Source organism: Crotalus tigris, unplaced genomic scaffold (assembly GCF_016545835.1).
Source record: "Crotalus tigris isolate CLP2741 ecotype Arizona unplaced genomic scaffold, ASM1654583v1 scf7180000021368.232200, whole genome shotgun sequence".
Lineage (NCBI taxonomy): Eukaryota > Metazoa > Chordata > Lepidosauria > Squamata > Viperidae > Crotalus > Crotalus tigris.
The window spans coordinates 1-108,702 of record NW_024098476.1 but is presented as its reverse complement, the minus strand read 5'-3'; the positions used below and the strand labels follow the sequence as shown (position 1 = coordinate 108,702).

The window sequence follows — 108,702 nt, the reverse complement described above, 5'->3', positions numbered from 1 at the left end:
AGACTGAGTTTGTTTTTCCAAATCTCTTGCATGTATTACCGTACTGTATTTTAACAATGTAAAATCAAGATAAACCTTGATCTACCTCTTTTCCTTTCCTTTATTTTTCTATTTATATTTCTTTTCATTTTTATCTTGTCCAAAGCAGTAAGAAAAACTATTTTTTAATTCTATTTGTAGCTTCAGCAAGACACTGAAAGATCAGGGATCACAGTTGGTCTAAGTCGGGGGTAGGCAACCTTGGCTCTTTTATGACTCGTGGACTTCAACTCCCAGAAATTCCTGAGCCAGCCATGCTGGGAGTTGAAGTCCACGAGTCATAAAAGAGCCAAGATTGCCTACCCCTGGAGTAGTATGACTCCATATGCACACAGGGAGATCAGGGTGTTTGCCCTGGAAGTGGAGATCCTCCACGCTAAGTGATAAGCTTTTTCAGAAGGTCTCCCGATCTTCATAAATAGCTGATCATAGAATATGCAATTAGGGGAGCTCTGCAAAATCCAAGGGTTATATACATCGCTAGATAAAATACTTCATTGTGACTTTTCTGTCCACCTTGAAAAAAAGAATATCCCCAGTATAGACAGTCAGTTCGTGGGACTTCAAACTTACGCTAACTTGTACCTCTAGCTTCTTTCTCCTAAGGGAAAATTCTAATTTCTTTCTCCCCAGCAAATGTTGAGAAACTCCCCCAAACATGCCAGCCCTACTCTGGCAGTGAAATCTAACAGTTTATAGGCCCAAGCATCCAACCGTCTCCTATGAAATATACCCTAGAACAGGGCTTCTCAACCTTGGCAACTTTAAGACTTGTGGACTTCAACTTCCAGAATTCCTGGCTGAGGAATTCTGGGAGTTGAAGTCCACAAGTCTTAAAGTTGCCACGGTTGAGAACCCCTGCCCTAGAAAATATGTAAGAATTCCTTCAGATGTAGCTGTTTGAAAACAGCAGGGCTCATCAGAAGACATCTTAGCACCAATCAAAGATAGAGGTGAATAGGAAAGACAAAGAATAGTTTATTTAATTTCCCACACTCTTTAACATTCATGAAACTGTCTGCCATCGCCTTAAAGAGAACAACATAAATCTGTACTTCACCTTTTTTCAAATTACAGATTTGTTTTCTGAACTCTTTACCGACGAGTACATTTTCATGCTTTAAATAATGTAATACAATAAAATGGGGATGCCAGTGGTTCAATTAATAACAAAGTAAGCAAGAGGCCCACATATTTTAGGTTCACCAACAATGCTCTTATTTTTAGTCAAACCAAGCATTGTCTTGGTTTGTCCCTGTAACTTGAATCAGTGTGTTTCGAAAGGCATGTTCTTAGTTCGTTTAAGCTGCAAATATGCACGTTCACATAACCACATGAACATATAGCTGGATGTTTTATAGAGATAACCATTACTCCTCATATTCATGAAAAAACATAATTATATATAAAAAACAGTAAACAAGTATTCCATAACAAGGTGATATGTACTTAAAAGGACAAACGCGTTTCTCACTTTAATAACAGAATTAAGAACGTGGCCTTTTCTTGTGAATTGCATTATTTCCTTGACAAGAGTCCTCTTTCACCAGGTTAGTTAGTAGTCACAGCAGGAACTTGTTAGCTGAATAATAATTTCATAGACTAGATGCACAAAAAATGTTAGTTTTGTTTTTCAAGTAACGTGATGTGCATGTTACTGAGTTTTGGTTGGATGGTGGCAAAAAACGAAACGTCTTGATCCCTGTCTGCTTGGAGAACCAAAACAGCCTCTTCGACCGCATCCAGATGAGGATTCCCGACACTTCTAAAGTATGCTAAAAAATTAGTACGAGAATATTATTCAGTATCAAAGCATTTATCTATCTACTTTTAAACATTCAGTGGGGGTTTCAAAGTGTTAGGACCATGTAAAAACCAACAATAAAATGCAAAGTGACCAACAATAAAACCAAAAACCAACAATAAAATGCAAAGGAATGGGAAATGAAAATACCACTCAAAGTCTTTACAGCGCAAGGAAAAGCACAGAAGAGTTCAGAGCCTAACAAATAAGTTTGTTATTGTACTATGTTGTAAAAAGGAGTCCCTGAGGATTTTATTCCACTAGTTCAGGGGTAGGCTCAGGAATTCTGGGAGTTGAAGTCCACGAGTCATCAAAGAGCCAAGGTTGCCTACCCCTGCACTAGTTTTGCTAATTATAGGGGCTGATGCTCATCCGACATTTCCATGGTCACAGAGCACTGTTACCTTCCCACCAAAGTGATACCATTTTATCTACTTGCCTTTTCATGCTATGGAACTGCTAGGTTGGCAGGAGCTATGCTGCAAGAAAGGGCCAAACTGAGTCATTTAGGGATACAATTCCATAACAATTTTATTCTGCCACATTTTAGGCATTCAGCTTTAAATATACCAGAGGAGTCAGGATAGCAATAAACACATCTGCACTTACACAGATGCAACAAATCAATGACAGAATACACACTTGCAATCAGAAGATCCCAGAATCAGTGATGACTTCTGATGATAACTTCTTGTCTTTTTGTTTTTCAAATTTGACTGTTTGCTGAGATTGTGGGAGGCAGCGTTATTATAGTGGAAATTATCTTTGTATGGGATGTTTTGCTTATTGTAAAGAGCTTCAGAGTCTTTAAAAATTTTATTTTATTTATTTAATTTCTACACTGCCTGTGTCATCCTATGCATAATGCATGAACAAAAAATAAAAACTTGAGGCAAAGCTGGAAAAATTCTTCTCTGAAATTCCAAAAAGTCATTGTTAATCAGGATTAACAATACTGGGTAGATGAACCAAATTCAGATTAAGGGAGCTCAGCTTGGCAAGTAAGTCTAACCAGCTCATGTAACCATCAATTTCTGGTAGGAGAGCACAAGGCAGCAATGTTATGCCATCTGCAACTCATATAATCCTTTTGTTCTTAAGTTTTGCATTATCTCTATAATTTTAAAGATAATCTCCTGGTGCATATTAGCACATAACATAATGATAAAAGTCAACTACATTTGAAATCTGTTTGCCTATGAAAGGACTAAACATACCTTTCTCCAATAATGTCTGCCTCAATGCTTTGGCAAGCAAAACCCGCACATTTGGCACAGGATCAGAAGCCAAGCTTAGAAGGCTGGGCAACAGGTGTTCAACAAACTGGTCCACAGGCAGGCATTCTTCTTCAACTACTGCCTTTAATCAGAAAATAGGGGAAAGCACTATTTAGAGGGGATTAAGATATGGATTATTGCAATTTTATATGAATTTTGCTAAAGTCTATAGTTGCAAATAAATGCATTTCTACAATTAACTAAAAGATAATCATTCTTAAGAGATAGTGCCTTTAATGAGAATAAAATATATTGTATTTTAATCTCTGACCAATCTAATGTTCATAGATACAACAATTGTGATATGATATATACTTACATGTATGCATCTGTGTCTATTCAGATTTAGCATGTCGGACAGATTATAGAATGGGTAAATACATGGATTTTACATGGGATTTGAACAATGGCTATTTGTTAAGACATGTTAACAGGTCTTTTTTAGATGTGCTCAAGATTAGTAATAGTAGTAAAGTTGGAAGGGACCTTGGAGGTCATCTAGTCCAACCCCCTGCTCGGGCAGGAAACCCTACACCATTTCGGACAAATGGCTGTCCAGTCTCTTCTTAAAAACTTCCAGTGTTGGAGCATTTACTGCTTCTGGAGGCAAGCTGTTCCACTGATTAATTGTTCTCACTGTCAGGAAGTTTCTCCTTAGTTCTAGGTTGCTTCTCTCCTTGATTAGTTTCCACCCGTTGCTTCTTGTCCTGCCTTCAGGTGCTTTGGAAAATAGCTTAATTCCCTCTTCTTTATGGCAGCCCCTGAGATATTGGAATACTGCTATCATGTCCCCCCTTGTCCTTCTCTTCGTTAAACTAGACATACCCAATTCTAGCAACCGTTCCTTATATGTTTTAGCCTCCAGTCCCCTAATCATCTTTGTTGCTCTTCTCTGTACTCTTTCTAGAGTCTCAACATCTTTTTTACATCGTGGTGACCAAAACTGGATGCAGTATTCCAAGTGTGGCCTTACCAAGGCATTGAAGAGTGGTATTAATACTTCACGTGATCTTGATTCTATCCCTCTGTTAATGCAGCCTAGCACTGTGTTGGCCTTTTTGGCAGCTGCAGCACACTGCTGGCTCATATTTAAGTGATTGTCTACTAGGACTCCGAGGTCCCTCTCACAGTTACTACTATTGAGCATGGTGCCACCTATGCTGTACTTGTGCATTTGGTTTTTCTTGCCTAAATGTAGAACCTTGCTTTTTTCACCATTGAATTTCATTTTGTTAGTTAGTGCCCAGTGTTCAAGTCTGTCCAGATCCTTCTGTATCTGAAGCCTGTCTTCTGGAGTGTTGGCTATTCCTGCCAGCTTGGTGTCGTCTGCAAATTTGATGAGTTCCCCATCTATCCCTTCATCCAAATCGTTGATGAAGATGTTGAAGAGTACTGGGCCCAGAACAGAGCCCTGGGGCACCCCACTACACACTTCCCTCCATATAGATGCAGTTCCATTGAGGACCACTCGCTGAGTACGGCCGGTCAGCCAGCTACGGATCCATCTGGTGGTGGTTCTGTCTACCCCACATTTTTCTATCTTGTCAAGTAGTAGGTTGTGATCTACTTTATCAAATGCCTTACTGAAGTCCAAGTAAATTATGTCCACAGCATTCCTCTGATCCACTAATTTTGTCACTTGGTCAAAGAATGCAATAAGATTTGTCTGGCATGATCTATTTTTGACAAACCCATGTTGGCTTTTAGTAATGACTTTGTTTGCCTCTAGGTGTTCGTTGATTCGTTGTTTGATTATCTTTTCCAGGATCTTCCCAGGTATTGAGGTCAGGCTGATAGGTCTGTAATTTCCTGGATCCATTTTTTTTCCTTTTTTGAGGATGGGAACTACATCAGCTCTTTTCCAGTCCTCTGGTAGTTCCCCTGTGTTCCAGGATCTTTGAAAAATATAGTTCAGTGGCTCCGATATCACATCTGCCAGTTCCTTGAGAACTCTGGGGTGTAATCCGTCTGGTCCTGGCGATTTGAACTCATCTAGGCTGGACAGGTGCTCACTAACGATTTTCTTGCCTATCTTAACTTGTGTTTCTGTTTTGTTTTTTGTGGCACTATTTTTGATAGGTTGGTCTGTTTTTTCCCTTTGTGTAAAGACAGATGCAAAAAATGAGTTAAATAGTTCTGCTTTCTCCCTGTTGCTTGTCACCTTCTTGCCACTTCCACCCACTAATGGACCAATCATTTCCTTCACTTTTTTCTTGTTTTTTACATGTTGAAAGAAGCTTTTTTTGTTATTTTTGACTTTGGTCGCAAGCCTCAGTTCATTTTGAGCCTTGGCTTTCTTCACTTCATCTTTGCAGGCTCGGGCTATTTGCTGATATTCTGACTTAGTTATGTTCCCCTCTTTCCACTTTCTATACTTGTCCTTTTTATCTTTCAATTTGTCAGAGAGTTCTTTATGCAGCCATGCTGGTTTCTTTTGAGAGCTGTTATTTTTCCTCTTTGTTGGTATTGTGCTAGACTGTGCTTTTATTATCTCATTTTTCAAAATTTCCCAAGCTTCTTGAGTTGTTTTCCCCTTGAGGATTCTCATCCATGGAATCCTTCCCAAGCCCTCTCTAAGTTTATTGAAATTAGCTCTCTTGAAGTCCAAGACTCTAGTTTGACTGTGTTCTATTGGTTGTGCTTCTATAATGTTGAATTCTAATATTGCATGATCACTTCCTCCCAGGGTTCCTATGGCTCCAACACCGTCTATCATTTCATCTCTGTTAGTGAGAATTAGATCCAAAATGGCTAATCCCCTAGTTCCATTCTCTACTTTTTGGGAGACAAAGTTGTCTGCTAGGTTTGCCAGGAACCTGTTTGATCTTCCACTTGGTGCGGAGTTTGTCTCCCAGTTGATGTCAGGGTAGTTAAAGTCCCCCATTACTATTGTGATGTGCTTCCTACATACCTTAGTTAGCTGACTAGCAAAAAGTTCATCTATTTCCTCTGTTTGGTTGGGTGGTCTGTAGTATACACCTATGGCAATGTCATTCCCCCCCCCTTTTATATTGACCCAAATGCATTCAAGACAGTTTTTATCATTGTTGTACTCTATTTCTGTGAAGATGTAGTTATTTCTTATATAGAGAGCAACTCCACCTCCTCTTTTATTTGGTCTGTTTCTTTTAAATAATTTAAATCCCTCTAGCTGTGTGTTCCATGTGTGAGTTTCATCCCACCATGTTTCCGTAATGGCAACAATATCGTATCTGCCCTCATTAACCTGAATTTCTAGTTCACCCTGTTTGCTGTTCATACTTTGTGCATTGGTGTATAAACATTTGAGTCCTTTGTGGGTGGCCCTGTGTTTCCTTTCTACATAACCTGTGTGGTGCCTGAGTTCCCCTATTGTCTTACCACCTATTTGGTTAGTGCACTTTATATGGCACTCGCTATTAGAGGCTTCATTTTGATTGGTAGCAAGGTTGGTATTCTTGTCCACACACACATCTGTGCTACATGCACTGATAGCCCTATAGTTTTTAAATTGCCGGGGACAGGGTTGTTCCGTATCAATTAACTCCCTGTCCCCGCTGTTTAGTTTAAATTTCCCTCCAGAAAATCTGTGAATTTATAGCCGAGTAACTCAGTCCCTTTTTTTGATGGATGCAAACCATCTCTTTTGTACATCTTTTGATTGGACCAGCTACTGACATCGTGACTAATATATCCAAAGCCTTCCCCTTTACACCATTCCTTTAGCCACATATTGAATTGTGCTATGCGCTGGCCTTTTCCGTTTTGCTCCTTATACACTGGTAAAACCTCTGAGAAAGTAAGCCTACAGCCTATTCTGCTAAGTTCCTTCCCCAAGCTCTGGAAATCATTCTGCACAGAGAGTACATCTTTTTGGGACAGATCATTAGTGCCAAGGTGTACAATAGCCTCCACATCACAGTCCTTGCTGCCATTCTTGATTATTTTAGAAATACGCTTCTTGTCCCTACTGGCAGTAGCACCTGGAAGACACCTGACCTCTTTCAAAGCCTCTGTGTCCTTTCCTAAATTTACATCCCTTATAATTGAATCACCTACCAGAAGGTAGCTTCTCTTTTTGGGAGCCTTTCTATTCTTGCATGACTGATGTGCAATACCTGATTCACACTTCTCCCTATCAAAATCTAGTTCTTCATCTCGGACCACAATCCCCTGCTTATTTGAGTTATCTTCACAAATACCTTTACCAGTCTCCTTAATGTCCCTATTAAGGTCAGCAAGAGCACTATAGCTGTTGTGCAGGGACACAGCGAAAGCTTTGTGTTTATGCAAACCAGCAAGATACTCTACTCAGCAGTTACATCCAAAATAGCTAATTTCTTGCTGATCTTTGCAGAGAACCTTTGTTGATCTATGCACTCTAATATGTGCATGTTGCAAGTCAAATTGTCTTGCATCCTCAAACTTCTAAAAATAGCCTAAAAAGCAGAACACAGTCCATTCCATGGACAGATGGTACAACAGTGGTTGTACTGAATGTTCAATAACAATATTGCACAGGCAAAATGGAAGAAATTGATTATAAGTATAATGCTTAATAGTACAATTACGTAAAAAAATAATTAGATATATAAAAATGAACCAAAGACTTCCTTAACTTTGTTCAGCATTATTCAAGGTATAAAAAGATAGCATACATCACACGAGAGACCGTTAGCTTTTATCCGCTTGATACTCAGAAGGAATTTTTATCTTTTCTGCAAACAGTTTTGATATTCACACAACCTTATATCAAATCCAGTTCACATGATATTAATGCAAAAGAGCTTAGGTTGAGAAATTGTAAGCATAGGCTCTTTGGTTTTATTTAAATAGTTATGTGGCATTTTGTTTAACGAAATAAAGACCTAACTCCAGTGCATCATAATTTATACAACAGCAGCTGTGGGAAGCTGTTCTGATTCCTGCAGCATCCACAAAGCCCACAGAAGCTATGAAATGAAGAATTAATTAGGCTACTAGCTGACAATTACCCTTATAAAGCCAGAAAATAAATTACTTGGTACCACATGAATTTCCTTCAATCCTTAGCAAAATTTCATCTAGAACAGTGGTTCTCAACCTGTGGGTCGGGACCCCATTTGGGTTTGAACGGCCATTTCACGGGGGTCGCCAAACAACGCAGTCCGCCATTTTTTCCCCCTTTTCCTTAGCTGTGCTACTCCCTTTTATTCTATTGGCTTTTGAAAGCCAATAGAATTAGACTCTCTTGAATAGAGTCTAATTCTATTGGCTTTCAAAAGCCAATAGGAATTGTCCAGACTGTCTCTGCCCTGCTGAGCCCGCCAAAAGTCCCAGTCTGCAAACGGTGCTGCACTAGTTGAGTAGTCCTCGACTTACGACCGGTTGAGTAGTCCTCAACTTACGACCGGTTGGGGGTCACAGCATTAAAAAGGTTGAGAACCACTGATCTAGAAATTAAAAAAAATATTTTTAAAAAAAATAAACAGCAAAAAAGTGGTTGCCATTGGTAAGCAATGCAGACGTGTCATCATGTTTTAGAATCACATTGTTTGGCGACATAAATTCCCATCTAAGTGGAGGATTACCTATAGGTAAAAATAATCTTCCTCAAATACGCTACTGAGAAGAACATTATAGAAGAAAAATCACTTGCTTTATTATGTGTGTCCCTGTTTATATTCATATGCTGAAAATAATCTCAGAAGTATCTGAAAGTGATTTTTTTTTCTTCCTTTCAATGGTGTCCAGTTCTTAGAAACTGCTTGGACAACTCCCTGAATTTTTCTTGGCAAGTCTTTTCAGAAGTAATTTGCTACTGTTTCCTTCAAGGCTCTCTCATCTTGGTTATATATCTGAGCCTAGATAACCAGAAAAAGTTTTCTAGAGATACCTTTCATATTTTAAAGTTATAAGTCCTCAAATTTCAAGTCAATTTTCTCATGCAGGGGACTTAGGGTACAATTAGCTTTAATATCAAAATTGCATCAGACAGCTCTGTTCTTTGCTCACATCGCAGATGCCAAAAGAAACAGACTCACCTGGCAGATGAAAGCAAATGCTTGTCGACCAACCCACTTGGAACAATGGCGGAATCTCATAATCAACTCATTAATGAAATTTAATCCCAGAGAGGTTGCATTGTATGCATAGAACTTCTGCAGTATTGCTACAATCTGCAAAAATATCAAACAATCAAACAGAAGCAGTGACAGCAATGCTATAAAATACCATTCCCACGGCAAATATCGCTTCTTACACATTTGTTTCCTGTGAATCTCTATTAAATAAATATGATTATTATGAAATTTGAGAAAAAAATGCTGAAATAGATTTCTAGCATTTAAAAGTAGACTTGCTAAACCAAATAACTATATCATGTAGAACAAAAGGAGATAAAGGCTGGTGCTTTACCAATTTGAAGGAGATCCACCTGACTTCAGAAACTTTATCTGAACAAAGTGTTAGTGCAATATGTCTTAAGTGGTCGTACACATCATTGGGATTATAAAGTTCAAGTATCAAAATGAGCTGCCTAAAAAAAGAAAAAAGAAAAAATTAATTATGTATGTTCTAGTTTTTAGCTGAAAATACAGATAAGTCTGGAAAACAACACTTTTAAGGAATATCATTAGGAACTCAGCACTTTGCAGTGGCTTCTTCCAAACTTTCTGCTTAAATAATCATTTACAGATCTGTAAACTGCCCAGATTGCCTTATCAGCGAGATGGGCAGCATACATATATATTGAATGAATGAACAAACGAAGGAACAATTTTAAGATCCTTTAGGTTTTTTAATTATATTCTCCTTACTGCTGGTTATATATTTTTAATTTTGTATTTTTCACTGGTGAAATATCTGTAACTCAAAAACTAAGCTTGAACAACTCTTAATAATCGAAGATGTCAACACTGAGCTACATATATTCATCGCTATTACAAGAAATATAAGGCCATATGGGCACCTACTAATAAATACACTTGCCAAGTAATTTGACTACAGTAATTTGAGAAACTAATGTGACAGGGCAATGCTGACATACAAGAAAATGGTTACAAAGTTCTGCCACTAGATGTCAGCGATGTTACACTATGTTACACCATCAGAATATTAATATTCATTTTCAGTCAACACAAAATTAACCAAATTATGCAACAGTAGCACCAAATGTACTGGAACATAAGGAAGATAATGGATTTTTTATTGTTTCTTTGAATTTTGCTTACATTACAACAAATAAGAGTTTGCAAAAAAAAATTGAGGAAATAAAATTTGCTGCTGTTGTTGTATTACTCTGCCACATCTTGTGACTTTTGGCAGTTAACAATAATTTAGTGTTGACTTATCAGTGGAGGCTTTTCCAGGAGCCTTGGGCCATCATGAGAATAGAGCACATCCAAGCACCCCACATCGGACAGGAAATGTGACATTACCAGCAATGTCTTCTGAAAAATGCACTTTGAGGGGGTTAAATCACGTTGATGGGATGGTCCTGTAGGTTAAACCAGCATTCTTAATTGCCTCTGGAGCAAGTGAGCCAAAGCTGGGCAAACAGCCTCCTGGGCATAGCCTGTACCTACCTCCAGCAATAGCTAATGAGTCCAAGAAGACCCCCAGTCACACATTTATCCCACAGAGGCAGCGCTACTTCCTTGAGACCCCACTGGAGCTAACTGAGGGCCACAATAAACAAATACCGTATATGCTGGCGTATTAGGCGACCCGGCGTATAAGACGACCCCCGTCTTTATCGCCGAGCCGCATTCCTAGAATGTCGTCTTATACGCCGGAAACTACCAGTATTTCCGGCATATAAGACGACTCGGCGTATAAGACAACCCCCGTCTTTGGCGCCGAGTTTAGCGCTTCCGGAAGTCGTCTTATACGCCGGCATATACGGTAGCAACTTCATCTTGCTTGAGTTCAGCTGAAGCCTGTTTCCTCCCATCCAGACCCTAAGAATCTCTAGGCACTGGAACAAGATCTCCACACCATCTTCAGCTGAGCCTGGGGTAGTGATATATAATTGAGTATCATAGCATATTGATGATTCTATTCCCCAAACTGTTGGATGACCTCACCCAGCAGCTTCACATAGACATTAAATATTTTGGGGGGAGAAAAATTAAACCTTGCAGCAGCAGCAAGGCCAGTTTTTCTTCTCTTTTCTCCCCCACCCACCATGCCAACTGATTGGAATAATCCACTCAGGAAGGAGCAAAACTGCTGAAATTAATACCTCCAATCCCCATTCATCATGGGTTGTCCAAGATTCCTTGGCTGATGATTAGAAAGTATTATTTAGCTTTTGAATAACTTATTGTATAAAGTTGTTATGGTTAGATTTGTTGATTTTATTGTAATGGAGTTAAAGGGGTTTTAAAATTTTTAGGATTTATGTATAATTGATTGATCTTTATTTAATTTTTTATGTTCTTTTTTTGTTGTTTTTAGCTCTGTACTCAGCTCTGGGAAGGGGGGAGGGCTAATGGGAGGGGGGAGGGAGAGAGGTGGGGAGGGATTTTATTGTAAAATGTTTATAAAAAAATTTTAATTAAAAAAAAAAAGATTCCTTGGCCGATGATATCAAAGGCTGATGAGAGATTTAGTAGGAGCAGGAGAGATGTTCTATCTCCATCCAGGCCCTGACAAAGCGTGACCAATGTCATTTCAGTCCCAAGCTCGGGCCTGAGCACTAAAAAAGAACCAAGTGATTTGCTTTCCCCCAGGACACTGTTTTAATTATGCCTTCTATGTTTCAAAGTAATGACCACCTATGAAACAATAAATTTATAGATCAAATGAATCTTAACTTACTCTGCAAGTTCATAACGGAATCTCCAATTTCTGCTGTTATCAGTTACCACAAATTCTTGAAGCTGATAAAGGTATTCACGTCTTTTTTCAGCGTGAAGCAACTAAAAACAATAAAAAAACCCAATTATGTCGGACAATTGATTTTTCTTTTGTCTGAAGACACACACGATGTTTGATGCTAATCTAACATTTGTGAAACATCCAAGGCTTATGTAGGCTTCAATAGGATGGCTACTGAAAAACCTGTCTGTATGGGACAGGGCTCATTAAACACACATAAAATCCAGCTATATAAATATGGGAGAAAGTGCTCCTTCAAGTAATCTGGTCTTAACTATTTAGAGCAGTGGTTCTCAACCTGTGGGTCGGGACCCCATTTGGGGTTGAACGACCATTTCACGGGGGTCGCCAAACAATGCAGTCCGTCATTTTTTTCCCCTTTTCCTTAGCTGTGCTACTCCCTTTTATTCTATTGGCTTTTGAAAGACAATAGAATAGACTCTCTTGAATAGAGTCTAATTCTATTGGCTTTCAAAAGCCAATAGGAATTGTCCAGGCTGTCTCTGCCCTGCTGAGCCCGCCAAAAGTCCCATTCTGCAAACGGTGCTGCACCAGTTGAGTAGTCCTCGACTTACGACCGGTTGAGTAGTCCTCGACTTACGACCGGTTGGGGGTCGTGGCATTAAAAAGGTTGAGAACCACTGATTTAGAGCTTTAAAAATCAAAACCAACTTTTTAAAATGGGTCTGGAAATGAATCAGCAAACTGATACTATAGGTAGCCTTCGGGTTACAACCATTCATTCAGCAACCAAAGTTATGACAAGTCCCTGCGGTCACATAATCATGATACTTGCACACCCTGTTGGCTTTGCACAAGCAATCAATAGGAAAGCCAACGGGAATTTGGAAGTTCAAGGATCCTTGTTTAAGGATCCACTCTATTCTTATTTAACAACCTTCAAGGTCCCTTCCAACTCTGTTATTCTGTTAAAGTAGGGCTGTAGGGCTACTGGAATTGCCACCACTAAGTAATGCAGTCACATCACATCATAATTTATGACTGTGTTACTTAGCAATGGCTTTTCTGATCCCAACTGCTGTTGTAAGCCAAAGACCACCAGTGAACATCCCTATTGTGAACTGAGGTTTCCAGACCATTTTCAAAGCAGACCCAGGCTCAGCAACTGCAATAATCCAAATGCGGTTCTAATCGTTCAGGAAATTGCCAGAGCATGAATGATTACTATGTGGCTGTCTCTAAATCTGGGTCCTTTCACATGAGAGAGGTAGGTAAAACAGAACAAATGTGAATAAGCCTACTTAGAATTATCCCTACCTTTAAAAAATCATAAAGATGTTTGAGGATTCCAATGCGTACTTCATCCAGATCTTTTAAGAAACCATTGAAAATAGGCACTAAATCGGCTGCTGTTAGCTGATCTCCCAGAATCACAGCCAACTCGTGAATGGAAAAGGCAAGTGTGCGACGGACTTTCCACTGAAAATAGTTCACAGAACAGTACAAAACAGCTGAGTAAGTACAATAAGATTAAAAGAATATTTAAACAAGGAAAACCTAATGTATGCAAATTTACAATGCAACCACATCTATCTTCTATATCAGTGGTTCTCAACCTGTGGGTCGGGACCCCATTTGGGGTTGAATGATCATTTCACGGGGGGTCACCAAACCATGCTGTCCACCATTATTTTCCCTTTTCCCTAGCTGTCCTACTCCCTCTTATTGGTGGCCACACCCACTTGGGGGTCACCACAACATGGGGAATTGTATTATGGGGTCACGGCATTAGAAAGGTTGAGAATCACTGTTCTATATAAATAAAAATGTAAATGTTCGTTTGTTCAAAATCTTAAATCTCCGAAAGTTCTTCATCGATTGCTTTGAAATTTTGACACAACGTTGCATTCGAATACGCGCGTGTTTTTATATTCCTATATCAGGGGTTCTCAACCTTGGCAACTTTAAGACTTGTAGTTGCCAAGGTTGAGAACCCCTGACCTATATTATATAGATGTCACACCTGTGACAGGTAAAAACATGTTTTTTTCTGAAAAACAGTGCCATCTGTTGGACATAAAAACAACACACGCTACGATTTCAGACAATCTCTATATCTGCACAGACAATGGAACAACCAAAAATATTGTATACCCACAAGCATTGTGAAATTAAACATATTACAAACGTGCGCTTTCTCTTTTCTTTCTTTTCCATTTAACCAGCCTGAGCCACAGCAACGCGTGGCCGGGAACAGCTAGTTATCAATAAATCTTTTCACTCAGTACTAGAACCAAAGATAATTCAATGACACTGAATAGTGGGCAATTTCAGACTAGCAAAAGGATAAACCTTTCCACATAAAAGTATCAAAATCCAGCATTACTTTGCCTGCCTGATGAGGAAGCAGACATCTTTGTTAGGTGTAACAGTTCAATATTAGTATTTCTGATGGGATAGATGCACCCAACATTTTTTTTCTTCGGGGGGGGGGGGAGGCGGCTCATGTAGACTTTCAAAAACGTAGCGTTAGTATGGACACTTTCATACAGTGGCTATTCATGATGGCATGATGAATCAGAAAACACTCATTTACTGGAAAGCAAATAGTTAAGACTACTTCTGCCATAATATGTATCCTACACCCCACCCCTGAATGTTATGCTATTTGGTTTTTTTTTTCTGGGCAGATGTGACTTTTTCTTATGATATTCTCTTCATAGAGGTTTTTGTCCAAAAATTAACTATTTAAAAGAGTATGTGTAGCTCAAGGTCGAACTTTGGAGTCCTTGGTGTTCATTTAGCTTGGTTGTTTTCTTGCAGACATTTCATTACCCGTCGGGATAATGTCATCAATGCCAGGTACTGATGAGGTTATCTAATTGGCCAATGAAACATCTACAAGGAAACTACCAAATTCAGAGAGCACCAAGGGCTCCACAATTAACTATTTCCATGAAAACTGGAAAAATATGGACTTGATTAATTTTTTACCATTATAAACTATCATTCCAAGCAGGCTAGGCAATATCTTATTTATCCCTCATTAGCCTGATTTAATGTAGCTCTAGCAGAGACCACTGATAAAAGTAAGCCATTTATGCACAATATAAATGTATATGATTCAGTGGCATTTAGAACATGCGCCCTACAGGATTCATCTACTCCAGCAGTCTATTCTCACAGAGCCAACCCAGTACAGATGGCATTCAGAAGCAGCCATACTGCCATCAGCACTAATCTAAACCCAACAAAAAACATAACAGACAAACAAGGTATCAATTTTCTGAAGTATCTACTTCCTTAAGACTTACTTAGGGAACTTACTTAGAAAGGAACTATCTTAAACAAACCAACACAGATTAATAATACTGCATGCTTCTCACACATTTCTATCCGTAGCTTAAACAATGCAAAGCAATACTGATTGCTTTGTATTTTACCTGTACATCTGATGCTAAAGTTTCATAGGTGTCCTTCAAACAATGCCAATTTTGCCTGCCAAGTGTCAAGGCCACACCAGGTAGACTGTATGCACAATGTTTTGCGATTTCAGTATCAACTGTCTGTGCTCGAGCAGGGTCTGTCATAGATAAATACTGCTCCAATAAAGGCTGAGGTATAATGTCCTGAAGATAAAAAAAAGAATACTAAATTATTGATAACAATAAATTAAACAAGAGTAAAGATATACCACTACTAAAAGACATCTGTTCTTTTAGTATAGCGTTCTATCTCTTCCTCCAGATGGCAACCACATAATGCCAGTGCAAAAATATACAATGGGCCAAACACAATCAATCCTGTAATAGGGAATAGTCAGTTTCTTCTACAGTAAGTCACATATGCTAAATCTCACACCAGTCTGCCAATAAACTAGATAAAAGGAACTGCAAATAAATTACAAACCAAAATAGACACATTTTGTGGTTATAGTATTATAAAATTATACCTGTTTGCAACACTGATGGCAGTGGATCAACCTTTGATATCTCAATGTTTGGTTTCTATTTTAACATTAGTTACACAATATAGTTATTACATTCTGAAATTGGTTACAAGAAATCTATGTAGTTCACAAATAATAAATAACTGTTCAAGCCAAACTATGTTTATTTTTTTATGATAAAATCCCAAGCTGAAGAAAATTCCAAATAGGATAAGTGAAATATTCAATCTGGCTAAATCTACATTAAGTGTAGTATTTTTTATAATAAAAGGAGACAAGATGCAGATTCAAAATAATGCATAGGGCCAAATTTGAAAATAAATGTTTTATCAAGCTTAAATTTCTATACATAGTAATCAAAACATGCATCAATCAGCACTGAATTACAAGAGTTGGTTTAAGAACAGTTTTTTTTAAAGTCTCAATTTTAACCAGGAATATCAGAAAAATTGGAAACCTGCAATTTTGATTTATCTTCTTCAAGACGTGGATCATTCTCTTGTGCCTCTAAAGCTTTGTTGACATCATTGTGTTGTTCTTCTGACCTCTGTAAAAGTGCATAATAATAAAATATACAACAGTGTTAAAGTGCAATACAACTGAAATGCAACAAAAAGCCTATTCCTAAGAACTGAATTATTGTGGTAAAAAAAAAAAAGTATCACTGTATTATATTGCTTCTACATTCCAGCTTATATTGAACATTGGGCCAAGTATTAAGAAAACCAATAATCAACATTTGCTTCATTTGGCTTGGCACGAAAAGCAGAACATTTCAAGCTTAATATTTATTCTTCTTCCCATGTCAGCATTAGGATACCATTTTTTAACATTTTTCTAATAATTCACTGAAGGTCTGAGTGGCCTATCTGCAAGTCCTCAAGCTTTATGTAGGACTTTGCCAATCTAAGTATTTATTGGGAGAACTTCCAAGGTTCAGTAATTAAAGGTAGGCTTCAACTTGCAATCGCAACTGGAAATGGAATCTCGGTCATAGAGTGAAACAGTAGCTAAGCAAGAAGGTGACAAGACTGCATCACTTAACGACCGCAACTCTTGAGTTGTGCTCGTTAAGCTATGTCTTGGGTTGTTAAGCAAAGTAAAATAGATGCCTACTGATTTCAGCTTCCCTCCATGCACCAAAGGGAGCTCCTTTGCAGGGCTGCAGGAACTGAGCTCAGATCTTAGGGATCTGATCGCTGTTTCGCAGGCCATCAGAGGCATTTCCCCTCCTCTCAGCAGGCAGCCCTTTTACTCTCAAAGAGCTACCTGTCAAGAGGGAATTTCAGCTACCCAGCAGGCAGCAACAGCTTACAACTTTTCCTACCGGCTTCCCCACTGACTTTCTAGGGAAGCCAGTACAGGAGATTGCAAATGACTATCACACGTTCACAGATGATTGCCAAGCACCTAGATCATAATCATGTGACCATGGGGATAGCGATGCAATGTCTGGTAATGTTTTACCAGTTGTAAATTGAGGACTACCTGTAGATAGCTTTTAGGTTATCTTATGTCTAACTGAGTGAAACTTTCAAGTTGCATTTGCTTTCTAATGTAATTTTCAATCCCCTAAGGCAGGGGTAGGCAACCTTGGTTCTTTTATGACTCGTGGACTTCAACTCCCAGAATTCCTGAGTCAGCCATGATGGCTCAGGAATTCTGGGAGTTGAAGTCCATCCACGAGTCATAAAAGAGCCAAGGTTGCCTACCTCTGCCCTAAGGGGTACCTGGCTAAAATTCAAAGAAACCAAAATTACTGAAAATGATTGATTGACCACCACCTGTCCTTTCCCACAACACATATTTACCGCATTTTGTATTATAGTTGGATCAGGTAGCTCAATCACATCAGCCAGACTTGGCAATGAAGATAAGATATTCTCATCTGTTCTGGAAGTACAGACCAAATTTGGGATGTCTTCTTGGTAGGTATCATTCATTTCCACATTCTGCTTGCTGTCACAGCCACCGACAGAATCAAGATGAGCAGCTCTGAGTGCAGCAGACAGTACTTGAACCTGAGCTGATTGAATGAAATAAATCCCATTAAGTTTTCAAATACTGTACCACATTTTCCAAAATATTAAAAACATAAAGACTCTCACTAAAGCAGCTGTGACTAATGAATGAAAATATTTTATACACTGGTTCTTAAACCAGCGAAGGTAGGTTTATTTATGGCTATAGGGAATGTTCAAATCCAGAAATATTTATAAAGACAGGATGATCTTGGAAGTCACATATAAACATTTCATGCAGGTTCTACACACACTGAAACTATCTTGAACTCTACCGAGTGAGTCACAGACTAAGAATGACATTCTGAGCACTCTTAGTAGACATAAAAAATATTAAATACAGTGAGACTGCTGCTGAATAAAAATAGTTAGGGTTGGCGCTTAAAAATAGTTTTTATTTGGAAATTGATCATTTGAACTTGTTTTGCTTAATGAAATGAATTATACTAAATGATTGAAGTCTGGAGCTATTATAGGTAACTGACTGAGGGAAAAATAAATGGCACTGATGCTCACTTCATGAAAACAATCCCCTATATGAGTCATAATAGGAGTCCTAATAAGATCAGGTAGAATGGCTATGGGATATGCTTATTAAGCTTGTATTGATTTTTTTTCAGGGCCTTAACCAGTTTTTTTCTTTGGTGGACTATGGATTTCTTTTTGCTTTTATCTTTGTTTATCTTTGTTTGAATGCATTTGACAGATGGACAACCATATAAATGTCTTAAATAGTTAAATAGTGTTTGAAGACTGGGAAATTGGTAAGAAATTGGTAAGACAGAGTGGCTGATTATGTCTGGGAAGAATGGGACTATCCGTAGATCTTGGCTTATGACTAGTCATTTAACAACACTTCCAAATTATAACACATTTGCAAATTGGTACTTATGACCAGATTTTGAAGTTACAACTGCCCCCATGTCAGTCACGACTGTATTTAAGCATTTGACAACTGGCTCACATTTATGATCTGATGCAACATCCCATAGTCTTGTGACCATTATTTGTGACACTTTTTGCCAGTTTTCAGCCAAAATACCCATTCATGTGATTGGATTGTTTAATAGTCATGGATTTAACAACTGCAGTGATTTGCTTTACAGCCACTGCAAAAATGGTTGTAAAATCTAGTTTGGTCAAGTGCTGCCTCAATTTGCACAGCTATTATATGATGCAAAGAATCAACTCCACTATTTAGCAAATTTAGCCAAATTATCCTTTAGCTGCCTAATATCTGAGCATAGTCACAAGTCTACTTTATAAGGGCTATAGAGACAATCAGGACTCTTTTCACCCAACAATTAGGACTGTTTTCAACTAATCTCTGCCCTCTGCCAGATTCTCACTATCTCTTTCTGGACCACTGTCTTAACTATGAGAGCATCTGCTAGTTCATCAATAGTTGAATCCATACAGTAGTTGGAATACAAGCCCAATTCTCCTGTAGAAGTGAATACAGTTTGGAGACTCATGCTAAATTGATGTTGCTTATTCTTTTTTTGATGTCCCCTGGGAAAATAAAATATTGGGAGAAACACATGCATAGAATTATAAACCCAAGAAAAAAAAATGTGGGCATTCAGAAGATGGTAAAAAGCAAGGAACCCACCACACCATATCTGGACAGCAAATACTAGGAATAAGAAGTCACAAGGAAATAATTTACCAAGCTCAGACAAGAACCACAGAACAGCAATTGGAGGTATCAAAATTAATAGTTCACTGCCGTGTAGCAAGCCATATTTGACTCAGCAAACTAAAATGCCAATGAAAGGCTGAGGTGACATAGAAAAGAATATGTGATGGACGCTAAAAAAGGATAAAAGGACATACACATCATTGTTAGAACATCCCCAGTTTGTGCATGCAAGTATCACCTATGAAATGCTCCTGTCCTTCCCAATCTCTGCATATCTCCCAATTAGAGTGTACCAGGGCATGAAAATATAAGAAATGTACATACAAGTATACAGGTGAAACTCGAAAAATTAGAATATCGTGCAAAAGTTCATTTATTTCAGTAATGCAACTTAAAAGGTGAAACTAATATATGAGATAGACTCATTACATGCAAAGCAAGATAGTTCGAGCAGTGATGTGTCATAATTGAGATGATTATGGCTTACAGCTCATGAAAACCCAAATCCACAATCTCAGAAAATTAGAATATTGTGAAAAGGTTCAATATTCTAGGCTCAAAGTGTCCCAATCTAATCAGCTAACCCTGCAAAGGGTTCCTGAGCCTTTAAATGGTCTCTCAGTCAGGTTCAGTAGGAATCACAATCATGGGAAAGACTGCTGACCTGACAGTTGTGCAGAAAACCATAATTGATACCCTCCATAAGGAGGCAAAGCCTCAAAAGGTAATTGCAAACGAAGTTGGATGTTCCCGAAGTGCTGTATCAAAGCACATTAATAGAAAGTTATGTGGAAGAGAAAAGTGTGGAAGAAAAAGATGCGCAAGCAGCAGGGATGACCGCAGCCTGGAGAGGATTGTCAGGAAAAGGCCATTCAAAAGAGTTGGGGACTTTCACAAAGAATGAACTGAGGCTGGAGTCAGTGCATCAAGAGCCACCACACACAGACGGATCCTGGACATGGGCTTCAAATGTCGTATTCCTCTTGTCAAGCTGCTCCTGAACAACAAACGTCAGAAGCGTCTTACCTGGGCTAAAGAAAAACAGAACTGGTCTGTTGCTCAGTGGTCCAAAGTCCTCTTTTCTGATGAGAGCAACTTTTGCATCTCATTTGGAAACCAAGGACCCAGAGTCTGGAGGAAGGAATGGAGAGGCACACACTGCCAAAAGCATCAAAACCTGGTTCAGTGACCTTGGGATTACTGTGCTTGATTGGCCAGCAAACTAGCCTGACCTGAACCCCATAGAGAATCTATGGGGCATTGCCAAGAGAAAGATGAGAGACATAAGACCGAACAATGCAGAACAGCTGAAGGCCGCTATTGAAGCATCCTGGTCTTCCGTAACACCTCAGCAGTGCCACAGGCTGATAGCTTCCATGTCACGCCACATTGAGGCAGTAACTGCTGCAAAAGGGGCCCAAACCAAGTACTGAGTACATATGCATGCTTCTATGTACAATCCTTGTTTTATTGATTGCATGTAATATTCTAATTTTCTGAGATTGTGGATTTGGGTTTTTCATGAGCTGTAAGCCATAATTATCACAATTATGACAAATCACGGCTTGAACTATCTTGCTTTGCATGTAATGAGTCTATCTCATATATTAGTTTCACCTTTTAAGTTGAATTACTGAAATAAATGAACTTTTGCATGATATTCTAATTTTTCGAGTTTCGCCTGTAAGTCCACTGGAGGGATCTGAGTTTCATGACACTATAACAAGCATAAAAAGAATTTGTGATGCTCGTTCTATATTTTAAATTACTTTAATTTATGGTTTCTCTCATGGTCAAAATTCCCTGAGAGTCTGCAAACAAGTCCTTTGGAGAACAAGCTATCTGCCTAAGTGAATAATGGCAGGAAGAAGTGCAAGCCAAGCAGAAAAAGTGTTACGGAGAAATATTAGTCTTGATGAGTTTAAATTGTGATTCACAAATGGGTTCGCCTTACTGTGCTCCATCCCGTTTCTTACACTTTTACTGTCTTCTCTGGGGAAAAAAGAACAAGATGCAGAATTTTCTCTCTCAGACCAGCTGAAGAAAAAAAAAAAGCTATTCTCAACTAGAAGACAGAGCAAAGTCTGAATAGGGAAAGACGTTCTCCACCAGATGCCAAAAATTTAGCCCTGCCTTCTGACACTTTCCTGACAGTTCCATCTTTGATGACTCAGAATGGAAATTTTCATGAGTGTCAGGGAAACTATACAGAGCTCTGAAAATACTTTTTCTTTATAAAGTGGCACTGGGGAAGACCATGGCAACCAGACCAGAAATTTCAAGAAGATAACAACACCAGGATGGCTGCTAATAAAACATACCTTGAACATCTGGGTCATCCATGTGCTCCTGCAAACTTTGCAGAACTTTTTTAATTTCACTGCTGGCAACACAGTTATTATAAAGTACCTCTGATATCGAGGTGCTCTCATGTATCTCTGTCTTTCCCTGAAGAAGCTCGATGTCCTGGCTTATATCAGGAAGAGGCGGTCGCCAGTATAAGAAAGTATTAAACACATCCTGTCCAGACTGGATTCTTGAGCTAATTTCCTGATATTCGTTGGTTTGACAGTTTTTAATATCATTAGTTAAAAAAGTCTCATCTCCCTGAGGTAATATAGTCTGATCTATTCCAAAATTGATGTGTATGGCTGAACGTTGATTCTGTGCATCCAAGTGTGAAATTTCAGAACAAACGATAGGGGTAAAAGAAGATTCCACTGCCAAAGATTCCAATTTATTTTCCATTGAGTCCTCTGATCTGAGAAGAGAAATACTGTTAAAAAACAGTGAAAGCATAAAGCCAACATAAACTGAGCTCATCTGAAAAGTAGTGTTTTAAATACAGTTTCAACTATGAAAGTCTTGGCTTTTCTCTCAAAATTAATCCTGCTTCTGAAAATTTACTCCAGGTCATATTTGCTGTGAGGTCAATAAACTGACACTGAATTCTAAATTGTCTGATCAAGGAGACCCCAAGATCAAATAAAAGCTTTATCGCACCACTGGGGCTCCTTCTCACATTCAGAAGAGAAGGAAAGCGATAAAACAAAAGTCCAATGACTTCTGAAATTCTGGATTAAACTTTGAAGTATTTCTTTTCAAATTTTGCATCAATGAGGTAATTTGTTTGAAACTGTCTTACTGTAAAAACTGTCTCTTAGAAAGACTTATGATCACTACTTTATCCCTAATCTGATATATGCAGTTTATTTCCACCATGTTTTCAACCCTGCTAGTCTATGTAAGTCATAAAGAGATGAAACAACTGGAGAAATAAAAAAACAATATTTTTTGTATCCAAACAAATATGAGACAGAATAAAGTAAATTTCCCATTTCTTTATGGGGCATTCAGACATTTACCTTTCTAATATTACACTTACTGTGTGCCGTTGTGCCCACAGTAAAAAGATGACAATAAAGGTTATCTATCTATCTATCCATCCATCCATCCATCCATCTATTCATCCTTCTGTTGTCTCATATTTTAAAATCTGGTTTTCAAAGTTATGATTAAATACCCCTTTCAATTCAATGGTAAACAACTTTTGAAAAACCGGCACATACTTGTTCATATTTAATACACTCGTTAAGACACGGTAACAGCCTATCCCCCATTACAAGCTCACTTCATTTTATAATGTTAAATATGGATTTTGAAATATATAGTTGCATTACTAGTTATATTAAATCACTGCACACTTTAAAGACTGTTATAATTATAAAGCTGGTGGAAATAATATTTTATTACATAAAATACTTTTTGAAATGAATATTGCATTTTGAGCTATCAAAATTAGAATCCTTCATCCTGAGAAATACAATAACCCCATTAATGATTTCTCAATTGGATCAAAAACAGAGTTTTAGTTTCAAGCTACCCAGTTACGATTAATGCCAAATCACTATACCTAGATGGCTTTAAATTTGCACTGTGATCTGGGCATGGAGTACAAGGCCGGATGCTGAGCGTCCCATCCTCTCGAATATAAAGACCAGCACTGGAAGGGTTTGCAAAAGTAGAAATAAAAGGACCAAGTGATTGGAAAGCAGCTTGACGAACCTAGAATATTGGAAATATAAAAGAATACAATGGCTTTGATAGTCTTTCCTATTAAAGTTAAATGTTCATGAATTACATGTTTACTATAATTCAAAAGTGAAACCATCAATTCAGATTGGCACCTTTAATGCCACTTATTTGGTCTTGTTACAAAATCCATAAACTCTAGGGAACAGATACTCAGTTTCTACGAAAGAAGAAATATTATAATTTCACTGTATTAGTGTGATAGAAGAAAAGAGAAGAACCAGACAACCAGCAGCAACATGGACTCAACTATGGCCGTGAAAGCATCAATGGAAAACTTGAAGGACCAGTTTTGGGGACAGACCCTCCGGGAGAAAATCCATTTTATGGTTGCTAAGAGCTGACATCAACTTGATGGTACATAATCCATCAATATTAGTGAGAACAGTGTAATTGCTTCAAACGTATATATTTTATTTTTAAGGCTACAGGCCATGACCAAAAATAACAGTTGCAAAAAATCTAGCTTTTATTAATAGGCAGCTTTGATTGGAATTAATTTTGTCTAACATCAATGGAAACATCAGTACTATCTGTAACTGCATGATACTTGAGCAGCACTGAGTTCTACTGTATTTTTGCAAATTTATTAATGACCAGGAGGAAAAATTAGTGATAATATAATCAAAAAGATCAGAATATGTCCCCAAATCTGCGATATTGCTTACAATGAATAATTGATTCAAGTTCAACTGTTTAAACTGCATACAAAACCGAACACAAAATATCTATTTGCACAAACAGTATTCCCTTCAAGTTTTAATATGTGGAAACTACTTTTGAATTTAATTTATTTTAGAGATATAGGAGATGCTGAGAGAAGCTAACAATGTTGCTATTAAATCAAACCATGATCATGCATGGCATTTTTCAAAATATTCATTTGCTTTTAACAAATCCAGACTCTATTTACCCATCTACAAGGATCACTGATGAGACCGATGAAGAGGGGAGACAGTTTGGTCCTCCGAACCTCAGGAGAAACAGTACAGGAGACAGCCATAAAACATTCAGCACAAGCTTTCCGCATACCCCAAATGTTATCAGAGCAGAGCTCAAAAAACTTTGGAATCTGCCAAAATAAAGACATAGAAGAACAATTGATTTGCTTGTATGCATTATCTAGTCTGCTTGGAAAATGTTTACTTACAAATTACTTATCAGATTAGTAGGCAAAACAAACATTCATCTAGTACAGTGATGGTGAACCTATGGCCCACGTGCCAGAGGCGGCACTCAAGAGCCCTCTCTGTGGGCACATCTGCCTCCAGCTCACGCAGGTCCATTAGGCCACTGCTGGCGCCTGGAGCGGCAGTCCCACCCAGCACAAAGGAGGCGAAGCAACTGGCTAGCAAGCTGGAATAGAGGTGGTAGAGGCAGCAGTCGCCCCTCCCTCGCCTTGCCCCACAACAATGGCACCCGCGCTCTACCCCCCGCCTCACCCCACAGGGCAAGCCTCCTGCCCATCGCCCCACCCACTAGAGACCCCCTGGATCTCCCCCAATCCTGCCCAGCTCCCACAGGCCTCTCCCCCATAAGCAACATCAAGGTGGCTGCACCCACCCTGGCCACGCCCCCCACACTCTCCCTGAGGGCACCACAATGCTGATGTGGCCCTGGCACTTTGCGATAAATAAGTGGGTTTTGGGTTGCGGTTTGGGTACTCGGACTCCAAAAGGTTTGCTATCACTGATCTATAGTTTGTAGCAAAGAGTAAATGCTTTATCGAATGATTTAATCACAAATGAATGAAAACATGCAAGATCAACTCAATCTTACTTAGCTAATGACACTACATTAATGCAATTCATACTTCTAAGTATATAATGGAAAGCTCAGTTTCTTGAGAATGTCATTCTAATTTGAGTCTCTGATGAGAAACTGACAGCAAAACTTTAAAAATATTCATGTTCTTTTAGCAAAGCTTAGGAGACGAATATGAACATTGAAGACCAACATTGTAAAATTAAGTTATTAATAGTAGCCCATCATCACACCCAACTAAAGATCAAACATACTGCAGTTTTAGCCTGAAAAAAAAATCTGACATTTGATGAATTTCTGAGAGGTAAGAGACAGAAAAAAAGTATATGGAGCAAAACCATAAATTTAATATTATCTTCCTACAGACATCACAAAATCTTTAAAATCATAATTTTTTCCTCATCTCCAGTTATCCATGTGCAGTTTTGGTCTTATAATCTGATTATGGCCTGTAATGTGATATGAGAACCCAAAATAAGGACGTGAGAGAGATGAAAAGTACACCTAATATTCTATCAAAAGAAAACATTATTGAATTTGTTTCTCCTTTCTACAAGCATGTTGTTCTTCCAACAAAATATTGTCACAGACATGTTCAAATTTCCAATACAATATACTATTCCAGGATGAAAGTCACTTAAATGGTTTCCTTTAACCCAGCTCTGCTTAATCTTATGCAGAGGATATTCCAAGTGTCAGAGAGATGGATTCATTCCTTTGTCAATAGTCAAGGATTAGTCAGGCAATGACTAATTTGTTTTAGAGTTTTTTAAACCACATTTACCTTTTAAAATAATAATAATCATGGACACAAAGGAACTGCAAGAATGTGAAGAGGAAGAGGGGTGTGTGTGGAATTTATAAGCACCATGATGGAATGGAAAAAATAAGTTTTCTTAGAGAAACAAAGTGGCCAACATACAATCTATTAATGTTTTGCAAGCTGCAGCAATTTAAGAAAAGCCGAATTAAAGGAGTCACGCTTTTCTTTTCTGAATTTAGGAATGAGAGTTGGGGTCAACAAAACTAAACTTCTTTTTTCTGGCAATAATTTTGTTTGCCAACCCAAAAAGATTCATCCATGGCTGAAACTCAAGAACAACATTTTAAAATGAAGACATTTTTGAAAGCAATGAATATGACTTAATAGTGGAGAAAATAAATATTTGTTCAGCCAGATCAAACAAGTTCTAGTATCTTTGAATTGTACAGTACTGTCATATAAGGTCCAGCAATTATTGGAAGGAGGAGTCTCCAATAAAGTTTTTCCATTAATCCAAGCATTTCAGAGGAAGAATCTGCTTTGTATGCACACAAGAACACATTAATTTGGTATTCTTATATGACATGGGCTGCAAACAGCATGAAATTCCAAGATGTCTAACTTGACTCTCAGATTTTAACATACCAAATTCTTTTCTGTGGCTTCCTGCCCAACTGCGCTGCATATATCACCAAAACTGGCTGCACAGACCTAAAGCAAAAGAAACAAATATAATGCTTGTTTGTTGATAACATAATGTTACTCTAATGTTGTGTTTCTTTATACATACATACTAACTTAATTATAGACCTTCATAAACAAAAGCTGAATGCTACACCACAAACATGCACAGGGGTGGGTCGTGGATGGGAAACTGTGTCATGATGGAAATGCTATGTTTTATGTTACTTGCTTCACAGGTCAAAATGGGATCACAGATTGATGGGATTTGTATCATAAAGTCAACACCTGCATGACACTTATTTGGATATAATCACCTTCTGTGCTTTTATCAGACAGTTCTTGTATGCATGTCTGTATGCATGTAATCTCAGTTAGCCCCATTAGAATATTTAGAGCAATAAGAGCTTAAATGGCCTTCAAGTGTGCATCAATTGATTTGTATTGGCTATGGTTGATTTTAGATGGGTGTCAGTTGTCAATTATACTTCATAACAGCCACTTTAATGAGAGTGGCAGTTCAAAATATAAAACAAGATATACTTGTTTTGTCATTTATATAAAAAGTTTAAAATATGGGGGGGGGGGTTCAATAGTACTTACAGGTTAAGTTAATTTAATTCCAAAATTTTATTAGGTATGTTCCAATGCAGATGACTAAATTAGTATAAAATCAACAAATGTTAACCTTCCGGACTTGAAAGAGTTTTCCATCACTGCAAAGCTCACAGAATCGAGGAAGCAGCAAGCGTTCAAGAGTAGATTTGTTCACCATAGATGCCATTTTGCAGATTATCTATTGAGAGAAAAAATCCTTTTTTTCTTCATTTTATCATTTTCTTTAGATTTTTAGCAATTCCATTTAAAAAATATATTAAAAGATGTAACTCGCTTGGGAACAATATTACAGTTCAAGAATAAAATTTATCAGGTACACAGATATTAAGGCATACCATCATGGAATCAGTTAGTTTTGAAATTGAACAATATATAAATACAATTTCTTTAAACAAATAGTGACTATATCTAGTTGATCTCATACCAGCTTTTCATCTCAAGCTTTAAGAACAGATACCATTCTAAAATCCAATTTTTAAAGATGTATGAAATTCGTTGAATGAAATTTTGAATGAGATCACTGCTGAGAGGGTAAGACACTAAAATAAATTGAACACATTCCTGTTCAAATGAAATAAAGAGAGATCAATATTTGGAAAACTGCTGAATAATATGCCAATAACAAAGGTGAAATTTAACTAATAACATTGTTTTACATAATTATATAAATATTAAAATTGATATCAATTCAGAAAAAACAATCACAATAAATATGCTACATACATTGACTGCCTCCACTTTGTATTCATCATCACTTTCTGGAGCAGAAAGTTCCAATAGAATTGGACACACCTTATTTTCAATATCATGTTGAGCAATAAGTTGTTGATCCAGTAATATTAGCAGTGAATCCTGGCTTGCTTTTCTCACCTAATAACGTGCAAAGGAGAAATAATAATATATTAGGGAATAATATTTTGTGACCAACATACGTGAATTTTCTTACAGAACACTTAAGTTCTATTGTTTTATCACAATAGAACTTAAGTGTTGCATTGCACAGTGGTTTTATGGGCACATATGTTTTATACATATGTTTTATCCTGGATTTTTGAGAGAAGGGCAGACAGCACATACTAATTTGGTTATATTAAGCTGAAAATTCTCAGAACACAATTTAAGTGTTTGTTTTAACCATAAAGACATATATGGTTTGACAGTTTGGTACTTATAGCTTTACTTCCTCTAGACCAGATATGTCAAACTCACAACGTCACGTGAATCGCGCCACATATCGGAACTTTTCCCCCATTGCCGGCAACGGGGTGGGCACGGTTTCCTTGTAACGCGCCCGGCCCAAGTTTGACACCTCTGCTCTAGACCTTGTCCATCCAATTCTTTAAGTGTAGACCTTCTTGCCAACAGAGGAGAGGTAAAAGAGTACGGAGATCGCAAGCAATGATTCTCTATTGCAATCATCATTTCATAAAACGAGGGGGGATGGGTCCCAAAATTAGACTGGCCTTCCATCAACTGTTTAAAAATGCAACTGTTCTGGATGGCCTTTTGGAAATAAATTACTAATGTCACACTTATGGTTTCATATTGTTTGAGTATGAACCGGCTTTATGTTTTTAATCTTATCTTGGAAGCTGTTGGTTCCTTCCAATAAAACATAATTAGGATTAAACACAGTTCATACAGATTTAGATATTATAAGGAATGGTTAATCAAGAATAGAAAGAAAAGTCTCTAAATGTCTCTTGATAGTTATGTCATAGGAGGATATGTAAATCACACTGCATATCAAGCTAAATCAGATATCTAACTGAATATTACAAGAAAAAATTACCACAACTGAGTGAACAACACATCCCATTCAGAAAACGATACCTGATTATTTGGATCTGTGAGGTATCTCACCACTATAGGCATAAGGTATTCGGAAAATGCTGCAGGGAAGTTAGGCCTACTCTCCTGTAGAAAAATGGCAATGGGTGGTATCTGTTCCATTAATTCTGTCCGTACAGTAGGTTCTAGAAATTAAAATTTTAAAAAATTTAAAAGATACTTTAAAAGATACTCCCATTAGCAGCTGAGAAGATGGATTTAGAAAGCCCACAAATAGTAACTTTCATTCACTGTTTCTCCCTGGCACTGACATTAAGTATGATGCCTCCAATAAGAAAGGCAGCATACAACCATCAAACTATTAAAAATAGTGTTCCATGCATTTTTCTAGTCATCTTTTAATACTATTTAATAAATTGATGGACATTATAATATCTGCTAGCTGCAATTTCTATAGTTTAACTAGTAATATAATGTAAAAAGTAAAGAAAGTGTAAAAAGTCTTCTATTGTTCAGAATTTTCATTCATTTCAATGGCTGATCCAATGCTAATTCTTTGAAGAAAAAAAAGAATTGTCTCTATCAATATTTTTTATATCGTGCATGATTATATCTCTAAACTATTCCCTCCTTTACAAAACTTCTTTTAAAGCTAAACAGCTCAAAATACCATAATCTTTCTTCACAAAGGAGTTATTCCTGTCCAATACTCTATGTGGTTGATTTTCCTTATGCTTTCTCCAGAAATATATCCTATCTGAACAGCAGTAAAACTGAAAATACTTTAAATGCAATTTATACTGCATTATAAACTGATAAAAAGTAGAAAAATAAAATAATGTAGTAAAGAAATATATGAAGAAATCACTTCTTCCTTTACCATAAGTATAAACAATTTTAGTAATTTATCACTTTCTCATAGTCTCTATTTCCCATGTCCAATCTCTTATCTATAAACAAATCCTTAAAACCTCATCAATTCAGTCCTAATGTCAACAAAGGTCCATTAAAAGTTACTGGAAATAACAACACCTCTATTTTAACTTTGATTAAACAAATCAACTTTATATTCTCTCCTTTTACTTTTAACAATCTTGATTTTTATACCCTACAAATAATGATTTTTTTTTTCATTTTCTTTTTGTCCCATGTCACAAAATTCTTCAAAGCTTTAACAAGACTCTCCTGTAAATCCTATAAAATTATCCAGGTCTTGGTTTGCTATTTGTATATCCCTTTTAATTATTAAGACATCAGCCAATTTGTTCTGAATGTCCAGTGTAACACCTTCCCCATGTTAATCTTATAACTTGTCATTTTCAAATCCACTTTCAGATCAGTCTCAATTTGTCAGGTAAAATTTATTCCTTTTCTATAACAACTTTTAACACAGAGACAGACACTCTTAAAATTATCTTTTACGTCCTTTGTTCCAAAACATCCTTCAGTATGTCCAGTGTTAAAATATTTTGCTTCATTCTATATTTGTAAGTTGAATATGAGTGTCTCTTTCAATTGTAATTTGTAGTTCCTTCTAGTTCAGTGTGGAAAAGTATTTTCCACAGGAAGGATTCCTTATAATTAATCCCAAAATCTTATTTCAAATTCATCTGGACTCTCGATCCATTTTTAAGGATCCCTTTGCTGTTTATTTTTTAAAAAGTCCATTTCCCAGTCCCTCAGAGATAAGAACCAATTTTAGAGATAATGTACATATTTTTCAAAAGACCACCATTTCATAATTCAGTTCCTTAAGAAGCTATAAGCAGAAACCCTATGGACCTAACATTGTGTTATTTATTTTAATGCCACCCAATTTTGACAGCTAAATGTTTTCAACACATTAGACACTGATACCCCGGTATGAGAGCATATAGAACAAAAACCAAGGGATACCCTTCGTAGTTCCAAATGTGTTTGTTTTTAGTGTGTCAAGAAAGCCCTTTTTTCTTGTCTAAAATCTTTGGAGATAAAAACCAAAAGAACAACAAAATCTCTTGAGATTTCAAGCAAAAATGAAAAAACTTACATTTGAAAATCTCAGGAGTTTAAAATTTTATTTTGGCATAATACCATTGCAGCCTACAAAACGGAAATGAATTATACAAATTATCATTGGGAATTTACCTTTTAGAGATGCTAATTGTTGTCATCGCAAATCAGGTAAAATACTTAATTCATAAATTTCTGCATTTGATGCCAATTGTCATAATGGCAAGACTGAGAAAGATTGCTTCTCAAAATCTGTAAAATCTGCCAGTGATTAGTCATAAACTAGATTTAATATATACAATTTACACTCAAATAGAGTAATACTGAGAATACATTTTTAATTAATGAGAGTATAAAGACCAGAAGAATTACCTGTATCTTCAGATAGCCGGACCATTATTGACATAACTGTCAAGAAATCTTCCTCATTATGATTGAAATCTCGAAAGACATCAAGTAGACCTCTGGTAATTATTTGTCTGCACGAGCAACAAATATACACATGTAGTTATTGTTTTGAAACATTAATTCATAATTATAGCTTTGTGAACAAACTAAGAACAGTATAGTATAATTCAACTACAGGTATATTTTACTTATGTTCAACACAGGGGGACTCTCCTGTAGGACTCATCCTCTTTTCCAAATTATTCAGAGAATAGATGGCAGAGGATAACATACAAAACAATACTGATTGAGAATATTTTTAAAGGCATTCTAAACTGAGAGATGGGAAGATAGCATCTAAAGTAATTGATGAATTCCAGCTTTTAGAGTATTTTTCTGCTTTCAGCATACAAAGGAAGGTAAAATTCGTTCATTTCAGCACACACTGATATGTACATATAAGTCACTGAACATGCGCATATAAGATCTAAACAAAAGAGATAAATAATTAAAGCAATTAAATGGCTATGTTACAAACAGAATTTTGTAATGATATTATTACTTTTCATAGCAATACTACCATAAAGTCAAAGCAATTTTTCCCATTTTGTTCTAATACTGCTATTTATTACCAAGAAAAGATGTACCATGGATATTCATCCATTATACAGGTAGTCCTTATTTACCAACTTTCTTATTCAGCAAGCATTTGAAGTTATAATGTTGAAAAAAACCTGTGACCAATCTCGCATTTGTGACTATTACAGTGTCCCACAATGACACAAGTGCCATTTGTGCACTTTGAAACTGGCTTGCGAGAAGCAGAGTTAATAGAGATAGGTCTCTATCATGATATTTTGCTTAACAATTGCAGTTTCAGTCCTTTTTTTAACTGAAGAGAAAGTGAGAACGTAAACCTGTTGTGGTCATGTACTTTTCACTTAGCAACAGGGCTGCAAATGCCAATTTTGATAATTAAACAAGGAATAACTGTATACAATTCCCTTCTTTAGATTCCTTACCTCGCCACATAGAAAAAAATCTCTAAATCCATGAATTTTGCAATATCAAAACTTTCTTTAATACTTTATTCAAAACAATGCATACATAATATGATCCTGCTCGAGCAGGGGGCTGGACTAGAAGACTTCCAAGGTCCCTTCCAGCCCTATCCTATCCTATCCTATCCTATCCTATCCTATCCTATCCTATCCTATCCTATCCTATCCTATCCTACCCTTTAAATACTTGGGCCAATTTTCATCAGCTCTAGAAAGCATAGCCAAAAGGATCTAAACAAAAAGTTATTCAAAATATCCAAACAGCATTACAGTAACTGACTATCTTAGTTTCATGAACATTTAAAGAAAGGCAACAAAACAGTAATAATTTCTATATTACCTGTTAAATATATTATCACTAAAAGCATATTTTTCTAAACGTCCAAGTGGAGTTAAGTTATCCTGCCCTGGAATGTCCAGGAAAGCAGTTATCCTCATGCTCTCACAATCTGGTCCATAGTCTTCAAACCCAACTTAAAAAAAAGAAAGAAAAATGGCATATCAGTATGAGAGGAAAGGGAAGGAAACCCAACACAATTTAATATATACATGCGCTCGTGACTGCATTTCCTTTATTTTGCTTCTATAAGTGTATGCTCACTTCCATAGCACAAAGCCATGCCTCAATAGAAAGAATTAAAAAGAAGTTAAATTTGTCAGGTGACATGCAAGAGCAGCAGTTAGTTGCAAAAGAGTGGCTTTAAGTAACTTATTTAAATATACTTCGTTTCAAAAACATAGGTTTTGGAAAATGCAGTTCACAATGGCTGTCGCAAGATTAATTGGCTACACAACTGCTACTGTAAAGCTGAACTAAAACAATCATTGAGACCAAAACACATATTTTGTCAAAAGTGATCATAAAAAGATAAATCAGGTGATTCAGGGACTGAAATCCAAAAGCAACTATATGGAAGGAAACTCAATATAATACTGAAAGTGGCACAATACAAGATTCAAAATCTTAAGACTCCCAGACAAAGTTTTGGATAAGTACAGTAACATTTTTTTAAAAAAAACTGACAAATTAAACTGTGAATAATTTATGTACGACATTACATAAATATTACATTACAGGAACATTCATAACACAAGATTTACATCTATCAAAAAAGCTCTGGAAATTTATCTGAACAAAACAGCTCCAAATTTGAGTAGATCACTTGAAAGTCTACTTCCTTCTCCTTAATTGGGGAAAAAAGAAACCAATTCAGATATTGACCATCCACATTATAATCAATAATCCACTACTACAGGCAGTTATAGATTTATCATTCCAGTGTTCCTAATATATAACGGAGGCTGGAGAGGATGCAGGAGGGTGTGTGAGAGACACCCATCTAGGTCGAGAACAATGGGCAAGAGGCATGGTACAGGTTGGGATGGTGCATGATAGATGCCACTATGACATGTCTAGCCAGATCTGCTTCTCTATCTGAGCAGTGGCGGTAACCAGGGAATACCTGCCTTCAATATTTTGAACATTGTAGGTGACAGGGCCGCATGCAACAGGAATAGGTTAGCGCAGGGGTAGGCAACCTTGGCTCTTTTATGACTCGTGGACTTCAACTCCCAGAATTCTGGGATTTGAAGTCCACAAGTCATAAAAGAGCCAAGGTTGCCTACCCCTGGGTTAGTGCATCAGCAGGAGGCCTGGTTTGTGTTCTGTGATTGTCACAAAACCTGCCATGTTTAGAGTGGCCATTTGTTTCTTGCAAGATGCAGTGAGAGTCAAAGAAACTGGAGTATGTGCTGTGTGTGTCACCTTTCAGCAGCTCCAGAGTTTTGTTCTGACAAAAATGTCTGACAAAAAAAAAAAAAAAAAGCAGAAGTTGTGAACTCTAAAGAGAGAGTTGCTCAGTTGTTGGTATTAAGAAACTGGTGGTGGCTGGAATGCAGATATCTTCCTTTCTCCCCTCCCCCCCCCCATTTGGAGACCAGGGAGATCATGATCTTCCTTGGGATTGTGGGTATAATTCAGAGCTCCAGCTATCAAAGTGGGAGCATGTTGGGTGGGGAAGGAAAATCTGCAATTTGAGACTGAGTACTGAGCATAAACATCTTCAAGATCTGATCTGATAGTCCACTTTGTTGGTTGTATTACCAGGTAATCAAATGAAATGTTTGACCTGAGGATGGAATGAGAGAGATCAGGAGAGGGCTGATAAGTGTGTGAAAGGAGCAAGTTTGATATTGTGACGGATAATGGACACAGAGAGATATGGTGGGACACAGGGAATGGACCAATCTTGGGGAAAATGGACTCAGCATGCTGTACTAATTTCACATTCCAGCCTCCTATACTAGTTCTCAAGGTCTGATCATTTGATCTTCAGTGGTCAGAATCCTTGGCAGCTGCTACTGAATTCCAGGTCATGATTTAATAGTGGGGGAGAGAGAGCCAAGTTGGTATATATTACAAAAACTTGGTTAGGTGCAAATGGCGTAATCCCTTCTTAGAAACCAATTGATTACAAGTATGGCATCAACTGGGACCCTAGGCAGGGGACAGGAGATGGAGTGGCCATTGTCATTCAAGAGACCTTAGTGATGTTTACAGGCACTGCCATACAGATAAACTGGGTATGAGATCCTGCTTGTATAGTTAGGCTCATGGGAACAGATGCTATCGCATAAACTTTCCTGCTATATAGTGGCTTGCCTACTGGAGCTCCTCCGTGCTGTGTGAAGTTGGGGGGGGGGGGAGAGTTGCCCAGGACTATGGCCCTGGGCTTGAAGTGAAAGGCATTTCAGGAGCTCATGACTACCATGGCAACTATGGACTTAACCCAGATTATTGACAACCATCCAACTTCAAAAAATGTAAGTGCAGAGAAACAATTAAAGGAGAGTTAATTGGACTCCAGTAGCATATAAATCTAACAATTACCATCAGCAGCCAGGCCCTCCAATAGCTGTGATAATATCACATTTCCATAACAACAATCTTATCAGTTAATAAGAGATTGGAACCATACGATTTGGTACCGAATTTAAAAACCTTTGTTGACTGATTAATTTAGAATCTGTATGTTTTCTCCCATACATACTGCAAATAGGAAACAGCATTGATTGTTTAATTTTTTAAAAGCCAGTAACTTTGCATTAGGTACAAAAAATTATAACTCAGTGGTATACAACTTCTAAAATTCAAACAAACAGAAACTAAATACAAGTAGTCCTCAACTTACAACAGTTCGTTTTGTAACTGAAGATACAACAGCACTTGAAAAAAGTGACCTATGACTGTTTTTCACACTTATGACCATTACAGCATCCCCATAGTTATGTGACCAAATTCAAATGCTTGGCAGGTGATTCATATTTATAACAGTTGCAATGTCCTTGGGCCATGTAGTCACTTTTTGCGACCTTCTGACAAGCAAAGTCAATGGGTAAGCTAGATTTACTTAACAACTGGGTTACTAATTTAACAACTGTGGCAAGAAAGGTCTTAAAATGGGGCAAATTCACTTAATAAGTCTCACTTAGCAAAAGAAATTTTGGGCTCAATTGTGGTTATAAAAAGTCAGGGGCTACCTGTATCCAGAATTATGGATCTCATCAACCTCTGCCTTATCACCTACTTTCAGTTCTATGGACAGATATGCCAACAAATCAGAGAAACTCCCATGGGATCATCACTCTCAATACTTACAGCAGAGACTATAATGCACTGTCTAGAACAGTGATTCTCAACCTTTCTAATGCTGTGACCCCATAATACAGTTCCCCATGTTGTGGTGACCCCCAAGTGGGTGTGGCCACCAATAAGAGGGAGTAGGAGAGCTAGGGAAAAGGGAAAAAAATGGCGGACAGCATGGTTTGGTGACCCCCGTGAAATGGTCATTCGACCCCAAATGGGGTCCCGACCCACAGGTTGAGAACCACTGGTCTAGAAACTACACCACTTCCACACATACAACCAGAAGTATGGATTTGGTATGCAAATGATGTCTTTGTCATAATAATAAAAAAAGGAACTAGGAAAGACTCATGAAGCAATCAACATCTTTAAAGGAATAAAATTCATACCCATTACCCTTTCTGGATGTCCTCATCACTAGAGGAAACAACAGCAAATTAGAAACACAATTCAGAAGTCTAGCACAGCACATAAATGAACACCAGAAGACATCATGAAAACTCCTTAATTTCACAATACATGGGCACACTTTCAGCTTGGAAACTGTGAACCTTCTAAACCATGTCAAATCCAAAAATGCCAGAAATTTGGCATTCAGACAAATCAGCCATCAATAGACATATAGAAATAAACCATATTACACACCATTCAAGAGACAACAAAAAGGGCGGGGGACACCAGAACACATCCTCTCCAATAGTCAACACCCAAATAAGCAGAGAGTGACACCAAAGAATTAAATAGAAAACAATAAACTAAACAAGGTAATACCAAGGAGAAAACCACACTCCCAGTAACACCAGGAGAAGCTACTATACAGGTAGTCCTTGACTTACAACCATTCACTTAATGATGCTTCAAATTATTGACAGACTCAAAAAGAGTGTTTTACTTCTGACCATCACAAAGACTGCACACATGGTCATAGTCAGATGATCACAATCTGGGTGCTTAGCAACCTATTTGCATTTATGATCTGTTTGCCAAGCACACCGTGATGATGCAATCACCATTCTGATATTCTCTGCCAGCTTCCCCAGAAAGTCAGTGGGGAAGCCAGCAGGAAGACTGCAAATGCTGATATTTGTGAAGAGAATTCCCTCAGTCTGGGGCTTGGGTGAAAGAGCTGCTTTCCAGAGAATTTCAGTTCTGTATCTCCTTGGATTTAAGGGGAGCTGAAATCCAAGCAGGATTTTCAGCCTGAGTGGAGAGGTTGTAAGTAGCATAATGTGCCTCAGGGAGGTGGCACTTCCAGCAAAACTCACACATAAGTGTCTCTCCACTGACAAGTGAAGTCAATGGGGAAACCAACAGGAGGTTGCAAATGGTAATACGTGACCATAAAACACTGCAACCACTCTGAGATTCACCTAATAGTATCAACTGGTTCTGTTATCTTAAGTTCATGCAGTCATGTGACATCACACCTTAAGATTGTGTCACCTAGTGATAGAGTTCCCAGTCCCAATTATCACTGATGAGCAAGGACTACCAGTATAGTCTGCTACACTAATATCTATCTAAACTGGAAATTTAAATGTATATTCCTATCTACAGACTTTTTTTATGAAACAATGAATACATCTTTCTTAAAATCTAAAGAGAAAGATGAGTCTGCAAGTTGAACAGTTCAATTCCAACTGGCAATTATGATCTGTGATAGCCTTGGGGTCTCAACTAAATACAGCTATTTAGTCATGTGGCAGAGTATGATTATAAATAGAGAACAAAACCATGGATTTTGAGGTTAGGTTAGCTAAATCCTATAATTACAGCCTATTTGTTACTATCAAAATGAACAGGATCCAAGAATCTTCAATTCACAAGATTCTCATTAAATCAGCAAAAATGAACAGGTTTTTTGTTGCAAACATGCTGTTACAAATGGAACAGGAAGAATCATGGAAAAATTCTATCCAGCTCTTCATATTTCAAGACAAGAAGTTCTAACTCCTTAAACTAAATGCAACTTTTTCTAAGAGCACACAGATGCTTTAAGGAGTTGTGAACAAATATTGTTTGTATTATGTGTTTTAAAGCAGGGGTCCCAACCCCCAGTCCGTGGACTGGCACTGGTCCACAGCATGCCAACAAGCGGGCCACACAAACAAACAAACCTCCATCCTTGGGATGCAGGCAGTATTCAAAACCATACCCTCTGGTCCATGGAAAAACCTTTCTCCATGGCACCGGTCCCTGGTGCCCAAAAGGTTGGGGACCTCTGTTTTAAAGCACCTTTTTGCCTTCAGATCTAAAGTACTGCATAGCATTGCCACAGAATTGTTTTAAAATAAAGTCCTTTCAAGTGAAAGAAAATTGATAATTTTTTGATAGAAGATACAGAGAGGGTAAGAGAACATAACTTAAAGCACAAACCAATAACTTATGTTAATATATGCAGAATTGAAATATGGAGCAAGTAATACAAAGCAGCTGAATTTTTGATAACTTACTACTGCAGCTAACATTAGAAACATTAATAGAAGGTTGAGAGAACAATTATGAGATCAAACTATAAAATAATAATTATTTCAAAGTAAACCCAATTAATTAATGGTATTTAAGTTAACATACACATAACTGAACTATGGAGCAAGTAATATAAAGCAGCTAAATTTTTGATAACTTATTACTGCAGCTAACACTGGAAACATTAGAAGGTTGAGAAAGTAATTATGAGATCAAATTATAAAAGAGTAAAATTAAATACTTGGTGATACCCTTCTCACTCTGTTTACATATAAATTTACATGTACATATGCATGCAATTGTGTGTGTTGCATATGTGCATAGTGTTCTAATTGCTTTAAATTAGGTTCTCTTAAAATGCTTCAGTTTGCAAAATATTGGGAGGCTAGGGTTTGCTTTGGGTGCCTTGTCTTCAAGCATACCCACAATGAGATAATTGAACCTTGTTTGTTTCCCTTCCCTATGCCATCTTCAAAATGAGAATCAGATCTGATGGCCAGAGCTCTGCATAGAAATCTCACACCTCTAGGTATGACTCTGCCTTGGAAGGCGAACACACTACAGAACCTGGAACTGTCCCATTCCTTTGCATTAAGCTAATACAGTAAGTTTGCTCTGAAAGGAGCACAAAGACAGCACTCACTAGTGACCCCCCCCATTTCCTGTCTCATGACCTAGAGATGAAACACATCCTTTGAGAACTTTGTCTTAAAGGATGTCTAATGTACACATTTTCTCATATAGAAAGAAATATTGTTAAGATGAAGTGTATTAGACAAATATGATCTGAACATAAAGTCTTAGTCATGCTTACAATATAAAATTTGACAGATTTTGATTTAGAATGTAAAATGTAACTCAAGACTTTTTCCACTATGTATTCTAAAATGATCTGTGATTAATATGTGTGTGTGTGTGTGCATGTGTGTGTATTCATTCATTCTTTTGAGAGCGGGCATGATTTTAATGTGTGCCAGTGTGTTTATAGAAAAAAATGACAATAAAGGTTATTTTAAAATTTCCTTAATTTACATTACAATGCTATATATTCACAAAAATCAAGTGTTAGTATTATAAAAATCAACAAAAGTTTCAAAAGCAAACTCAGTACTGATCTAACAAGGCTGCATTTTAATGACAGCACCTTCAATGTACAATTACTTCCTGCAAGTTTTTCTTTAAACTTAATTGATGCTGCAACCACTGTTTTTGCCAGTCACAGAAAGCAAAACAGAACCCAGTATGTAAAAATAGAGGTAGATTCTGTTTTGCAGCATGTGAGTATCCCAAATAAATGGATATTTTTTCCTTTTAAGTATTTATAGGATGACCCAAACCCTCTTTCACCTCTCGGCTTTAAAGCTAATACTATAGGATGTACACAAATTTTTGTTGTTTATTTAAAGGAAACTGGAAACTATACCAGTATTATAAATTAAAACATATCAGAATCTTTATTCAGATCTCTCAACCCTGCAAAAGATTAAGATGGTCTTTCAGATATGTGATTACTATCCCCAACATTTTCAGCAGACTAAGATTCATAGGAACTATAACTCCATGTATCTGCTCACTTAAGGCCCACCTTCAAAAAGCTAGGTTGCTCAATTAAGCCAATGACATTGACAGTTATGGATTTCAAACTGGAGTAGTCAACCTACACAAATCAAAAAGCCTCCAGTATAATTCAAAGCTACACTTTTAACATATAGCTTTTTCTACAAATAGCAAGTCTCCTAAGCTGAAGAGAGGAAGGAGCGACTTCCTAATCTTTATACTGTAATCCTCTTCGACCTCTCTGAGAGGGATTTTAACAAGAAAAGTCAGAGCTCCTTTGGGAAAGCCACCACCACGATTTCACTGCCATTTTCCTTTGTGTCCATGTGTTTGTGTGTTTTTTAAGAAAAATTTAAAACAAATTACTCACAATCATCTAAGTCATCCTGCAAATCCACAAAATACAAAGGGATCCCTACAAATGATGAAAACAAGAGTAAGAAAGAGAGAAGACACGCGGGGGGGGGGGTTGTGTTGCTGTTGTTGCTCCACAAGACCGGGGGAGGGAACGGGGGAAGGGCAGGCATAAAACAAACAAATGAAAGCCTGAAGAGCAGCGCATGAAACAGCCCCCAGACGCCACGGCACCGCCATCTTCAAACAGCCTCCGACCCCAAGCAGCAGAAGACCACATTTAAAGCTGGCGGAGGACAGCAGGGGACAGAGAGGGGTAAGCCGGTCGCCAGAAGCAGCCCGCGAAGAACCCCAGCCCCACCGCTTACCAGCCATTTTGAAAGGCGCATGGGTGGGGAGGAGACTGGGGCCCGGAGAGGACGGCCGAAAGGAGGAGCTGCCGGCTATCCCGGTCGCCTGGGGCAGCGCCCTGCCTCCGCCACTCGCCCGAAATCAAACGTCAAGGGCGGTTTCCATGGACCGAACCTCTTCCCCGCCGCTCCTCCTGGCCCGGGGTGCCGCCCTGAGGCAGAGCAATCGAATGGCGTTGCGGTGAGGACTGCGCGCAGCCGAGGCGCCTCGACAACTAGAGAGGCTACCCGCGCGCCAAGATGGGCGTTCCTTCCTTCCTCGCCCTCCCGGATTAGGTCACTGGGAAAGGAGGCGGAGCGCCGTCACGTGACGCTCGTCGCGGGGCTGTCCAAGATGGCGTACGGCCTGTGGGTTCTGAGGAGAAGGAAGAGGCGCGTTCACCTGTAGCCCGGAGCCGAGGCAGGGCGCAGTCTGGTTCTTTGGGCCCGCCCTGCGAGGCCTCTCCTTTTCGGCCGCCTTCTCCGGGGACTCCGCTGGGCAGCTGCGGGGCGGCTTTTCCATGTGAGTCCCGCGAAGGGTGATGGTGTGGCCGGACGGCGCCCGCAGTTCCTAAAAGCGGCGGCGACCCCTCGTTCTCGAGCGATGGCTTTGCGGGAGCTGAAAGTTTGCCTCCTTGGGGTGAGTGGAAAGGGCGGGAGAAAACAAGCGAGGCTTCTCTTTTCTCCTTTGTTAAAGCTGCTTTAAAAGTTCGTTTTGGATTTTCGGCGGCGCCTTCCTCGGAAGAAGAAAGGGTGTTTGCTCTCCATGGAGCTCGGCTGTGGTTTTCTGCGGTAATCGTTTCGTTAGTGGTGGGGCTGGGGGAATCATAGCTTAGAACTGAAGGTGGTCTGTTTCTCCCCCCCCCTTCCCCAGAGAAGTGCCTGAACAGCTTCACCCCAATTCTCGGCAGGTTTCAAAAAGGCGTATCCCAGGTCAGTCTTTTTAGGATTATCGTCTGACAGGCATTTGACTTCTGAAATTCACAATATGGATTTGGGTGGTGACGCTCCTTTTATTTTTATTTTTTTTCATCTTTTCTTTTTTAACTTCAAGCAGCTCCTCATAATGCATTTATTGAGAGTCCAGCCTGAGCTCCCTCTTGTAGGAGTTCTTTTCAAATATGTACTCAAGGCTGCAACTTTTAGAGGTTTTGTTCTTTCTTGGAGAGGAAAGGTATTTTCTAATTTGTTCTCCAACACTATTCCACTATAATTATTTGCAATATTTCTGTAAAAAACTGCTTAAAACATATGTGCAAATTCCCAGTTGTCAGATTTTGAGAGAAGTTTTTAAAATTCATTTAAAGAGTATGCAACAAAATCCTTTATCTTAAAAAAAAACAGGGTGATGGTTAAGACTACAGGAACATTTAATTGAGATAATCACAAGATTTCATTGTAAAAAGTTAATACTTAAAGAATGTAATTTGAATTAAAGCCAAATTCTGAGAGAGGTTTATAGGAGAAAAATATACAGTTTTCCAGAAAAGCAATATTCTCTGTTTACCAGAATTGTTCTGCATATAAAGGAGTTAATCAACATTGACTGTGCCCTATGGTTGGTACAAGTAGTCCTTGATTTACAACAGTTCATTTAGTGACTGTTCAAAGTTGCAACGGTGCTGAAAAAAGGGACTTATGACCATTTTTCACGCTTACAACATTGCAGTATCCCTGTAGTCACGTGATCAAAATTCAGATGCTTGGCAACAGGTTCATATTTATGACCAATGCTGTGTCCCAGGGTCATGTGATCCTGAAAAGCAAAGTCAATGAGAAAAACAGATTCACTTAACAACCCTGTTACTAAATTAATAGCTGCAGTGACTCACTTGTGGCAAGAAAGGTCATAAAATGGGACAAAACTCAAATGTTTCACTTAGCAACATAAATTGGGCTCAGTTGTGATCGATCATAAGTCGAGGACTACCTATATAGAATAAGGCAGAATATTTCATATATTATACATTAAATGGAGAAGAATGTGCATATTTTTAAGAACTTTGAAACAAACATACCTTTCCTTTTTCTTTAGAAATCCAGGTAGTCCTAAACAACCATTTGTTTAATGACAACAGCACCGAAAAAATGATTTATGACTAGTTTTCACCCAACCATTGTAGCATCCCCATGGTCATTATTCAGGCGCTTGGTATTTATGACAGTTGCACTGTCCTGGGGTCATGTGATCACCATTTGTAACCTTCCTAACTGGCTTCTGGCAAGAAAAGCCAATGGGGGAAGCCATATTCACTTAATGGCAGTATGAGTCACTTAACAGATGCAGTGATTTGCTTAACAACTGTGCAAAAAGTTGTAAAATGAGGTGCAACTCACTTAGCTGCCTCCTTTAGCAACATAAATTTTGAACTGAATTATGGTTGTGAGTTGAAGACTAGCGGTACCAGCCTTGCTGAATCCCAGGATCTTCAGCTAAAACTGTTATAATCTCTTTATAAAAATGTGAAGTCACAGCTGCCAGTTCTTTCCAAGAACCTAGGATGTTGTAATGTATCCATGTATTGTTCTTATTATTTTGTCCTGCCTTTTATATAAATCAAGGCTCCTCCTATTTACCCTTAACAACAATCACTTGATATGGATTGGATTGAAAGAGTCACCCAGCCGGTTTTTGTGTCTAAGGGAAGACTGCAACTCACAGTCTCCTGATTTCTAGCCTATCACCTTAACTACTACATCTTAAACTTTTTTAAAAAAAATATTTACCTTTGGCATAAATTTTGACCAAATGCTCAAGCCATTTCCTCCAAAGTCATGACATTACTGTTAATGATGGAGGTGTGGGGTTATTGTTTTTACTCTTTGTATATTGAGGTTTTATTTTTTGTATAATATAAATTCTCTAAATAAATAAAGTCATAGATGCAACATTAGCATTTGTGAAAAAATCATTGGCTTTTTGTCCATATTTGTACACAAAACAATTACAGAAACATCACTATACTTTCTCAAATACTTAACCCATACCTGCTTAATGTTTTTCCTCCTCAGGTTTATGAATTCATACGTAGCCTTTCATTAAATAGGGAGAGGTTGAATGAGTAACAACACCGTTTACTAACACCCTTGAAATACCTAAAACACCTTCTTTCCTATCCCAGTTGTTTAGTTAGTATACATATTTTTAGGGTGGATCATTTATTTGTATAGTTGTTGAAATTAGTCTCTGGTAAAGTATATTATGTTACTATGTTTACATGGCAAATGTTTATTTGGGAAAACATAGAAGTACTGTGTTATCTAAAATAACACTCTAGCAATAGACAGTATGAAGGCCATTTAACTACTTGCTGCTATTGAAGTTGCAGTGTCAGTTCAATAGCCCTTGTGTTTATGTGGTCCAGAAAGTTGGGTTCACTGAGTAAAGTTACTTATGAGTGCATATATAGCCCATATTTTGTTCATATTGGACAGAACAAAATAATATGACAATTTAATGCATATTTACTCAGAAAGTTCAAAATGTTTGTATAGTATAGTAGCTTTGCTCTATCATTTATTATTATAAATTTTATAATCATTATCTTATGTTACCTTAGACTGTTGATTATAGTAGATTCAAATAAAGTGCAGGTAGTCCTCAACTTACGCCCACAATTGAACTCAAAATTTCTGCTGCTAAGTGAGACATTTCTTAAATGAAGTTTGCCCCATTTTACGACCTTTCTTGCCACCATTGTTGTTAAAAGAATCACGGCAGTTAATAGCATGGTTGTTAAATGAATCTGGCTCCCCCATTGACTTTGCTTGTCAGAAGATCACAAAAGCTAATTTCTTTTTCCAAAAAATATTTTGATCCTGGAGCACTACAACCATCATAAATATGAATCATTTGCCAAACATCTGAATTCTGATCATGTGACCATGGGGATGCTGCAACAGTTGTAAGTGTGAAAAATGGTCATCAATCACTTTTTTCAGTGCTGTTGTAACTTTGAACGGTCACTAAACAAACTGTTGTAAGTTGAGGACCACCTGTAATGTTTCTGGTTCAGATATTAAGTTGCTAGTTGACATTTTAAGAATCCTTCTTTATCTATTTAATTGTTTCAAATGATATTCACTGGATAATGTTTAGATTAAGTTATTTTTTGTAAAAAGAAATTGATTTATTCATAGAAGTTGGATGGAAAATGCTGAGACTAGAGCTCCTAGAAATGCAGATAGGAAGCTTAAAATTACTTGTTTCATTTCTCTTTAAGGACACAGGTGTGGGCAAATCAAGCATTGTATGGCGCTTTGTAGAAGACAGCTTCGATCCAAACATCAATCCAACAATTGGGTAAGTATCTAAAATCAGCCTCTGCCTACTGGGCTGGGGGCCCAAAGAGGAGTGGCATCTTGGAGGTGATTAATGGATTAGATACTTGTTCCCTTCTTCCCAGCTTGATTAATTGAATTTTATCTGAATTTTAAATGTTTGGTTTTTATTTATTGTTTTAAGGTTTTCTATCCTATTTTAATTTTATGAGTGTAAGCTGCCTAGAATCACCTCGACAAAGTGGGCAGCATAGAAGTTTAATAATAATAAAAAACAGAAGTTCATATAAAACAATGAGCTAGAAAGCTAACAGTTATATAAAGTTTGTTTTTTTCATAATTTTATTAAAGATTTTGGTTACAGTAATAAGAGCAAATATAAACTAAACTTGCTGACCCCAACATATGGCCAGACACTTGCAGACAGATGGTCCCCCAAGTAGCCAGGCCCTGTGGCATGAAGGGCTTTATAGGTGATAACCAAAATCTTGAGTGAAATCTAGAAGCCAACTAGCAGTCAGTGCAGTTCTCAAAGCAGCAGAAACATCATTGCACATGCCACTGTATTCAGGACCAGCTGTATCTTCCAAGTAGTCTTCAAGGGCAGCCACATATAGGGTCCAATCAAAAAGTAACCAAGACTTCAGTGACTATCTGAAAGACTTCTCATTCTAGGAACAGATGCAACTGGCACACTAAATAAATCTGTCTGAAGGCTCTCTCAGCCACAGCTGCCATCTGCTCTTGTACAGGAGCTGTGAGTCCAAGAGGACCCTCAGATTTCACAATAGTCTCTCATGGAGAACTTCAATATAATTAATGACTAGATAGAATGTCCTCAGAACAAGGGAGGGGAGGGGATGTCAAAGAAACAATGTCACTTGACTTGTAGGATTGAACTGTTCTATCCAGGCCTATACAAGCAGGCACTGAATCAGGACAGCATAATCTGATTAAATCAAGACTGAGATGTGAAATTGGATATCATCAGCACATTGACCTTGCCCAGTGGTTCATGTAGACGTTAACAAAAGGGTAGAATGTCGAGCCCTATTGCACCCGACATGTCAGAGGCTGATAATGTGACCTCTTACCCCATCAGCACTGAATGAAACTGGCAAGGTTTTATATTGGAGTCAGCTATCCTGCACAACTAGTCAATTATCTATCTTTAAATAATAACGATAAAAGGGTTGAATAGTGGCAGAGCAACTTCAGTAGAGATGACTTTTAGTACTGATTATTGTTGGATAATCCATATAGAGTTCTTTAGGATTTATGATAAATCATTCATTGATAAGGATCAAATTCTAACTGAAGAATGAGAACTCGAAGAATTTCCTTGAAAATAAAAATGGGTACTTGTTAATTTTACCTTTTGTAGGAATAATGTAAATAATATTTACAAATATTTCTAGAAAGAATAACCATTACTGATATTCTATTGTTTTTGAGAAATGATTATGCCATAACACATTTTAGATTACTATAAACTAGTACAGCGGTTCTCAACCTATGGGTCGCGACCCCATTTGGGGTCGATCGACCATTTTTCGGAGGTCGCCAAAGGCGGTGATCCGCCATTTTCTCCCCTCAGGGGCGGCGCCACGCATGCGCGCCGCGCATGTGCATAACGTTTGTGTGACGGGGGTCGCCGTCACACAAACGTTGAGAACCACTGAACTAGTATATTTGGTATATTTGGTCATGGATCTTGCCACCTCCCATTTTGTAGATAATTAGTGTAGAAGTTATACTGTCAGACTGCTGCTGCAGATTCAACACAAGCTGAAGTATCTTTACATTATCAGGCTATTATACAAATGTTTTCTTTGTTACAGACCAGTAAAGTCTCGTTGTGTTTGCACATTTTGCTTTTAACTGACTTGTATCATAGACACGTCATTCTGTTTCAATAAATGTTCCAAACATGTTACCTTCAGAGGAATTCAAGAGCCAATTAATTCACTGGGGAAAAAAGAAATAAAATTTACAAATATTTCTCTAATTGCTTATGATTGATCATTTGGTCTTCAATTATCCTAAATTTATTTATAATTTTTAAAATACAAGGTTCAAATAGCAAATTAGGGGTTGCCTAATTTACATAGGTTACTAGCAAATACACTAAATAAGGCAAGATTTGCAAGAACACCTATCTCCTGCTATTTCTACCTGTCCCATGAAGCCTAATAGAGTGGACGTGAGGTCCCTTCTATGAAACAGCGTCATTTAGAAAAACCTAGAATGCAGGACTTCTGTCATTATGTCTGCCCTTTGGAACAAAATAATACCCCATCCCCAAGTAGGATGGCTCCAACTCTGTTGGGTTTCCATAAGACCCTGAAAAATCTGGGTTATCCCCAAAGCATTGAGATTGTTAATAGCACGGTACAACCTTGGTTGTGTTACAATATGTTGTGCTTCTTGTGATTTTTATGTTTATTAGTTACTTTGTATTTTTAATTCTATGTACATCCTTGTTATGAAATCTGCTAGTTGAGCAGCCATATAAATCATTTCAATAAACTGAAATGAATACTTGTTAAGCCATTTTTGAGAGCAGTACAGAAAATTATTTTGGAAAATGAATTGGGAATGCAAATAAAAAAAATTAGTGGCTGTTCCCATTACTTTACAAACAGTGCCGTAAGGATTTCAGAAAAATTTAAATCTTATTTGCATTCTACATAATGCCAGTTTTACTGTTTCATTTCATTTGTTTAAACTGCTAATTTTAACAATGTAATAGTTGGAATACTTCTGTTTTTCTGGGTAACATCCTGTACGCTAATACCATTGATGTAAGATGGGTTTCCACTTCTTAGCTTATATGAACACTCAAAGGCTTCCTGTATGGTCAACCACAAGTGCCTATGTCTCCAGTATCCATCCCCCATCCCATTTTATTTCCACATTCAGTCATAGTACGCATAGATATTTCGAGAATCTGAATTTATTTTATTTTTAATTACACCTTTATTTTTTTAAATAACCCAAGATAGCAAATATCCTTAATACTCCATCCTCCTCCTGTTTTCCCCAGAACTACCCAGTGAGGTGAGTTGGGCTAAAAGAGAGACAGACTAGCCCAGGGGTAGGCAACCTTGGCTCTTTTATGACTTGTGGACTTCAACTCCCAGAATTCCTGAGTCCAAATTCCTGAGCCCAAAGTCACCCAGCCAACTTTCATGCCTAAGGTGGGACTAGAACTTACAGTCTTCTGGTTTTTAGCCTGGGACCTTAACCGCTGAACCAAACAGGGCTCTCATCCTATATAGTATGTCCTGTATCCTGTATATGCTGTATCCTGAATTCTGTAAAATTGTTTGACCTTTCAAAAATCAATATAAATAGTTCGGTATCATTTTTTTCCAAACGCCTTCTAAACAATAGGCAATCCTGCACATTTGTTTTCCTTCAGTTGAAGACATCAGAGACTTTAAAAACTGTGATATTTTTTTTCCTTCCAATTTTGTTCAACATTTGAAGTATGGTTTAGTGATTCTACAATTAAAACCATTTAACAAAGTTTGAAGCTATTAACAGAATAACAGAGTTGGTAGAGACCTTGGAGGTCTTCTACTCTAACCCTGCATCCTTATTCTGCATCCTTAGGATGATTGTTCATATTTTAACAATGGCAAGAAACAAACTTTCATTTCAGAAACAATGCCAAAAATAACCATATTGTTCTGCTTAGTGATACACAAAACTATTTCCATGTTTAGGGTTTTTAATGTTGCTATTTGCTAAAGAAAATAAAAAGATAGAAACGAAGAATTTGTGTGAATATTTATTGCTCATTGCCTTTTTAAATAGTCTTAATCTTGTATTTATATCATGCTATGAATTGTTTAGTTAAATTAATTTGTCTAAAAGAAAAAAGAGGACCTTTTGACCTACACAGTAGTATACTCAGACAAAATTATTCAACAATCCTCCTCCATTCTAGACTCTGAGTAATTGAATGCTCAAGTATGCAATGAGAAGCAATTCAGACCATTATATAATTGGTAGAGAAATGGCAGTCCTTCCATTCTTGTAGTATAAATTGCAGCATTAAAAGCGTGCTATATCAAATTATTTTGCCCTCTAGTTCCAGTTTTTATTTTGTGTTGGTTGCACGAGGATAGGTTTGTTAAAGTTTTCATTGGGCAATATTTGTCCTAGATAATAAATTGAGGTCTTTCTGTTTTACTAAATAAAGCATGTGGATATATTGTGTCTTTTGCTTAATAAGTCCAGTAGGAATTGAAATGGAGTAAATAGAGGCTTTTAAGAAAACAAATAAGCCTCAGTGCCTTGTGCCCAACTTTAGCAAAATTCTGCCCCATGTAGCTTTTCCTAGTAATTAAATAAAGCAGCCAGTCCAGCAACCTATGTTGTAATATAAACACCAACAAAGCAACTTGAACTTTGTGCACTTTCCTCCCATTTTAAGATCTGTTATGAAAAGAAAAAGGAATGGATACTTCAGTCCACTCTAGTTGTCTAAAGCAGGGCTTTCCAACTCCTGGTTCGCAGCCTGGTGCCGGACCACAGCCTGTTCGGAATCAGGCCGTGGAAGTGGTGGGTGAGCGCACATGTGTACATGCACATGAAGCTGCATTTGTGAAAGCATGTGTGTGAAACCATTGTGGCTGCCACCGGTTCACTGACGAACGCTGGTCTAAAACATTTATCTTGTCTCATATGTTTTCTTTATTTCTTAGATAAAAGAAAACATGAAATATACAAATTTTTCCTTCCCTTGCATCTTTAAATTTATAAAATTAATCCAAACCTTAATATGTTTTATGAGAAATATGTTGATTTGCAGTTCATGGCTTTCTTTGTTTTACGGTATATTCATGTATTACATCCTTTTCAGAGCATCTTTTATGACCAAGACGGTGCAGTATCAGAATGAATTACATAAATTCCTAATATGGGATACAGCAGGACAAGAACGAGTAAGTAGATAAAGCATTTTTAAATAGGGGTTAATGAAATCTTTCTCTGTGACCTACTATTATTATTATAAGGGATTTTTATAGTGCTTTTCTTAATTAGCAGGAGTCACTTAGATATAGTATAAATGTAGATTTCGTACTAGGGAATTTCAGAATCATTCTCATTGTTTTGTGAAATGACACACTGAGATAAAGGATAGATAAATGCTTTTGTAGATATATTATGTCCAATCTTCATTGACCTCAGTACTTTTTTTTTAATTCTAGAAATAGTCTTATTCTAATATGTCCGTGGATTAAGAGAAAATGAGAAAATGAATTGGAAAACAATTTGATGCATAGTAAAAAAAATGCATAGGAAAAAGATAATATCCTTATTTAAATGTATACTAATAATTACTCTATGGTGCCTGGATCCATGCTAGGCTCTATGTATTCTGGGCCAGTTTATCTTTTGTACTTCAGGAAGTTTAATGACGCTTTGATGATAAGATAACCTAGGAATGGTATAGCATGTGAAGTTAGACTCATAGCAGAAGGATGATTACTTTTCCTCTTAAGACTGCTATTTTAAAATCATTATAATTTTCACTTCCCCATTCTTGGAAATGTTGTTTCAAGTAAGTTGAATTAACATTTTGCCAGTAAAAAATAGGCTCAAAATTTTAGCTTCCCCTCTTTGGTGATGTAATTATATCTGCTAGAAAAAATATATATTAAAAATGAAGCTTCCATTGCTCACTTCTTCCTTAAATGATGTCCTGCTTGAGGAAGCCTTTTTCTGTGCTTCATTAATATTTATCCACTTAAGGCTCCCCCACCACACATATGGATCTAAACAAGTGACATTCTTGAAAACTGCATGCAAAGCATTTGAAGAGGCATTTCACAAAACATGTTGGCTCCTCTTGAATATAGAGCTGCTTCGGGGCCTTTTCCATGAATATCTTTTGGGGCATGTATAGCCAGTAGTTCACTGAAGCTGCTAGCAAAGCAACTCTGTATTATGGGCAACCCCTCACTACAGGAACTCCCAACCTTCTGGAGGACAGTGTCATGTCAGCATTTTGAGGAGAGACACTTCAAAATACACACTTGCTATTTGCATCAACACACTTTAAAAAGTGCTCCTTTAAGTGTTTTGCATAGCTGTAATATATAATTGTTATTGCTTGGTATGTCCTCCATTTTATTTTTGTGTTTTCTTTTGAATCTTTAATAAACAAGTAAATCAACAGTCCCTAAAATTTAGGAGTGTCTACGCTTACTAGGTATTTTGTAATTTTGAAGTATGAAACACAGGGTAAAAGTATGGCTTTTTACATAAGACTAGTAGTTAATTGTCTCAGAATTCTTACCAATCTTCAGGTTTGAATAACAGAATAAACTTTAGCATCTATTTTTTTAAAAATATGTCTATATGTGGTTGAATCTGCCATGCTCGAAAAAATAGAGGATCTTTTTTTTTTGAGTAAAACTTGCAGCTCTTAAATAACATGATGTATTGTTAGCTTTGTGACTCAGAATTGTGGTCTTGTCCCCTTTTGTAACAACTATAGAAAAGGTCAGTATGACTAAGAATTTGGCTTCAATTTCCCACTCAGCCTTAAACCTAGTTGCTTTGAGATATTATTTGCGTTGATTCTCTTGCATAGCATGGCGCATGTGTAATAAAACTATATCCTTACAAGCAGCTAATATACCACTCGGGCTGCTTTAAGTGCTCAGTAAACAGAATTAAAATTTACCTTTATCTTTTATATCTTTTTTCTCTCCTTTCACTATGTCTAAATAATGCATTCTAGATCTTCTGGCTGAAGTTTTAAATTGCTTAAATTGCATATACAAATGAGAAAAAGTTTTTTTTCCCCATGTCATATTGCACTTAGCACTTATATGCCGCTTCATAGTGCTTTATAGCCCTCTCTAAGCGGTTTACAGAATCAGCATATGGCCCCAACAATCTGGGTCCTCATTTTACCAACCTCGGAAGGACAGAAGGCTGAGTCAACCTTGAGCCTGTCAGAATCGAACTGCTGGAGTAAGCAGTGAGTTAACCTGCAGTACTGCATTCTGACCACTGCACCCTCATATGTAGAATGATATGCCATTTTTTAAATTTCTAGTTGCTTTATTATAAATCTTTCTAGCAACTGTATGGATACATCATAAATGGATTCATTATATATCCTCATATTCTACAAAAATGCCCATTAGTGTGCTCTATACTATAGTAATATGTAATATTGCGTTAGAGATGGAAAATAAATTATGCCAGCATCTTTATTGCTTTACTTAAAAACAAACAATTGAAATAAAGGTATCGTCTGTACTGTCCCCTTACCGTTCCTCAATTTATGAATCCTGTCTAAAACGCCACAGAGTATCAAAATGTTTTATATTGGTTAAAGACATAAGAGTTTAGAATGCTCTAGGTACATATAATCCACTGAATTGTGAAACTTGCTAAGCAATCAGAGCCAATCGCTTTCTCTTTGTTTAAATTGCATTTCCAAGTTCTTATGCTTAGGTCTCATTTAGCTGTATTACTTGTTTGTTAGGAGGAAATGTGAGAAAAAAAACTGATAGAGGATCAGGGTGTCTTATAATGAATTTTATTTTATTTCTCTTACTCGTATTTCAATTCTCTTTTCATTTAATATTTAATGTGATTACTGTGGCACAAAAGCCATTTTTATGTGCTCTTTCTCTTTACAGTTTCGTGCTCTGGCACCAATGTATTATCGAGGGTCTGCAGCAGCTATTATAGTCTATGATATTACAAAAGAGGTAAATTAAATGCCTTTGCAAAATCTACAAATTTGCTGTTTTATTAAATTTACTGATCTTGTTGCTTCCATTTTAGGAAACATTTTCAACATTAAAAAACTGGGTAAAAGAACTCCGCCAGCATGGACCGCCCAATATTGTTGTAGCAATTGCTGGAAATAAGTGTGATCTTAATGATGTAAGGTAAATTAAACAGGATCTTATCCAGCTGTTGGTAATATTTTACTACAAATCTACCAGTAAAATCTACCAGTACAAACTATACTAAGTTCCAAAAATATGTTGATACTTTAATCCTTAATTAATTTTAATACATTGAAGAAGAGGCATGAAACACTTAGGCTGTCTCAAAACAAATGTTATTAATTTTTTAATATTCACAACTAATTTACTTTCATTTTAATTACTGGTCACTATGTTAATCAAACCACTGAAAGAAAATCGGGCTATGTTTTAAATAACAAAGGATGGAAGGGATGCAGCATGAACTGTATATAACTATGTAAGTGTCTTGCATTGGATTAAATCCTGTTTGGACAGAGAGAGAACAGAGCATAGTTCCAAAATAATTGGTTGAGTGGAAGGCAGAATGCTGGGAAATAGATGTAGGAATACTGAAATTAAGCTTCATTTAAACATCTAATTGCCACCTATCTTTTCCTGGGCATACATTACAAAAAATACTGCCTTTTAATTATCAGTAAATCATTATGGAACCAAATGTTTATGTTTTATGAAGTGCAGAATTATCCACACCCCTTTTGTTGCTGTATTTTATTCAATCAATCAGTCAATTTCTATAGCTGCCTATTATATTGAACCACTAATGTTTTGGCAGCCTAAAGAGATGTACTACCACCACAAATTGTGTTAAACAAAAACTGATTATATTTCCACATCTCTCAGATAAAGTGTTTTACAGAGTTTGGATTAATTATAGAAATAACTGATAATGCTACATTGATTTGCAATTAATTTTCTTTGCTAAAATGAAGGTAAATCATACTGCTTATTTATAGTATGTATTATTTTCCCACCCTGCAGAGAAGTTATCGAAAAAGATGCTAAAGACTATGCAGATTCCATCCATGCAATATTTGTAGAGACTAGTGCAAAAAATGCAATAAACATAAATGAACTGTTTATAGAAATAAGTAAGTATTCAATGTCAGTAAATCACTAATATTTTTTTTCTTGGGTTCCTGGTTACTAACAAAAAGGAATCTTATATTAACTTCATGCTCTGCTTCTACCAGTTTTACACTCTCTTCATAATTGGTATCACTTTCATTTCATCATTAGGATGTAGAAGTTAATTTGAACTTCCAGATCATATTTTGGCAGAAGAATAAGAAAAGTACCAGCATTAACATTTTTCATTCTGTTAAATGTCTTAACTTTGCTAATATGTAGTGGATTTATTTCATATCACTAGAAAGAGAAGATATGGAATATACAGTAAACATTAGAGCTGTGCAAAATTTTTGAAATCAGTATTTTGATGTGAGAGAAGCACCTCTCCTCAAAGTATTAACTATCCACATTATAAACACATGTTCTTGTTCCCAGTTTTCTGTGGTGGTATAAGAAAAATAATACCATTTCTCTCCTGGGAACTGAATTTATAAACATGGAGATGTTTTATATGCAGCTGTTCCTATGAACATGTTTAAGCTTCATTTAAGCTACCCAGGATCATGTGTTAATAGTGTATTTTATGATAGTTTGGTACTGTCCAAAATATTTATTTTTGCCTCAGCAAATTGCCAGTTTATTGTGTAAGAACCTTTGGTTCCATGGAGAGAGAGAAAGAGAAAATTATCAATATTTCCTATCACTACCATTTATAATATCTAATTAACCTGATAAGACTTTGGCAATTTTGTGTGGTACTTTTATTTAATTAAATGAACTTTAAATGCTAACTTTATAGGTGAGCTTTTTTCCAGGTTAAATGTAGAGTTAATCATTAATCATTCAACTTGTAAGATGAATTCCAAGCAGTTTGAATAATTTATTAGGTAGTTTACCAGTACTTTTGTTTAATTCAATAAACACATAATCTTAGTATTTGGAGGGTTAATATTTTTATTATAATTTATAATATAATGACAGTGCTAAAATGAAAAGAAAAATAAGAAAAAAAATAAAATTAGAACAAAGAGAAGAAGTAAAAAAATAAATTTTGAGTTTTGCATTTTTTATTGAGTTGTTGCCTTTTTATTTTTTTCCCTTCCTCTTTAACTCTTCCCCCATATCCATAAATCATCAGTATTTCCTTCATTGATCAAAAAATATCCATAAAAGGTTTCAAGTCTTTTTTAAAAAGTCTTTTATTGTTTTTTTCCCTGACATGTAATTGTTTGAATGGATGTCTTGAGAAAAATAATTCTCTATGTTTTTATGTATTATCAAATTTATGAATGTCTTGCAACGGAGCTAAACTTTAGGAAGGAGTCTCTATTTATTTATCATATTAGTATAGTCACCCATTTTACTTACAGTCTTCCTAAATTGTTCTTTTAATATTGTTTAATGCTGTTTTTTCCCTACCTCTGCAGGTCGTAGAATTCCATCAACAGATACCAACCCTCCATCTATTGGTAAGGGCTTCAAACTTAGGAGACAGCCTTCTGTGACAAAACGCAGCTGTTGTTGATGCTGAGACCCACCAAGCTAGCTTTTATAAAGTATTTGGCCTTAAACATTAAGGGTTTATTTTGAGTATCTATTACTGATACTGGATCCTGATCTCCCTGATATTCAAAGACCCCCAACATGGACCATTTCTGGTATTCTTACATACGTTCCGTGGGGATCATGCTGTCAGACTGTTTCCATGTGTGCAGTGTACAGACTACTCTCTTACAGTCAAAGGAAAATCACCTTTCATTCTGCTTTAACCTTTGAAGAGGAGGGTCCAATGTACAGATTATAAGCCTTGATATTTCATAGTTTTGTAGAAAAACATTGCCATGCTTTTGTAATTGGGGAAATGAAACTAGCACTTTTTGTGGATTTTGGAGGGAGTGGGCTAGAAAGTAGGGAAAGAAAAGTTTGGCTTGGTTTTAGTGCCATTCTGCACTCCTCCTTGCTGTTACTATAAGCCTTAACATTTTCATTGTTGCTTCTTCGAAGACTAGAAAGAACAGATGATTGATGTGGCTACCAGAATAATGATACTGATAAGAGTGACCAAATCAGCCCATTCAGTACCCAATCTTAAATTGCACTTTTTATTTTCTGATATTATTATAGAAATATAAATAAGAACTTTGCTTTTAAGCAAAAAAAAAAAATAGGGAAAGTGTAGCCTTAGACAATCTTAGCTCATTATATTTAATTATTTTATAGTTAAATAGACATAGATTCTTCTTAATAGACTTCCAGTTAAGATCCTAGTAAGAAGCTTAGATGAAATAAGTGAAAATTTGACCACAACTGACAGGTATCAGTTGCTGTCAGTAGCCTTAGAGCAAGCATGTTAGGTGGGATATATTTCTAATTGCTTAGCATAAACCATTTTATACTTATTTATGAAACCTGTGTCTGAAGTAATATAAATTATGAAAGTGCCATTGCTAAAGTTAGGATTCTTGTTTATTTCTCTCTCTCATTCATGAGATGGATTATGAGAGAAAGTCCTACAAACAATTGCCGGGAATTCCAGCCTGAGCATGGGGCCTTAAATCAGTTGGCATCCTCTAGAATATTACTGGGAAAGATTTCCCTCACTATCCAGTAGAGGTTGCTGCTAGTGTACTTTGAGGCTTTCTTTGGGAACAAATAATCCAGAAATGGCATTCAGAACTAACTGTCTGGGACAGTGTAGATGTTGCTTCCATGTAGTTGAACTCATCTCGTTATACCCTCTTTTAAACAGATTATTTCTTAGCTTTGGTTGTGCTTTCCATTTATTTTAAACTATACATTAATCTTGCCCCATCACATTATTTCTCATCATTTATTTTTGTTGTAAATAGAGAGCAAGCATACCTCATGTTTTTTCTCTTTAAAATATAGGCAGGTAAACTCATTGTGTGTAAAATAATTTATAAGGCTTTGATATTTCCTATTCACTGGAACATATCTGGTGGCTTGCTCTTAATTTGCCACTTAAAAGGGATTTGCAAAGGTTACGTTGGAAATAGAGTTTATACTTTTATATTCTATACCATATAATTCAGCATTCTTGGGAAATATTATTGTTAACCAATGCAATTGGAAGCATTGAGTCAAGATAAATTTCAGCCCATATGAATTTGTCTAAGAGTTCAAAATTCTAATTTTGCAGTATGTTGTATGTTTTATTAGAAGTTTCTCTGAAAAGAAAAAGACAATTATGGAGTATTTGGCATTCCCGCTAATCAAATCTGTACATTAATAATGAAATGTATTGTGCATTCCATATCTTTCCATGTTTATGTCATTGGTTTGCTCTGAGGTTTACTTTCAAGAATCAGCTGAGGACATTATGCCATCTAGTCCAAAGAGCCATATACTGGCAATAATTATTTAGAATTTATTGTAGCTTGGAGAGATTGGCATTATAAGTCCAATAGCTTTGACTGTTCACTGTTTTATCAAGGATACAATGTTTGTCCAGCAGCATATGTGGAACTGAATGTGTGAAAGAAAGATGTCAGGGACGTATTTACTGGGATGTTTTCAAGGCAGTTTGCTCAGTACATTAAACTGAAGTCTGAATAAGGATCTTTTCCAAGACTTTAATTAGGCTTCAGCAAGAACCTAGCTGTCAGTTCCTTCTATGCTAGCATTGGACCATGCCTGAGAAATTCCCTCAAAACTCTTGTGCTGTTTCAGAGACCTAACATGGGGTGAGGAAAGCAAAAATTCCTGGTAAACACATTTAGGACCTTGAGTGCTTAAAAGGACTTTTAAGATTCAACCTCATGTTAGTTAAAAACCCTTCTAATGAATTGGAGATAATTAGGCTGCTTCTGTACCAACATATAAATAGAAACATAGACTGCACTGTTGATGTTACCTAGTTTGGGTAAACAGTGTCTGCAAGAAAACAACCAAGTTCAGAGAGCACCAAGGACCCCTCATTTCAAGCCTGAGCTACAAATATTCTCCTCTATTAGATAAATCATTGTCCTCCAGTGCAGCCTTGTTTAGATATAATATTGGAATGCCAGTGCTTATATGCTTGTCCAAACTGTTATTAAAACTTCTTCACATGGCCGTTTTATAATCATTCTGTTTCTTGGTGGTACTTTACTGGTTAGTCTAAACAAGTCTTAAAAATAGTTAATGCCACACATAAAGAGAGGTCAAGCAAAAAGCTTATTTTGGAGAATATTACTCATGTCTGCGGCAGCCAACTTCATCTCTGCATGATAGAAGCACCTTGCCATTATTTAAGGCTTTCATCGTTCAATTACGCTATTGTGATATTAATTAACTACTTTCTTACAATTGCCTATAATTACAGGATTTCTTTTTATTTCACCTTCTCTGTAAACAGAATATTTTCACATAACACCAGTTGCATCTTTTGAAGCTGCTGCTATAGGTAGTCCTCGATTTACGACCACAGTTGGGACCAGAATTTCTGTTGCTAAGCAAGGTGGTTGACATGGTTGTTAAGTGAATCAGATGGTCATTATCGAATCCAATTCTCCCCTCCCCCCCGCATTAACTTTGCTTGTTGGAAACTGGCTGGGAAGGTGGCAGATAGCGATCAAGTGACCCCAGGACACCGTAAGTGTCCTAAATACATGCCATTTGCCAAGTGCCTGCATTGGGGATGCTGCAATGGGGATCCTGTGACCATGGGGATGCTACAATGGCCATAAATGTGAAGACTAGTCATAAATCACTTCAGTGCCATTTTAACTTTGAACAGTTGCTAAACAAATAGCTGTAGGTCGAGGGCTACCTCTAGTGTTACCTTGTATTACCGTGTGGCTCTGCAGAGTGACATTTCAAGCCTAAGCTGTGGCCTTGGCTGTATTTCAAAAACTTCTCTTCCTCTCCCAAGTCCATCAACATCAATTTCACTGCTAATGGGTTAGCCTGCCTTAAAGTTCACTGAATGTACTCAATCAAATATTTGTCTTGAGATAATGTAAATCTAAATCCCAACTGATTACTGGAAAATGGGGGTTATTTGCAGTAACTCAGTGCTATCTGCTTATGGCTATGCAAATTAATATGAATTTTGGGCTTTAGATCTCCCCCTGTAAATATTTGGGAATTTTTAGTTTTCCACTTACTGAAGTTAAATTGTACCACGTGAGTTACTTGTAAAGGGGAAAAAAATTACCCACCAATCCTGCATTGATGCTAGATCTCATTCATAGGGCTTTTCTGGAGAGGGAGGAAGGTCTGATGTATATAATTGTTATGTAGAGTTATAGCACCCACAAAGAAGTCGAGAGTATGTCCTCTTGTTTTTTTGTCCGTTGCAATATATTAGTTTCATGCAACAGCACAAATCTTGTAAGAATTAATAGAAAGGCATCTGGTAAGAAGATGCTGCTCATTCAGCATCATGCTTATTCCAGTATAAATTAAGACAAAGCTGAAGATAAGATTTCAATTACTTTGGAGATAGTGAGCATATAAATCCATGTGAAACCTCATAAAATACAAGCGAATAACTTGCAATAAACAGCCTGCTTGACATATTCTCATGGTGTAAGTGTAAGTGCACATGGATTATGGCTTTGATATGCATATATTTTAAATAGCAAACCTAAAGATCTCTCCCAATATCAGGTATCATTCTACCTTTCGTTAAATTGTGGTTTGCACACTGCAGTAAAATAGTTGGACGTTTATGTAGGGAACTCACTAGTTGGTGGCCTATCTAAAATAGTCACTGCACAAATTTTAAAAACATGACTTAGCATGTAAAAAGCAGTGGATGAAGAGAAAATGTATTTTGTCTTGATTTAAATAATGATTCAAAAGGTAATGCAGATATCTTTACTGAAAATAACCTTTTGGTGGCGTCAGATCTCTCTTACTACAGTCAGGACTAAAAGAAGTAAACAAGTATCTCCTGACTGGAGACATTTATTAGAGAAAATGATAAAGGTGGCAGCCTAAGAATTCTGACCCTGCACCCTTAGGGAAGGGGAAGAAGGCCCACTGCTTTGGGGAATGCAGGACATCCTGCACCTGTGTATTGTTTGCACAACAGCTGCTAGGCCTCCCGATCATTATGAAGATCTACTCTTACAGGTAGTTGGGTTCAAAAGAGCAAAGGCTCAAAGGAATCTCTTTCAGCATTCTAGTTAAATTTAGTGTTATCTAGTTATTTAAATATATATATGGCAGAGTTATTTTTGAAAGCATATCCAAAATAATCTGAAAACACACCCATCAGAGTTCCAGTGGGAGCCTGAGAGATATTCCAGCGTCCATTTGTCAAGATTTAGCATTCAGATTAATAAACACACACATACCTTTCGGGCTGCCCACTGGAATTTAATTGAACTTACATGGTTGTTACTCTATATTCAGAAGCATCAGTTCAAAGAGTTCTTTCAAGTCAAGTAGCACTGCAGTGTAGAGGATTAGATGGTTTAAGCCCTGCAAATAATACTAGTCACCCAGAAAGAAACATAACATTTCTGGCAAATTATTTTTGGCTTCTTAAATATGTAGGACCTGCTGACAGTCTTTAGGTATCAGCTGACATTGCTGTATTAATTCCCTTTACTGTTCCAACCTGAAAACAACAGGAAATATACAAACAGGAAATGGTAGAACTTAAATTAAGGGAAATAGCTGTTTGGTCAGTCACTGTAAGAACGAAGTTAGGTGAGCCAAATGTTGAAAAGTACTCTTAAATTGTTTCATCTTCCATTGTGATCAAGATCTATTGTAGCTCTTGCTTAGGCCTTTAAAGCAAAGAAGGTGAAATGTGTCTTAGCATTTTCTCATATCTTTACTTTGTTGGTCTTTATTGTTACACTAATTTTTGCTTCTTAAAGGAATTACAAAGTTGGCCTACTATGTCTTTGCTACTGTAAGAGTATTTCCTGCAGTGATTGGAGGAAAGAGAACTCTTGCTATGAATAGCAGAACTATTTCGTTTAGATCACAATGGGGTGTGCCTTGCCTCAACTGGACTCTAGTGTATCATATTGATTGCACTGCATTTCAGTGGATGTTTTTGGAATGTCCTTTTTCTGTACTGTGTCTGCTGAACAGGAGAGCTTTTATTTTTAGTAGCTTGGATCAGCGAATCTTCCTCTGGATGATCTTGGGGGAATTCTAATTTACAGCAGGCATGCAGCCATTTGAACTGCCTAACTCACCACTCCTCATCTATAGTTTCACTTTATAAATAGCTGCAAGCAGGACTACACACATTTAGGACATTTCCCAATGAAATTATATTTCAAAAAGTACCCAGCTTTCAGTAGTCAATTTTCCTTGAGCAGATATTTTTTGAGGAATGTCAACTTCTTATGATGAAGGTTAGGGATTTTCTAATAACTCATTCTTTCATGAGAGACATACAGGCAAGCATTAAATAATTGCCTTCAATTGATTTTTCTCCCCCTTTGAAGTTACCAATAGGATATTTTCATTCTGTATCTTACATGAGACATATATAATTGCATTCAATTTCTTGCTCCCTGAGAAGCTTGCATCCAGAATTAAATCACTTCAGCATATTAAAAAAAAAATCAGAACAAAACATAATGATATTCTCATCTCTTCCTTCCTCTGTAGCAAGAATGCTATTATAGACTTGTCAGAAGAAACAAACCTTTCATTTTAAAAACTTTTCTTTAGTATACTAAGAAGCCTACGTAAAAATTGACATTGCTTATTACCTAATTTTTATTAGGGTCTCGAATATTAAACCTGATACAGTTTGCATACAAAATATATAACTGAGCCCTTTCCTGTATGCAATTCATGCAAAATAACTGTAATGCTTGGCAGACAAAATTGCATGACATTCTGGAGAGCCACACTAATCAGATAAAATATATTTATATCAGTATATAAATTGTGTTAATACTGAAGGTGGGTGATTTTTGTTACTTTTTGTTTTTCTGTCACTAAACTATTGTGCTGATATCTCTAGCTAGGGCAGAAGGTGGAATAAAGGGCCTGGCTAGCTTAAAGTTTCTCTGTTGGAGGAAACAACAGAGGTCAGACTCCTGAAGCCTTTATCTGCCTATTCCCCTAGAAAATGCAATTAGTCTGGTACGATTTTTGTAAATAGCAGAACTACTTTTCATCTGCTCATGGAATTGTTCTGGTTCTATTTCCAGATATTTCTTCTAGTTTCAGCTTAGCCTTTGCTTGCCTTGACAACTCTATGGGGAGCCATAGGTGTCCCTAACAGAACATGATGACATCAAAATAACAATTATTTAATTGTGTCATGCCTTCTGACACTATACAAGTTGCATCATTTGCGTGTTATATTTTCTTATATCCCCATTGTCCCAAATCCACTCTATCCCCTGCAGATAGCTATGTGGCAAGTTGTTACCTTGGTGTAGCATTAAATATATTATCTTACATTCAGTGGAACTAGTAAAAAGGCTAGCCTTCAGAAGCTTTTTATCTTGCTGAAATGTTTTATAAATAAAGTATTTAGAAGAAATGATTTAATTATAGTAGCAGTAGCTGAACTCAAAATGTTACTTTTCTACAGTCTGGTTGCAACTCAGAAAAATGTTCTTAATCCAAAGCTGGACTTCTTTTGCAAGATTACAATAAGCAGTACTGTAGAGTAAGGACTCCATCCTTTCTTTTCCAAGAGGTACTGTTTGCATTGAAAATAAGCTTACTCACTAAGCCAGGCATGGTTGCAACTATTTACAGTAGAAAACGGGCCATATATAAATTCATAAACATATTAATAACACATCTGTTTGGCCTTTAGACCATTATACAGATCTGATTTAATCAAGATTCACAACTGCATCTTGCCAAGCCTGAGAATTTCTTTGTCTTGGTTCTAGAAGTAATCTATATGGAAGAAAAAAGTAGTCAGTGAATCTTTTTGCCACACCAATTCTATCCAGACCACATGTACCTTTAGCTTTCTAAATTATTACATACATGGAATGGTAATTACAAACGATTATGGTTGCAAGTGTACACTCCTTTTATTTAGTTTATACAGAATTCATTTTAGACTTCCAGAAATCGAGCAGCACTATAATTCAGAAACACCTATGTCGTTAGCATTTGTGCTTATTGTGAAGGAAGAAATATTAAATAACACCATAAAGAACACTGCTCTTTTCAATTTATTTATAAACAGGTCTCTAAGTCCTATACTTAGAATCATCACCATTCTTCATGAGGACTACATTGTGCAGTTTGTGGGGAAAACAGAGGGATCAAGGATGGGAAAAATATAACTATGGGGATATGTCTGTGGAGATTTTCAATCATCAGGTCATGGTTGTCCCAAAGATCCTGTTCAAAAGACAACTAGACTTTGTTTTTTTCCCTTGAAAACATTTCGCTTCTCATCCAGAACTGAAGAAGCTTCTTGGATAAGAAGCAAAATGTTTTCAAGGGGAAAAAAAGTTCAATTGCCTTTTGAACAACATTTCCTAATATAACAGAATAGGGGTAGAGGTGGTACATATCCACTTACTAGAAAGAGATCAATCTTCAAAATGATATCCCAATGGAGACATGGGTAAACAAAATGAAAATGAAATTCTGCAAAGAAAGATGTGTCAAGTACAAGATGGTGGATAGGAATATACAGAAGCCTGTTTTACAGTGAGAGTTTGGAAAACATCAGTTATGGATGAAATGGGGTAAAAATGAAGAATTTTGCCTTATAAAAGTACACTGGTGAATACAGGCACCACTACTTGAGAAGGATTTGATTTTTCGTTAGATTTTATTTAAATTGCATTCTCAGATTTGAGTAGTGCGGTTAAAGAAGCAGATTGACAAACTGGAAAGGTTGGCTCAAAAGATAAAATCTTATAAAGGGAAACTGGTAATGTCTGTTTAGGTAATAAATGACTAAGGGGAAAGGTATGTTGACAATTGTTAAACTAAAAAAAGAGGGAGGTTTTGCTAAAACCCTGGAAGTGCAAAGAGAGAGAGAATGTCCTTTGAAATTGTTACTATTTGACCATCCCTATTTTCTGCTACAAAATGGCTTGTGAAATATAATTTATAGGAAAGGATTATACTTAGAAATTGTTTAGATCAAGTTAGAACAGATTGTGCCCCTTCAGATATTGCGGTGATTGCAGTGATTCCAAACCATAAGCTAATACAGCGAATCTCGAGCGCACCATTTATCTTATAAAATAAATAATAAATTATCCTAATTTATTTAGGATTTTATAAACTGCTTCAATAACAGCAATTAAGTACAATAAAAGAAATACAATATATAATTATGGTTCAAAAGGTTCAATAAATCCTTAACATTCCTGGAGTTGACAGTTCTGCACCCTTTAAAATCCCAAAGGTCTTCCAGAACAACCATATTTTTTATCTAAGAGTACCAAGGGCATGAAGCAACCATCTTTAGTGCCCCATATTTTTTTTTTACTGAAAAGTTTTATACAAATTTTTAATACAATACAATATAATATCCTCCCTTACCCTCCCCCCCTTACTTCCCAGAGCTGATTACAGGGTTAAAAAAGAGATAAACAAACAAATTCTAACGAAACTTATCCAACTATACAAAAATAAAACCTAAAATACTTTAACTCAGATACAAAAGAAAAATTTCAAACAAAAGCATAATTAACAATATAAATAATTCCCATTTTAATGTTGAATCTTATTACGGCAGCAAGGTTATTGGTTGGACAATATTGGAAGAAAGATTTTTTGCCTACTGTAGAAGAATGGTTGCTTAAAGTTTCTAATTTAGCAGTGCTCCATATTTTAAGGAGGACCCCCATTAGCACACCAGCCTAAGTTAGGCAGAGCTTTCCTGGCTGCTGTGTGAACCAGGAGTACTAGAGGATCCCCAGATTGTAGGTCCTTCTTCTCAGGAGAAGAGTAAAAGATATAGTAATCACAGAATCAATGGCCTTCTGAATGAATAGGCCCTCTGTTTTGCTCCAGTTGAGCCTGAACTTGCTTCTCCCTATTCAACCAGTATAATAATTTCCAGAAATTAGGCGAGAGCTTCCACTGCTTCTTCTATTTGGCCTGGGGTGGCAATGAATAACCTGGTATCATCTGCCCTAATAATGCTGCCTTATTGCAAACCAGAGGGTGACCTCTTCTAGTTATTATAGAGAGGGTTGCGCTCCGAAGCACTCCCTTAAGGCTACCAAGGGCCTTCCCACGTGACCCGGGTCTGTTTTAGAAACTTTCTTGCACCACAGATTTGAGTATAATTACTCCAATTCCTGGCTTAATCTTTTGCTGTGCAGAAATTAAGTGAATGGGGTTTTTTTCTGTATCATTAAAAGAAAAGAAAAAAGCATTGCTAGAGAAGTCTTTTTTCTTCACCCTAATTCTGAAAGGTCACAAATTGCTGATTGACTTCTTGAAATTAACACGTTGTTAGTCCAAGGGTACAAACTTTCCTCTAAATGTAAACATCAGAAAAAGGGCTGTGAGAAACTGAATCCTGGCCTGCTTAACTCCAGATTAATTTCAGTGAGCTTTGCAGAGGTAACGTTGCAGTGGGTGGCACTGGGTGGAGGGTGTCAGGGAGCTGCTTGCTTTTGCATGAAAAGAAACTTGATATTGAACTGGTAAAACATTGACCATGATTTGCCAAGCATATGGAAGTCTGAAGAGTTCATTTGTGTGTGTGTGTGTGTGTGTGTGTGTGTGTGTGTGTGTGTGTGTGTGTACACGCGTGCATGTGTTCTTGGGCTGGTCCTAAGACTATGTGAAAAGGGTGATGAAGTAGGGTAGACAATTCCTAATTTCTAATATCTTGGCATTGGAAGGGTGGGATTTTTGTTTTGGTCATTCCTTCTCATAGTTATAGTTTTGTGAAGGAACATTGATTTTAACATATTAAAAAGCCTTGTGTCAGCTTAAAAAATGTACTCTTATAGTATAATAGTACCCTAACTCACAAGCTGGATGTATTGTGCAAAATAAAGTTGTAAATTATTTAATAAAAATGTTTGTAACACATGCTATTTCGATATGTTTTGTAGTTTTTCAGGAATTCCAAAATTATTCACATCCTCATTCTTGATGCTTGCATGTATGTATGCCCGTTTGTTTAGTGCCTTCAGATCAGAACTCCTGGTGACTGCCTGGATAAGTCCCTACTATTTTCTCGGTAAGGTTTTCTGACAGTGGTTTGCCATTGCCTCCTTCTTATGGCTGAGAGAAAGTGATTGGCCCAAGGTCACTTAGCTGGCTTCCTGCCAAAGGCAGGACTAGAACTCATGGTATCTGGTTTCTTGCTTGATGCTTTAATCGCTAAACCAAGCTGAATGTATATGAATCTAGACATCCCCAAGTAAACTGGATGAAATAGTTACATGTGTTATTATTTTACACTTAACAATGACAGTCCTTTATTTTCATATGTGATAGAAATACTATGTTATCACGAGTCCTGACAATGTACTCCTTGATGTTTTTTTTTTTACTAACTCAACAAATTTAGGCAATTAGTTACATATTGTACAATTTATGGGACTACACATCATGTTCAGGTAAGAATGGACAATTTATTGACTATCAAATTTTGTACCTCCTGCCTCCTTCTAGCTCTTTATGCTATACTAAGTGGCTAGCCATGATAAAAACTCTGCAAGTCTTCAGAGTTCGTTATATTTCCTCCTTTTTTTTAAACAGGAAACTTATACATTCTAATACAGACATACTCAGGTCCAACTACTGTTATTCCTAATGGACACACAAGTTGTGAATAATGGATACTATAGTCCTGTATGCCTCCCACCCCCATCAGATTGAGGAAAGATATGGTAAACAAGCATGTATTTAATCAGCAGACAACTATCCTAATTTTGATGCTGCAGCTTACTGCCATGTATAAGGTTATGAATTAAGCCGCATGTTCCTAGCCTTTTCTAATCTTGACTGCCAAATTCTGTTTATCTATAATTCATAGCATCCCTGGATAGATTCCTATCTCCTCCAAGACTGGTTGGAAATGAAATGAATTATAGCTCAAATAAGGAAGACTTTTAGACGCTCCTCCCTTGCAATCTGCTGCCTTCTATAACTGCAGCCAAGGAGAGGGAGTATCTCTTTTCACTTCCAAACTAATGGATACATAAATCAGCTATTACTGTAGAGCAGTATTGCTCAACCTCAACATCCTAAAGATGTGTTGAACTTCAGCTCCCAGAATTCCCACAGCCAGCACATTTCCGTTCTGGTACTTGAAGTCCATACATCTTCAAGTTGTTGAGGTTGAGAAACACTGTTGTAGAGGGAATGAAGTCACTAACCATAATAGGAACTGTTTATCCAAAAGACAAATCCGAGAATCTAGTTTTGCAACTACTACTCAGTAAAGGTAGGAAAATAAATGGGTGCAATAAAATTGCTGTAAGCTGAAAGGCAGAAATTATTTTTTTCTGAATAAAATACAAGCATACTGCTTGGCTTTAAACTGAATTTCATTGATTATAGTATGCTTTAAAACCTCAGTTTCAAAGATCGTATCAGGCAATGCCTGTTATTATGGGGTTCTTTGGAGGAAATAGCTGAACAATCATTTTCTGATACATTGCACTGTATTGTAAATATGCTTTCACAACCCTATCCATTGGATTTGCAAAACCCACTTGTAAAGGTGTTATAAAACCAATCCACATTTTCTCCACCCTCTCAGGAAAGGAATGGCAACTGTCGACATGTTTTAATCATTAATTGTGGTGACAGATAATTCTTTAAGCCGAAGTCATCTAATCTGCAGGGAAAGAGTCACCCACGCTGCAAATCTGGGACTAATTTTGTTCTGTCTGCAATTAAATATGACCTGGTCATTTCATTTTACCTTCTGGTGCAACCTCCAGCAGAAGGACAGGGAATCATATATTTCCTCTACAGTAAAACCTCTTTCTAAAAGGATGTTTTAAGAAGCAGAATTTTAAAAGCTTTGCAGCCTACACTATGCAATGGCCGGGGCATTTCCAGCTGCATTTTTTTTTTTTTTTTTTTTTTTTTTTTTTTGCGATCCTCACAGAGTTATAGAATTGGAAGAGGCCATTTAGAACGGGTCCCCAACCCCCCAGGTCGCGGACTGATACCAGTCCACAGCCTTTTGGAAACCGGGCCACGCAAAAGTTCCATTTGGGCATACATGGGATTAAGTTGCATATGTGAAACCATCCCGCCAGTCTACGAGGCCAGAAAGGTTGGGAACTGCTGATTTAGACCATCAAATCCAATCCTCATACTCAATGCAAGAATCCAAAATTAAAAAGTCAAGTCTCCACTTCAGTCACTAATCAGCAAACAAAGCAAACAAATACATATGGCTGTCCAACTGAGACCCAGTTTGATTTAGTGGCTAAGATGCTAATCTAGAAACCAGGAGACTATGAGTTCTAGTTCCACTTTAGGCATGAAAGCCGGCTGGATGACTTTGGGCCGGTCACTTACTCCCACTTCACAGGATTGTTGTTATGGGGAAAATAGACAACATTATGCATGTTCACTTCCCAGAGTTATTTATCAAAATAATAACAAGTGAGATTTAAAAAAATCTAATAAAATAAACTGATGCTTGAACATATGCAATACAGCCCGCCATCTCCAAGATAATTTGTAGAGCTTTCGAATTTCTTTTAGATTAGAAAACAGAATCTGCCCTTCTGCAGGTGCCAATCCTGACTGGAACCATGAGATGATCGTGAATAGGACTTGATTTTCCTATGTGTAGCCCTTCTTTGCCTAGCTAAAAATTTGCAACCTATAGTTCCCGTGTCATTTTTTTTCAAGGTTAAACACCCCCCAGTCTCTCAAGGCAGCACCTGACCAATGCCATGTATGAGTGAAAGTAGTATTGCCCTTGATTTGGAAGCAACTTTGCCTTCTCTTTTGCAGCCATTGTAACACTGCTTACTCATTTATTGTACATCCTATCATAAAATACAATTTCAAAATCATTTTCAAACACATTGACAAGCTAAACTGAAGAATGCTGAGTTGCATTTTATTATTTTCCTTCTAGCTGATCGAGATCATATTGCATTGTGTCATCTAGAGTATCTACCCCATCCAATTTTATGTCATCCGCACATTCAATAATGTGTCAAGCTCAATATTATTTCTGTGTATCAAAAGGCGTCCACGTTTTGCCCCAGGCAACTAGGCTAAAAATAAAGGATGATGGGAACAACATATGTAGAACTACATATCTCCCCACTACCACCTTGTTTATAACATTTTCACTTCATTGCAAGACAAAAGCCAAGTATGAATTTTGACTGCAATACTGAAAATCAGGTTTTTATAAAAACAAAAATCATATTGTAGTATTGCATTTTTGTGTTTTAATGTTGTAAAACACCTTGAAGGGGGCCTTGTATCCAAAATAAAACTGAAACAAACTATTTGGGCAGATGCAGTGATACAGCTGAGAAATAAAAACCACAAGCCACTAAATTTGTGTATTTATGCAATTTATACGACAGCCCATCTCAATTAAGTGACTGGGTGGCTGACAACAATTTAAAAAATAATAAAAACTCAGAAGTATATTTATTTTTTAAATTATTTGCCACCCATCTCACCACAACCAATGCAGCTTGTATGCATAGACTGAGAAATGCCCATGTACCAACTGCAGATTCCACATGTTCTTCAAGAGCAGCCTTGTATAGAAAACACTGCAATAACCCGACTGAAAGGATGCTAAGGCATGACTAACTGAAAACAATCCAACGAAGGGCACAAGTGATATACAACACAAAGCTGTGCAAGGATTCTTTCCTTCTCGCAATCCACAATCCATTTCTCTAACAGAGTTCCCCAACATTTTCAGCTTTGTGGGTGGGGGGAAAGGATGTTTCTGCAAGCAAATTAGAGTGATTTTATCCAATAGGTTCCATGCATATTCTTCACAGTGGCCCTGCAAGTAAACTTCTGAGTCAATCCTTCCCTAGAGAGCCTGCATTACCCTGAGCAGTGCTTCTGAGTGATTGTGGATGCAATACAGATGCTGGCACTTTGCCTCCCTATCCATCACAACTTAAGCCCCAATAGCATCTCTAGCTGATGCTCGGTCCTGCTTATTCCTCATAGTCTTCCTGTGGCACTCTTAGCTTCTTTTCAACATTTCCTTCTCTCCCTCTTTCTCCTCAGCAAGCTAAGGGGAATTTAGGATCCACAGGAAAAGAGAGACCACATGTAAACAATCTAGTCCAAAGTCCCTCCCTTACATTCCAGGCAGCAACTAAGTCTTCAGTTGGACCATTCACCAGAAGTAGAAGTAGTGTATACCTTTTTTTAATGAAAATTATCAGCACTTTTGATCAGTGACGTCATCAAAGTAAACAAACCCACATGCTGATTACGTCAACAGGGCACAGCCCTAAAAGGAAGTGACGTGCTCAGCCCCCACCCTCCGGATGTGACGTTTTGGCCTAATCCCATCAAGATTGGCAGTCAATCCTCTGGGTACATGATTAGGTTAACCCTAGACTAATTCTATGGACATTCAAAACCAAAAAGAGCTAAGTAAAGTGAATAATTAGCAGAGGCCTGTGTTTTTGGGGAACAAGCCCTACTTTGGGGAGCTGTTAACCCTAGACTATTTCTATGGACATTCAAAACCCAAAAGAGCTAAGTGAATAATTAGCAGAGGCCTGTGTTTTTGGGAAACAAGCCCTACTTTGGGGAGCTGTGAAATAAAAAATAAAAAAGGCTTTTTATTTCTAATCATTCTAGCCTAACGATGCTTTTCATTTTTGTGGAGTTTTAAAAATCAGTGCCTCAAAAGCTGGGGAAAAAGAAGCCCCTGAAAGGCAGCCAGAGCCTGCATTTAACCCCTTTTTTCTAAAAGATATTTTTTTCTAAAAGGTATTTATGTCTAGGTGGTTTTAAAAGCATTTCCTCGAATGCAGGGGGAAAAACAAACAAACACAGCCCCTTTTAAAACCCACAGCTGGTTTTTACCTTTGTAAAAAATCTAAACACACATATTTTGCCATTTGTACCCCGAATAAAATTTATTCTGCCCGCCTTCCCACTATAGCAAAAGACAAGGAATATTAACAGGAATTAAAATGCTCACAAGAGGCAAGCAGCCAACCAGGCTCACAAGAGGCAAGCAGCAAGCAGCCATGCCTGTCTGTCTGCTAGTAAAAAAAAAGAAGGGGTAGGCCTTGTTTGGGATGGGCCCGGGCATGTCATGCTCCCCGTGATCTGGGCATGCGCAATGCTCAAGGGCGTGTCATTGCAAGGGGGCAGGGGAGTTTGTGTGGGCAGGGACATGCCTGGGCATGTCATGCTCCCCATGATCTGGGCATGCGCAATGCTCAAGGGCGTGTCATAGCAAGGGGCAGGGGAGTTTGTGTGAGCAGGGACATGCCCGGGCATGTCATTCTCCCCGTGATCCGGGCATGCGCAATGCTCAAGGGCGTGTCATTGCAAGGGGCAGGTGGTTTGTGTGGGCAGGCCTGAACAGCTAGCGATTTAGTCCCAGCAGTCTTTTGAAGATGGCAGCCTCTGATTCCAAAGGTGTTTTTACACCAACAGCAAAAGACAGCTTCGGACACTCTGATACAAGGCCCCAGCCAACAGAATGCAACAAAATCTGTTGCAGGGGTTATGATAAAGAAAATTTTTTATTCAGACCTGTGTTACATGGCTGTAGCATGGTGTGTTGTAACTTTAACGATGAGATGCAGAGTACTTACCGGACAGCCTGTGAAATGGTGAATGATACTACATTATCTCCCAGCAATGGTAAGTAAATATGTTTTTATTTATGATAATGTAAATGATGCTGGAGCGGATACACTGCTAACAGAATGTGCTTTATATTTTGCAGACTCTGAATTAGTAATACCTAGACAGCAAACACTTCAAGACACCCCGCTTTTAGATTCCTGTGGTAATCGCCGTGGTCAGAAAGCTTCTGCAGATTTTTCTGATCTAGACTATAACAGGGATTATGAGTTATCCCAGAGACCACGCTATCTACCTTGTGAGTTAAAGAGCTGCAATTTGTGTAAAGACTGGTTTGCTTGTGACTACGGACGTGATTTATGGGGCACAGGTGGGCCAGAGTATTATAAAATAGCGTGTTATAGGCCTTTATCTTCTGATTCTGATAGTGGTGATGAGGGATATTTTTCTGATGGCGGTGCTGTGCGCCCTCTGAATTCTGTATAACCAATAAAAGACTGCGTTAATGTCAACACTTGAACATTTGTCAGTGGTCTTTCAGTATAACGATGCATGAAAAGGTTTTAAGTCGTATTTATTATACGCCGGGGTGTGTAGGGAGTTATGGAGGTGTGAATGCCCTTTTTCAGGAAGCTAGAAAACATGATAAAAACCTGACCATGAAACAAGTCAAGACGTGGTTGTCAGGGGAAGACGCTTATACGCTTCATAAGCCTGCAAGAATTAATTTTCCTAGAAATAAAACAGTAGTGTCTGGCTTAGATCATCAATGGCAGGCTGACCTCATAGATGTCTCCAAATTTTCTAAGGAGAATCATGGAAAAAAGTACATCTTAGCAGTTATCGATGTGTTATCTAAATATGCCTGGGCCTCCCCTTTATCTGATAAATCAGGGAGGGAAGTTACATCCGCCTTCCAGAATATCTTTCAAACAGGACGTGCACCCCGAAAATTACAGACAGATGCAGGTAAAGAGTTCTTGAATATTCCACTGAAGAAACTTTTAGCACGTTACGGCATTCATCATTTTGTCACTCATAGCGAAACTAAAGCAGCCGTTATAGAGAGGTTTAATAGAACCCTAAAAAACAAACTCTGGAGATATTTCACAGCTAGAAATACCCACCGGTATGTGGATATTTTAGCAGATACTGTTCAGGGGTACAATAGCGCTTACCATCGTAGCATCGGTACTTCTCCTAACACCGTAAATTTGTCTAACGAAAGGGGTGTGTGGATGAGACTTTATGGGGCAACTTTAAAAAGAAAAAGAAAGGAAAAATGTCTTAAGATGGGAGATCATGTCAGGGTATCCAGACTGAAGGGTAAGTTTGAAAAGGGCTATCAGCAAACCTATACGGATGAGATATTCATCGTCAAAGAACTGCAGACAAGGGGGGAAAGAGCGGTGTATAGATTAAATGATTACACTGGTGACCCTGTAAAGGGGGTTTTTTACTTTGAGGAGCTCCAAAAGGTTCCTGCTGACCAACAGCGCATATACAGAATAGAGAAAATTATCCAAAAAAGAGGGCGGGGGAGACACAGAGAATTTCTAGTCAAATGGACTGGATGGCCAGAGAAGTTCAACAGTTGGGTTAAGGAGACTGAAGTACAACATCTTTGATATGGCAGAGTTTTACATCACCCTTCCCAGCAATGCGTCAGCAGCAATTTTCCCCCAAAACAGAAATTCTAATTTCACTATACAATTAGCAAGATCGTTGGATCTTCCAGGGTCATGGGAAGTAGGGCTAGCAGAGATACAGTATCCGCATAGTTGGCACACATTAACTTCTCCTGGATATTTTGAAATTGCTAATGAGAGAAAGAGATGGCATTTTTCTTTGAGAAGCGGATACTATAGTAGCATCCGACAACTGTTAGAAAATATGAACAAGCTTATATCAAGTGCCAAGGATGGCCCTAAGACAACCCTACAGTATGATGCAGTGGGTCGAAAAATTAGCCTTAAAGGTGATGAACCGCATACCATTCTAGTTAGCGGAGAACTTGGACATCTGTTAAGTACGTTCCCTGGATTCAACACCTTATATGTTTACACAGACATTGTAGAGCTCCAGATAGTGGGTGACTACTATGTGCCATTACTGCGCTGTGTGCCTGTGCAAGGGCAAGACAACGATTTCATCACAATAACCTATGACCGTCCACATTATGTACCGGTCAGCAAACATCACATCGATACCGTTACTATAGAAATCAAAACCGACCAGGACAAAAACGTGCGTTTTTATAACGGGAAGGTGATTGTCAAGCTTCATTTTAGGCCTCGGAAAAGTGAAGGATGGTTGTAATCAAGGAGCACGGAAACCCTCAAGACTATGTGGCTTACTACAGGGCACAAGCCGGTGGAGGCCTTCCAGGCTTCCGAGGAGCCCCCATTATGTAGGGGACAGGGTTAGGGGGTCTGTTCCGTGGGCTTTTTCGAAAAGCAATGCCTTTTTTGAGGCGTGGATTAGAAATCATTAAGCCGCATGTGAAATCTGCTGCCAAAAACATTGTCAGAGATGTTGCGGGGAATCTTGTATCCCAAGTTGTTGAAAGGGGGCAGGATGGATCAGGGTTGTTCATAGGCAGGAAGAATTATGCATCGGGCCCGCCTATTCCGTTTAAAAAAAGAAGACTTGTGAAAAAGGCCCGTCATACCAAGAAGAGACGTGCGCAGAAGAGGAAGCTCTGTGACAAGGAAGACATATTCTAATACAATATGTCATTTATTCATTCTGCTTCAGAGGAATGTGTTAAATCAGAACTGGATCTTTTTCAACTGGCGCCTACACAGACCAGTATTGAAAACAGTACCTATGTCGAGATCCCTCCTTTATCAGCGCTAACACCCAACGCTCCCCTGGAATTTTTTATCACGGGGCATGGTGAGCATTACACGGATTTAAACAACACCCTGCTGTATGTGAGTTGCAAGATTGTAAAGGCGGATGGGACGGATATTGATGATGGGGCAAGGGTGGGCCTGACCAACTACCCTATAGCATCACTATTTAACCAGCTGGATGTTACTTTGGGAGATCGGCTCATTACACAGAGCCATCATTGCTATTCTTATCGGGCCATGATTGAACTGATTCTGAACTTTGGTAGTGATGCACTGGGTACCCAATTTACAGCTGGGGGTTTTTACAAAGATGACTCAGAACTCATGGAGAGTACTCTACTGACAGCTGCTGGGAACTCCGGTTTCAAAGCGAGAGCAAGACACACAGCCGGTAGTCGTAAATGGGATTTGCTAGGGCCACTGCATAGCGATCTGTTTTTTCAAGATAGACTGCTGATTAATGGCGTTGATGTGAAAGTCAAACTCACAAGAAGCAGAAATGAATTTTGTGTGATGAAGGATGGCAATGAGAATTATAAAGTGCAACTCCTGGCAGCTTCTCTCTTTGTAAAACGTGTAAAAATAGCCCCGGGAGTGCGCCTTGGCCATGCAGAAGCTTTGCTCACCTCCAATGCCAAATACCCCATTGATCGAGTGGGGATGAAGGTTTACAGCATTCCTGCAGGGAGCCTTGTGTGTAATCAGGAAAATCTATTTCTGGGGCAGCTACCTAAACAATTAGTTATTGGGTTTGTGGACAATGCATCTTTTAGTGGGGATTATGAAAGAAACCCGTTCAATTTTCAACACTGCAATGTCAATTTTTGCGCCCTGTATTGTGATGGCGAGCAGATCCCCGCAAAGCCTCTTCAGCCTGATTATGAACACGGTCTTTTTGTGAGAGAGTACATGCAGATGGTGCAAGCCACAGGCAAAGGCATGAAAGACAGGCCACTGATAATCAGCCGGGAAGAGTTTAACCGAGGGTATACCTTGTATTGTTTTGACTTGAGTCCTGATCAGGGATGCTCTGAGCACTATTCTTTGATCAAGAATGGTAACCTCAGAGCCGAAATTAGATTTGCACAACCCCTCCCCAACACCGTCAACATGATTCTCTATGCAATTTTTGAAAACCTTATTGAAATAAGTCACACAAGGAATGTGCTTTTTGATTATATGTGAGTATGGACACACTGCAGCTCCTCCAATTGTTCTCTGGAAATACTGCCTTTCTAGGGGTCTACCCTTGTGATCTGCTACCCCAGAGACATATCTCCAAAAGACCTTTTGGATTAATTGTAAATACTCACCCTCACACTCTGCCTGGTGAACACTGGCTGGCCCTCTACTTCCCATCTCCTGGATATGGTGAATTTTTTGATTCTTATGGAAGACCGCCGGATAGCCCTGACTTTCCTGACTCTATAGTGATGTTTCTAGAGCAGCAAGCTGAGAAATACACATTTCACCAACGTCAACTGCAACACCCCAGCGCTGTGACCTGCGGGCAACACTGTGCGTTTTTTCTACTGAACCGGACTAAAGGAGTGGACTATGAAAATATTTTAAAGATGTACTCCAATGCAGATATTAAAAATGATCAAATGGTAAAGCTGTTTGTAAAAACTATAAAGGTGGGGAGGGGGCTTGGAACCTGTAACCGTCACCAATGCATGCAGACTTGCATGCCTTATTGTAAAATAAAGAAAAAGACTTAAACGTTTTTACTTGTTTCACTGTGTTTTTATTCATTTTACAAATTGAGCCAGTCACCAAACTTGAACCTACTTCTAGGATTTAATGTCCAAGGGCTAGAGGGGGTACCGGTAATCAGAGGCTTCTGAGTTCCAAAAGGGGGTGTCATAACAGAGACGGGGTTAGTAGCAGCTTCATCCTTAACAACCAGAGAATCTTTCAACTTTTCTATTTGCTCTTTAACAGTTGTAGACCCCAACACAGAGGTTGGAACATTCACCTCAGCCATAGCATTCATAAAGTCATCCCAGCCTTTAGGTTTCCGCTTCTCAGTAGGAGCTCGGTGTTGTGAGGCTCCTTTTACCAAGTCTAAAATATTAGTACCAGGAATAGGGACCCCTTTGTATAAAAAGGTACCACGATCATCCCAGGTTGAGACGTCCTGATGCTGCTTCATTTTGTTCAGTAAAAGTTCTGCATTTTTCCTGTAACGGGTGCTCACACCCCTTAGGATCTCATCCATCGCTGTGTCCTGCGGAGATGGCTGTGGCGACTGTTCTGGTAAAGTTGGAAGTGGTCGAGGCTCTTCCGGTGGATAAATGAGATTCAGTCTGTCCTTTTCAGATTCATTTTGCCTGGTCAGTCTTAGATACCTCTGCAGTGTAGAATTGTAGAGCTTAATCTTGTCATCCTCAGACAAATCAGCTCTCTGAAGAATGGTACGCATCTCATCATCCAACCGGTTAGTGGCTATAGCCCCCATAGTAGGGGGCCTACCCTGTAGTTGCTCCATCTGATGACGCGACACCAGGTACATTTTTTCGGCATGATCCATGGTTTATCCAGCTAACAGGCTAGTCAATAGCGGAATAGCTATCCCTAGTAAGGGCCCGATAAAACCGCCCGACTGAAGTATGATCTTCTTCTTCTTTTTGAGTGAGACCTTTCTATCACTCAACTTTTTAATGACCCCTTTCTTTCTCTTTAGAGACCGGAATTGTGAAGGTTTCAGAGGAAGGTTTCCTTTTAGGGTGTTCAGAGCTATTTCTGCTATTGCCCCCACCAGGTCATTGTTAGCATTGCATAAGATGGCTTTTCTCTGTCTTGGTCCAGCCTTTACTAAGATTTTTAAAAGCCCCCAATTTCTACGTACCCTCTCTGACATCTTAAATGAACTAGCGCTAGGGTAACTGAGCTACTGCTTTTTACACTTCTTTTTCATTGTGTAAACAGTAGGCCAATCAGGCGGGAAGAGGCCTGTTCTCAACCTGTAGGATTCTGGAGTGGTGGCTGCCAAATCTACCAAAAGGTACCCATGTGGTTTGCGAGTGGCATCTTGGAATACTTCTAAAAAATACTTTGTGTTAGTGGGATACATTTGTCTGGCCAGTGTGACAATTTGCATCTGATCACGGGGGCTGCTGAACAAAACCAAATATTTGGAATTCAGAGCTATTGTTCTCATTTTCTTACCTTGAAAGAACAGGTTTTGTAGTATGAGAATAATGCTAAGGTTTCTGTGATGGACGTACTGTGTAAAAGCCTTCTCTATTTGATCGCTGTCACCGGCCGATGCCATGAGATCATCTATCACAGCTAGAGTGATTTGTTTTGGCGGAAACAAATCATCATCTTCAAAAGAAGACGGAAGCCCCTCCATAAACTTAATATAAGGAATTTTATTAAGCAGTTCTTTGTACAGAGGTTGCCAACAACTATAAAACCATACAATATTTTGAGGCATTTGAGACAACACAACATCACCATGTTCTAACATTTGTTTGATAAAAAAAGATTTGCCAGAATTGGACGGGCCGCTTATAATACAGGAGAAAGGGTGTACAAATTGTGCAATGTTTTCCGCCATCCTTAATAACCGTAAGGCAGCGTACAGTAATCCTCACTCTTTAATAACCTTTTATTATACACTACTTTTAGAGTTTTTCGGAGGACCCGCGTTTCTAGGGTCCAATTTTTCTTAACCCTAACAATCCCCAACTGCTCTACCCCAATCTCCTTTTTTCTCTCTGCACCAGACACACAATAATCATCTACCAAATCTTTCAAGCTGTCAAAATTAACCTTGTTGCTATTACCACAGTTTAGCGTGATCCCCTTCACTTTTAGCACCGTTTCCCCGTTGGACAAAGCATAAGCATACGTTTTGGGACCAGCCGCAACAAACTCTGTTATCGTAGTGTTTGGTGGAATCTCACTTGTCAGCTGTCCTAAATAATCACCCAAAGGAGGTGTCCACGCCCCCTCTCTACTTACAAAAATGACTGAATCGGTGTCATGGTACAGGCACCTATCGCCCAGCCCATCCAGTAGTCTGTATAATTCCAGCCGGGCATAAGCAGTAGTAAAGCTGGCGATAAATACATTAGTGCATGTCGATTTGGTGGGGTGGTTCTTGGCTGTTTTCCATGTCACAACGGCTGTCTCTGTATCCACAAACTCACATGAGGAAACATCATAATAGGGCACAAAAAGGTATTTGAATAAATCCTCAGGGTTTGTCACCACGGATGTGGTCAGGTGATTGGTGCTCTGACCAAACTTGCCCCACAGCGAATTTAAAAACAGCTTGGCAATCTGTCTTTTAGCAGGATTTACTTCAATGTGGTCACGTCGTAAGCGGACACCTTCCATCTTTTCATAATCCTGAATATATTGCTCTTCATCCTGTTCTGTTTTGCACCAGTCAGGGTAACCACTGGCCTCCTGTTTCTGTCTGAGATGCGTGTTCATATAACCTGAAAATAGCTCATTTGATGTTCTTTCAAAATGCCAGATCTCATAGATTTCAACAATTCTGTAACCTTTTTCTAAAGCTACATTCAATTCAATGGTACACCATGTCCCAGTCAGAGCTCTTTCCTCATCACTGTGTTTACAGGGGGTGGTTTGCAGTTTTTCTGTGCAGGTTGCGCACAAACTAAACATTAATTTGCCCCCTGATTTGTGGGGTAGGATTGGGAAATAGAGATTCCTTGGTGGGTACACTTTGACTTTGGCCAACCCAAAATATTGCTTTATGTCCCCAAAGTTTTGGTAGATGATTTGCGGATGGCCAATTGGGTACTCCTTGGTCTTATTCACAAACGGGTACAAACTGGTGAAATCATAGTATAAGATTTGTTCACCGGGTTTTGGGTTTGTAGTACAGGCATGTAGCATTTGTTCTACCACCAAAAAAAGCATCTCGAGGATTCAAAGGAGTTGGGAGCTTATTCTCAACTAGAAACTGCTTCAAAGAGGTGTCATCCTCCACCATGGCCCTCCATTCATGTTCCCAGATGCAGCGCACAGCATACCCCTGGCCCCTGAGGTACTCTTCTTTAATCTTAGTACGGTTGTGCAGGCCTCCATATGTTGAATCAAGTAATTTGTTGAAGTCTTTTTCCGAGTAGCAGACAGGGCACCCATGAAAAAAACACCCGTGAAATTCAAAAGCTGTGGGAGTTCCATTTATGACAGCAAAACCATCCAAAAAATATTTGCCTACTTGCTTTTCACCCCCCTTCAGAGCATGCTGGATATTGAGATTCTCAGTGTGCTCTATATGCAATAACCATTGAATCGCTGGAGCTGAATACCTTTTCTGTGTCTTGTGATAATTGTCCAAAGGAGCTAATGCAATGGTATAGCTCTTCAAATACATGAACCGGTACTTGGCCATACAGACAGATGCCAGTGTGATATGCTGGAAGGGGTCAATGCCTCGAATTGCTATCTCCTCAACAATATCCCCCCCGATCCCCCTGAAACACTCTCGCTCAGTCATTTCCATCACCTGTTCCCTAAATCGAATACAGGCCTCTCTTAATATATCTACATCTTGTCTGCAATAGTAAGCCAGAGCCTTCTTTAGTTTAAACACAGTACCTGTATTAGCAGAGTGCCATTTCATGAATTCTTCTCTCTCCCCGGGCATCATGGTTTCAGGGCTGTAATACTTGATTTCAGGGAGTGGCCCCACGTAGTCTTGATTGGCCATTGTATTGAACAAGTGGGGAAAATATCCTTTGCTGCCTTGAAACCCCATAGCTTTGGGTAATTTGCTTAATTTAAGGGGCAAAAATGAGAGGCTATCAATAAACCGGATCTTATAATCTGGCAGGGTGATACACAACAGTTTCCCCCCCTGACTTATAAGCCGAACCTTAACCTTTTCACGGATCAACTGCTTCAGTACTAGGTACCCGTCATAACCTTTGGAGTTGTGAGCGATAAAAGTACATCCTTTAAACTTATGATTTATAAAATTCTTTACAAACTGCTCCAGGCATCTAACACCATAACAATCCCACCTCACAACATCTTTATCATCCTCATCATTCAACATATCCCTGGCGCAGGCATAATTAGGTATATGGATGCCTGTCTCTTGACAGCATTCAAAATCATAAATGATGTATCTTTTGCAAATTTGCGGCCGGTCCAACGAATTTAGAAAGCATAAATGCCCTTCCAAGCTTTCAACCTTCTCAGAGCACTGTCCACACTTGGTTTCCTTGCACTTTTTGTGGGGGCTAAAGACGTAAACCCCACACGTTTCACAATATTCTTTATTCTTACAGTCAACTTTTCCTTCCATAGCAAGCTGTGTGTGTCTTTCAAGACACACCTTAGACCGGCAAAGCTCTTTGCACCTACAGCAGCGCACCTTCTCCTCCACCACCTGCTGGCATTCTTGGTTGAGACAGGCTCTGCAGATATATTGACAGCCATGACTAAATTTGTGGTGGTAGGGTGTGTGGCAGAATTTACAGAAATAGCGTTCACCCAGGAAGCCCTTGATATTTTTGATGCCATAATAATGCTTGTCGTGTAACAATATAAACACTATTTTTTCTTGCTGGGGGCTACCTGTGACAAAAAACCGCCAACCGTCCTGCATATAAAACAAGATCTTTATAGTGACCCTTAAAGCTTCTTCAAAGAGGTGTATCTGAGAAAAGTCAATTCTGTTTTCTGTGGAAACACCCAGTCTATTGTGAAGTTCCCTGGCCCTGGTAATAATTTCTTGATTTCTAACATCTCCGCCAATCAGCCAGAGCAAACAGCTAGCAAAACATAGAAATTCACCTCCCACATTGAAATCTACTAGGTGCTGTCTTTTTTTCTCCAGCACTCTGGTGAGCAGCACAGTGCTTAACTTCCTAAGACCTCCCCCCTCCTTGTTCTTCACGACAGTAACCACTAATTGCAAATTACCCCCCCACAGTATCTCGGCCTTACTTTGCAGCAGATTTTCAATACCGGTCAGAAAATCCTCAGCATTTAAATCATTGATATTCCTCCTGAGAGAAAAGAGAGGATGATTTAACCCCTCTGCATCCAGCCGGAGTTGAACAAAATCATTTGGACCTATGTCCCTAGCAACATTATTCAAAAGAGGCTGTATCACATTATGAACAGCCTCTATAGCATCTACAAAAGACCGGATTTGGTCAAGATTAATAAATCTATAGCGTTGATAATATTCCACAGCCCTGAAATTCCTGATAGGCTTCTCCCATTCCTGTACCATATCCAAATAAACATTGTTCATATTCTGAGAGTTTGCAGAGTTAGGGGCTTGTGGCTGTGGTGTAGAATGACATATCTCCCCTTCTGGTTGAGATGCTGGCATGGAATCACATTTATGACTGTCTGCTGGGGATGCGGGAAGTCCACCTCCATGCATTTTTGCTTTTTTGCAGGCCGGCTCTGGTTAAACAAACAAACAAAAGGCTATCACCAACATTCCTAATAATGTAATAACGCTCCCCTCCCTTTAGTTTCTAAAAAAATAATACTAATGATTTTGTAGTTGGATAAAATGCTAGATATTATACCTCCTAACAGCATTCGTGTTGTGTAGCTTGTGCATGGCTGGGCCTCTTGGGGCTCCTGGGGTAATGTAAGGTCTACATATGGCTGGTCATCCACCCATTCTGAAGGAAAAAAAAGCCCCCAATGTTCAGAATTGTTGCAGAAATGTTTACCAGAATCTAAAATGTTATGAAAATATGAAAGACAAATACCTTCATACGCCCTCAAACATTCTGAGTCTGTCAATTGGTTCTCTACAGTAATAGCAACATCAGTGAATAACTGGTCATCCTCCCATTCTGAAGGAAAAGAGAAATCCTATGGTCAGATTTGTTGCAGAAATGTTTACCAGAATCTAAATGTGTGAAAGTATGAAAGACAAATACCTTCATAAGCCCTCAAGCATTCTGAGTCTGTCAATTCATTCTAGTGAAATAAAACAATCAATCAGTCAAACAAGCAAGCAGACAAGAATATTCTAAAACTCCATTTTGCATCTAAGTGTTTCAAAAATTAGCCATAAAACTACTTACAATAGTGGCTTCCATTCTGAAAAAGGGTCTTCTTAGCAGATCAAATGGCTCCAGAGGTACAGATATGCCAGAAACCAGCAAATGTGACTAGACCAGTATGGACCCTGCTTTTGTATACGCTGGTGATGTCACAACTTAATCACATCAGAGGAGGTGTGTTTTTCACAACTTTTGCAAATCTGACCAGCCCCGCCTCATCAGGGAAACCGAATTGAATAATACCCCTTGAGTTTTGATTAAATTGTGTTTAACATCTGCCAAAGTTAAACAGGGGTCAGCAAAAGAAAAACATAATACATATTTCATGTGATTTGTAAAGCCCATTTTATTATCAATTTCATAGCATTAAGAGATTCTTGTAATTAATTTCTGTTACATTTTGGCATATGAGCCTCTTCAGAGACAATGGCAATTCAGATTCAATCTTTGACATTAATGACAGTGGTTTACGGCTCTTTTCGATGCGCTGTATGAATGTCTTGACCTCATCAAGGGAACCCTGGGTGAAATATAAGTTATTCATTTTGTCAGAAATACTGATGATGATCCAGAGAACATGAGGCATAGAAAGTCTAAAGCATAAGCTTTTAATATGTTCTGTTTCACTGGTACCATCCACGTGGTCTTCATCTGATTGTAGACAACCCATTAAGCAGTGGTGTAATATTTTAATAATACACGCTTTCAGAATCTGAGGCATGCTGGCATTTTGAGACTCCGCCGTTTCTAAAGCAGGAAATAAGGTAGATTTAGGCTTGCTGTTTCAACCAATCAAAATACTGTTTTCTTAATTTTTATATATATATATTTACTTACCATTTGATGTTTTGCAGAATCTGCAATAACAAGGTTTTATAGGTTTGTTCTCTTCAATGAAACTGTATAACGCAGGTCCTTTTCTTATTCTTCGCCCACGCTTGGGTGGTTTGGGGGTCAAATTTACATCAAACAAATCTCCATCAGAGGCTGCCATCTTCAAAAGACTGCTGGGACTAAATCGCTAGCTGTTCAGGCCTGCCCACACAAACCCACCTGCCCCTTGCAATGACACGCCCTTGAGCATTGCGCATGCCCGGATCACGGGGAGAATGACATGCCCGGGCATGTCCCTGCTCACACAAACTCCCCTGCCCCTTGCTATGACACGCCCTTGAGCATTGCGCATGCCCAGATCATGGGGAGCATGACATGCCCAGGCATGTCCCTGCCCACACAAACTCCCCTGCCCCCTTGCAATGACACGCCCTTGAGCATTGCGCATGCCCAGATCACGGGGAGCATGACATGCCCGGGCACATCCCAAACAAGGCCTACCCCTTCTTTTTTTTTACTAGCAGACAGACAGGCATGGCTGCTTGCTGCTTGCCTCTTGTGAGCCTGGTTGGCTGCTTGCCTCTTGTGAGCATTTTAATTCCTGTTAATATTCCTTGTCTTTTGCTATAGTGGGAAGGCGGGCAGAATAAATTTTATTCGGGGTACAAATGGCAAAATATGTGTGTTTAGATTTTTTACAAAGGTAAAAACCAGCTGTGGGTTTTAAAAGGGGCTGTGTTTGTTTGTTTTTCCCCCTGCATTCGAGGAAATGCTTTTAAAACCACCTAGACATAAATACCTTTTAGAAAAAAATATCTTTTAGAAAAAAGGGGTTAAATGCAGGCTCTGGCTGCCTTTCAGGGGCTTCTTTTTCCCCAGCTTTTGAGGCACTGATTTTTAAAACTCCACAAAAATTAAAAGCATCGTTAGGCTAGAATGATTAGAAATAAAAAGCCTTTTTTATTTTTTATTTCACAGCTCCCCAAAGTAGGGCTTGTTTCCCAAAAACACAGGCCTCTGCTAATTATTCACTTAGCTCTTTTGGGTTTTGAATGTCCATAGAAATAGTCTAGGGTTAACAGCTCCCCAAAGTAGGGCTTGTTCCCCAAAAACACAGGCCTCTGCTAATTATTCACTTTACTTAGCTCTTTTTGGTTTTGAATGTCCATAGAATTAGTCTAGGGTTAACCTAATCATGTACCCAGAGGATTGACTGCCAATCTTGATGGGATTAGGCCAAAACGTCACATCCGGAGGGTGGGGGCTGAGCACGTCACTTCCTTTTAGGGCTGTGCCCTGTTGACGTAATCAGCACGTGGGTTTGTTTACTTTGATGACGTCACTGATCAAAAGTGCTGATAATTTTCATTAAAAAAAGGTATACACTACTTCTACTACCAGACCTTCAGGAAACCCCAAGTTCACTCTGTAACCTTGCTGGTTCATCAGTCACCTTGGGGCAGACCAAGTAAGTCCAACTCCCTACAGCATGGGAGTAGAAACAACAGAGAATTTCAGGGCCAACAGAGACTTTGATCTCTTTAACAAATGAATGATATCAGTCTCCCTCACCTTCAATCCACACTGTTGCAATTGCATTGCGAAAGGGTTTTAACTGGACTTACCCAGTGTTCCATTGTAGCTTATTAAAGCCTGTCACGGCCAAGAATGAAACCAATTGAGAAACCACCTCCCCTCCCAATTCTGGTTAAGGGGAAAGGCGTTATGAGATTGATGACAGTTTGAGTTAAAGATATTGTAGGGGAAAGCTGCAATATCAGGTAAGATGGAAAGGATACTCCCTTGCGGAGGCACAATGGGTAGGCGTGGATAAAGTTAGAGCTGCTAAGCTAATAAATTCCATTCTAGATACCCTGATAGGCCCCAGTGAGGGGACGGGGTGAGTAGGTATTAAGAACTTTAAGCAATGTCTATATATGTTGGTTTTATGCCTTTCTGGATCCATTCTTCTTTTGGGGGATTGATGTGTCAAGGGTGAAACTTTGGCAGCTATGTGCCTCTGTGTTTCATCTTGCCTTTAGATGGGGGGGGGAATGTTACTTTCAAGTAGATTAAATGGAGAAATGAAACCTCTTCGATTCAGCTGGAGACCATGAGAGCCTGAAGCCTTGTCAAGGACATCATAATAGTTGTGGATTTTCAGACAGTTCCCATAACAAAGTGAACTTGTTATGTATTATGTAAGATGTTGGGGATTTGGCTGGGAGAATTATTGTTTAAGTCTATGAATTGGTGTTAGTTAGTTATTCTTCGACATAACCAAGCTGTGTATTCAATAAACAGTAACCTTTTCGGAAATTAAATGAACCTGGAGTTTTACTTGGATTCTCGAGCTGCATGTTGACATAGTGCTCCAACAAGAAAACCAGATCTAGAATATGAATATTCGGTGTGTTGGGACCTTGATGACTTGGGTCAGACCTATGGGTGTGATGATGACCATGAAGTCCTGAGCCACCTCTGACTCCCACCACCAAGAAAGAAGCTGAAGTTCCAAACGACCATCAGCCTGGGAAACTCCACCATCAACCTGACCATAAATATCAAAAACTACTATTAGTAATATTTGTAGATTGCCCTAATCATCAAAGTTCTGGATAATAAAGTGAACAATAAAGCAAGAATAAAACAGAAAAAAAATCAAGCTAATAGAAATGCAATTTTCTGATACACCTCAAAGATAAATGACAATGGTAAATTAGAACCAATGGCACAGCGGAATAACATGGTTTAAACAGACTTGCAAAGAGAAGGTATGTTCCATACTTTGATATTATTTGCAGTATAATAATATATAATGATACAATGGTGATATTGTAAAATTAGTATTAGCCTTTTTTAAAATATATGTTAAATATAAAGAAGTCTCCTACAAACTGAATTTAATTGCTGGTACCTTAATACATCTGTAGAATTTTTTTTTATAAAAACCAAGTGGTTTGCCGTTACATTCTTTCATTAATTTTTAATTTTCAACTTCTTGGAGGAATCCCATCCACATAACCAAGTTCACCCCATCCTTAGCTTCCAATAAGGCCAATGAAATGGTGATCAACCCATAAACGAAGCAACTCACAATGGTTGGGAATCCGCTTTATCCTTTTTTTCTGATGCAAATGAGGAACAAAGTGTATTTATTCTAAGTCATTGTCCCAACAGAGAGGTTTTTGAGGTTTGAGAACTGGAATTATAACCCAAATTACTTAACTGGCTCAGAACCCATTCTCTGTATCTCTTCTGTAAGGACCCACTTCAACTAACCACCCAAGAAAGCAGAACTCTTGAAACAGGCATTGTCTCAAAAGGATGCTTTTATTAGGGGTCAGTGACAGTAGAGAAGTCAAGGCGAGATCTGGGGAAAATCCTGCAAAAAACGGTATAGTTAAGCAAGCAATATTCACTGACCCCTAATAAAAGTATCCTTTTGAGACAACGCCTGTTTCAAGAGTTCTGCTTTCTTGGGTGGTTAGTTGAAGTGGGTCCTTACATAAGGCGAGATCTGGGAAAAATCCTACTCAAACGGTATAGTTAAGCAATATTCCTCCTCCTACCAAGTCAGAATGTCCATATGAAATTCAGCCAATCCACAGATGGTATGATGTGCGGGTAAGTGGCACAGTGGGTGTCCATCTCAAGGTCTTCTCCAGCTTTTCTCTGTAACTGTCAGGGAAACACATTCCTTTCTCAAAGATACAGGCAGCAGGGAAAGTAGAAAGGGAAAGTTATCCCAAGCTCCCCCTCTCCCCAGCAGAATGGCAGGCCCCAAAAGTAGAATATATATGCAAGGGAAAACACAGAGGTTTTGGGGTCCTGACACCTTCTTCAGTGAGGCTGGCCTTCCTCCCCTCCACAAGAATAACCCTCCCTTCCCCATTTCCGTTTGAGGGTTTTACTTCACGCCCCAGGAGAGAGCGTCCGCTTTTGCACATCAGCATCACGCTCTGCAAACCGGACTTTCTACCAAGACATCTTTCCCTTTCCGGGAGACAAAGCCCTCTGCCGTCCCCTGACCTCTTCCAAGGTTCCCTCGCCGGGACTGCGGCGTTTTACAAGCACCCTCCTAATTCCTCCAGCCTCTTTCCTCCCTCCGGACGCGCCCCCACCCCACTTGCGCGCCACGATAGCACAGTGCACTTCAAACCGGCGCAGCGCCTGCGCTCCCCCCCGCGAGCGCGCGCCACGTTACGCGCAAACCTCCCCTCCCCTGACGAAAGAGAAGGCGGCTTTAAGGCCCCGCCCGGCGGGAAACGTCAGCTTGCAGTCCCCTTTTGCCCCCCTCCCACGCCAAACCCAGGCCCGCCCGTGCTGCAGCGTCCGCCCCGCCTCCTCCTCCTCCTCGCGAGGGTGGGAAGCGTCAGCTTGCGTGCTGGGCGCGCGCCGGCTCAGTCCCTGGCCGTGCCCCAGCCGTCAGCGGGTCCGGCTGTCCGTCGCCCGCGCCTCTTTTCGCCAGCCTGCCTTGTCAGGAGGACCCGCCGCTGCCTCGGTTTCTTTCTGTTTTTTGAGGACGTCCTTGGCGTTTGCTCCGCTTTCCGTCCGGCCCCGCTTGGTGCTTCAACCGACGCTGAGGAGGAGGAGGAGGAGGAGGAGGCGCGGGAGCCAACATGGCGAAAGCTGAGCAGGTCTTGTGCCTGGAGCCGCAACACGAGCTCAAATTCAAAGGTAAGGGGCGGCCTCCGCCTTGGAAGCGCCTTTCTCCCGCTTCCTGCCGCCGGGTTGGAGCCGCTTGGCGCTGCTGGCGGGTCCGGAGGTGCGCTCTGCCGCAGCTGCTCTGCCTGGAAGGGCTCGGCTCCAGCGGCAGCCATTGTCCGGGGGCCGCCGCGGCGGGCTCGCTGGGGCAAAACGCCCTTCGCCTGGAGAGCCGGCCGAGTGGTGTCTTGTGTCCTCCCCAGCGAGTCTCCTGCACGCCCCTCTTTTGGCCGGAGCGCTGGCGGGAGGGGGACCCGGGGACTGGTCGGCGTGTTCGCCTCCTCGGGCCTGGGTGTTGCTTGGGACGGATAGGAGTAGAAGGGGAGAAGCTTCCCGGATCCAACCTGTCAGGGGGCCGCGGCCCGGGTCCCTGGAGATGGTGGGCGGGGGCGACTTGGTGGCAGTCTGCGGAGGGCTGCGACTCACCTCCCCCCTTCCTTCGAGGGGAGCTTCCAGACCTCGTTTAACGTAACCTGAAAGAAAGGTTGGTCCCTCTTTGCGGAACGAGTAAGAGACGCTGCCGATGTCGCCTTTTTTAAGGAGGAAAAAACAGCAGCCAAAGCGGATTGTGCAACAATTGTGCACATAATCATGTGTTGGCGAGCTACGCCAGTGAGATTTACTCCCAGGCTGGTCCTTAGTTTTCTTTTGAACGTATTAAAGGACTTAAAAAAAATAACAATAACGCTTGTCTTTGTCATAGTTGTTCTATTGCTCCTGCGGAATTGATTAGCTTGATTCTGATTAGGTTTCCTTAAGGAAGAGAGCATTAGTTTTAGTAAGAATCCTTTCAGATCAATATTAAAATCACAGTATTTTAGGTTTCTCAAAAAAGGATGGAAATCGCTAATCTGATGTCCCCCTAAATTGATTTTTTTAACAGTTTGTTGCATTACTTATGGCTGTCCAACTACTTACTTGGTGCAGTCATGTGCATTTTACTCACAAGTCCCACCACAGCAAGTAAAGTTAAATGGGGTGTGTGGGAGGTGTCCCAGTAATTGTGGGTTTGGTAGTGAAAAAGGAGGTTTGGTTAAAAGATAAGAGACATTTGGTTGTGTTTTGTTAGATTTTAGTCATGCGGCTGTCTAAAATTTTATACCTGTTCGGTCATATGGTAGACCTGGGCATGCAGAGCTGGATTTATTTACATTTCAGATTTCTGTAATTCTTTAATAATGCATAACATACTGCAACTTTTCTTTCATTTGTGCTGGATGAAATACAGTAAAGGTGTGATCTAATCCAGCTTTCTGTTTCAACAGCACCAAGCATGTGTCTTTGGTTAGCCTTCAAGCAGGGATATACTCATTACCAAGCTTCTTGTATCTCCAGCAATTAGTTAGGTTGAACCTTGCTATCTCAGATATTGAAGATAACTATTAGCCATTGTTAGCCTTATCCTCCATTAATTTGATAATGTTCCTACAAAGCTGTCCGGATTGCAGGAATTTTCTAGTTATGACTTGTGTAACATAGTGTTTCTGTTATAAACTCCTCCCTGTGTAATTTGGTCCTTCTGGATCTTTTTTCTCCTGTTTATATTTACCATCTTTTGCACATGGTTATATAATGCCTTCCTTTATTTTTATTTGAATTCAAAACCTCTTAATAATGTAATTTCTTCCATAAGACATGCTGGTCATTTTCTTGTCTTTTGGTTTATGTTAGCTTGAATGCAAGAAAACAAACACCCTAAGAATTTGAAGAGAGTCTTTCAGAGACAATCTTTTAATTTTATATTGAGATTTATTGTGAGTTGCACCCTTCAGAAGTGAAACATTAACCTCTGATCCTACAGTGGAAAGAGCTGCTTATAAAATTTAATAGTCTTCATTTATTTTTACTTGGTATTGTTGCAGGTATTTTAATAACAAACTTTAGCTCTGTTTTACACTGCATACATTTTAGAGCAGTGTTTCTCAACCTTGGCCATTTTAAGATGTGTGGACTTCAACTCGCAAAATTTCCCAGCCACCATGGCTGGCTAGGGAATTCTGGGAGTTGAAGTCCACATATCTTAAAATGGCCAAGGTTGAGAAACACTGTTTTAGAGCAACTGAATTGTCAAACATTTAGTAATAGTAGTAAAGTTGGAAGGGACCTTGGAGGTCATCTAGTCCAACCCCCTGCTCGGGCAGGAAACCCTACACCATTTCGGACAAATGGCTGTCCAGTCTCTTCTTAAAAACTTCCAGTGTTGGAGCATTTACTGCTTCTGGAGGAAAGCTGTTCCACTGATTAATTGTTCTCACTGTCAGGAAGTTTCTCCTTTGTTCTAGGTTGCTTCTCTCCTTGATTAGTTTCCACCCGTTGCTTCTTGTCCTGCCTTCAGGTGCTTTGGAAAATAGCTTAATTCCCTCTTCTTTATGGCAGCCCCTGAGATATTGGAATACTGCTATCATGTCCCCCCTTGTCCTTCTCTTCGTTAAACTAGACATACCCAATTCTCGCAACCTACTACTTGACAAGATAGAAAAATGCTTATTCTTTAAACATGTACTTAAAAATAGTACTTTGTTTTTACTAACTCCTTCATACATTTGCCTACAGTACTAGTTTAGCTCTGTTATGGAGAGAGGTTTGTATTTAACTACATTGAATTGTTTCAGTTATACATTTGTTTGTTTAATCATTTGATTTATATAGCTACCCATCTCACTTTTACATGAGTTAGCATATCTGAGGAATACTGCTGTTAAGCCTAATGGAAGTTAAAAAGTTGATACAGATGGATGGTGCTTCTTCATTCAATTGTTTTTCATTAGGTGGATGAATACTCATTCCTGTGCTCAGAATAAATACAAGAGATTCAAAATTAATACTGAAATTTTAGAATACCTTGCATACATAATAGAGGAGTCTTTCATCTAAAGAAATCAAGATGCAATCAACTCTACCCAGGCACACCATAAAATCTTGACTTGCATGACAACATCCATGAGATAACAGCCATTAGTATGAACTTCTATTAGGACTTGATGTGATTGAGCAACATCTGATGAGTTTCAGCCTACTGTCAATCATTTGAGCATTTTTAACTTGTATATATAAAATTTTCTTATATTACAATAGTTAATATTGTTGCTAATTTAAGGTCTAAGTTAGGCTATTGTCTACTCCCCGCCCATTGTATATAATTTAAAGTGATTCTCAGAACCATAGTTACAATATAATAAAGCCTATTTTACAAATGAGTTGCAGCACAAAGGACATCAAAGGTCAGGCTCCAGATTGTAAAGTGTTTGTACAGTAAGGAGCTCTATCAGGATGTAGGGACAACTGACCACATAGCTTTACAATCATGAATTGTCCTCTAGCAAGCTTTAAACTGGAGGCTGCAATTACTTTGCTCTGATTCATCTGGTGCTTGTTAAGCCTGATCTGGCTGAAGGTCATCCAGATGTATTATGTTAACAACCTTAATTCAGCTGGTGCTTGGTAATCCTAACCAGGCAGGCTTACACAGAAATTCAGAATTACTGCTGAGTAGACCTTTATTCCTGAAGTATCCTCTTGCAAACAAACAGTTCATTGCATTTCTGGCTTCTGATATTTGATCCAGTGGCAGAATGACCATGATAGTGGGACTCAGTCAGTTATAGATATTATTGAGCCTAACTCTGAGCTTGTCCTGTGGCCTGGTTCAAGTGGCACAGAAAGCTTATTTTGAACATGTAGTGGTTCTCCTTCTCATCTTTCTCTTCTAGAAATGTCCTCACATAAGGACACAACAAATGGCAGTTCAGGCAGTTAATGGCATGTTTTTCATGTACTAAAGGTAGAATTAAGATTTTTGGAAATACTGGGGGGGGGGGAATGTATGACATTCTTACCTATGGGCAACTGAACCATAATTTGTCCAATTTTATGGGTTCTCTTGTCACATTGAAATAGAAACAGATGTATCTAGGCTGAGCTTATTCCACAAGTTAGAATGCAATAATGATGGGTGATGAGGAACTTTGCTGTTGTCTTTATTAAATTTCATTCTGTTCCTTTTAAAATATCTCTTTAACCTATCAAGATAATTTTGAATTTTATTTCTGTTAGGAATTTATTCTGCTCAATGCTATGTTATCTGCAAATTTTATCAATTTCTTTATTCAAATCATTAAAATACTAATAGTGAAAGTTGTTTTCCCTCAGTTGAGACTAGCATTTTGTCATAATTAAATGACCACTATGCTATCTCCTTTCATTTTTGTTTTGAACATATCTAAAGGAACCGTTTTTGTTGTTTTTAATGTTTGCTACCTTCACCTCATTCTGAACTTTATTTTTACTGACACAGTTTTAGGCTATTGGTGTATAGTTTTCCTTGGTGACCTGGGCCTCCTTCCATTCCTATATTGTATGTGTTCTTTTTCATTTTCAAATTAAAACATAGTGATGTGAGTTGCAGTTAAAAATAACTGCAGAACTGTTGTCCTCAGAACAACAACATGCAGACAAGATTTTGCATATCACTGTCCCTTTATAATATCCTTTTCTTCCTTTTCAACTTACAGTATTGAAATACATATTTTGAAGATGTTCTTGCAGATTTAAATTGTTTAAAAGAAACAGACTTAATAAAAGATGGGGTTACACTATATAGAAGAAATACCTATATCTCTAAAGAAATACAGAATGGTGATGAAAACCATCTTGGATGCGTTTGGATCAATATAAAAGGAAAAAAGAATGACATTGCCATAGGTGTATATACAAGCCACCCAATCAAATAGGAAATATGTAAACTTTTTGCTAGTCAGTTAATTAAGATACGTAGGAAGCACACCACAATATTAATGGGGTATTTTAACTAGTCTGATATCAACTGGGAGACAAACTCTGTACCTAGTAGAAAATCAAACATTCCCCCCAAATCTAGCAGACAACTTTGTCTCCCATAAGGTAGAGAAGTGATCTAGAGGTCAGCCATACTGCACTTAATTCTCAGTAACAGAGGTTAAATGATAGAAGGAGTTGAAGTAACAGAAACTTTGGGGTGGGAATGACCACACAGTATTGGAATTCAACATTATGCAAGCTCAAGCAATAAAACAAAGTCAGACTAGAATCTGGGACTTGAAGAGAGTTGATTTTAATAAACTTACAGAGGGCAATTCGGAAATAAACCTCCATTTGGTTATCAATGACAGACACTCGCATATACAGAACTTTTATTGTACGCATTAGAAAATCTAGGGCTAGGCTATATGGGGGGGGGATCAAAAACATCCCAACGGAACTACTTCAAAAGTTCTTGGGTGTTTCTAGCAGTGTATGGATGAACATTATCGTGAACCAACACCAGTGGTGCCATAGAAAATTCCACCAAATGTGAAGATGCCAAAGGAGTATTGCTAGTGAAGTTCATGGAGCGTGGTCCGACCATCAATTCAGAAGTCTACTCTAAAATGTTACGAAAACTCTGATGAGCCATCCATAACAAGTATCGGGGTATGGTGACTTCTGGTGTGGTGTTGGTTCACAATAATGTCCACCCGCACACCGCTAGACGCACCCAAGAACTTTTGAAGTAGTTCTGTTGGGATATTTTTGATCCTCCCCCCATATACCCTAGATTTGACGCCGAGCGATGACTACTAAGGAATTTCAAACTTTGTAAGACGTTATGACAAGTACCTAAATTTGAATGGCAATTATGTCGAAAAGTAATGTAATGTTGTAGTTTTCTAATGTGTATAATAAAAGTTCTGTATCTGCAAGTGTCTGTCATTGATAACCAAACAGATTTATTTCGGAATTGCCCTTGTAAAAAGAGCTTGAGAAGGGTTCCAAGGATGAGAATTCTAAAGAAGCTTGGGAACTTTAAAAAGTGAGATTATAAAAACCGAGTCTAGCACAATTCCATTGAAGAAGAAAGTAAGAGATCTCAAAAGAAACCAGCAGGGTGCACAAAGAACTCTCTGATAAACTGAAAGACAAAAAGGGGAAGTATAAAAAAATGGAAAGAGGAGCACATAACTAAGGCAGAATATCAGCAAATACCCGAATCTGCAAAAATGAAGTCAGGAAAGCTAAGGCTCAGAATGAACTTGCAACAAAAGTTGAAAATAACAAAACTTCTTTCAGCATGTAAAAAACAAGAAAAAAAGTCAAGGAAATGATTAGCCCATAAATGGGAGAAAATGGCAAGGTGATCAGTAGCAAGGAGAAAGCAGAATTGCTTAACTCATTTTTTGCATCTGTCTTTACACAAAAAGAAAAAACAGTTCAACCTATCAAAAAACTTACTGTAAAATGCAGATTAGGAATGCAAGTCAAAATAAGCAAGAAAATAGTAAGAGAACATCTATCCACTCTAGATGAGTTCAAATCACCAGGGCCAGATGGATTATACTCAAGGTTCTGAAGGAATTGGCATTTGTTTTGATCTCAGAACAAATGAACCATATCTTTCAAAACTCCTGGAGCACTGGGGAACTACCAGATGACTGGAAAAGGGCTGATATAGTTTCCATCTTCAAAAAATGAAAAAAAAATGAATCCAGGAAACTATAGACCTATCAGCTAGACATTAATACCTGGAAAGATTCTGGAAAAAATAATCAAGCAACGAATCTGCAAACACCTTGAAGCAACAAAGTCATAACCAAAAGCCAGCATGGCTTTGTCAAAAAGAGATCATGCCAGACAAATCTTATTCCATTCTTTGACAAAGTACAAAATTAGTGGACCAGAGAAACACTGTGGATAAAATTTATTTGGACTTCGGTAAAGCATTAAAATAGACCACAACCTACTACTTGATAAGATAAAAAATGTGGGGTAGACAGCATCACCACTAGACGGATTTGTAACTGGCTGACCATCTATATGGAGGGAAGTATGCAGTGAGGTACCCCAAGTTCTGTCTTAGGCCCAGTCTCTTCAATATCTTCATCAATGATTTAGGAGATTGAAGGGAACTCAACAAATTTGCAGATGACACCAAGCTGGCAGAAATATCCAATACTCCAAAAGACAGGCTCAAGATACCAAAGGATCTTGACAGACTTCAGCATTGGGCCCTATTTAACAAAATGAAATTAAGTGGTGAAAAAAGTAAGGCTCAACATTTAGGCAAGAAAAACCAAATGCATAGGTATAAAATAGGTGGTACTAGGCTCAATAATTGTGAAAGGGATCTTGCTGTCCTAGTGGACAGTCACTTAAATATGAGCCAGCAGTGTACCAAAAAAGTCAATACAGTCCTAGGCTGCATTAACACAGGGATAGAATCAAGATCCCGCAAAATGTTAATACCATTTTATAATGCCTTAATAAGACCACATTTGTAATATTGTATCCAGTTTAGATTGCCACTATATAAAAAAGATATTGAAACTCTAGAAAGAGCGCAGAGAAGAGCAACAAGGATGATTAGGGGACTGGAGACAACTGTGAGTGACAGTGTACCAATATCTCAGGGGCTGCCACAAAGAAGAGGGGGTCATCCTATTCTCCAAAGCACCTGAAGGCCGGGCAAGAAGCAATGGATGGAAACTAATCAAGGAAAGAAGCAACCTAGAACTAAGGAGAAACTTCCTGACACTTAGAACAATTAATCAGTGGGACAATTTGCCTCCAGAAGTTGTGGGTGCTCCAACACTGGAGGTTTTTAAGAAAAGATTGGACTCCAGAAGCAGGGCTTTATTTTGGGAACCTTTTTTAAAGAAAAGGTAGGCAGCAGTTTAGAGATTGCCCTTGGACATTTCTCCTTTGTGTATTTTAAATTATTTTAATTAATTCCTATTTAAATTTGGCTATCTTAATTTGCAATAATATTTCAGAGCCCCATGGATATTTTTAGAAAATAGAGACACTAGCTACTTTTCTAAAAGATTCATAGGGAAGCATAATGAACCAGGAATAAGGTCAGCTTGTTTCGCATTTTCTCTTTCTCTTTTTAACTGATCTTAGTCCTATGCTTCTGAGTTCCTTAAATGCAAAAGAGTAATTGGTGAACTAGATGGCAGCACCTAACCAGCCTAGACTGACCTTGAAGAAGCTAAGCAGAATCTGATCTGGTTATGAGACCACCAGGAAATCTGAGAACTGCAGAGACTAGAATGGCAAGTCAAAAAATAACTTGCAAAAAGTGAATAGCAAATCACTTATGCACACTTGCCAAGGAAATAACAGATCCATGTCCAAGTAAAGCAGGAATCAAGCTTGAGAGAGGGAGGGCTTGATTTTATTGAAAGAAATGAAGGGTAAAGTGAGATTTCCATTCCAGTATTCCAGGCAGTCTATAAAGAGACAGTTGTATCCCTAAAGAATATAGAAGCTTTCCTTGAATGTGTTACAGCAGTGGTTCTCAACCTTTTTAATGCCACGACCCCCAACTGGTCGAAAGTCAAGGACTACTCAACTGGTGCAGCACCTTTTGCAGACTGGGACTTTTGGCGGGCTCAGCAGGGCAGAGACAGCCTGGACAATTCCTATTGGCTTTTGAAAGCCAATAGAGTTAGACTCTATTCAAGAGAGTCTATTCTATTGGCTTTCAAAAGCCAATAGAATAAAAGGGAGTAGCACAGCTAAGGAAAAGGGGGAAAAAATGGTGGACTGCGTTGTTGGCGACCCCCGTGAAATGATCGTTCAACCCCAAATGGGGTCCCGACCCACAGGTTGAGAACCACTGTGTTACAGGGTTCTTAACAGCCAGTTATAACACTCAACTGTGGCAGGGAATAAATGACTTCAGATAGCTGATAAATGAAATTTGGTACACTAGCTTCCTTCCTGTTAATTGCCACATGCAACCATTTAACATAGGTTGGCTGCATATAAAACGGTTCATGGGCATAATCATTTTGAAAAATGCTTATAAAAGGATTAGTTAGCATCCTTCCTGCTTTGTTGTGGCAGTAACCTATTTAGGCACTGGGTAGAAAAAGTTTATGTTGGAAATATTACGTCATATAAGTCCATCATAAAATTCTAGCTTTAGTGTGCAATGTTATCTCAAGCAATATATTACAGAATAATCCACTCAGTAACCTGTTTGCTATGGGGATAGAAGGAAAAACAGAGATCATTCTGGGAGAACTCAATCTTATTTGAGTGTTGATTTCTGACATGCAGCAGTTGCAGTCCTTATCAGCCCTTCTCCTATGCTTAAAGACAGAACCTTCCAAAAAGGAATCAAAGAGGCAATAAACATAAATCTTGTGTTAAAAGTATTAGCCCATTTTCTTTCAGCACAAATGGATTCAAGCAGTTGCATCCAGAAATACCTGCCATTAGTTGTTAGTGAATAGGATCATATATAATTTGGTACATTTGGAGATGATTTACTTTTAATGGTATGAGCCTATAGGATTTTTCCCCCATAGTTAATTAAGCCTATTCAAATACTTGGCTTACAGTAGAGACATTCTGGTGGAATTCTCAAAGGTGCTCTCAACAGACATTCTGGTGAAATATATATTATACTCCGAAATGTTTCTTCTGTTGGTACCTGCTTGGCAACAGCTGTATTGAAGTATGCCGATCCTTACTTCAGAGAGATGACAGTTGTTGAGCATGTGATCTGTGTCACCTTATGTGTAGGAAAATTATAGTTCTCAATAGCTTAATTTCTTTTTTAAAAGAGAGGGAATTCTCTCCAGTTTAAATTGGCTTTTAATCTTGTCAACAGTCTCTGCTCCCTATCCCCATCCCAAAAGTCAAGGTGATGATTCAGATATGGCTTGAGGCTTAACAGTTCTAATTTCGAGATATCACTTGTCACTGAAGCAACAAATTAAGTTTAAAAGAGCCTGCTGCTTATAGGAAACCGAGTTTATCTCTTATCGTTAGGTCTGTCAATTTCATAACATGGACAAGAGATTGGCAACTTTCTTGGCTTCGTGAAGATAATTTAAATTCAACATTGTGAATCATTAAAATTAAAATCTATCCCTATCTTGAGGATGATTTCCAAAAATGCTGTCATCAACTTTGAACTGATGAGAATGGATACATAATTCAAAGTCTTTGCCATTCTTTTTCTTCAAGAAAAATTAGTAGTAAAACTGGATTGCCACTGTCTGCAGGCTGAGGAAATCCATAGGAGAATAGAGTCCTCTCAACTCTAGAAAATTATCATCTCATAAATAATAGTCATTTAACTTCTAGCCTAAATCTCTAGTTTGCTGCAATAAAAAGGAACTTTGCTAATTTTTTTCATATTATTTTGAAAATATAAGCTGTTTCTCAGAAACTGAAGGTCAGTGACATAGTGTTTCTTTAAGGATTAGAATTATCAAGAGCACTTAGTAGAAGTGTGAACAATGTGAAGCTTAATTATACCACTTATTTAGCAATTTGGTGTTTTTTGTATAACACTATCCTTTCAGCTTGATGATTTGCAAAGAATGGTCCACTCCTCAAAGATTGAAAACTATCATGAAGTTATTCAGAGAGTAATAGGGACAAATGAAAGAGAAGCATAAAATGATAGATTGTGATTAGATCTCTTAAATTAGATATCCATGCTTGGATTTGACTCCAGAAGGAGTGAGACACAATTGGACTATGCCGCAGGTTTTAAAGAAAGCAGTATAAAATTTTTATCTCTTTATTTTTTTATATTTTCTCAGTCATGCAACGAAATGCAGTAATGTTATACTAATGCAACTGTGATCTAAATGTCCTCAGACACAAACACATTGTGGCTCAAATTGTGGCTGAAATAAATGAAATCTAGAAACTTTGAGCTATTTTTGACTTTAGCCATGAGAAATTTTGGTGGGCTTTTTGAGTTAGTCACCTGAGCCCTTTCCTTTTGTACTGCTGCTTGCCTGTTCCTTCCCCATCTTACTGCTGAGTAGCATTGGCCTGGCAAGATGCTGAATGCAGTCTATGATGACTGCTTTTCTTTTTTCCACATCTGTTGGTCTTCTCTTCAGCTCTGTGCTTACCTGATTAATATTGCCATTCATAACCATATCTTATTGCCATCGCCATTGCTGCTTTTCCCTTTGGCTCCCCTATCTGTTCTCTGCTGTGTTCCCTTGATATCCTGCATATTTCTCCCTCTCCCTGTCCGGCTTTTCTGTTGAAGTTTTTCACCCAAAATATGCCCTCTTCCATTCCTGTCTGAGATTTCCCAGCCTCTTTGCTTTTCTACCCCTTTGAAAAGAAAAATGTGCCAAGATATTTATTTTAAAAAAATTGTTGAAAAAGATTAGTAGAGAACAGTGACACCTAAGATCGTTCTAGCCTCCTATACTACTAGAAAGTAAAATGGTGTCATTTCCCCCCCCCCCCCGTTCTTCCCAGTGGCCTCAGGATCAGTGTTTCTCAACCGTGACAATCTTAAGGCATGTGGACTTCAACTCCCAGAATTCCACAGCCAGCAATGCTGGCTGTGGAATTCTGGGAGTTGAAGTCCACATGCCTTAAAATTGTCAAAGTTGAGAAAAACTGGGATAGATAGAAGCATATTCCTTGTCATATGCTCTAAAAACCAGCTGCTTTTCACTCAGTCAATAGAAGAGGTTAATAATAAAATAACTGCATATAATAAAGAAAAAAATGATAAAATATAAATAAATTGACCTTATTTACATTTCAGATATAGCTATCAAATCCCACTGATCCTCAGGCCAGTAATAGTTGTGAAACCTTAATCAGTTTACTCTGTGAAGCTAACCAAAGAGGATAAATTGTTTACTATACCCAGCAGCTGAGAAACTGAAAAGGAAAAAAAAATTTTTTTTGCTCCTGGAGAACTGAAAACGGAAAACTGTTTTTATGATACATCTGTATAAATGCTTCATGAATAGCTTATTAATGACTTTACTGAATAACTCATCAGCATACATTTCCTTTTAATTAGTAAGGTGATTGCTGATGAAGTACAGATTATTTAATCACTCCAAAATACAGTTCCTCCTAAGGCTGTAGTGATGCCAGTATTTCAAGCCCAGTATCGTCTGAAACATGGGTTGAGCTTTTACATAATGGCAGCCAAGGTTGCAGAACCACTTGAATGTTTTTGTTTTTCATGTTGTAATAACAGCGTTCAAGGTTCAGCAATTTCTAGTGACAGAGTAATATTGTCACTATGTTCTCAGCATTGGTTAATCCATGATTAAATATCCTTCAAAGTGAACATATTTGAACTAAACCTTATAATATTGCAACAAAGCATAAGAAGGATGGAGGAGTGTTAGATTTGATAGCCTAAATCAGTGGTTCTCAACCTTTTTAATGCCGTGACCCCCCAACCGGTCGTAAGTTGAGGACTACTCAACTGGTCGTAAGTCGAGGACTACTCAACTGATGCAGCATCGTTTGCAGAATGGGACTTTTGGTGAGCTCAGCAGGGCAGAGACAGCCTGGACAATTCCTATTGGCTTTCAAAAGCCAATAGAATAAAAGGGAGTAGCACAGCTAAGGAAAAAGGGGAAAAATGGTGGACTGCGTTGTTTGGCGACCCCGGTGAAATGGTCGTTTGACCCCAAATGGGGTCCCGACCACAGGTTGAGAACCGCTGGCCTAAATGGTCCATTCCAACTTGGTGATTTTGTAACATTATTACCTGAAATTTCACAATTAAAAATCATTAAAATGCTGAAACCACATTTCCCTATTACTTTTGATACAAGTACACCAAATAGTGTACAAGTGTAATATAATGGGACTGACTTGAAACATTTCTCTGACGAGAACTGAATTGCTGAACTGAAGAAGCTTCTTGCATGAGAAGCGAAATGTCTTCAAGAAAAAAAATGTCCAGTTGCTTTTTGGAAAATCACCTTTGGGACATTTTGGTGATTAGCATTTGTAGATTGCCATGCCCTTTTGGTAGACCTTGAAGATCCATGAAAAATAAACCTAGTTCATTCATATATTTTTAATCGTTTGTTCTTTCTGAAAATGATTCATTTTAGTATTCTTACACTGCTTATATAAGGCTTATAGGAACCATATTTAATATTGTTGTCATTATGCAAAGATATGAATAACACTGGATAGGTACACTTAACTGCTTTTACTTTATCTCAAAAATATTAAGTAAGGTCAAACTTTTTAGTATGTGGAAGAGAGATATCAGGAAGTCTCAAGTTTGTTGCCTAGTCTGGGAAATTGAAAAAATAATTTAAAAGAAGGCAGCGAGAAACCAGTCTCATATTCTTGCCAAGAAAACAGTTTGGAAGTGTCCATTAAATTGCCCACAGTTCAGCTTGATTTGATAGAGATACTGCTTTTATTTTATTTTTAGCAGAAACAATCCTAAACTCATGTATTCACAAAGAGCAAAGATATTGATTTTGTTTAATGCAGGGCAGAACAGTTTTCTCAGAAAAATCAAAAGTCTACCTGATGGAGTTTAGTTGTATGCAGTTGCTTTGTTTTATAATACTGCTAGTTTGGCAGGTGATACTGATCTAAGTGGTATTCCCCATGAACTTGGGGGAGGTATATGCCAAGATTATTGGTTCCAGCCCACGAGTACTAAATTAGACATGTCTAACAGTTTGAAGAGTACTTTTTAATGAAAATACAACCTACTTTCTGTCTTAACATAATTTTTGTATCAAGCTGCAGAGCAATTCACGTGATAATTGTTTCTGGAATTTAGTTCACGAATATTTGCCTTTCCCAACCTGGTAGTGCATCTCTCACAAATAGGGAACACTTTGATCTATCTTCTCTATCTCCTCCAACCCTACCTTCAAACTGTGTTCATGCATGAATGTTTGTTTGAAGTTCTGTCATCCATTTTATTCATTTTAATTTTAATCGTTACAATCGTCATTGCTAGGGAAAAAATTCTTCTAAAGCTAGTCTGTGCAGTGATTCTTCTCCTTTCTCTGTGACCAGTTCCAATTGTTTTGACAGAGGGAAGATGAAGTTTGTGATGGACAGTCTTCTAAATTTGATAAGTACAAAATCTATAAGGAATATATCTGGAATGAGTAAATATTAGCAGAAAGAGTAAAAATTAGTATGTTAGTATTCATAGCTATTTATATTGGATTAATTTTATCTGTGGTTTTTAATTTTTACTACATGCCAACATCAGCCAGCCAAACAAAAGCCAAATTGTATGAAATTCTTTGCATATTTGTAGTCTATTGCTTATTGCTTTGATAGGTACCACATACTGAGATGAACTGCATATACAAGTACAAATCTACACCTGAATTCTTAATTTGATAGGAAAGCATGTTTCTCTTGCTGTTATTAAACATCTGAACATCAGTCATCTTTGTCCTTTTCTTACACTCTCTTACACCCCATGTTTGAATAAAATGGACAACAAACATAATTTCTTTAGTTGCTGCCTATAGTATCCTGGATATTCTTTTTCAAGGTAAATAGATTTTATCATTAAATCTCTACCTCAACTATAGCATAAGACTTTAGGTTCCAGGTAGGAAGTACTATTAGATAGACCAGATCAAGAAACCAACCCCATAGGAAGGCTAAAACTACTTTTATTGAGTTTAACCATAACATCAAAATCTTAACAGTTCGTACCTTTTTATACTTCAGTGAATTTGAGAGGTGTTTGGGTAGCTTCTGAACATTATCATTCATTACTAATATGTATTTTCCTTTTTTGTCAGGTCATTTTTCCTACTCTCCACAAGTACCAAAGCCAGAGTGGATTTGATTTAAATTTAAATCATGATTTAAATCACTAATAAAAAGACTTGATTTAAATCAACTCGATTTAAATAATAACTTTTAAAGAGCAACTGTCATCTCTGTCCCACAGCGGCTCCTCCTCTGACCTGCTGTTGATTCACCGACAGTCCCATTCACTTTAACGGGGCGGCTGGTGATGCAGCAGTGGCACAACAAGGTGAGGGACGTGGCAGGCAGCAGATGAGTGGATGCCCGCTTACAGGCGCTGCCATGATGGATCTGAAATGACAGGGGCGCTTTAAATGTAAGGGCTCATTCTTGCTGGTAGTTAGAATCTTTAATATTTGAAGGCAAAATGAAGGCTTCCTATTTAGAATAATAAGCTGTAAAACAGTGATATCAGAACTGATTTTAGGTTAATAGGTTAATCGCACATAGTTGGAAAATTACTCAAATTCTTTTATTTAATTAAAACACTTACAGCCTAGTACAGATGCATTTCACTTCAAACACTTATACGGTTTGTAATGTACATAGATTTGCAGAACAATGGGATAAAGGAATATTCCTGAACTTTGTTTTTTGATTTATCTCATTGTTACTGTGAAATTGTGTGAATGCATCAATACAGTGCATATTATCTCAGCTTGCAGAGCTTGGATTCATTGAATGAGTTACCAAAAAAGTAAATATTGCACAATACACAGCCTCATGCTACAGAACTAAGCTCCATTTCTTGCTGAATAAACTAAACTATTTATGTATCTTAAATCCTGACAGGACAATTAACCAGTGGAACAATCTGCCTCCAGAAGTTGTGAATGGTCCAACACTGGAAGTTTTTAAGAAGAGACTGGACAGCCATTTGTCCGAAATGGTATAGGGTTTCCTGCCTGAGCAGGGGGTTGGACTAGATGACCTCCAAGGTCCCTTCCAACTTTATTATTATTATTATTATTATTATTATTATTATTATTATTATTATTATTATTATGTACCTTAGCACTATATTTAGATAGATTTTTACTCCAAAAGCATTTTATTAAAATAAATTTGATAAAAATCATAAATCCAATTTCAATTTAAAAAAATCTGATTTTTTAAAAAAATTTTAAATCATTGATTATTATAAGCTTATATGGATATAAGCTTATATCTTTTGTTGGAGGCTTATATATTAATATCTATGGCACTGTGTATGGTTCTAGGAGGAACTACAGTTTATCTCACCAGCTTTTTCCCATTTTTATCCACTAGGATTTGATGATAGTAGTGACATTGGGAGCCACAAATACTTGGAATCTAAATATATCAGGTTATGGATTTATCCTTGTGAACTGTATGAGCATCCAATCTCCTTCCCAATCTAACTAATAGAATGGGTGCATGAGTATTGTCAAACATGAAAAGAAGAGTGGGCATTATGAAGAAGTGTCTTGACTACATAAAACCATAAAAACATCTTTTCTGCTGTTTTTCCTGTATAGAATTGAATTCTTTTACCAAAATATACCATAGGCAACCTGATACTATCTCAAATATTTTGAACTGCAGGTTTCATCAGCTCCAACTAGCATTTCCAGTAGTACAGCACTATAAGCTGAAAAACATCAGCAGGGCTACATGTTGTTTGTTTCAAGTTAGTCAGTGGAACTTGAATACTCCATGCTTGACTCACACATGCTTCCTTTAATGAAAGAAAAGGAGTAACATCATCTTAGCTGGGAGAGTGGCAACTGCATATTTTTAGTACATGAAAAAAATATATATTAAGTTCTCTTTCTTTGCTATCTTCAATTTTTCAAGAGGCAGCTGCTTAATATGCACATTTAACTTGCATGTTTGCTCAGATTCTAGAATGCAAGAGACTTCTGATTCCAGCAGCAGGTCTGTAATGAAGTTAGTTAGCATTGTGCATTGGGGACTGGGGCGGGGAGGGCATGTGAAAAGCATTTACAGTTAAAGGAATAGGACAACCAAATTATGAGCTCCCTTGAGATCTTGTAGGTATCCTCTAGTATCTTGGCTAGGTGAAAAGAATTTGCTAAATGATTGTAACTGTTCTATCCTCACTAAGATTTAAGATTACAGTTCAGTCATTAATCTTTTTGCTGCAAATTCCTGCTTGCTGATTAGTTTTATTCTGAAAGGCGGTGAGGAAGCTTGAGGCTATAAACATTCTTCACAATTTCTGTTTGTAACAAGGTTCAAAAATGAGAATATGAGCCTTCTGTAATTAGGAAACTTTTATAGTAATAGTCTTGCAAAGAGGCATTTGTAATGGAAGCACATTTTTCTCACTGTAAGCTTTTATTCTTACAGAAGAAAGCAAGACAGGCCCTCCATATATTCCTCTTAGTATCATTTGTTTCCTAATTAGACGTTTAGATTATAAAGAAATTTCTTGATAGCAGATCGTACCTGTCAGATTCCCTTTCACGAGGCTTGGGTGGTTTTTGGGGAAGGAACAGGATTTTGGTATTTAACCTGGTATTTGGTTGCTAGGTTTTCAAACTAGAATAAAAGTTGCAGTCATCAGGCCAGAACCTTTTCTTTTCTTTGATCAAATAGCTCTCCAGGCTTTGGTTACCAAGCTTGGTTTAATAATTGGGAACCAGGATGTTTTATCTGCAAGAAAGCAGCTTAACCTTACAGTACAGTACCATCATCTTAAAACTTCCATTGTTATTTAGTTTGTGAATGCATAGTTGAATTATATAGCTGTGCTTGGCTTAAAGATTGTCCTATACTGGACTGAAAACCATTTTGCAATCTGGTAAAAGATCATACAGAATATAAATCTACTATAATCAGAAATTGTACATGTTGCTGGGAAAACTCCCACTGGCATTAGTGAGTAACTGAACTGAATACGAGCATAATTAATTAATTGTAATAATCTATTGAATGTAGTCAGGATCAGGATCAGTTTCTGGATCTTGAAGAAGAAGTTCTTCCCCTACTACTTTTAGGAAGATTACAAGGGAAGGAGAAATTGTTTCTGATTATGGCATTCTGTGGTAGGACCTCAAATTCTTCATTCCTATTGTCTATCCCACAAATTCTGGATCAAAATGAACATCTGATCAAAATGTATGCACATTCAAATGTAGGGGCCTTTAATTATATAATACAGAACCTTTATATTTTGGTTCATTCAGTGGTTTCCCCTGCCAAGGACAGTAAATAGGTGCCAGACAATCTTTGCCAGTGTTTTCAGAGGATAATGTCATCTTATCAGTCGTTTGATGATTAGTCCAGGTCAGGAAATGGACTTCAGAATGACTATTGAAATGTTATTTTATTGTTGAATAATATAATAACAAAATACTGAGAATTTGACAAGAGTTTCCTTTTGCCTCTTTTATAACAAACAGAATCAAGCCACAGTATTCTTAAGCTTTTTTCTTACCCCTTCTCCCTTCCCAGGCCTGAGTTAACATTAACTTAGTATAATAGTTATGAATGAATGATTCTTGCATTCCTTCTTTAACATTATTTTTATACTCCTCTATACATTTGGTTTGCTCCCAGGTAATTGTGAAGAACTGGTTGAAAGAAAAGGATTCCAGATCAAACTTGATTGAATTATAGGGTAACATTGACTTTGGGAGATATGACAGTATTATTCAGGAATCTCAAGAAATGTTGCAGATAAGAAAGTAGAGATCTATTCTCCATTATTTCAGAGTGTAGGGCTTGAAACAGTGGTCTGAAGTTATAAAAAGGCAGATTCTGATTAAATGTTAGGAAAGCTATTCCTTACAGTAAGATCATTTAGACCACAGAGTCAAACTCGCAACATTATGTGACGTGTCGCGACATCATGTGACTTTTTTCCCATTGCCGGCAATGGGATGGGAGCGGTTTTAGCATGACGTATCTGGCCCGCAGGCCAGCAGTTTGACACCCCTGATTTAGACAACCAGACTAATTGTACTTCATTGAATGAATTCAAACAGAGGCTAAGAGTCATCTGTTTGGAATGTTTTAATTTGGATTTCTGGGCTAAATAGGAAGTTGAACATCTTTGCTTGAATGGTTCCTTTCCAGTTCTCTGATAGTATAATTCTACATGCAAGTGCATTTCTTGTATATTTCATGGAATATTTTGTTTGGTTCAATGTTTGAAGAACAGTTTTCATAAACATGGGTCAATAAAATATATCTCACCTATGTAATCATCTCATTCATAGGTAGTTAACTTATGGAGCGTTAATTGAGATAAAGTTTTAAATTATAATTCAGTACAGGAAGTTCTCGACTAACAGCTATTTGTTTAGTGACCATTCAAAGTTAGAATAGCACAGAAAATAGTGACTTATGACAGTTTTTCACAAGACCATTGCAGCATGGGTAGAGCTTCCAGTTAAAGTGGATCAAGCCTTACAGTTTAGCAGATAACGGCTTGTTTTGCTGCAAGAGTTCCTGGTCTGTGGCATCATTTCTACTCTCTACCTCCATATCTATGAGAAAGGGTGGGTGTTGCTGGATGCAATTAGATCTTCCTCAATACTGTGTGGTTGTTGCTGAATTATAATTGCCAGAGGAACACTGCAGTTTGCTGCTTAGTAAAATAGGATCATGTTGGTTTCTACCTTTACTGACGGCTTTTGCATCATTAGTTACTCCCACACCTTACTCCATAGCTGTTACTGCATGACAAGCTGGGAGGAAGCAGCTTTCTTCATTGATACAGTGTTCTCTTTGGGAATTTACCTTCTTTGACCTGTGTTTTGATGTGCAAAGAAGAACAAAGCCCCGCCTCCTCCTTTTTTTTTCCTCTTGGAAACAAAAATTGGAAACAACAAGAAGTTTCCAGGTTGAAAAGGGTTTACTGATAGGAACGAGGGGGGGAATGGTTACCACCCAGCCTTCTCACTAAAGAGTAGAGGAATCCTTTCTTCTTCAGGCCTATCCCTCTGTAACCAAATTTCATACCTAGTCCAGTTGCTTTTCTTCTCTGACATGAAGTTTTCCATTAAGATCAATATCATCTGATGTATGCAGGAGGCATCTCTCTGTCCACAAACCAAAGGGCAGGTGATTGCTAGACAGATATTTATGGTTATACAACTCCTTGGCAGCTTGTTAATCTTGTTTATGATGCTTTTGTGGTGCTGTGGATTGTTGGGTAGATTGTACCAATACTTTGTCCATAGAAAAGGAAATAAAAGAGATCCTATAATTAATATTGCAGTCAGTCTAAATTTTATTTATTTATTTATTTATTTATTTATTTATTTATGAGACTTATATACCGCTTAAAGTGCAAGCACTCTCTAAGCGGTGTACACCAGTAAGCAATGTATATATATATTTACATTGCCCCCAACAATCTGGGTCCTCATTTTACCTACCCCGGAAGGATGGAAGGCTGAGTCAACCTTGAGCCAGTGAGATTTGAACCGATGACCTGCTGAACACAGTCAGCTAAAGTGGCCTGCAGTACTGCACTCTAACTGCTGCGCCACCTCGGCTCTTTGGTACTAAATTTTGGTAATTGATCCTGAAACTCTGGACTGGGAATCCCTGTCACAGCCCAGTCTTTCCCAACCTAGTTACAGCATAGTGGAATTTAATAAATTTTAACATTTTTTTTTATTTTACTGCAGAGCACTGGGCTGCCTTTTAGATGCTTTAACCCAGACATGTCAAACACAAGGCCCGGGGGACGGATGTAGCCCGTGAAGTGGTTTCATGTGGCCCACGAAGCCATCCTGGAAACAGTGAAGGAACGGCCCCTGCTGCCTTGGCCCTGG

The 108,702-nt window shown here is 38.2% G+C and overlaps 2 protein-coding genes across 4 annotated transcripts; one reads left to right on the top strand and one right to left on the bottom strand.

The window, feature by feature from the left end:
• Positions 1-265: 265 nt before the first annotated feature.
• On the bottom strand, positions 266-41,367 carry LOC120296626 (serine/threonine-protein phosphatase 4 regulatory subunit 1-like). 3 transcript variants are annotated; one of them, XM_039318461.1, is made up of 20 exons: positions 41,078-41,367; positions 40,726-40,770; positions 33,024-33,156; positions 31,608-31,714; positions 29,286-29,428; positions 28,176-28,322; positions 27,523-27,630; positions 26,799-26,864; positions 24,540-24,698; positions 23,448-23,599; positions 21,856-22,310; positions 17,683-17,897; positions 16,329-16,418; positions 15,366-15,551; positions 13,240-13,401; positions 11,902-12,002; positions 9,496-9,616; positions 9,123-9,257; positions 3,061-3,202; positions 266-1,814 (listed from the first exon to the last, which is right to left on the bottom strand). In XM_039318461.1, exons 1-20 carry the CDS (start codon positions 41,082-41,084, stop codon positions 1,660-1,662), a joined length of 2,829 nt encoding a protein of 942 aa, XP_039174395.1. In that variant the 5' UTR covers positions 41,085-41,367; the 3' UTR covers positions 266-1,659. The 3 variants fall into 3 exon arrangements, with proteins under 3 accessions (XP_039174395.1, XP_039174397.1, XP_039174396.1); XM_039318462.1 differs by having other exon boundaries at positions 267-1,814; positions 21,856-22,295; positions 41,078-41,364; XM_039318463.1 differs by lacking the exon at positions 40,726-40,770 and having other exon boundaries at positions 41,078-41,366.
• Positions 41,368-41,434: 67 nt separating this feature from the next.
• Positions 41,435-58,345, top strand: RAB22A (RAB22A, member RAS oncogene family). The gene is made up of 7 exons (XM_039318464.1): positions 41,435-41,738; positions 45,322-45,401; positions 50,253-50,334; positions 53,053-53,124; positions 53,201-53,307; positions 54,169-54,278; positions 55,686-58,345. Exons 1-7 carry the CDS (start codon positions 41,703-41,705, stop codon positions 55,781-55,783), a joined length of 585 nt encoding a protein of 194 aa, XP_039174398.1. The 5' UTR covers positions 41,435-41,702; the 3' UTR covers positions 55,784-58,345.
• Positions 58,346-108,702: the final 50,357 nt, after the last annotated feature.

What these genes read in the sequence shown, in the direction of transcription:
- LOC120296626 (XM_039318461.1), bottom strand. An exon ending in CCGGCTATCTGAAGATACAG is followed by an intron (nt 29,429 to 31,607) that starts GTAATTCTTCTG and finishes TTTAATTTCTAG; the next exon opens with AACCTACTGTACGGACAGAA. An exon ending in AAGCCACAGAAAAGAATTTG is followed by an intron (nt 24,699 to 26,798) that starts GTATGTTAAAAT and finishes TTATTTTGGCAG; the next exon opens with ATTCCAAAGTTTTTTGAGCT.
- RAB22A (XM_039318464.1), top strand. Translation starts at nt 41,703, where the DNA reads ATGGCTTTGCGGGAGCTGAAAGTTTGCCTCCTTGGG. An exon ending in TGAAAGTTTGCCTCCTTGGG is followed by an intron (nt 41,739 to 45,321) that starts GTGAGTGGAAAG and finishes TTTCTCTTTAAG; the next exon opens with GACACAGGTGTGGGCAAATC. An exon ending in TGAACTGTTTATAGAAATAA is followed by an intron (nt 54,279 to 55,685) that starts GTAAGTATTCAA and finishes CTACCTCTGCAG; the next exon opens with GTCGTAGAATTCCATCAACA.